The following is a 143,210-nucleotide window of genomic DNA, read 5'->3' on the forward strand; positions in this document are numbered from 1 at the left end:
TACTCCAATGTCTGGTAAGACATTAGTATTACCTTTTATGTCCCATCTGTTAGCTGTAAAATTGGGTCGACAACTTGTTTAAAAATAAAGACTTGTGTACTTGTTTGTACCCTCACTGCCTGGGTCTGTCTCCTCTCTCTGACCCACTCACCTGGCCATGCAATCCCCATGAAGCCCAACTCTCTACCTATGCTGCATTTGACTCAAGTAGCTGTGTGGATTTGGAGGAGAAAATAACTCCATGAAACCATGTTGACTGGTGCCATTTTAGGTTCTTGACAGGCACTATCAAGTGGGCCTTCGTGTTTCCAGTCTGTTAGATAACTCTTTCACACTTACATCTCCAACACCTCCTCCCTCAGACTCCCTCCCTGCTGAGCATGCTGCTGCCTGTGTCACTGAAGAAATAGAAGCCATCAGATAAGAGCATCTGCGGGCTCCTCTTACCACCTCTGCACAACCACACATTCTGCGCCGCCTCCTGTTAACAACGGAGTAATTGTCTAAGGTTTTATTTATTAATTTTGACTTTATTCTAAAGGCACACACACACACACAGAGGTGAGGGGGTCTTCCATCCACTGTTTCAGTACTCAAATGCCTGCATCAGGGCTGGGCCATTCAAAATCCGACAGCCAGGGACTCCATCCAGGTTTCCTATGTAGAAAGACCAGACTTGGGAGTTTAGCCATCATCTGCTGCCTCCCAAGGTGCATGTGAGCAGGAAGCTGGCTCACAAGTGGAGGAACCAGGCTTTGAACAGTCATTCCAGCAGGAGATGCAGGCATCCCAAGCAGTGACTTAACTGTTTCACCAGGCGCCTGCCCGAGGAGGAACTGTTGATGTTGCTGGTGAAGGCCAGCCCTCCCACGTGCATCCTGAAGCCCCTGCCATCTTGTCCACTCTCAGACTTCACACAAGGGGTGATGCGTTACCACTTCCTCTCCTTGCTCAGTCGCTTACATCATCATACAAGTGTTGCATAATATCTCCCACTTTAAAAAAAAATCTCTTGGCTTCTGATTTCCTGCCATTTCCTCAAAAGCTGCCTCAGAAGAATTGTCCAAGTCCACCCCCCCCTTTTTTTGCCTTATCTTCCATTCTCTCTTGAATTTACCTTATTGGAAGCATGCATTATTTTAGTCACCAGTGATCTCTACGTTGCCAAATATTGTGATGGAGTTTCAGCCCGCACCTTAGAGCACCATTCCAATCAATTCACTAATCACTTGGTGTGGCACAGCGCTCTCTCCCTAGAGCACGTCAGGCACTGTCTCTGGGGATAGCACATGGCCACATCCTTGGTGTCTCTCCCATCTCTTCACTGCAACCTTAGAGGGACACAGATTTCTATGTCTTCTCCGCCATCATCTACCTCCAAAACTTTATCTTTTCAAATTTTATTTGTTTATATTTCATTCACTTATTTGAAAGGCAGATACACAAAGGAAGAGAGATCTTCCATTCTATAGTTCACTCCCCAAAATGCCTTCAACAGCCGGGGCTGAACCAGGCTAAAGCCGGAAGCCGGGAACCCTCTCTAGGTCTCCCACATGGATGGCAGAAGCCCAGCTACCTGAGCCATCGCCTGCTGCCTCCCCCAGTGTGCACTTCTAGAAAGCTGGATTGGAAGTGGAGTAGCCGGGATGTGAACCAGGCACTCTGACGGGGGATGTGGGCACTCCAAACAGCAACTTAACCACTGTGCCACAAGTCAAACCCTTACTCCTGAAACTATAAATAGCGTTGTTATGTTTATGACCTCCAAGTATGTATTTCCTCCCTAGTATTTCCTCTGAGCTCCAAATCATGTAGGAAAATATGTGCTCAACGTCTCCACTTGACTGCTTCGTAACCATCTGTACACACAGCACAGCAGCAGCACACAACAGAGATGAGCTCAGAGATCTCAGCCTCCGACTTCTTTGTCCTCGCCTTGTCCCCAGGTCTCACATCTCCATCGGTGGGGCAGATCAGAGATACTAACCATGTGTATGTACTCTGCATCAGAGAGACCAGGCATGGTGTGGGTGTCTCACGGTGAGCTGATCACTTAGGCATGCTGCAGCTCTGTGAGCAGGTTGAACCAATGAATTCCACTTCCAGGCACCACCAGGAGCAGGTGCAAACTATCGAATCTTTTACTAAAGAGCACAGACAGGGTGACTCATCTTGTTCCAAAGAAACTCACTCACTTTTTTTTTTTTTTTTTTTTTTTTGTGAATGCATCCTGTAGGCCTCTCGGGCCCCATGCTATGACTCTTCTCTCAGAGCTTTCTAGAAGCCCGGTAGAACTCATTGTTGGAAAAATTGGCAAAAGAACTCAAGGAGCAAAAGTTGGACCTTTCTGCAGTTAACCATCATAGCTGTGGTGCAAGGAGCCAGCAAGTTGCTGCTGATTCTAAGATGTCTAGAACTTGCGGATAACTGCTGCCAACTTCCAGCAACTGGGCAGCTTTGGGTAGGGTGATGGCAGGGGAAGCCATAGCCTGTGGCAGGAACCCTGGCCTGTGAGGTCCAGGCCTGTACTCTCTGATGAAGAACATCTGTGATCACCCTTCTGCCTCCTCTCTGCCACCCATCTCACTAGCACCCCACTGGTTTAGGTACCTCCCAAGGCCCCAGCTCCATAACCCAGAGCAGAACATGGAAGCAGGTGCAAGCAGAGGTGAGTGCCAACAGACACCATCCTGACCAAGTACTCTTTGAAATGAATGAATCATGTGATTGTTTTTTGCCTAGACAAAATGATGTGCCTTCCAGTCCCTTGGGAGCCCCAAACCTCTTCACTGGGTACATAGTCGTCCTCGTGGGGCTTCTGGGTATCTCCCAGGCACCTTCTCCCGCTGTCTTACCTTTTCGTCCCCAACCACACCATCTGCAATTCCTAGCCAGAGCAGCTGTCATCAAAAATGCTTTTTTATAATTTACAGAGCATTCTTTTTGAGGGTTCACAATTAGCCTAAACAGGACAGATTGTCATTTTTTTTTAAAAGAAATAGCATATATAGTCAGATTTGTTAGAGCAAGTTGTGTTTTCTCTCCCTCTTTTTTTTTTTTAAAGATTTATTTATTTATTTGAAAAAGTTATACAGAGAGAGGAGAAGCAGAGAGAGAGAGGTCTTCCATCCCATGATTCACTCCCCAATTGGCCACAATGGCCAGAACTGCGCCCATCCGAAGCCAGGAGCTTCTTTTGGGTTTCCCACACGGGTGCAGGGGCCCAAGGGCTTGGACAATCTTCCACTGCTTTCCCAGGCCACAGCAGAAAGCTAGATCGAAAGTGGAGCAGCTGGGTCTTGAACCGGTGCCCACATGGGATGCCAGTGCTTCAGGCCAGGGCGTTAACCTGCTGCGCCACAGCACCGGCCCCAGATTATTTTTATAAGCTGTCTTAGCCACATGTACACCCATTAAGAAGGACTCAACTAGCTAGCTTAGCAGTTCTGAACACTTTCTCGGGAAACGTTGAAGCGCTATGCTGGTGACCGTTCACGTGCAAGTCTTTTGGATGTTGCCTCTCTAGGGCCGAGGCTCTCAAGAGCTGTTGAACTGCGGGCATCCAGTCTGTATCTCAGGGGGGTATCCCTGGACATCTCATTCCACTTCCTGAGCCCGCTGATGAATACACAAATCGTGACGGGAGAAACGGAGCTCCCCAAAGGAGTCTGGTGGAAGGAGCATGGGTTGCATCACTAGACAGATGGCACTTGCCAGCTGCGGGGTGCTCACCTTTGTAGGGCTTTGTTCTTGTCGCTGTTCGTCTGGTGGTTTCACGTTTAAGATCAGACAAAATCCGGGTCTGTGGAGGTATCAGATGCAGATCTCACCGCTGGGCTGTGAACCATTTCTTCACTTGCCCAGGGTGTGCAAAGCGAGTGGGAGGATGTTTATAACTCCCACTGTTAGTGGACACAAGTGGGGCCGCTCCCTTGGGGTGTCCCCAAATAACCAGCCACAAGCTGGAGTCACTCAGAGGGAAGCTGTGTTTACCTGTGATGAGCGAAGAAGGCAGTGGGAAGGGAGGGCTTCCTGGAGAAGCTGCCTCCCGGAGAGGCTATTGGCCAGGGCTGTAAGAAAAAGGGTTAGGGGAGTGACCAGGAAGCAGATGGGAGGGAGCAGGGGGGCCCTTGCTGTCCGAGCCACGGCATCTTCACGGTGGAAACTCCGACTCAGACTGGTTTCTTGTAGGTTTCATTGTTTGTGGGGAGGTTGTGTGTGTGTGTGTGTGTGTGGGGGGGGGTGTTCTGGCCTCCCCTGGGTGCAGTGGTCCCAGGTTAAACTTTCCTAGAACGTCCTCTGAGAGACAAGGTTAACAGTAACCGATTTCAGATTTTCTGCCCCTGCTCCTGCGCTTCCGGCTTGGTTACATTACCAGGTGCTTCCTCCTCCATGTTGTTTTCCTGCATCCGAGCGTGGCTTAGTTCTGGCATCCCAGCCTCACACGTGGCCTGCTGGGGAGGAGTGCCACTTACCGGGTGATGGATGAGCAGGAGGAGACGGGAGCCATGGGAACCTTTTTCCTCTCCAGAGCCCAGGACCACCGTGTGCGTGCAGAGCATCCAACAACTCGGAGTTAACGCGATGAGGACCTCTTAGATGGTAAGTGAGGTGGGTCTCCTTGGCGGAGTGGGATCATCCCAACAACCAGCTTGGGGGAGGCGTCCCCCTTTAGGCAGATGGAGAATTGTGGTGGATGGCAGCGGCGGTCTTGGCTGGAGACAGGTGAACCTCGGAGGGAGGGCAGGTGAGCAATATTGCTGGATTACTGAGGCGGAGCTGCCGAGCTTGGCCAGCTGGGCGAGTTTTCTATTCTGGGTGTGTTTTCCTTTTGTCACCCCTTTCTCTTTTCCCCCACCCTACACAGCAGTCTGAAGGAAATCAGTGGAAACGGAAGAAGTGAGGGGGAGGGGAGAAGCCCTTAAGGAAGCTGGGTGTGGAGACTGAAGGGTGCCCTGTGCCCCCTCCACAGCCTTCGGAGCCTCGGTGAGCTCCTTGTCTTCCTTTCGCAGAAGCGAGTCTCTCGCTAGAAGAGTTGATGCAGTTGCTACATTCTCGTCATCTCTTTTGTGGTTCTAAGGCCTGACAGATCAGATGTGTTCTTTGTACAAGGACCACGCGTTATCTCATGAAATCCCTCATTTCAAACGGATGAAGCAGGCGTTTGGATTCCAGCTCCAGCAAGCCCTGGCCCAGGGCAAGGTAGTTCATCTTATTCTCATTTCCCTCATCTGCAAAATGAGGGTAATAGCTATACATCATTGGGTTGTTGGGAAGCACAAACGATTATTGCACCATATATCATCATTAGTATTCGCTCCAGAAGGAAACAATGAAGCAAAATATGGAAGAAAATAAAATGGGAAGTAGAATAATATTAAAGCTTGAGGCACAGGAAGTTAGGGAAATAGAGTATACAAATATAAAGGGGAATGTTAAAAGTATTTTAATGGCAGAACATTTTTCCCCCAAAGAAACCTTTTATTTAATGAGTACAAATTTCATGCATACAGCTTTAGGAATATAGTTAATCTTCTCATCATACCCGCCCTCCCACCCACTCCTCTTCCACCTCCCTCTCCCCTTCCCAGTTCTATTCTCCATTAAGATTGATTTTCAATTAACTTTGTACACAGAAGACCAGCTCTGTACTAAGTAAAGATTTCCACAATTTGCACACAAACAAAACTGTTTGAGAACAAGTTTTACAGTTAACTCTCATAATACAACTCATTGAGGACAGAGGTCCTACGTGGGGAATAAGTGCACAGTGCCTCCTGTTGTTAATTTAACAATTAACACTCTTACGTATGATGTCAGTAACCACCTGAGGCTCTTGACAAGCGCTACCAAGGCTGTGGAAGCCTTTTGAATCCTCAGTTTCTGTCAGTGATTAGACAAGGCCATAAGCAAAGTAGAAGTTCTCCCTCCAGAGAAAAGTGCATTGTTCTTTGGCCACTTCTTTCCACTGAGGTCTCTGTCACAGAGATCCTTCATGTAGAACATTTCTTGCCACAGTGTCTTGGCTTTCCATGCCTGAAATACTCTCCTGGACTTTTCAGGGTGCATTCAGGGCTGATTGTGAGGTCAGAGTGCTACTTAAAGTGATTGTATGACAGAACATTTTAAATACCTAAGCACAGTGAACCCCTGTAGACCTGTTTTCAGCCTCCTTCATTGTTTCTTTTTCATTCTTCCCATTCCTTCTATGTAATACTATTTTGAAGCAATCAAGACATGATGGCATTTTATGTGTGAATATTTTAATATGTGCCTCTGAAAAACCATGACTTGAAAAACGAATCAAAACTGTCACATGGAAAATAAGAGTAATTCCTTAAAGTAGTTCATATTTCAATGAATATGAAAACATGTTTCATTCTTTGAATTTTGAAAATTTTAAAAGGAAGAGAATAACAGACTGATTTACCCCCATTTATTCCTAAAAATCGATTTAATCCTTGTGATAGGCTGAATAATAGCCCACAAGATGTCTATGTTTGAGTCCCTGAAATCTGAATGTGACCCCTTATGCGGAAAAGGGGCTTTGGCCCTAAGATTCAGTTAAGATGGAAAGATGATTCTGCTTAATTGGGTTAGGCCCAAAGTCGTCATAATGTTGTGAGAGGTGACCTCTGGGTAGGCGTGTTCCACATCCTTGTCTCCACGTGTGAAAGAATTCAAGGAGGCATTGTTAGGGTGTGCAGGAAAGTGGGTTTTATTTAAAGCGAAGGAAAAGTACATGTTAAAAACAGAAGTGTGGGCAATTCAGAGAGGGAAAGAGAGAGATAGACAGATAAAGAATATGAACACCAGCAAAAACCCCCAACAAGATTCAGGCAGTCCTATTAAACTATCAAGAGGCACAGGAGGTGGTGTCTGGGATGGGGCTTAATTGACTGTTCAGAGAGGGTGGAGTTTGGGGCGGGACTCGAGTGCTGTTCCTTTGTGTTCTCTTTGGAGATTTCAGAAGCATCATGGTGTCAAGTGCATTATGGGAGTGGGAATGCCAGCCATGGTAATTTCATTAAAATGACATTATAATGACCTAAAGATCATTGTAGGGACACAGTCCGCAGCCCTATTGGATATGGCCAACTGGTGCTGGGTCTAAGCTTGCAATGTTGGAACTTGGAGCTTCCGCTACAAGACAGAGAATGCAGGTATGGGGTTGGTGCTGCGTGGAAGACAGGTTTAGGCAGTGTACAGAGAGGGAGGTTTGGGTGGTATAGAGGAAGGCATTTGGGCTTGCATGGTGCAGACTAGGCTGTCATGCAGGATGGGGCGGGCTGTCATGCAGGGACAGCTGTGCTGCACCCGTCACCCAGGGCTCCTGCACGGGCCAGCTGTGGCTGTCACACTGTGAGCCATGCCAGGCTGCTGCAGGGCGGTGCTGTTGAGCCTCAGCTCCTCTCTGCTATTCACCTGCCTGCCCACATCAACAAGGGGCCTCCTCAGAGGGAGGCAGGAGTGAGCCAGGCAGAGGCATGATGACGAGGAAAGCAGAGACCAGGATGATGCAACCTCTAGAGGCTGGGAAGGTGAAGGACATGAACTTGTCCTCCAGAGTCTCCAGATGGAAGCAGCTCTGCTGGCCCCTGGATTTCAGACTTCTGAGCTGTGAGGCAATGTACCTGTGTTAATTTATTACAGCAGCAAAAGAAAACAAACACCATCTTAATGTTTTCTTAGTCTCTAATTTGTTGGCTACCTACTCTGTGCCACGTGCTGTACAGATCCTTGATATTACAGTCCTTTTACAAGCAGTTAGATATCAGTATTTGCATTTTTCAAAAGATTTATTGATTTATTTGAGAGCAGAGTTACAGACAGAGAGAGGGAAAGACAGAGAGAGGTCATCCATCTGCTGGTTCACTCCCTAAATGGCCACAACGGCCAGAGCTGGGCCAGTTTGAAGCCAGGAGCTGCTTTTGGGTCTTGCATGTGGGTACAGGGGCCCAAGAGCTTGGGCCTTCTTCCTCTGCTCTCCTAGGCTGTTAGCAGAGAGCTGGATCAGAAGAGGAGCAGCTGGGACTCGAACTGGCACCCATGTGGGATGCCGGTGCTGCTGGCACCACAGGCCGAGGCTTAACATACTACGTCACAGCACTGGCCTCTGTATTTCCATTTTACAGATAGAAAAACTGAGACCCCAAGAGTTTTAATGACTATAGTATATATACAGGTAGGACTTGAATCCAGGCTTCCTATGGATCCATGGGCTCTCCTGTGGTGCTGACACTCTCTTCCTTAGCAAGGGATTTATTTACTGAAAAACAGATAAAAAAGACTGTACAAACCCTAAGGGAGGACTGATTTGATTAGGCTAATTTGTTAAGTACTGGGTGTAGTGAAAAGCATTTAAGCTAATGCAGTCTAGTGGTTTCCTTTAAATATTAGTTTTTCATCAAGTTATATAAGCTCATAATATAAAGAGCAAAAAAGGTTTGGCTATGGAAATCAACACTCCTCCAACTTTGCCTCAGTCTTCTCACTTCCCAGGAAAACACATGTTCAGTTCTTCCAGCTGATGCTTTTAGCAGTTATTTCCAATTCTCGGAAGATTGTGCTCTTATTCTTTATCTAGGTTTGAATGAAGTCGGGGGAAGATGGAGACCGCACTGTCTCCTGCCCCATCCCCTCCGTACACGTGCACCCCATCTTTCCAGTGTGGTCCAGTTACAATCTGAACTCTGTCCATGTTTGGCCTTTCCTATGGCTATGAAGATGTTCTTTGATTTTGTTTTTAGAGATTTATTTTATTTATTTGAAAGTTAGAGTGACAGAGAGAGGAGAGAGAGAGAGAGACAGAGATATCTTCCATCTGCTGGTTCATTCTCCCAAATGGCTGCAACAGCTAGGGCCGGGCCAGGCCAAATCCAGGAGCCTGGAACTCCATCCAGGTCTCCTTTGTGAGTGGCAGGGACCCACGCACCTGGGCACATTAGCAGGGAGCTGGGGCAGAGGTGGAGCAGCCAGAAATCAACCTGGATCTCTTATGGGATGAGGGTATCACAGGGTGTGGGTTAACCCTTCGCTCTACCACGCTGGTCCCTATTTGGATGCTCTCAACAGCTGCACCGCAGAACGCTCTGTAAATAGGTCTCTCCTCAGCAGTGGGTTTTCCTCCTTGTTGAATCGTGGTCTGTTTCCGCTTGTTTGTTTGACAAGCTTCCTGCATGTTTATCACTCATTCAACGCCAGACTTTGTTGCAGTTGTCCAGTTCTTTTTTTTTTTAATTAATTAATTTGACAGAGAGAGAGAGAGAAAGAGAGAGAAAGGTCTTCCTTCCATTGGTTCACCCCCTACATGGCCACCACGGCTGGAGCTACGCCGATCCGAAGCCAGGAGCCAGGTGCTTCCTCCTGGCGTCCCAGTTGTCCAGTTCTCCTCTCAGCATGCTCCCATTCGTTAAGTTTTCTTTCGGCTCATTTTCCTGAAGAATCTCCCTCACGGTGCCTTGCTGACTGCCGAAGTCTTCACTGGGTGCTTCGCCTTAGGCATACCTCACATGCCATTCTGGACCCTTCCTTTGTCACTGTCACTTTTCCTCCCCCTGGGTTAGCAGAGCCCACACCTTCCTTGTCATTTGCTCCCTTGTTTGGTTAGAGCCCATCCTCTACAAGCTTTCTCATGTAAATCTGATCCCAAATGTCTTTATTTTACCCTAATGATTGATACTCAGAATGTCAATTTCTAAAAAAAAAAAAAAAAAGAATGTCAATTTCTAGATCAAAAACAATTCTTTGGCATACCGGTTATATTGCCTTTGATTAGCCTGAAGCCATCCTGATTCTAGTTCTTTGCATGTGAAGTATCTACTTTCTCTCTTTAATATGGCGTCTACTTCCTCTAATACAATGGAATTTTTCCGTCTGGAAAACTCTAGACTTCTGCTCTGGGAAACTATCTTGAATTAGCTCTTCCGTTCCGACTTCTCTGTTCTTTGTTTCTGGCATTCCTGTTTGCATGCAGTGCATCTTACAGTTGCCACTTATTTAATACCTTGTCTCCATTTTCTGTCTCCTAGCTTTCCTCCTCTACTTCCTGGAAACTTTGCTCAGTTTCTTTCAAGCCTCCCATTGATTTTTTTTTCCACTTGCAGTTTCATGTGTATGGTTCAGATTCTCCTAAGGGCTGTCTTTGTTCTCCCAATGCCTCTCTCCTTTTTTCCCCAGCACTCAGTACTTGTTTTGAAGAAATGCATTTTTCTTTTCATGACGCAGCAGAGTCCCTCTTTTAAGTGTGTTTCTTTCAAGTTATTTCTTTTTATTGATAGTATTTTCTCAGTTGTCTTTTGATCCCTATTCATTGGTTTATATTGAACAATGGGGCTCTGAGAAGCTGCTAGCAGACTCCAAGACCACCGGTGGGTTGTTCTTGCAGGCAGTTCATTCTGGTTCCTTAGAAGGCCATGTGGCTGGACGGTTTCCATGTGGATAACATTGGCTTCAGGTCATTAGGTCTGTCCTTGAAGGCTGGTGATGTCCCAGAGGAGTCTGTTACAGCCTCCTTCCTGGAGTCCATTCACCTGGCTGCCCCATTCTTAGATCCAGCCTAGAAACATACTTAAGGAGTGGGAGAGCCCACGTGCTTTCAAGGGTACGCATTCTTAAAGCCATTGTCCTAAGCTCTGCCGCATGTCTCCACTTCAGAGGCCCCTGCTGTTGATGTCTTCAGCTAACATAACAACAGTTGTCTGCTAGTGAGGGGCAGGGGCCCGGCTACATGGGGTGGGAGAGGAGGATTGGGGAGGAGCGGATTCTCACACTCCCTGGCAGAATTGCTGTCAGTCACTCCTGATCCTCTATGGGCTCCCAAGGTTAACTCAGGCTGCACTTGACCTACTGGTGGGTGGTTGAAAAGTGAGTTTTCTGGGGTTGGCTGTGCCCGTGTCCACATACCCAGATGATTTCTCACTTACAACTTGCTGTCACATGCTGTCCTTGAAAGTTTATATATGTTTAAAAATTCCTTCCAGCTAAAATAGAGGCAATTTGGAGAGGTGGTTTAGAACAGGACCCTATGGATTGGCTGGATCTGGGTTCTGGTTCCAGGCCCTTGACCCCCTTGTTAGTGGACAGAGGTCAGTTCACATGGGATGTCTCCAAATAATCAGCTTCAAGCAGGAGTTGCTCAGAGGAAAGTTTTATTTACCTGACAAGAACAGGAGACAGAGGGAAGGTCCACTCCTATGGAGCAACCGCTTCCCTGGGCAGCAGTTGGGCTGGGCTTTTATAGGAAGGGATAAAGGAATTCCAAGATGTAGGAAACGGAGAGAAGGAGCTCAAGTAACACACGTTCTCATACATTGTATTTTTTTTTTTTTTTTGACAGGCAGAGTGGATAGTGAGAGAGAGAGAGGTCTTCCTTTACCGTTGGTTCACCCTCCAATGGCCGCTGCGGCCGGTGCGCTGCGCTGATCTGAAGCCAGGAGCCAGGTGCTTCTCCTGGTTTCCCATGGGGTGCAGGACCCAAGGACTTGGGCCATCCTCCACTGCACTCCCGGGCCACAGCAGAGAGCTGGACTGGAAGAAGGGCAACCGGGACAGAATCCAGTGCCCTGACCAGGACTAGAACCCGGTGTGCTGGTGCCGCAAGGCGGATGATTAGCCTACTGAGCCACAGCGCCGGCCACGTTGTGTGTTCAAAACAGACTCAGACCAGCTCCTCACAGCTGTCCTTGCGTGTGGCGGTCTCCTCCCCTCTGAGCACACTGTTGCAAGTCTAGCTTTTCTGGAATATTCTGTGAAGAGTCACTGCCCCTGTTCCTGTGCCCCTGTCCCCTTGCCTAAATCCCACCCTTTTGGTTTAACTCTTCACTGTGGGAACCCCCTGGAAAGTTGATCATCTCAGTTTCCTGAGCTGTATAAACTGGGCAGTTAATAAGGGTATTGGGAAATTAACAGAATGATTGGAGTTAGAGGAGGATTAAATGAAATGTACCCAGTGTGTAGTACACGCTGAACAGTTAATAAATGCTAGCTAGTGTATCTCAACACCAGTAATAATAATTCTCTTGATAGCTAAAACATTAACATGACACACAGTCATTTCTGGAGTGCAGAGCTGGCAATGGTGGTCTTTGAAAGACGCCATCTTCACCAGAACGATGACTGTCCATCAAGCCTCCCCCGCCACCCACTCCCCAACAGTACACGCAGCTTTCTATTGTCTGCTGTGGGCCAATTTAGTGCATTCCATGATTAGAGAATGTCTTTGTGAAACTCTTGAGCAGGCAAAGGGGAAAAGGGGTCAGCCCCCGGGACACTGCACAGCCTAAGCCCCAGAAGCAGGCTCTCCACAGACTTGTGTACGTGTTGGAGAGCAGAGTGCCCGGCACAGGGTGAGCTATCCATGTGTGTCCTCTGAAGTTAGAGCAGTTTTCTTATCCCTTCTCTTCTCTGGGATATAATTGGCCTGCTGTGTTTTGCCATAATTGATGCTTTAAAAGTTTGTAGTGCTTGTTAGACTGTGGTGTGATCCTGAAGATGTTTCTTGTCACTCACCAAAAGCTGTGGCTTTTAGCTCTGTGTAGTTAGAACAAAAAGCACAAGTGGAACATAATCCATTTGGATTCTAATCAAAGTCGGGGACTGGAATTGAGCCTTAGAGATTTTTCGCACTGAGTATTTGAAAGGGTGAATGTAAAAAACAGTTCCTGTGACTATTTCTTAGTGCAGAGGCAGATTTACTTTTGTAGAATTTATTTAAAGATTTATTTATTTATTTTGGAAGAGTTAGGGAAGGAGAGACACTGGTTCACTTCCCAGATGGCTGCAATGACCAGCACTGGGCCAGGCTGAAGTCAAGAGTTTCATCCAAGTCTCCGACGTGTGGGTGGCAGGGGCCTAAACACTTGGGCCATCTTCCACTGCTTTTCCCAGGCCATTAGCAGGGAGCTGGATTGGAAGTAGAGCAGCCCAGACTTGAACTGGCACCCTTATGGGATGCTGGTGTTGGAGGTGGCAGGTTCTGCCTGCTATGCCACAATGCCAACTCCTACTTCTGTAGAATTTTATATGCTACAGTGATCTCTACCCATTGAAACAGGACCTGGTAACAATATTAGTAAACCACTTAAGTTTTCCCAAAGCTGTGTTCTTTAAAGTACTTGTGTTTGGGGTCACTATTGTCAACGTTGATAGATTTTACGTCCAGAGTGTGCCAAATCCAGTAAATTCCGGCTGCAATGTAATGTCATTTCAGTGTTGGCTTTCCTTTTTTCCTGGTTTCTTTGAAAGTTCAGGATCATACGTTGATTTTTTAGCCCACTGGCTTTGATGATGCCTTATAACCAGCAAAGTATTTAGTCCAGCATATCCCTTCCATGCTATTTTTGAATAAATTCTTTTTTAAATTTTATTTATTTTAACTTGATTTGAAAGGTAAAGAGGCCAGCACCATGGCTCCATAGGCTAATCCTCCACCTGCGGCGCCGGCACCCCGGGTTCTAGTCCCAGTCGGGGCGCCAGATTCTGTCCCGGTTGCCCCTCTTCCAGGCCAGCTCTCTGCTGTGGCCCGGGAGTACAGTGGAGGATGGCCCAAGTGCTTGGGTCCTGCACCCGCATGGGAGACCAGGAGAAGCACCTGGTTCCTGGCTTCGGATCAGCGCAGTACGCCAGCTGCAGCGCGCCAGCTGCACCGGCCATTGGAGGGTGAACCAACGGCAAAAAGGAAGACCTTTCTCTCTGTCTCTCTCTCTCACTGTCTGCTCCTGACCTAGCTATACACATTCCCTTAACACACTCAGAGTGGCTGCTGGCTCACAAGCCCTGTGCCTTGGCAAACAGCTCTTGAATTTGCTGTGGATGAACTGTGGTGTGTTTTGTCTACACTGCAAGTCTCCACCCTCTTGGCAATTTCTGACAGATCCAAAGCAGAGTCCAATCTTGGCCAGGTCCACCACATTCTCTGTTAGTGAACTGAGAGATGCGGGCCCTGGGGAGCTGAGTCCCTGTCATTGAGGCACAGCAGAAAGGCAGTCCACACGCCTGCTACTGAGCCTGCAGACCTGCCATTGGCTCCTGTGCTGGTCTCGGCTTTAGGTTCCACTCTGTAGGATGCAGCAGCATGCGCCTTACAGATGCCAGCTTTAGCTTCAGCGAGCTAAAATGGGCTGCTTTGATTTGCCATCCAAAGAAACCCAGTGTAATGCAGATTTTTAATTTTTTAAAAATATATTACTTATTTGAGAGGTAGTGTTACAGACAGGGAGAGACAGAGAGAAAGGTCTTCCATCTGTTGGTTCACTCCCTAGATGGCTGTAATGGCCAGAGCTGAGCCGATCTGAAGCCAGGAGCCAGGAGCTGCTTCTGGGTCTTCCATGTGGGTGGAGGGGCCCAAACACTTGGACCATCTTCCACTGCTTTCCCAGGCCATAGCAAAGAGTTGGATTGGAAGAGAAGCAGCCAGGGCATGAACTGGCATCCATGTGGTATGCTGGCGATGCAAGCGGAGGCTTAGCCCACTAAGCCACAGTGCCAGCCCCTATAATGGAGAGTTTAAAAAGCCCAGGAAATGATCCAGCCCATGGGCATACAGTGAAGGTTCAAGGTGGTGATGGGCCATGGTTACCAAGGCATGGATAGGGCAGGTCCTCAGCAAGCTCCCAACCTTCTTCCCCAAGCCACCTCGTGGGTATGTGCCCAGGAGGCACACTTGCACCGCAGGGACAGGAATGCCTTGGAACACAGTCCTGCAGCTTCAGAATCCTGCAGCCCTCTGCACATCTCATTACTTGCCTGATGCAATTTGGGGCCACGATGCACAGTGAGCATGGCTCAAAATTCTCGGAGATTCATTGCATTCTCCAGTCCTAGAGACCAGAGATGATTTTTTTTATAAATTCTTGCTGTTGCTAAACAGTTTAATATGCCATTGTCTAGGCAACCGACTTTTCCTCAATTAGATTTTAAGACTTGCAAGAGAAGGAACATTCCCAGATCCCCGCCAAAAGTATAAATTAAGGCCATAAGTCCTGATTGAGAACAAAATTACTGGTGTCTCATAAGGGGCTTCAAACCGGATTCTGTTTTGTAGCAGCCGTCAGCCCCAGGGCTGGCATCTTGTTGGAGCAGTCGAGGCTGGGCATGGGAAGAGCTCAGGGCCACAGGGTGGGGTCCAGGTACTGATGTGCAGAGAGGCCCCCACTAGAAGAGATGGCCCTCAGGGAATTACTCACTTGCCAGGCTCTGGCCCTTGGCCACTGAAGGTTTGAAATTCAATTTTTTAAGTCCCCAAAGGTATTGAGTGCTTGAAGAAACAACCATTGAAGGAGGTGAAAAGAAGCCAGAAAGAAATTTCTGTAATTTCAAGCAGCCTGGAGCCTTGTGTTAGCCAGATGAGCACGCTGGCTCCCTGGAGGCATTGCTGCTCTGAAGCCCCGGCAGCCCATGGGGGCTTGGTGGGGATGAACCTGGAAGCCTGGGCTCTGGCTGCCTAATGGGATGCTTTGATGTCTGCAGGATTCCCAGGGTGGAGTTGGCCTGGCCCCACCAGTGTGCGGCCTCTGCCTCCCCATCTTCAGGCTTCCCTGGCTGATGCATGTCCACTGAGGAGCCCATTCTGCCTGCAAAGGGGTTGCAGACATGGGGCTTGTGCCGTGATCTCAGCACAGCTGTGAAGCTGAGGCTGAGCTGATCCCATGGCCCAGCTCTTGGGCCAGCCTGCCTTCATCCCTCCCTCCCTCCCTCCCTCCCTTCCACCCTCCCTTCCACCCTCCCTCCCTTCCACCCTCCCTCCCTTCCTTCCTCCCTCCCTCCCTGCCTTCCTGCCATCCATCCATGCTTCTTGCATTCCTGGGGGCCTCTCTGAGTCACCCTCATGTGGGCAGAATCCTGATTTGGGGTGTGCTGGAGGACTGTGGGGAGGAGGGAGGAGTTCAAGCTGACTGATACGGCAGATTGGGGTGACAGACCTGATGGCAGTGCTGTTAGTAGCACCATTGTCGTCACTGTTTATGGAGAGCTGGGCTACACGTCTCCGAATCACAAGCTTGTTTAATCTTGCCCGCGATCCCACGAGGAAGTACTTAGCGGTCTATCTCCCAGCTGGCCAGACGGCAAATATGACTTCCTATTTTGGTTTAATTGACCACTTTTCACTTTCTTTGTGAGGGCATTTAAAAGAGAACATTCAAGGCCCTTGGTTCTGGCTTCCTGCTGCTGTTTCTCCCTGGAGACGAAAAGGAGAGAGACGGGAGGAAGCATAACTTGTTCTTTAATAAGGAGGATTCTAGGAACACGTGCTTCAGCCATGCTCTCCTACTCATAAGGATAACACATTTACAAGAATCTTCCCATTAAAGGATGTGTTCTCCTGAATGCATTGTCCTTCCGCCCTGCACTGCCCCCTGCCTGCCTCTCTGCTTCCTCCTGCGTCTCCCTGGTCTCAGCCTCCCTCTCAGCCTCCCCCTCGCTCGGGGCTTGGGTCTCCTGCTGCAGCAGCAGGATCAAGGACAGGCACAAATTGAGTCTTCCCTGCAACTCTTTTTCGGCAGACAGCAGGAACGCTGGCCAGCCAAAGCAGAATACTTAGGAGAACCAGATCATTTGGTGACTTGTTCCTTTGGAAGATTGGCTGTCTGTGCTGGGGGCAGATTAGCCCATTTGGTAAACTGACCTGGACCCCTTTGAGGCTGGGGAAGCCGAGGAAGTTGACTGAGGTCTTGATAACAAGTGTTACTTGCACGATTGTTAGCAGTTCTGTCTGAAGTCTCGCCGGTGACCTTGTGCCACCCCACAAGACGAGACCACAGTAGAGAGGACAGGCTGGAACTCAGGATGGCTCCTGGTAAGGAGAATTCCTACAAACATAGTCTTCATCCATAGAGGATGGATGTGGAAGCGGGAGAGGAAGAGTTGATTGCCAGGCACCTAAAACCCAAATACCTACAGAGGTCAAGGAGAGAAGATAACTAATGAGAAAAGGACTTAGGAAAAACCTACTTTACTCTAAGAAAACACACAGTGCAAGGTGTTGCTGTGTGACTCTGTACTCACTGCATGGGGCACAATAGGGATGGGTGGGGACTGCGGTGAACTGAGAGGGGAGCTGCTGTCCGTGGTGCTTATCCTGTGATTTTTTTTCAAAAAGAGCTGGAAGTCTTAATTGGTTAACCAATCTCCAAAGTTGTAAGTGTAATTTCAAATAAATTGTAAAGACCATGTAGATTATTTTAAGCAAACTGTATAGGACTGAATCTGGTCTAAACATTTGCAGCCTTGGCAGTTGGTTGACACGGAACCAATGCCATATCTGTACCTGAGTTAAAAGGACTCTGGCTACAGGGAAGAGGAGATGAAAAGGTGAAGAAATAACCTCAGTGTTTAAAAGAACCATATTTCCTAAAGTTGCTTTTACCCCTAGAAACCTCTTATTTAAGGAATACAAGCTCCATACCTTTCATAATTACAACTTAGGAACATGGTGATTCTTCCCACTGTACTCCCCCCTCACCCACTCTACCACCTCTCTTTCCTCCTCCCTCGTCTACTCCCACTCCTATTTTTTACCAAGATTTATTTTTAATTATCTTTATTCACAGATAAATAACTCTATGTTAAGTAAAGATTTCAATACATAGTATGAAAAAACCTGTTCCTTAACAGTTGAGACAAGGGCTATTCAAAGTCATTGCTTCTTGGGGCTGGCGCTGTGGCGCAGCAGGTTAACGCCTTGGCCTGAAGCACCAGCAACCCATATGGGTACTGATTCTGGTCCTGGCTGCTCCACTTCCGATCCAGCTCTCTGCTATGGCCTGATAAAGCAGTAGAAGATGGGCCAAGTCCTAGGGCCCCTGCACCCACATGGGAGACCTGGAAGAAGCTCCTGGCTCCTGGCTTTGGATCAATGCAGCTCCGGCCATTGCAGCCAGTTGGGGAGTAAACCATCAGATGCAAGACCTTGATCTTTGCCTCTGCCTCAGTCTCTCTGTGAAACTCTTCACTTTCAAATAAAAAAAAAAGCAAAGCTGTTGCTCCTCAAAGTATCAATTTTCACTTCTACAGATTTCCTTAATTTAGGTGCTTTGTTATCATAGGTCAGGGAGAACATAAGCTATTTGTCTTTTTGGGACTGGATTATTTCACTAAGTTTGTTTTCCAGTTTCATCTGTTTTGTTGTAAATGACTGGATTTTTTTTATGGTGTACATGTCCTGTAATTTCTTTGCCTAGTCTTTAGTTGATGGGCATTTGGGTTGATTGTGTATCTTAGCTATTGTGAATCAAGCTGTAGTAAACATGGGGGTACTCTTTTTATTTTTAATTTGACAGGTAGAGTTATAGACAGAGAGAAAGGTCTTCCTTCCATTGGTTCATTCCCCAAATAGCTGCCACGGCCAGTGCTGCGCCAATCCCAAGCCAGGAGCCAGGTGCTTCCTCCCGGTCTCCCATGTGAATGCAGGAGCCCAAACATTTGGGCCATCCTCCACTGCCTTTCTGGGCCAGAGCAGAGAGCTGGACTGGAAGAGGAGCAGCCAGTACTAGAACCTGGTGCCTGTCGCTCCTCCTCTTCATGGAGGAACGACACAGGACCCTGTGCTGTTCTTTGGTCTGCTCGGCCCTCTCCGGGTTTGCTGCTGGTTCTTCCCGGGTTGGCTACCGTTCCCCCGGCCACTTTCCCCACTTCCGCGGGGGAGCGGCACACCGTCGGCCGGCTCTCTCGGGGGCTGCACAGGTGTTCCCTCAGATGGATGTTCCTGGTGCATGTTGTCTCTCTCCTCCTTTATAGTCCTCTTCCACCAATCCCAACTCTGCTACCCACACGCTGAGTACGCTGCTCTCCTCCAATCAGGAGCAGGTCCTACAGTTTATTGGTTGAACTGGAGGCAGCTGTGTAGAAGCTGTTTCCTCCTCTCCCAGCGCCATATTGTGGGAGAGCAGATGCATAGAATAAGTCTTAATTCCAGTAACTTAGTCTAGTCCGAGTTGCTCCCAGTTGCTCCCCACAGGTGCCCATATGGGATGCTGGCACCGCAGGTGTAGAATTAACCAATTGAGCCACAGCGCTGGCCCATAGATAACTCTTTCATATGCTGATGCCATTTCCCTTGGGTAAATTCCCAGGAGTGGGATGGCTGGGTCATATGGTAGGTCTGTATTCAAATTTCTGAGGTATTTCCATACTGTCTTCCACAGTGGCATTACCAGTTTACATTCCCACCATAGTGGATTAGGGAACCTTTTCCACCACATCCTCACCATCATTTGTTGTTTGTTGATTTCTCTATTAAAGCCACTCTAACCTGGGTGGGGTGGAACCTCATTGTGGTTTTGATTTGCATTTCCCTGATGGCTAATGATCCTGAGCATTTTTTATGTGTCTGTGGGCCATTTGGATTTCCTCCTTTGAAAAATGTCTGTTTAAGCCCTTTGCCCATTTCTTAATTGGGTCATTTGTTTTGTTGTTGAGTTTCATGATCTCTTTATATATTCTGGTTATTAATGCTTCATCAGTTGCATAGTTGGCAAATAATTTGTCCCATTCTGTTGGTTGCCTCTTTGCTTTGCTGAGAGTTTCTTTAGCAGCACAGTAACTTCTCAGTTAGATGTAATGCCGTTTGCTAATTTTGGCTTTGCCTGCCTGTGCCTCTGGGGTCTTTTCCAAGAACTCTTTGTCTATGCCAGTATCTTGCAGGGTTTCCCCTGCAATAATTTGATGGTATAAGGTCATAGATTTAGACCTTTAATACATCTTGAGTAGATTTTTGTGGAAAGTGTATGGTAAGAGTCTTGTTTTACATTTCTGCACATGGAGATCCAATTTTCCCAGCACCATTTGTTAAAGAGACTGTCCTTGCTCCAGGGAATGGTTTTAGCTCCTTGGTCAAATATATGTTGGTCGTAGATGGATGGATTGATTTCTGGCATTTCTATTCTGTTCCATTGGTTTGTTCATCTATTTTTGTACCATTACCAGGGTGTTTTGATTATAACTGCCCATAATATGTCTTGAAATATGATATTCTGATGCCTCTGGCTCAGTTTTTGTTGTATAAAATTGTTTTAGCCATTTGAGGTCTCCTTACCTCCATATGAATTTCAGCATCATTTTTTCCAGATCTGAGAATGTCTTTGGTGTTTTGATTGGTATCACATTGAATCTGTAAATTATTTTTGGAAGAATGCACATTTTGCTGAAACGGATTGTTCTAATCCATGAACATGGGAGTTTTTTCTATTTTTTGGTATTTGCTTTTATTTCTTTAATGTTTTGTAATTCTCATTGTAGAGATCTTGGACATCCTTTGTTAAATTTATTCCAAGGTATTTAAATTTTTTGTAGCTATTGTAAATGAGATTGATCTTAGAAGTTCATTCTCAGCCATATATGTGTGTGTGTGTGTGTGTGTGTGTAATTATATTACCTGCAAATAAGGATAGTTTGACTTCATCCTTACCCATCTGAATCCCTTTGATTTCTTTCTCTTGCCTGATGTCTTTGCTAAAACTTCAGGACTATATTGAATAGCAGTGGAGAGAGCAGTTATCCTTGTCTGGTTCCAGATCCCAGTGGGAATACTTCCAGCTTTTCCCCATTCAATAGGATGCTGGCTGTGGGTTTGTCATAAATTCCCTTGATTATGTTGAGGAATGTTCCTTCTAAACCCAATTTGCTTGGAGTTTTCATCATGAAAGGGTGTTGTATTTTATCAGATTCTCTGCATCTATTGAGATAATCATATGGTTTTTGTTTAGCAGTTTGTTAATATGGTGTATTACATTGATTTATCCCTGCACACCAGGGATAAATCTCCCTTGGTCTGGGTGGATGATCTTTCTGATGCGTTGTTGGAATCAATTGGATATAATTTTATTGAGGATTTTTGCATCTATGTTCATCAAGGAAATTGGTCTGTAGTTCTCTTTTTCTGTTGTATCTTTTGCAGGTTTAGGAATTAAGGTGATGCTATCTTCATAGAAGGAATTGTGGAAGATTTCCTCTCTTTCAATTGTTTTGATAGCTTCAAAGAATTGGAGTTCTTCTTTAAATGTCCGGTAGAATTCAACAGTGAAGCCATCCGATCCTGGGCTTTTCTTTGTTGGGAGGTTCTTTATTATTGATTTATATTCTCTCTTGGTTTTGTGTCTACTTAGGTTTTCTATGTCATCATGGCTCAATTTAGGTAGGTTGTATGTGTCCAGGAATCTATTTACGCTAGATTTCCCATTTTGTTGGCATACAACTCTTTGTAGTAATTTCTGATGACTTTTTATTTCTGTGATGTCTGTTGTTACATTTCTTCTTTCATCTCTATTGATTTGAGTCCTTTCTCTCCTTTTTTTCAGTTGGGCCAATGTTGTGTCGATTTTGTTTATTTTTTCAAAAAACCAGCTCTTCATTTTGTTCTTTTGTATTTTTTGATTCAATTTTGTTGTTTTCTTTAATTTTAATTATTTCTTTCCTTCTACTAGTTTTGGGTTTAGTTTACTGTTTTTTTTTTTTTTCTTGGTCCTTGAGGTGCATAGATCATTCATTTATTTGGTACATTTCCAGTTTCTTCATGTAGGTTTCAATTGCTATAAATTTCCCTCACAACACTGGTTTTGCTGTATCCCACAAATTTTGGTATGTTGTATTGTCATTTTTGTTTGTTTCCAGAATTTTTTTGATTTCTCTTTTGATTTCTTCTATGATCCACTGAGTAACATATGTTGTTCATTCTCCATGTATTTGCATATGATGTGGGAATTCTTGAGTTGTTGATTTCCAGCTTCATTGCATTGTGGTCCGAGATGATGCATGGTATGATTTCGATTTTTTTGAATTTGCTGAGATTTGCTTTATGGCCTAGCATGTGATCAATCCTGGAGAAAGTTCCATGTACTGGAGAGAAATATGTGTACTCTTTGGCTGTGAAGTGGAAGGTTCTGTAGATATTTGCTAGGTCTATTTGGTCTATAGTGTCGATTAACTCTGTTATTTCTTTACTGATTTTCTGTTTTGTTGATCTGTCCATTGCTGAGAGTGGGGTATTGAAGTCCCCCATCACTATTGTATTTGGATTTATATCTCCCTTTAAATCCTTTAACATTTCTTTAAAATATCCAGGTGCAGGGGCTGGCGCCCATGGCTCAGTTGGTTAATCCTCCGCCTACGGTGCTGGCATCCCTTATGGGCAACAGGTTCTCGTCCCAGTTGCTCCTCTTCCAGTCCAGCTCTCTGCTGTGGCCTGGGAAGGCAGTGGAGGGTGGCCCAAATGCTTGGGCCTCTGCACCTTATGGGAGACCAGGAGGAAGCACCTGGCTCCTGGCTTCGGATCGGTGTAGCTCCGGCCATAGTGGCCATTTTGAGGGTGAACCAATGGAAGGAAGACCTTTCTCTCTGTCTCTCTCACTGTTTAACTCGGTCAAATAAAAAACAAGTCTTAAATATCCAGGTGCCCTGTGGTTGGGTGCATATATATTTTTTAAAGAAGATTTTGAGATGTGGAGTTACAGAAAGTGAGAGGGAGAAACAGAGAGAAAGGTCTTCCTTCCATTGGTTTACCCCCTAGATGGCCACAGCGGTTGGAGCCGCACCAATCTGAAGCCAGGAGCCAGGAGTTTCTTCCAGATCTCCCATGCGGGTGCAGGGGCCCAAGCACTTGGGCCATCTTCTACTGCTTTCCCAGGCCACAAAAGAGAGCTGGATTAGAAGAGGAGCAGCCAGGACTAGAACCAGTGCCTATATGGGATGCTGGCGCCACAGGCAGAGGATTAACCTATGCCATGGTGCCACCTTCTAGGTGCATATACATTTATAATAGTCACTCACATCTTCCTGTTGAATTGATCCTTTGATCAATATATAGTGTCCTCCTTTGTTTCTCTTGATGGTTTTTGTGTTAAAGCCTATTTTGTCTGGTATTAGGATGGCCACCCAGCCCTTTTTTGGTTTCTGTTAGCATGGATTATTTTTTTCCTTCCTTTCACTTTTAGCCTGTGAGCATCTTTGTTGGTAAGATGTATTTTTTTGTAGGCAGCAAATAGATGGGTTTTCTTTTTTAATCTATTCAGCGTGTCTGTGTCTTTTAACTGAGGAGTTGAGACCATTTACATTCAGTGTTACTATTGTTAAGTACCGACTTTGCCCTGCCATGTTTCTGTAAATAGTTCTGTTTATGTACTTTGGATTTCATTTGTTCTTTTGCTGGGTAGTTATCTGCTATTTCAGTGATGTTCCTGTTCCTGTTTGTGTGTAGCACGTGTTTGAGCATGTGTCCTAGGCTGGGTGTGTACTTACAAATTCTTTCAATTTCTGTTTGCTGTGGAAGATCCGTATTTATCCTTCATTCATAAATGAGTAAAGTAATCTGGGTTGACAGTTTTTTTTCTCTTAGGACTTGGAGTATGTCTTGCCATTCTCTCCTTGCCTGTGGGGTTTGTGATTACATGAAGTCTGGGGTGAGTTTAATTGGGTTTCCTCTGAATGTGATTTGGCGTTTGACTCAGGCACACTTTAGGGTCTTTTTTTTTTTTTAAAGATTTTATTTATTTATTTTAGAGGTAGAGTTACAGAGAGTGAGAGAGAGAGACAGAGAGAAAGGTCCTCCTTTGTTGACTCACTCTCCAAATGGCCGCAACAGCCGGAGCTTCGACGATCCAAAGCCAGGAGCCAGGTGCCCCCTCTTGGTCTCCCATGCGGGTGCAGGGGCCCAAGCACCTGGACCATCTTCCACTGCTTTCCCTGGCCATAGCAGAGAGCTGGACTGAAAGAGGAGCAACTGGGACTAGAACCGGTGCCCATATGGGATGCTGGCGCTGCATGTGGAGGATTAACATACTAGTCATGCCACCGGCCCCAGGGTCTTGTCTTTATGTGTTACGGAGGAGAGCTTTGCCACTATGGAGGATCTTTCCTGGTCGTGTCTATTGGGAATTCTGTGTACCTTTGAACTTGGATGTCTGTTTCTTTCTCCAGAAGGGGGATATTCTCTGCTATTATTTCATTAAGAAGGCCTTCTAATCCTTTCTCTGTTTTGATGCCTTTTGGGATTCCTAGGGTTTGTATGTTGGATAATTTGATAGAATTTTGCAGATCTTGAACTGTGTATTTCAATTTCCTGATTTCTTCTTCTTGTGTTTGGTCTGACTGTGTTATATCCAGAAATTTATCTTCTAGTTCTGATAGTCATTCTTCTCATTTCTTCTATTTTTGAGACTATCCACTGTGGTTTTTTATTTGCTCTATTGAATTCTTCCTATCTAGAATTTCATTCTGATTTTTCTTCAGTATCTCAATTTCTTGGTAACACTTTTCATTTAGGTCTTGAATATGTTTTTGATTGCTTCTTAGTAATCTGACGATTAATTTTCCAAATTCTGTTTCTGACATATCTTTAATCCCTTCTTGTCCTGCTTCTATTACTGAAGAGGTAATGTAATGTTCCATTCTGGGGCTAATACTATCTTCCTTAGTCTTTTTTTTTTTTTTTTTTTTTTTTTGACAGGCAGAGTGGACAGTGAGAGAGAGAGACAGAGAGAGAAAGGTCTTCCTTTTGCCGCTGGTTCACCCTCCAATGGCCGCCGCTGCAGCCGGCGCACCGCGCTGATCCTGGCAGGAGCCAGGAGCCAGGTGCTTTTCCTGGTCTCCCATGGGGTGCAGGGCCCAAGCACCTGGGCCATCCTCCACTGCACTCCCTGGCCATAGCAGAGAGCTGGCCTGGAAGAGGGGCAACCGGGACAGAATCCGGCGCCCCAACCGGGACTAGAACCCGGTGTGCCGGCGCCGCAAGGTGGAGGATTAGCCTATTGAGCCACGGCGCCGGCTTCTTCCTTAGTCTTATTAAAATTTTTCCCCTTGTTTCCCAGAATTCCCGGTTTATTTTATCGTCATCTTTAATATGTGTCTTGGTGTTTGTGGTGAGATTCCCCTATGCTGTGAGCTGCTATGTGTCTGTGTGTTGCCAGTGGAAACAGGCAATCCCACCCCTGGAAGTCCTGCTCACTTCTGGATGGTGATGGGGGCAGTGGGGGCAGATTGAAGAGCTCTGATGCGCTAAGCCCCGCCTACTTGGGCCAGGCTCTGGTGTGTGGAAGGAGCTAGGGATTTCAGTGTTTAGAACTACTCCCCATTGTACAGTTCGTGTGGTGGTGGTGGGGAGAAATTACTCTGAACTGTTGCGATCCTTGTTTCCTGGTGGAGTGTGTGTGGTGAAGTGGCCCCACAATAGATGGGTGTGTGCACAGTAGGCAAATACGGTAGCACCGTGTTTACATTCAGAGATGTAAACAGACAATATGGCTTCTCCCAGTTGGCAGCAGGTGTGGCTGGGGGTTGGGGGAGACGTGGATGGGCAGGGGTATGCCGAGTTTTCCATCTTTTCCCCTATTCTTCCCTCTTGGGATTTCAAACAGAGTTCCCCTGGCTCTCCCGCCCACTGCTAATCACAGCTCCACGGATTTGAGACCTCGTGTCTTACCTGGTCCACCCGGGAGAGGGAGGGCATGGCGTCAGTCGCCCCATTCAGCTTCTCCATCGCACCTCTGCTGTGTTTCTGTGACTCTGCTCCTTCTGTGTGGGCCTGCTCAGTCTCTGCTGGACTCCCGGGCTTCTCCACTCGAAACTGCAGTGGCTCTGCCACCAGCCCCTATCCCCTTTCCTTATTAACAATCTATTTTCCCCCGAGACTCAGAATGTCTTGTTGCTATACTGCCATCTTGGCTCCTCCCCCCAGTCTGTCTCTTTTAACTGAAGAGTTGAGGCTATTTGCATTCAAGGTGACTATTGATAAGTAACAATTTTTCCCTGCCACTTTCTCATAATTAATCCTATTGTTTACTTTGGAGTCCCATTGTACTTTCACTGGAGGTGTTTGTGCCTTTACTTTCTTTCATAGTGATGACCATGATTCTGTGTTTCTGTGTGTAGCACATCCTTAAGCATCTTTTGTAAGGCTGGACGGGTCATGAACAATTCTTTCCATTTCTGTTTGTTATAGAAGGTCTTTATTTCACCTTCATTCATAAATAAGAGCTTTGCAGGGTACAGTATTCTGGGTTGACAGTTCTGTTCTCTTTAGACCTGGAATATATTTCTGTATTCTCTCCTAGCCTGTAGGGTTTCTGATGAAAAGCCAGCTATGAGTCTAACTGGAGATCCTCTGAAAGTAATCTAGTGTTTCTCTTGTGCACATTTTAGATCTTTATGTTTTACTGTGGAGAGTCTGATTACAATCTGTCATGGCAAAGATCTTTTCTGGTACTTAGATATCCCTTTCTCTGAATTAGGGAAATTTTCTGTTATTACTTCACTAAAAAGGCATTCTAATCCATTCAGTCTTTCCATGCCTCAGGAACTCCTAAGGCCAGTATGTTGGGTCATTGGATAGTATCCCATAGATCTTCAACAGTGTTTTTTAGTTTTATAATTTCTTCTTGTGTTTGGTCTGACTGTAAAATTTTCATTGATTTATTGTCTAACTTGGATATCTTTCTTCTGCTTCATTGAGTCTGTTGTTAAGGTTTTCCACTGCATTTTTATTTGTTCTATAGAATCAAGAACCATATTTTAGCACTAAAAGGAATCATTTTCAAATATATTACCTGGCACTTGGACTGAATGATTTGAAGAGCAGCCTTTGAAATGTGAACACTCCGGGGCCGAGTCCCAGCCTTACTGCTTGTTTGCTGTGCAGTGCCTTTGCCTCTTACAGCTGAATTTTTGGGCAGTTTCAATGCACGGTGATTTAAAATGCATGATATCTAGCAGATGGGAGGTTCTCAGGAAATGGTAACCTCTAAAAGGGCACTGATGGGAATTTTCATTAAATCTGATGATAACAAACAGAATCATTTCACACATTGGTAAACTCCAGGAAAGCCCCATTGAGGGCACAGCTTCTGAAAGATCTTCTCCCTGGGTGATTTCTCCCAGAGGGTGATGGAGCACTTTGAGGTGCTCTCATTTCAACAGATCCACATTTGGAAGTTACAAAGCTGTGTGTGTGTGTATGTGTGTGTGTGCACATGGAGAACTCAAATAATCTACTCACATCCAAACTCGGTGGGAGTTTCTGGCACTGAAGTTGTCTCTGAAGTTTATGTCCCCTGGCCCTCAGGGAGGCTGTGTCTCAGGAGCCTACACATGCAACTCAGCACCTTTCTCACACCCAAGGCTCCTTGATTTTCCACTCTCCCCCCACCCACAGTTCTCCTGGGATCTGCCCACCCTCCGCGTCTTTCATGCTAGCTGAAGCTAAAGAGCTTGTCCCAAATGCCAGGTCAAGGTCTGTGTGTGGAACAGGTACCTCTAAACTTGTAGAAGACCTGAGGACTCAACACCGTCTCAAATTGTCCCAGCTTATTCCAACAGAGAGGAAGCCCACCTGTCACACATTGTGCCAGCACCCAGGGAGACAGGGCAACTGCTGACTGATGTCAGGACCCTCACCTCATTCCAGGCCCACTCCCAACTTCCAGGACCACCCTCACCAGCTCCTGATGTTGAGATTTTGTGTCCCAATTCTAGCCCAAGCTCTGACCTGGTAACACAAATGTGATTCCTTCTATGAGCTGGGGCCCTAGTACCAGGTGTTGTGCGTGACTCACCCTGACCATTCCCATGCATGGGGTCCCCTTGACACCGAGTTACAAGCAGCTGTGACTTGCTGCCTGAAAAATGCCTCTCTGAGCTGGTGTGAGGGGGAAACCGTGCTGGGAAGTGAAGCCCTGTCTGTAGCATCCCTCCTGGTTATGGGGTGGGAGCTGTGGTGGGGAAATACGCCCACTTCCTCACTTTTTCCAGGGGACAACCCCTGGTCCTGCCCCACGCTGTCTCCCAGAGATGCGCAGTGGGACTGAGTTCCAGCTGCTCAGAGGCAGCCTACGCTTCTGCGCGCCCTCCATCTCTGCCTTCCCTCCATGACTCACCTCTCCACTCCTAACGCTGGTGTCTCCTAGAGTCACCTCCCAAATCAACTCCTTATCTCAGGCTCTGCTTTTGGGGGAGCCCTACCTCAGACAGCCTTTAACTCCTACTGACCATCTCTATGTGTCAGACACAGTGTGGGCCTCGGGCCACCTCTCTGAGTGGGGCTATTCTCACTCCCATTTTACAGATGAGAAAACAGAGGCCACCAGGCCAGCAAATGGCAGAGCCAGGATTTGAACTCGGACTTTCTGGCTGCAGAAGCCTTGGCTGTTCCATCCCATGGTACTCCCGTGGTTTCATTCACTCTGGGTCTCTCCCCTGCCTGATGAAGTCCTGGCTACCTGGCAGAGGTGGACACAGGTGATCAGTGAGTGTGATACCAATTCACTCCATAAATAAAGAGCAGGAAATTGTAATTCAGGCAGTGATTGTACTGAGACAGCTGGCCAGCCCACGGAGGCAGGCAGCACTATTATTTTAAGAAAATCTTGGGCATAGCCTAGCAGTCTTTGTGGTTGTGGAGGTTGGCACTACAATGGTGTTGCCCTCCCCACCAACAGGCTGTGGAGGAAGACCTGGGGGAAAACTCAGCTTGCGGGGCCACAAAATTTCTACTCCTTGTAAGTGATGGAAAACTAACAGTCTGGAGGTCTGATTTCTCAGTAATTTTTGTTGTTTTCATTTCACGAGGGAGAGAGAGAATGCGAATGAGAAGGGATAGGGAGAGGGGGAAGGAGAGAATGAATGAGAATCGTCCATCTGATGATTGACTCCCCAAATGCCTGCAGCATTCCGGGCTGGATGAGTTTCCCATATGGGTCATAGAGACCCAAGTACTTGAGCCATCATCTGCTGCCTCCCAGGGTGTGCGTTAGCAGGAAGCTGGATCATGAATCAAAGGAAACAGGACTCAAACTCGGCACTCTGATACAGGACACAGGCATCCCAAGCAGCATCTTAACCATGGCAGCAGTTGCCCTCCCCTGGGGGTCTGATGCCCAGTTTTCTCTGTGTGATCTTCAGGGACCTCAGTTACGTGTTATGAGTTACGTGGACTGAACCTGTGAGCAGGGCCAACAGGTCCCATCAGTTGCAGTAGGCATCCCTGAGTTAATTCCCAAAGTGTTGGCTCCTTCATTTGCATGTTTGCCAATACTGTTTGGTCTGTGGCTTACCAGGGACCTAACTTCAGCCTTGGAAAGGGCGTGTAGAGGATGGCCTTGTCCTGTCTCAGATGGCTAATCACACATGTCTCATGTATTTTTGGGCCAAGACTTTAGAAGAGATGGACATTTGTTTATTCAAATAACCAGCAACTTTAGAGCACACCTTTGTTTCTTGAGTTTGGTACTACAGACACAAAAGTAGGCAATACAGAGCCCTCGACTCTTACCAGGAGATGCCCTTGCTAAGGGATGAGTATGATCCAAAAAGATGTGGGTCTTCTCTGCCTCCCTTGAGTGATGGGCCTTATGAGTTCCCCTCTTGTAAGGGAGTAACCTACAGCCATTCTGGAGGGGAAGATGAGCACCATCCAGACTAGGGACCTCTGCTTCTGGCACTGAAGAGAGAACTGGAGAGAGGGCATCCCAGGGCAAAATCAGGAGGGGTTCCTGGAGGAGGTGCTGTTTGAAAGGGGCACAGGACTTCAGCAGTGGCAGATGGAGAGAGGGTGGTAGGTGACAAAGGCAAAGCAGATATGTACAAAGTCTCCCAGGGAGGGACATGGGGAACCCCTGCAGGGCACAAGGAGTCTCAGTAGGATGCTGCAGAGGCTAGCTGAGGAGAAGGGGAGAAGGCCGGAAAAGGCGAGACGCGGTCACTCAGCTCACCCACGGGAGCCTCTGGATTCACCCCAAGGAGTGGGCAGTTCTGAAAGGAGGTCTGGTAGACAAACGTGACCAGCAGTGCTTGGAGTGACAGCCACAGAACTCAGTACCAGCTGACTTCAGCACAGAGAGGGGTTTATTAGAAAGATACGGCAGGGCCCATCAAACTGAAGGAGAAGTTGGCCCACCTGGCCTTGGGCAAGAACAGGACCAGCACACCCAGGAGGAAGCTGTGGCCGGGGGAAGTGAGCAGGGCATTGGTCAGGTATTGCCACGGTTAAAGCTGCTTTGCCAAAGGCCCCCGACGCGGGGGGCTCACAACAGCAAACACGTACTTTGCTCATTCACAGGCCTGGGTGTTGGCTGGAGACGGCTCTACTGTGAGCCATGGTTAAGTTTCTGTCTGCAAAGTACATCTCTCTTCTTCTGGGAGCTGGGGGGCTTGCCTTTTTGTGACCGAGGGCAAGAGAGCAAGCAACACCACAGAGCATGTGAAGCCTGTACTCGGGACATTCTCGGGGATATTCTATTGGCACAGCGAGTCCCATGGAGAAATGGAAAGAAAAGCAAAGAAGTCCACAAGGAGTGTGTGTGTGTGTGTGTGTACATGCACGTGTGTGCGTGTGCATTGTGTGTTGTTTCCAGGCAAGATGCTGTCACTGTGTAGTAGGAGCAGATTTGCCAATGGAACCCGATGCTTGAGGGCAGCCAGTCTCAGAATCTCAGTGACTCCAGCTTCTCCCGTCTTGGGGTCACTTATCTGCTGCTGATCGGTGGACGCAGAACACCTGCAGGCATTCATGTCCTCCCCAGCCTCATGGCGTGGGAGCCCCTTGCGTGGTTTTGCATGCTCCTGCTCAGGTCCAAGTGAGCAAGACTTCCTGGGAGTCCGGCATCTGCTTGCCCAAACCCTTGAGTAAAGTCTTGAGCCTTGTGACTTCTCAGTCCTGACCTACAAGAAGCAGTAAGGACCCAAGAGACCAGCTAACACAGGAGTTGAGGAGCGGGGGAGTCAGACCAGGTCCAAGTGGAAAGCACGGAGCTTCTCCTGTGTAGGCTGCCCTTGAAGCTGTTCCCCCACTCGGCCCCGCCTCTGGGCCTCCGAGAGCCGGGAGTCCGTCTGGGAGGACAGCCCTGGCCACCGCGTCTCATTAGGTGCTGTATGCTTGGCTGCACTCTAGTTCAAAGATAAAACTTTTGATTCCCACTGGAGATTTTCCTCTCTTGGCCAGTCCTGGGGCTTGTGTTTCCAGAAGCAGAGCCCTGGTTGCTAGGTGACACGCTCACTCCTGGTTTCGGAGGCAGCTGAGGGAGAAATGAACCAGAGAGATCTGAAGCTTCTTCCACTTTGGAGAGGAGAGAGGAAGCCTAAAGGAGTAAGTAAGACCGCGGATTAATTGGGGAGTTACATAACTAGCAGACGCAGAGCTAACGTCTTCCCCAGCACCCTGCCGAGACCACTGAAATACACACACGTGCATTTTTCAAAAGAGGATAAAAGTGGGAACTTGAAATGATAAATATAGTTGGCTCTTTTGCTTGGGAGAGGAAATTTCTAATTATATAGCTTTTCTGAGCCCCATCAATCAGAGCTGCACCTTCATTAGCCTCCGCGTTATTAGAGGAACTTATTAAAACAATTAGGTCTGCAGAGAACTGCAGCCATCAGCACTCCTGACAGCTGCAGCTGGGATTTAAACTTTTCATTAAAATTGGTTGGAGGCTTTGCAAATCACTAAGAAATAGATGCACTTTTCTGAGAGGGGAGTGAGCAAAATTGTGAGTAAGCAATTCGCGAAAAGAACCACTAATGAAACAGTTTCCGGACTTATTAGCCATTGAAGAAATACATTACAACGATAAAGAGAAAGCATTTGAAATCTATTAAATATCACATATTTAAAAATAATTCACAGGTGGGGCAGAGGTACAGTGAATTTGCTATCTGGATGCATTTGGTTGGAAGGCAGTTGGGGAGGACCTGTTTAGAAAGTAGTTTGGCAACACCAGGAGTCTTAAACAGACGAATCCTTGGCTCAGAAGTGTGATGCTTTTATTTACAAAAATCTTCAGGCAGCATTGTTCTAAAGAGAGAAATCTGAAAAAACATATCTGCCCAACAATGGAATATCAGCTAAAGAAAAAGCATGTAGTCTCGAGTAAAAGTAGTCTCAAGATTGTGAAAGGAACGTGCAGGTGATAAATCTGTACACTCGTCATGAGTCCAGTTTCGTAAAGTGAAAAAGAATGCAGCATGTGCCTCCGTATAGCACCATAAGCCACGGTGTCCCAAGCTTTCCTGGTTCACGGAAGCTTTAGGTCTTAGTAATTCTTTCACAGAGGCCCTAGACATTCCCTGGGCACCAACACTAGCAAATAAAAAGTTAGCACTGTCGTTTACTAAATAAGTGGGTACAACTAACGGAACAGCAGTGGTTAAGGCTGTATGTGATGGACGTTGTATGTCTGTAGGACGCTTAAAATGCCTCATAGGTTTACTGCAGCACCCAGGGTTCCTTAGCACCTACTTCACCTAGCTGTAAACTAAAACGTCCTACTGGTGACGAAAGAGAGTTCTGGAACCCCAGCTGCCTCTGTTGGGGTGTGGGGTCTCCCCTGGGCTAGTGAGTGGCCCTGTGCAAACTTGTAGCTTTCTTGGCCATCTACTGAATTGCAAAAATAGGAGGACTGTCTTTGGAGGGTTCCTGTGAGCTCTTAGGGTTCTGCATGCCTGACCCTTTACAAGAGTCATAGAATGCTAGCCACTGTTAACTCTCGCCTGGGACTGTAGGTGATTTTTATTCTTTCTTTATGCTGCTGCTGCTTTTTTTCCCCCACATTTCCCAAATATTATGTAATATGTTTTACTTTTGTAATGAAAATTATTTTTATTTGCCAAATTTTTATTTACTTAATTTTAAAGGCAGGGAGACAAAGAAAAATACAATCTCCCATCCATCAGGTCACTGATGAGGGTGATTGGTCACATAACCTGGGTTTCCCACATGGGTGGCAAGGACCCAGCTGCCTGAGCCAGCATCTGAAGCTGGAGTCGGGAACTAACTATGGATCCCAGGCAGTCTGGTAAGGACGCACGCCTCATCTTACCAGCTGTGCCAAATATGCTCCCGAGTTCATATTTCTACATGAGACAGAGGTACTGTCATAACTGACCCTGTCTTGAACACTGTGCTTTGCAGGACAAAACAGTTCAGAGACATCCCCATGCCGCGTCCAGCAGCACCCTGGTAACCCTGCATCAAGAAAGACCTCACGTCCTACGTGGGGAGAGCAGGGATCCCTAAGGGCCCCTCATCTGTGGAAATACTACACAGTGCACCTGATTCCTTCCCACACACGGATGTCCCGTCTTTCACCTCTCTGTGCCTGGTACATGCCCTGGCCCAGACTCTCCCCCCGCCCACCCGCGCCCCGGTCTCCAGTCTTGGTTGAGCTGGGCGCCTGTCCTCTGACACCAGCTTCACTGTATCGAAACTGTCCATGTCTGCCCGCTTATTGCCTCCCCCTCCCACCCCATGCTTCTCTGGGGCAGGATCTGTAGGATCCTTCCTGGCACTCAGAAGGAACTTAAGTAAATGGCTCTATGCTTGTGGCATTGAACATTGGCGTCCTAGGGGCCCATGTGCCTTAGGGAGCATCTATATTTGCTGTTATTACAGTCTTTAGGGACAAGATTGCTCGCTGAATAATCAACTAATGTTAGAAGCTTAGGGATTCTGGGAGGGGATTGGGTGGGCAGCGAGCTATTCCCCTGGTATGTAGGGGGCATCTGATGGGGTCATTGAGGCAACCAGAGCTTCAGCCCCAGGCTTAGAGAGTGAACAGCGAACAGCTGGCAGGAAAGGATGGACTTTTTTTTTCCTCATAAAACTTTTTATTTAAGTTTCATACATTTCATAATTACAACTTTAGGAACATGGTGATTCTTCCCATTGTATCTGCCCTCCCACACCTCTTCCTCCTCCCTCTTCTATTCCTACTCTTACTTTTTATAAGATCTACTTTCAATTAATGGTTTAACAGAATTGGTTATAGATGTAAGAGTTCAACAAATAGTACAATTAAAAAAAAAAACTTCAACAGTCGAGACAAAAGCTGTTCAAAGCCATTGCTTCTCTAAGTGTCAATTTCACTTCAACAGATTGCCTTTTAGGTGCTCTGAGTTATTGCAGGTCAGGGAGAACATATGGTATTTGCCCTTTTGGGACTGGCTTATTTTACTAAGTATGATGTTTTCCAGTTTAATCTGTTTTGTTAAAAATGACCAGATTTCATTTTTCTAACTGCTTTGTAGTACTCCACAGTTACATATCCCATAATTTCTTTATCCAGTCTTCAGTTGATGGGCATTTGGGTTGATTCCATGTCTTAGCTCTTGTGAATTGAGCTGCAATAAACATGGGGGTACAGATAACTCTTTCATTTCCCTTTGGTAAATTCCCAGTGGGGTGGCTGGGTCACATGATAGGTGTATATTCAGATTTCTGAGGTATCTCCATACTGTCTTCCATAGTGGCTTTACCAATTTACATTCCTACTAAAAGTAAATTAGGGTACCTTTTTCCCCACATCCTCACTAGCATGTGTTGTTTGTTGATTGCTGTATGAAAGCCATTCTAACTGGCGTGAGGTGAAGCCTCACTTTGGTTTTGATTTGCATTTCCCTGATAGCTAGTGAGCCTGAGCTCTTTTTCATGTGTCTGTTGGCCATTTGGATTTTCTCCTTTGAAAAATGCCTGTTTAAGTTTTGCTCATTTCTTAACTGGGTCATTTGTTTTGTTGTTGTTGAGTTTCATGATCTCTTTATATATTCTATTTATTGATCGTTTATCAATTGCATAGTTGGCAAATAATTCCTCATGTTCTATCAGTTGCCTCTTCACTTTGCTGAGTGTTTCTTTTGCAGTACAGAAGCTTCTCAGTTAGTTGCAATGCCATTTGTCAATTTTGGCTTTGATTGCCTGTGCCCCTAGAGTCTTGTCCAAGAACTTTTTTTTTTAAGATTTATTTATTTGAAAGGCAGAGTTACAGGGAGAGGTAGAGACAGAGAGAGAGGTCTTCCATCCTCTGGTTCACTCCCCAGATGGCTGCAATGGCCAGAGCTGCACCGATTCAAAGCCAGGAGTCAGGAGCTTCCTCTGGGTCTCCCATGTGGGTGCAGGGGCCCAAGAACTTGGGCCATCTTCCACTGCTTTCCCAGGCCACAGCAGAGAGCTGGATTGGAAGAGGAGCAGCTGGGACTAGAACTGGCGCCCCTATGGGATGCCGGCGCTTCAGGCCAGGGTGTTAACCTACTGCGCCACAGCGCCGGCCCCTGTCCAAGAACTCTTTGCCTGCACCAATGCCTTGTAGTATTTCAGGGGCTGACTTCTAAGCCACCAGGTCATCACAGCCACACATCCTTTGTCCATGACCTTCACAGCTGGTTTGTGCAAACCAGTTTGAAATAGAGAATCTGACATTGCATTTGGTGATGTTCTTATCTGTTTTAATCTAGCATGACTTCCTTTGCCCTTTCATGTAATGTTTGTGTCACACCAACCTGTTGAAGTTGATATATATCCATTTTTTTGGCTAGACTGTGCTATATGCTTCACAGTGCATCACTTTGGGAGGTGGGAATGTCTGGCTGATCCTTCTTTCTAGCTCTCTCACATGACAAGGCAAGGTCAAGGCTAAAGTCTGGCTCATATGATGAGTGAAGATGCAACAAGCTGTTTTTACAGCAGTTTACTAATTACAGACATGAGCAGAGCTACATGGAAGGTGCTAGTTCTCCAGGATCTCTGTCCCATTCACCACAAACGTGAGACTGAGGCACAAGGGCCCAAGTGAGTGTAAGGCAGGGTTAGGACAGCCCATGGCTTGGAGCCCGGTGTAGAGCACCACTGGATGGAATTCCTGGCCCCTGGCTTCAGCCTAGCCTAGTCCTGCCTGTTGCAGGCATTTAGGTACTGAACCAGCAGCTGGACGACCTCTCTCTCCTCTCTCTGTCTCTTCCCCTCTTCTCTGTCACTCTGCCTTTCACATATATAAACTAAAAGCATGTTTTAGAAAAGGGAAAACTGGGCCGGCGCCGTGCCTCAATAGGCTAATCCTCCGCCTTGCAGCGCCGGCACACCGGGTTCTAGTCCCGGTCAGGGTGCCGGATTCTGTCCCGGTTGCCCCTCTTCCAGGCCAGCTCTTGCTGTGGCCCGGGAGTGCAGTGGAGGATGGTCCAAGTGCTTGGGCCCTGCACCCCATGGGAGACCAGGAGATGTACCTGGCTCCTGCCATTGGATCAGCAGCGGTGTGCTGGCCGCAGCATGCCAGCCGCGGCGGCCACTGGAGGGTGAACCAACGGCAAAGGAAGACCTTTCTCTCTGTCTCTCACGGTCCACTCTGCCTGCCAAAAAAAAAAAGGGGGGGGGGACTATACAGAACATATAACAGTACTTAATAAATCAGTACTTAATAAATGCTAATATTATGAAATATTTATTCAGATCCTCAAAAGCAGAAGAAACAGGTAGAAATAAGTTACAGGTAAAACCAGACCCTCTCCTTGGGAGTCATTTCTCTTCTGCCCTGAGATTTTTAAGTACTAAAATCATTCCAACATTTTGTATACTTTACCCTTTCTTGTTTCCACACTTGGCCACCACTGGAGGGGAATAAAAGATCAGGATAAATAACAACCTTGATGGTGCATTGCACTACCTCCCTGCCTCCCCAGAGCTGCCTGCAAATGCTTGTCCTGTGCCGAGTGCCCTCCTGTGAGCAGTATGTTGTTCTGTGAGTCTTCAATAGATAACATTGCCCTCTGTTGCCTTTTGTAACTTGTCCTTCCACTCAACATTATTCTTTGAGACTGCATCCTGTGAATACTAAGCCCAGCTCATTCATGTGAACACCAGGCTCTCTTGAGGGAGAGAGAAAGCAGAGTTACTTCCAGACCTTAGGGCTCATATAAATGTAGCCTGTCTCATCAAGGCCCTGGCTGGGCCTAGAACCTCATGGGTGCCAGGAACCCTGGTGCTTGGGGCATTATCTGCTGCCTCCCAGCACATTGGCAGGCAGCTGGATCAAAAGTAGAAGCAAGACTCTATGCTAGGCAGTCTGTTATGGGATGCAGGCATCCCCAGTGGTGGCTTAACCCTCAGCGCCACAACATCCTTCCCTGTATTGATTTTAAAATCAGAAGTTTTTTTTTTTTTTTTCCTGACAGGCAGAGTGGACAGTGAGAGAGAGAGACAGACAGAAAGGTCTTCCTTTGCCATTGGTTCACCCTCCAATGGCCACCGCGGCCGGCATGCTGCGGCCAGCACACCGCTGCTGATCCAATGGCAGGAGCCAGGTACATCTCCTGGTCTCCCATGGGGTGCAGGGCCCAAGGACTCGGGCCATCCTCCACTGCACTCCTGGGCCACAGCAGAGAGCTGGCCTGGAAGAGGGGCAACCAGGACAGAATCCGGTGCCCCGACCGGGACTAGAACCCGGTGTGCTGGCGCTGCAAGGTGGAGGATTAGCCTAGTGAGCCATGGCGCCGGCTCCCTGTATTGATTTTAAAATCAAAAGTTGTTTTTTTTTTTTTCCTGACAGGCAGAGTGGACAATGAGAGAGAGAGATAGAGGGAAAGGTCTTCCTTTTCCGTTGGTTCACCCCACCCCCCCCCAATGGCTGCTGTAGCCGGCTAACTGTGGGCAGCGCACTGCGCTGATCCAAAGCCAGGAGCAAGGTGCTTCTCCCGGTCTCCCATGGGGTGCAGGGCCCAAGCACTTGGGCCATCCTCCACTGCACTCCCTGGCCACAGCAGAGAGCTGGCCTGGAAGAGGAGCAATCGGGACAGAATCTGGCACCCCGACCGGGACTAGAACCCGGTGCGCCGGCGCCGCAGGCGGAGGATTAGCCTAGTGAGCCGTGGCGCTGGCCTAAAACAGTTTTAAAGTGATGAAGATCATGACATAAGAGCAGACAAGGGCCCCGAAACGAAGCTGGAAAGGCTCTGTGCAGACGTGCAGGGACCCCGTGGAAGAGGCAAGATCTGGAATGCACAAATGGGGTGAGAGAAGAGAGGGCAGTCCAGAGACATGGAAGGGTGGATGGACCTGGAGCATAGGCTAGAGCCAGATGAGACAGTTTGATTTCTCAGACCAAGAAGATTAGTTTCCTTGTGTCCAGCACCTTTTCTCCCCCAGAAAAATGGACTGTGCCCTTGAGGAGCTGTGATTGCCCAAGCAGAGCTGGCCCCATGACCAAAATGAGCCAGAGGCTGCAGGAGGAGGAGCCAAGGCCAAGGCCATCCCCAGGAGCCGTGGTCCTGGACATGGAGGTGGGTGGGAGGAGGAAGCTGGCAGGGCCAGAGCATCCTCACCCAGTGATGATCATCTGCTGGGCACATGGCTTGGGGCCCGGAATGAAAATGTAATCTGCTAATTAAGCTAATTGTCTGAAAGGCATTTTTTGGTACGGTCATCAAAAAGAGGCATAATGAGCATAAAAACAAAGGGATCGCTGCTTTTCTTGTCATTCATGCCTTAATCATCCCTTCGAGCACCCCCGCCTGGAGTAATTGCAGGCTTTGGCTTCTGTGCTGAAGCTGGCTCCCCGGATGCTGCCGAGGTCACATCACTGTTCTTCTGGAAGGCTGGCCCAGTGGTTGTTAGGAGGTTTGTGAATTAGGAACTCTCTGCTGCTTCTTGTGCTCCGATTTACTGAGCATTCACACGGGGATGGACATTGCAGAATCCAAGAGATGGAGACCCTGGGAAAGACTGTCCCTATCCTGGAAGTCACTTTGCGATAGAAACCCTCTGTGCTGTCGAGACCTCTCCAGCCAGTGCTCCTCCAAGGGCCGTAGAGCAAGGGTGGTGTTCCCAGTGAGCCTGGAGTGGGTGCTCTGTAACTCTGGGCCAGAGGTTGCAGCTGAGTGGTGGTAGAGGGGCAGGATGGGCACCATAATGCTACCCAGACCCACTCATGGGCCAAGAAAAAGATTAGTGGTATTAGAGGGGCAGGATGGGCACCATAGTGCTACCCAGACCCACTCATGGGCCAAGAAAAAGATTAGTGGTATTAGAGGGGCAGGATGGGCACCAGAGTGCTACCCAGACCCACTCATGGGCCAAGCAAAGGATGCAGTCCATCGTCACTCAGATGATGTCAAGAGAATCCAGGAAGCGTCTCCAACCTGTCCTCTGCTTCCCTCATCCCTTTCTTCCAATCCAGGTCAGAAAACTACTCACTCTCTCTGATTTGCAGGTAACTGCAGCAGACAAAATAGTATCCCCCTCAAAGGTGCCCACTCCCCAGTCCCGGGAACCTGTGCCTGTGTTACTTTCCATGGCCAAAAGAATTTTAGGGATGGGATTAAGTGGAGGGTCCCTAGCGTGACTCCAGGGGTCCTTGTAATTGAAGGAGGGAGATGGGAGCCCACTGAATGTTGCTGGCTTTGATGTGGGAGGGGCCAGCCATGAGCCGAGGCACAGGGGTAGCTTCTGGAAGCTAAACGAGCTAAGGAAATGCGTTCTAGAACTTCCATAAAGGAGTGTGGCCCTGCCAGAACTTTGCTTTTGAGGCAATGACACCCATTTCAGACTTCCAGCTTCCATAATTATAAGTGTGTGTTGTTTAAACCACTGTGTTTGTTACTGTGCCCACAAAAAATCAGTACAGCGTCTCCTGTGTGCCCCCCCCCACCGCCTGGGACACCCCTTCCCCTCCCTTCAGCTTCACAGACCCATCCAGTCTTTGAAAGCCTGGCTCCAGTGCCACCCCCTCGCCATGGAGCCTCACTCATTCCTAACTGCCTCCAGCTATTGTCCAGCCTTGGGAATTCTCAGCCCAATCCCAGCTGCCCTAACCCCAGACTCAGACCTGCACTCCTGCCCTCCAACCACTGTGCTCAGTAGCTGCAGTTTTCCTCCTTAGCACAGCTGGTACAGACTTTTTAAAAAATATATTTATGGGGGGGGGTGCTATGGCTCACTTGGTTATTTCTTCCCCTGCAGCACCAGCATCCCATATGGGCGCCGGGTTCCAGTCCTGGCTGCTCCTCTTCTAGGCCAGCTCTCTGCTCTGGCCCGGGAGGGCAGTGGAGGATGGCCCAAGTGCTTGGGCACCTGCACCCGCATGGGAGACCGGGAGGGGGCACCTGTCTCTTGGCTTCCGATCAGTGCAGTGCGCTGGCTGTGGCAGCCATTTTGGGGGTGAACCAATGGAAGGAGGGCCTTTCTCTCTCTAACTCCGCCTGTCAAATAATATATATAGTATTTATAATAATTATAATATATGAATTTACAGGGCCAGCAGTGTGGCACAGCATGTTAAAACACCACTCTGTAGTCCCAGCATCCCATATGGATGCCAGTTCGAGTCCTGGCCATTCCACTTCCAATCCAGCTCTCTGCTATGGCCTGGGAAAGCAGAAGATGGCCCAAGTGCTTTGGCCCCTGCACCCACATGGGTTATTAATAGTTGTGCTTGGTAATCAAATGTGGGCCTACCTGTCCTGGTGAGCCAGGAGGGGTGGTCACCAGGCAATGAGTGGTCTGTTTTGTCCTGGCTTGGATTGAGAATCCCCCTGGAAGCATCAGGGATATAGCCTCCTGTCCCCCAGCCATCTACTAAAACCTACAGAGGGAACCATCTTCTAACCTCATGGTGACCGCTTAGAGACTCTGGAGGCAAAGACTCGCACCGGGGAGGATTAACAAGACTTCTACGCAAAACACTGAGCCCTGTGCTCAGGTCAGTCTGGGAAAGCTGGTTCTCATGAAAGTGAGGTCTTCTCAGGACCTCTAGTATGCTAACGTGACTCGTGGAGCTCCTTAAGAAGAAAACCCAGTATGTCATGTTTCCTGAATTTCCTGGTGGCGCACGTCACACTTAGAATACCCATGGCTGCCTCCCAGGAGTCACAGATGGCTCCTCGAGGGACGGTGGAGGCAGGGCTGACGTTCCAGAGTGGCAGATGGCTCTGATGAAGGCTGCAGTGACAAGCGGCCTAGCCCTGAGGGTGTCTCGACAGCACAGAGGGTTTCTATCGCTGGGGTCTGGGATGGACAAGCCGTCCTGTCTGGATGTGGAGGGGAAGGCTGCAGAGAGTGGAAGGAGTGTTGTCAGGCATGGGCTCAGTGCACGCTGGCACCAGGTGAAACCAGGCTGGGGCCCTTGGTTTCCTGGGTAATGGCTGTTGTCACAGGTGCTTGATCTTTAGTGAAGAAACCCAGGGGACTATAGAGTGGGGGAGTGATAACCCAGCCTGGGGTTTCCATCTTCAGCCTCACCCTTGGACGTGAGGTTCTGGTGATAAGCCTGCTTCTTATCACAGATTCAGTTTTACTATCTTGCAATCCCGGGACAACAGCTGTTTGTAGGTTAGTGGTTGATGTGAACATTGATTTTGCTTTGGAGGAGCTGCAGTCCCTGTAGTCTGCACACTGACAGGCTTCTCCCACATTGCATGGGGCTGGAGACCCATCACAAAGTATCCACCCATGCAGTGGCCTCCAAGAGTTGACCACACACCAGGGAAAGACAAGGAACATTTTCTCGTGCCACAGTGAGTGTTTCTCACCATCCTGTTGCTGTCATTGTCCAAGGCTTCTATTCCCATGCAATTTTATACTTTGGAAGGCTTTGTGATTGGAGATAAAGCAGGCTTAGCTCATCATTATCAGCCAGGAAAGCTGACACCCAAGGATTCTAAGAATGGGGCTTGTGGTCTGGTGGAGAGAGCCTGGGACAGGAACCTATACACCCAGGACTGTTTAATTTCTGCCCCTTAACAGCTCTGGGTCTCTGGTTTGTCTGTTGTTAATGTTATTAACTTGAGAGATACGGAGTAATGCACACACAATTCACACACACACAGAGTACTCCCATCTGCTGGTTCACTCTCCAGATGCCCACCGCAGGAGAAACTGGACCAGGCTGAAGCTGGAAACCAGAAATCCAATCCAGGTCTCCCACATGGATGGCAGGGACCCCACGTACTTGAGCCTTCCCATTAGCAGGAAGCTGCAGTCAGGAGCCAGAGCTGGGATTTCAATCCAGATACTCGTATATGGGATGTAAGCACTTTAACTGCTGGGCTGAACATCTGCCCTGATTGATTTTTAAGTGGTAAAAAAAAAAAAAAAAAAACATTTGCGTGAGACTGTAATAACCAAGTGTTAACATCCCCTGTGTCAAACATAGTGTTATCAAAGTTTACTCACCAAGACTCAGATACAGGCACATTTCAGAAAAATCATAGTAAAATGGAATTGAAGCCTAGGCCTGTGGTGTTAAAAAAATTGAAATCCAGGTATAGTTTCTTCATAATATGCATTTCCATGAACTTTTTGAAGATCATCCTAATGCATAAAATTTTCTTCATGTACACACACAGAGGTTTCCTTCAAAAGGTAGAAAAATTTATATTTACTAATTAAAAGATGATTCTGCCACTTCTACCTTGAATGCCTCTTGGTGTAGTCGGCTAACTTCTAAGCTCAGCTTCCTGTCTGGAGTAGTGATATTCACTTTGCCTCCTACTTTCAAGGCACCTCTTAGCACCTCTCCTGGTCTGCCTTCCTCCTGGGGTCTCTGGCTCGATCACGTGGAATGTTCCAAACCAGCAAATTGAGGTTCACCAATTCAGGATGGGAGCTGGCCTGAGAAATACTCTGGCTGAGCCCCCGTCAGGTGCATGAAGGAAACAGAACAGGGAAGCCTTAAACCTACACAGCTTAACAAGCGGGAACAAGCTATGCAGCAGGAGAAGAGTCAATGCGACTCTTGACATAGCATCACTCAAATGGAGAAGCTACGTGGGAAGCAAGGCTCTGCCATCAGAGGTCCAACACCTGGTAACAGAGGATGGCGGGAACCCGCTAGAGCAAGGTTTACCTTCCGTGCTGATAACTGTCTTCGCACTGATCCCAAATGCCTGCCTGGCTCTCACCACATCAGCTAACCTGGCTGCTCCCCCCATTTCCCATACTCTCAATTATACAACTGCTTAGGTATAAACTCTCTCAGCTTGGGTTCCCCCAGAAGCTGAACCTGAAAAAGAACTCAAGCATAAGTCATTTACTTGGGGGTGGCGAGAAGAAAGGGGAGGGGAAGTTAGAGAAGGGAAGAGACCATGGTAGGCCAGTCACTGCCAGCAGCCACAGAGGTAGCAGGAGCGCAGCTGCCTCTCTGGCACACTTTGGGCCTTGCTTTGTCCACAGTCAGATCTTCTCTAAGGCAGGACCAGCTGGTGGTCTAATTTGCTGTCTTTCCCCTTAGCATCATCCCCTGAGTGTTATTGAGGATGGACGCATAAAAACTACAGTTCTCAGCTACCCATAAAATGAGAGGGCACATGACAGATGTCTAGTGACATCTATGTGCACATCAGCTAGGGATTTCTGGGAAGGCAGTGATTTCTGGACGGAGGTGCCACTCTCCCTCCTGGCCTAGAACTTGGAGGTGGTGGCCCGAGTTCAGCAGCCATCCTTGTGACTCTGAGAAAGGCCCAAGACAACCTGGAGACCCCTTGGCTCTGCTATCCTTAAGAGCGTAAGCCCACAGCATGTAACTTAGAAGAAGTGCACCCCAATCAGGACTGTGCTGCTGTTGTTTTTCTGCTACCTGGCTGGCACCGTGGCTCACTAGGCTAATCCTCCACCTGCGGCACCAGCACCCCAGGTTCTAGTCCCAGTTGGGGAGCGGGATTCTGTCCCGGTTGCTCCTGTTCCAGTCCAGCTCTCTGCTGTGGCCCGGGAAGGCAGTGGAGGATGGCCCAAGTGCTTGGGCCCTGCACCCCATGGGAGACCAGAAGAAGCTCCTGGCTCCTGGCTTCGGATTGGCACAGCACACCGGCCACAGCATGCTGGCTGTAGCGGCCATCTGTTGGGTGAACCAATGGAAAGAAGACCTTTCTCTCTGTCTCTCTCTGTCTAAATATGCCTGTCAAAAAATTTTTTTTTCTTCTACCTGACGCCAGCCCTAATCCTTGCCTAGAATAATTTCCTTTTGGAAACAGCAGGCAATTTCTTTAGGGAACAATCTCTTCTCATTCTCACCGCATACACTTTGAGTGAAGGTGACCCCAACAGCAGGCTGGCATGAGAGCCAGGCCTGGCCAGTCACAAAACAGCAGTGGACTCAGGTGGGTGACTCAAGCTGGACCCACAGAAGTCCTCTTTAGTCTGTCGCTGCAATTGCTAAAAAGGAGGATCTCCAACCACTAATTCAAAAATATAGTGAACATTTTTAAAGGCATAGAATTTTACTTTAGAAAATACTCTTAATGAAAAAAAATCAGTAAAAGAGAAACAGAAGCAAAAAACACAAAAAACTAAAATGTCATAGGCAAATCCAACTATACCAATAACAATAAATGTGAATAAGTTAATGAAAAGGTAGCGATTGTCAGTCTAGATTTAAAAAAGAGATCAACTATATGCTGATAATAGGAAACATATTTAAACTGAAAGCTATAAATAACTTGAAAGTAAAAGGAGGAAAAGACATATCACACAAAGAGTAGCCATGACTAAGTTTGGTCAGCTATATTAATATTGAGGGAGAGTTTTTTAAAAAAAGATTGATTATTTGAAAGGCAGATTACAGAGACAGAGTGGGGGGGGGGGAGTCCACAAATTGCCAGGGTTGGACTGGGCTGGGCTGAAGCTGGGAGCCAGGAGCTGCTTCCAGATCTCCCACATGGGTTCAAGGGTCTGAGCACTTGGGCCATCCTCTGTTGGTTTCACAGGCAAACGAGCAGGGAGCTGGATCAAAAGTGAAGCACCTGGGACACAAATGGGTACCAACTGGGATGCTGGCATCTCAGGCAGCAGCTTGATCTGCTCTCCAAAAATGCCTGCCCTGGGAAAAAGGTAGAGTTACAGAGGCAGGTGCAGAGAGAGAGAGAGAGAGGTCTTTCATCCACTGGTTCACTCACCAAAAGCCTGCAATAGCTGGAGCTGGGCCAGTCTGAAGCGAGGAGCCAGGAGCTTCCTCCAGGTCTCCCACACGAGTGTAGGGGCCCAAGGACTTGGGCCATCTTCCACTGCTTTCCCAGCCCACAGCAGAGAGCTGGACTGGAAGTGGAACAGCCAGGACTTGAACTGTTGCTTCTATGGGTGGGATGCTGGCACTGCAGGCAGTGGCTTTACCCGCTACGCCACAGCGCCGGCCCTGGAAGAAGCTTTTAAAATAAAAAGAACTATCACAAAAGCTGTGTGAAATGTATTCAAGTTATTTAGTTTAGTGAAAGCAAGACCACAAATAGACAATTTTAAAGGAGAAGAAATCTGAGTCAGGATCTGGCTCAAGGGCTTCTATCTTACATACTGAGTTAATTAAGAAAAAGAAAAATATTTCCCTTCCTGCTCATTGGGAATAATGATGTTAAGTTCTTACTTCACTCTGTAGAAGCTGAGGGTAGCACAGGAAGCCAGAGTGACGGGGTTGGCGGCCATGAATTGGCCATGCAGTGACCACCCAGTGGTCTTACTCTTTTATCAAGCCAAGTGCCATCATCTCATTACAATTCACTTCAAATCTATTCTGAAGTTGGATTTTGAAATTTAATCCCACGGTTTTGGTTCTTCAGGAAGTGAGGACTTCAGGCAGAGACAAACAGGCAGTGGTCAAGCTCAAAGAAGAAGACAAAATGGAGAGAATCAGATGGGAGTTGGAAATGCATTGGGTAACAGCCTAGAACAATAACTAGTGATTTGGGACAGAAGTCTACTCCAGCAGACACCAGGAAGGTGGCACTGAATGGAGGGCCCTGAAGGTAGTTTACGGGCCACAGAAAGGACCAGAAAAGTGCTGTCCATAGGCTGAGAGCTGCCTGTCTCAGGCCAGGTGGACAGTCAAGGGCTGTTCCTGCCCATACAGTCTGGCTTTCCTGAGGTCGGTCTTGCCCCACTGCCCTGGCTCCAGATCTGCCCCCCCTTCCCTGGGTGCTGCATGCCCTGACCTTGGACTTGTATTTGACCCCTAGAATCATTGCTCTGCGTTCCACCAAAACCTGCTCCCCTTGAGATCGTCCACTTAGCCAGCCTCCCTGTCCACTGTCCTCCACGCTGCCTCTGCCCCCAGCGCCGGTGGACGGGCTTGCTCAGCTCTCCAGTCCTCCTTGCTGGTGCCTGCTCCTCTCTCTGCCCAAGCCAGTGCCAGCCTTGCAGGACGTGGTTCCCACTGCGCCCCTTCTGGGGGTCTGCTCAGTCGCCTGCAGTGGGAGGGAAGGCTCTGACCGCACTCCGAGCTTCTCTGTTCACCCCTCCGATTGCCCACAAGTGGCATCTGATTTGGGCATTCTTTTCATAGCCTCTACATAACGCCAGGTACACATGTTGTTGATGCTCAATAAATGTTTCAGTTGAGTGGATGAGACCACTGGGTAGTTCGCTTTTCAGCTGCCTCCTCTGCTTGACAGCAAGAGGCTTTTGCTAACAAGCTGTTCTGAATAGTGTTCGTTCTATATTTCAGTATTTGGAATTGCTTTGGGGGGGCCACTGTTGAAAACAAAACCCAAGGGTGCCTTTTTAAGTAAAGGACCCAATAGTTAAAATCCACAGCAAAAATAAAATAATGAATACCCTAGAGGGATCTTTAAATCAAGGCTGGAATTTCAAACTTGTAATTAATTTTCATCCAGCTTGAGAGCTATGAAAGCAGCCCAGAATTTCTTTTAAATGGAATAAACAATCTCAAGTGAGGGAATACAAAGCATCCCTGGACAGAGGCTCCTGTAGAGGGTGTTAAGTGAGCTCATTCCTGGCTGTGAATCCAGGTGCTTTACCGTAGAAACAAACGACTCTGCGCTGGGAGCAGGAAGTGGAAGATGGCAGGTGCACTCCTCATTTTGCTAGAAAAAGCACCAATCAGCAAAATGACTGTCAACATTTCTCGATACTACACTCTTGCTGTGATAGGGATACTGTGGTTATGGTTGTAATAAAAAGGTTCTTAGAAGCTAGATACACTGGATGGTTTAGAGTGACAAGTACTGTGCAATTTTCTTATGCAGGATTTTTGCTGTGTAGATTGTAGCAGCTCTTGCCATGGGAGGGGGAGAGGTGGGTAACTCCAAAAGATGGAGTTGTTCGTGTGTTCTACTGTAGTAACCAAAACATTTGTATGTGGTATGTGTCCCATAACATCATGTAGCACACCTTAAATATACAACAGTACTTTAAAAATTCATGGACAAGTAAAATTAAAAGATATGTTTATTTGGCTGCAAAAAGCTTTAAAATCCATGCACTAATTTTTTTCATAATGTGTTTTTTGGAATTTGATTATTTATCTGACAGATAGAGTTAGAGAGAGAGACAAAGGTCTTCCTTCCATTGGTTCACCCCCCAAATGGCCGCTACAGCCAGAACTATGCTGATCTGAAGCCAGGAGCTTCCTCCTGGTCTCCCATGTGGGTGCAGGGCCCAAGCACTAGGGCCATCCTCCACTGCCCTCCCGGGCCACAGCGGAGAGCTGGCCTGGAAGAGGAGCAGCCAGGACTAGAAGCGGGCGCCCACGTGGGATGCCGGCGCCGCAGGTGGAGGATTAACCAAGTGAGCCACGACACCGGCCTCATAACGTGATTCTTAAGACTGCTCATACACAATAAGATTTATGTAAAAGTAATTTTTAAAATAAGGACTGGACATAAGTGATGGGTAAATGAGGGTTTGTTATACCATTTTCTCTGCTTTTTCATATGCTCAAAATTTTCCATAGCAAAAATGAAAATGAACAATAAAAAACCCATCAACTTGCTGACTGCTACCTTGTACTGTGGTGGCTTCCAACTTTGACATGTGTGGATTGTGTTTCAAAACAAGGGCACTGCTTCTATTCAGATGGCTCATTAGAAAGACCTGGTGGAGGAGTTTGGGGGGAGGCTATGGCATTTATAGGGAAGAGGATGGGAAAGTCCCCAAGGACAGTCCAATGCTGGAGTCAGAACCCCTGTGGAGCATTTGACCTACTTCTGGAGGTTTCAGGACTTAGAGGAGGAAGAAGAGCACTACAACCACAGCTGACTTGCCCCAATTCTAGTGGGACTTGGTCTTCTCCTGTGGTCGAGCCTGGCCTTGGCCACTACGGCCAAGCACTTGACTCAAAGTTTAATGAGCATTTTACAGAAACAGATGGATAGACCAATGGAACAGAATTGAAACACCAGAAATCAACCCAAACATCTACAGCCAACTTATATTTGATCAAGGATCTAAAACCAATTCCTGGAGCAAGGACAGTCTATTCAATAAATGGTGCTGGGAAAACTGGATTTCCACGTGCAGAAGCATGAAGCAAGACCCCTACCTTACACCTTACACAAAAATCCACTCAACGTGGATTAAAGACCTAAATCTACATCCTGACACCATCAAGTTATTAGAGAACATTGGAGAAACCCTTCAAGATATTGGCACAGGCAAAGAATTTCTGGAAAAGACCCGGGAGGCACAGGCAGTCAAAGCCAAAATCAACTATTGGGATTGTATCAAATTGAGAAGTTTCTGTACTGCAAAAGAAATAGTCAGGAGAGTGAAGAGCCAACCGACAGAATGGGAAAAAATATTTGCAAACTATGCAACAGATAAAGGGTTGATAAACAGAATCTACAAAGAAACCAAGAAACTCCACAAAAACAAAACCAACAACCCACTTAAGAGATGGGCCAAGGACCTCTATAAACATTTTTCAAAAGAGGAAATCCAAATGGCCAACAGGCACATGAAAAAATGTTCAAGATCACTAGCAATCAGGGAAATGCAAATCAAAACCACAATGAGGTTTCACCTCACCCCGCTTAGAATGGCTCACATACAGAAATCTACCAACAACAGATGCTGGCGAGGATGTGGGGAAAAAGGGACACTAACCCACTGTTGGTGGGAATGCAAACTGGTCAAGCCACTATGGAAGTCAGTCTGGAGATTCCTCAGAAACCTGAATATAACCCTACTGTTCGACCCAGCCATCCCACTCCTTGGAATTTACCCAAAGGAGTTTAAATTGGCAAACAAAAAAGCGGTCTGCACCCTAATGTTTATCGCAGCACAATTCACAATAGCTAAGACCTGGAACCAACCTAAATGCCCATCAACGGTAGACTGGATAAAGAAATTATGGGATATGTATTCTTTAGAATACTATACCGCAGTAAGAAACAACGAAATCCAGTCATTTGCAACAAAATGGAGGAATCTGGAACACATCATGCTGAGTGAAGTAAGCCAGTCCCAAAGGGACAAATACCATATGTTCTCCCTGATCGGTGACAAATGACTGAACACCAAAAAGGAAACCTCCTGAAGTGAAATGGACACTATGAGAAATGGTGACTTGATCAGCATAGCCCTGACTGCTAATGGACAACTTAATACATTATCCCTCATAGTATTTTTTTTTTGTCTGTTCTACTTAATATGACTGGTTTAATTCTGTAATTATCACACAGTTATTCTTAAGTGTTGAAAATTAACTGAAATGTGATCCCTGTTAAACATAAAAGTGGGTATAAGAGAGGGAAGAGATGTATAATTTGGGGCATGCTCGGGCTGACTTGCCCCAATTGGTAGAGTTGGAAACATACTAGGGGATTCCAATTCAATCCCATCAAGGTGGCATGTGCCAATGCCATCTCACTATTCCAAGTGATCAATTTCAGTTCACAATTGATCATAATGAAAGGACTAAGAGTCAAAGGGAGCACATAAACAAGTCTAGTATCTGCTAACACTAACCGATAGAATAAATAAAGGGGAGAGTGATCCAACATGGGAAGTGAGATACTCAGCAGACTCATAGAATGGCGGATGTCCTAAATAGCACTCTGGCCTCAGAATCAGCCCTAAAGGCACTTGGATCTGGCTGAAAAGCCCATGAGAGTATTTCAGGCATGGAAAGCCAAGACACTCTGGCAAAAAGATCTCTGTGAGTGAGATCCCAGTGGAAAGAACAGGTCTTCAAAGAGGGAGGTGTCTTTCTCTGAAGGGAGGAGAGAACCTCTACTTTGACTATGACCTTGTCTAAACAAGATAAGAGTCGGAGAACTCAAGGGGCTTCCATAGCCTTGGAAACTCATGACTGGTGCATAGGGAGATTACTGATGCCATAAACAGGAGTGTCAATTTGTAAAGTCAACAACAGGAGTCACTGTGCACTTACTCCTCATGTAGGATCTCTGTCCTTAATGTGCTGTACACTGAGGCTTAATGCTATAACGAGTACTCAAACAGTATATTTCACTTTGTGTTTCTATGGGGGTGCAAACTGTTGAAATCTTTACTTAATGTACACTAAACTGATCTTCTGTTAAAAAAAAAAAAAAAAAAAGAAACTATCAATTCCCAACTTGACTCTCACTGGGATTAAACATGACAATAGGTCTGATCTGATTTCATCATCATTTAAAAAAAAATCATCTATTATTTTTCACTTTATGTTTCTGTGTGGGAACAAACTGTTGAAATCCTTACTTAAGGTATAATAAGCTGATCTTCTGTATACTAAGATAATCGAAAATGAATCTTGATGTGAATGGAAGGGGAGAGGGAGTGGGAAAGGGGAGGGTGGTGGGTGGGAGGGACGGTATGGGGGGGAAAGCCATTGTAACCCATGAGACGTACTTTGGAAATTTATATTCATTAAATAAAAGATAAAAAAAAAAAAAAAAGAATACTATACCGCAGTAAGAAACAGCGAAATCCAGTCATTTGCAACAAAATGGAGGAATCTGGAACACATCATGCTGAGTGAAATAAGCCAGTCCCAAAGGGACAAATACCATATGTTCTCCCTGATCGGTGACAAATGACTGAACACCAAAAAGGAAACCTCCTGAAGTGAAATGGACACTATGAGAAACGGTGACTTGATCAGCATAGCCCTGACTGTTAATGAACAACTTAATACATTATCCCTCTTAGTAGTTTTTTTTTGTCTGTTCTACTTAATATGACTGGTTTAAATCTGTAATTATCACACAGTTATTCTTAAGTGTTGAAAATTAACTGAAATGTGATCCCTGTTAAACATAAGAGTGGGAATAAGAGAGGGAAGAGATGTATAATTTGGGACATGCTCAAGCTGACTTGCCCCAAATGGTAGAGTTAGAAACATACCAGGGGATTCCAATTCAATCCCATCAAGGTGGCATGTACCAATGCCATCTCACTAGTCCAAGTGATCAATTTCAGTTCACAATTGATCATAATGAAAGGACTAAGAGTCAAAGGGAGCACATAAACAAGTCTAGTACCTGCTAACACTAACCGATAGAATAAATAAAGGGGAGAGTGATCCGACATGGGAAGCGAGATACTCAGCAGACTCATAGAATGGCAGATGTCCTAAATAGCACTCTGGCCTCAGAATCAGCCCTAAAGCCATTCGGATCTGGCTGAAAAGCCCATGAGAGTATTTCAGGCATGGAAAGCCAAGACACTCTGGCAAAAAGATCTCTGTGAGTGAGATCCCAGTGGAAAGAACAGGTCTTCAAAGAAGGAGGTACCTTTCTCTGAAGGGAGGAGAGAACCTCCACTTTGACTATGACCTTGTCTAAACAAGATAAGAATCGGAGAACTCAGAGGGCTTCCATAGCCTTGGAAACTCATGACTGGTGCATAGGGAGACTACTGATGCCATAGACAGGAGTGTCAATTTGTAAAGTCAACAACAGGAGTCACTGTGCACTTACTCCTCATGTAGGATCTCTGTCCTTAATGTGCTGTACACTGAGGCTTAATGCTATAACAAGTACTCAAACAGTATATTTCACTTTGTGTTTCTATGGGGGTGCAAACTGTTGAAATCTTTACTTAATGCATACTAAACTGATCTTCTGTAAAAAAAAAAAAAAAAGAAAAGAAAAGAAAAGAAATTATCAATTCCCAACTTGACTCTCACTGGGATTAAACATGACAATAGGTCTGATCTGATTTCATCATCATTTAAAAAAATCATCTATTATTTTTCACTTTATGTTTCTGTGTGGGAGCAAACTGTTGAAATCCTTACTTAATGTATACCAAGCTGATCTGTATATTAAGATAATCGAAAATGAATCTTGATGTGAATGGAAGGGGAGAGGGAGTGGGAAAGGGGAGGGTTGCGGGTGGGAGGGACGTTATGGGGGGGGAGCCATTGTAATCCATAAGTCGTACTTTGGAAATTTATATTCATTAAATAAAAGTTAAAAAAAAAAGTTTAATGAGCATTTGATCAGCTAAAGGATTGACTGATTGACTAACAGATTGGTGGTCCCTGAAGAGCCAGGTTACTGGAGGGGCTTGCTTGAGAGTGCATAGATAACACACCCACCCTCCCTCTGACCACACATGGTGTTACCCCGTAAGTATAGCAAAACTGCACAGAGCAGTGCCTGCAAACACAGAATTTTTCTCCGTTGCATTTCTTTGCTTTGCTCTTTTCAGGTTCTGGCCTTAGTATTTGACAGCTTAAATTTGGAAAGAGTGGTTTGTGGAGAAAGGCCCTGACTTGGATACTGCCTAAATTCTGCAACCATGTGTTATTTCATTATATAAAAAAATTCTATGTAGTTGAGAACTAGCTCAACTCAGACTCCTGATGCGAACTGAGTAACATTCACTTCTAGTGAATATGGAATGTGTGCACCCAAAGGCCTGCCAGGTCATGTACTAACAAGGGGACGTGTACTTTCAACAAATGTGCTATGTTTCTCAAGTCCACTTCCCAAGACCAAATATCTTCCCCAAGATCTGGCTCTGTATTTCATTCATCTCCCTGGTATCTGCACTCTGAATTTCTAGTCTCAAAATCCAGTCCAGCATTTTCAGGGTCAAATGCATTATTTTCCTCCAGACTTGTTTCTCTCCTACTGTATCATCTGATTTGGGAATTGGCCAGGCCAGACAACCTGGTGTCATCACTCTGGTCCTACCTTTTTTGGGCCCCAGTCTCAGTTATTTTTTTCTCCTGGACATCTCTGGAATCTCTGTATTCTTCAGCTTGAGGCCCATTGCTGGTAAAGACCCTCAGCATCTCTGTATTGTATCCTGACAAGAGACTCCTGGCCTGGATGGTTCCAAGTGCAGAGACCGAGGGCATTTCCTGAATGGCAAAGAGAATTATCACATGAAGGTGGGCAGAGATGGCTTTTGGTGCCATACTGGGAACTTGGTCTTTAACCATGTTCTGTCCACTGCCTTTGCAGAGATATAGGGCCCTTAGCCAAGTGTGTGGGTCCCGTGGTGCTGTCACAGACACAGGGAGGATCAGGAAGACCATCTTGGTCCTTGACTTCTGATAGTCTCAAATGGGTTTGTTCACTCTGCAGAATTTAGGACTCTGAGCTACAAAGGCGGCTTGGAAAGGTAGTTTTTACCTTTTCAGAAGTTGTAAGACAGGGAGGCAAGCTGCAGGGGAAGAGGTGTGGTGGGAACAGGGTGAGTCTGTTTATGCCACCTGCTGCTACAAAGGTGGCTTCCCAAAACTTGCTGTTGAATTGCCCAAGAAACATAAGAGGAGAATCAAACCAACACCATGAAAGGTGTGGCTGCAGAGTCTAAAGTCATCTCTCCACAATCCCAACATTTCTTCCACATCTCATGTTTGACCTTAAAAATAAGTGCTGTTTGTGGGCCGGCGCTGTGGCTCACTTGGTTAATCCTCTGGCTACGGTGCTGGCATCCCACTTGGGCACTGGATTCTAGTCCCGGCTGCTCCTCTTCCAGTCCAGCTCTCTGCTGTGGCCTGGGAGGGCAGTTGGAGGATGGCCCAAGTGCTTGGGCCCTGCACCCGCACGGGAGACCAGGAGGAAGCTCCTGGCTCCTGGCTTCGGATTGGCGTAGCTCGGGCCATAGCAGTCATTTTTTGGGGGGGGGGGGGGTGAACCAATGGAAGGAAGACCTTTCTCTCTGCCTCTCTCTCACTAACTCTGTCAAATAAAAAAATAAAATAAAGTGCCGTTTGTGCCTTCTGCACTATGCCTTTGCTTACACAAAACTGGTTTGCTCACCTTCTTAAGTTTACTAGAAAAATGTAGAGCTTCAGGTAAAATCACCTTTATACTGCAGTTTCTCAACCCCATGGGGACACCGTGGGGCACAACTCGCCCCAGCATAAGCAGGATGCCAAATGCCCAGAGTTAGGGACATGCAGTCTCTAGGGCTCACACAGGCGCCAACACTGTCAGAAACTAGTCAAGAAGTCCTTACCTCTTCAGGTTTCCACTTGGTGGGGTTGGGAGCCTGCCAGGAGGACCACAGGTGTGCGGTATGCTGTTCATTGCTCTTTTTCAGAGGGCCTGGGGAAGGAAGAACAGTGTGAGCGTAGTTGTCACCACTCCTCCTCTTGTGTGCAATTTCCGCTGCATCCTGTGGCTCCCAAACAGTTAGCAAATTAATTCAACCTCTTTCCACAATGGTGACTACTGCCGGCTCATTTGCAATTCTCAAGTTTCTGCATGCAAAGCATGTAACATCCTTATTAGAGCTGTTTAAAGATGTCTTCCTTTGATAAAGTGGCAATTATCAGATACAGGAGTTGTGCTTCTGGATCATTTATCATACTGTAATCAATGGGATTGATTTAGCTCGTGAGCACTGTGCATAAAAATGTTTTCTGGACAATAGTAGCATACCCAAATGGTGACCAAATCATCATTATAATAATGGATAGTGTATGAACCCCTGACAGAAATGGGATTCAAGAACTTTCTAGTCTTAGGATCACTAATGGGACATAGTTCATATCCTAATTTTGCAGCTTCTATTGTCTCTGCTCTGGGAACCTCTCAATCTTATCTAACTACCTCATTATACTGTTTGATAACTAAGTCTCTTGGATCAAGAGAATCACATACATCTACTACAGTCTCCATACAAATTCCTAGAAAATTAAGAAAATGTATCTCTTAAATTTTTATAACTATTTTGGAAAACTAGAGAGGGCGCTCTTAGTGGAAACTAAAAGGAATGTGTGAAAACCAGAAGGCAAGTGGGATTAGATTGAAGGGGGAAGCCAAGTCTCCAACCAGGCAAAGGAGAAGGTTCTTAGAACCAAAGAAAGGTAATCTAGGGGCAGCGCCGAGTTTTAGGAGGCAGGTGCAGATATCTGAAGGGGTTCTGGCTGGGATGTGGTAGGCAAAGCATCCCCTCTGCTCATGCCAACCAAAAGGTGACAGAAATCTCAGCATCAAGTGGGAGCAGTGATCATATCATCAGTCAGTACCCGTCACGGCTGAGGACACACTAAGACACTAGCAGCCCCCGCGTCCAGGAATCAGCAAATTTCCCGTGCAGCTGCCACCTTGCTGCACCACTGTAGGGAGCCGTGATAAACACAGCCAAATGTAGAGTGAGGCTTTCAGGAAAACTTAAAACCCCAAACAAACACACAACCAAAATCTACAACACACCTGAAAAAACTGAAGATAAGAGAGACACTAATGAGACAGCCAGAAGAATCAACATTCGAGGAAGTGCAACGGAGCAAATACAACTCCAGATGGGGAAGAGAATTTCGTATCAAACAATAACAAGTTACCAAGAAAAATATCCACAGAGAAACATTTCCAGAAGACAGACGCATGCAGCGTGCTGAGCAGAACAGAAGCATGGCGAGAGCGCAACTGGTGCGTTGCGAGATGAAACAGGGGAATTCTACCATAACGCAGGACAAGAGGACTCCAAGATGAGCTGTGAAAGAAAAAGTAAGCATTGGAGGATGACGTGCAAGTGACAATTGGTGAGTTCCAGTAAGTGACAAATTAGGAAAGGATGGGTATAGAGAGTCCCCCTTACTTGGGTCAGGAATGATCACTAGAAACCAAGAGCTGAGTGCCTGGCGCAGCACCGCTTCACTGGCTCATCATGACTTGTAGGCTGTGCAGAGAACTTGGACTTTGTTCCACTGGTAACGGAGAACCACCTAAAACAGGGAAATGAGACTCGTGTGTTAAGATTCCGGGGGACAACGGCTGATCAACTGCACTGGCAAGGAGTTTCAAACACAACTGCAAACCAGACCAGACAGCATCCAACTGAATCAGCCAGGAGGAAAAGCAGGATTAATTTGTCATGTCAGTTTTGGTTATTATTTTTTTTAAATGACTTATGTAGGGAGAAAGTAGATTCTTGTGGGATTAAAAATGATTCTTTTTTCTTTTCATTTCCAAAACCTGCGAGTGCCTGAGGGAGACTCAGCTTTACAAGATTGTGCCGAGCCTCACTCCAGCCAGGAAGAGCTCTCCCTGAAAGGGGCTACCCAGCTTCCTGGAAGAGGCGTGCGGCACCCTTGGAGAAAGCCCTAGAACTGCTTTTGGTTGATGAGAGCTTGACTCTTGTCTTCAGTTTCTCCGGGTGGAATGCTGGAAAAAGGCAAGCACAAAGCAGAGCGTAGTGGACAAAGAAAATGATGTTTATGTTCATGAAAAATTCAAGCCTAATTATGCCTCTGGGAGCCAGTGGGAGTGCTATGAAATAGTGTGCCCAGGATGTTCATCTTGTTAATAGATGTCGGCCACAGGGTACTTGTTTTCCCTGCCATTTATAAAGCCTCTGACAGACAGAAGCTGCTTGCGTCAGTCCGTAAAATTATAAAAGACATTATGATAATTTTGGGGCTGATTTTCATTTAGTATTTGGTCGTGAGAATGCCCTTCCTCATGTCAGTGCAGTATTCCAGGCTGTGCAGTAGGCAGCCTAGCGGTGCAGCTCTCCGAAGTACATACTCTCACTTGGGCTCTCACGCCGCAGGATATATATTTTACTGCCAATTAAATGTAATTATTTGTAATACATTTGCTAGGGAAATGATTTTTGGGTTTTATTTCTGACTCTCAGTGTAGGAGTGACAGACAGCTCCCAGAGTCTGATCCCAAGGACTAATATTGACGAGATTGTGGGTTCTGCCTTATCTGAGATGGAGAAAGCTCAAAATGAGCTTCCCAGTGACCAAGGCTGAGCCTGATCCCCGTTATCCATCTGGACAGCCAGCTTCTGAGTGCCAGAGAGTAGTCAGGGGAGGTATGAAAAAGTGTGGTGAGAAAATAAGCTGGTCCTTTTGTTATAGGGACAGAGAATAGGTAAACAGGGATCTGTGGCCTGAAACCAAAATTAGAAACTCAGTGACTCCCAGCCATATTTCTTTCAGTCCAGCCATAACTGGGATTGATTTACAAAGCTGATTATTTCGTTGTTAGTTAAAACTAATGCTTCAGGAACACCATGGCCACACCTTAGAGCTTGGCATGACCAGTGTGCGTTAATTAGCAGGAAGCTGGAAGGGGGATCAGAGTCCGGATTCAAACAGGCACTCGGACACGGGATGCAGGCATCCCAAGTGGCTTCCTCATCACTGTGCCAAGCGCCTGCCCCAGCATACGTGGACTCTCATTTGTATCAGTCAGCACTGATAGCCAGGCAGAATGTTGTCAGGAGTAGGCAGGAGGAGGACTGAGCTGACAGTAGCCATGGACTCCCACAGGTTTGCTGTGTGGGACACCACAGGGCTCCCAGTGAGTGAGCAGGGGGAAATCGTGCCTTGGCTCCACCTGCTCAGGCTGTCCCTCCTGGGGCTGCACTTTTTAAATCAATCATCCAAAGAGGAAGCTTCTAGAAGTATGTCTGCTAAGAAGGGGCACCTTTACAAATTCACCCTGTGTACTACCAGCCCGCCCCCCACCCCCACCCCAACCCACTGGCCAGGCAAGAAGGCACAGTGAGACAGGGAGATGGCAAGGTCATTGTTACTTTTGTGCACTTCATGTAGTAATGCTGCGTTAAGTTTCTCACCTGTAAAATAGCTGAGGACAGACAGACTCCAGGGAATCCAAAAATGGTCCTCTTCTCCCCCAACACATGCCACTCCACTAGAAAATGCAGAGTGTTGGCAGGTGCATGTGTCTTCTGTTTGAGCAGATGGCAGGCCTCTGTGTCCTCGGGGCAGAGGTTCATTTCCACGTTCCGAGCCTGGGGTTTCTGCAAGTGCGTCTCCACGACGCCCTTTCCAACATCAGTAGAAACAACTGGGCCAGCTGATGCCAACTCCAGCAGAGGGCTGCTGGGCTCTGCCGATGGAACTGCCACACCCTGACGGAGGACGGCAGGAGAGCAAATGGGGGAAGGGCTGGTGGGTGAAAGTGCACCTGAGACCTTGAAGGACCAGCAGGAGAACAGTGAGCAGGCCTAAGGGAACCACGCAGGATGGTGGCCTTGAGTGTGGCTGGAGAGAGGAAAAGATGGCGTGGATCCCAGAGGACAGGCAGGTGGGGCTCACTCAACTGGCCAGGGCGGCAGCCTGACCTGGCAGGAAGAGAAGCCAGGGAGGGTAAAAAGTGGCTGCAGTCAAAGGCTGGGCTAGGCAGGGCTCAGCAGTCTCTGGATCTTTCTGCTCGTCCCTGGGGCTCATAAAGTTGAATATTGTCTTTTGGCCCCAGTAAAGACAGCCACAAAGGATGACCCTATGTCTGAGCAGAGATGTAGGGAGGTTTCCTGAGCAGAGCAAGAAGCCAGGACCTCGAAGGGATCTGCAATGATGATCTTCAGGAATGCAGGCAGGAGAGCTCAGTGTGGAGGGCTCTGGTCATTTCCTACATACTCTTACTGGTGATGGAGTCCATGATGCCAGTATGAAAGGACTGAAAACCACAAGACAGCATGCCCAATTTCCCCCCTGCCTTCTCACTGGACAACTACTTCTTCCTTAGCTGTGTATCCCTTCTATGTTGTAAACTTTGAGGAGATAAAAAGCTACAAGGCTTGCAAAAGTACTTGTTGGAAAACACTGTTTCAGTGCTACTGGGATTGCACTAGTGACCTTTAGCAAGGGGTACAGAGACAGAAATGACCTTAAACCAGGAGTTTTTATTAAAGTCAAGAAGAGCTACCTCAGCCAAAAATGACAAGTTTGTGCATTCCCCTTTCCCTTATTTTATGAAAACCCTGACCCGGCTTTAATCAAGGTGTCACCTGCCCTTTCTTTCCTCTCTGATATGTATCAGCATAAAGTCTGTAATCTCTGAGTCACCTAGATAAGTTTTTTTTGATACCTGATACACAGATGACTTGACCTGGAGTGTTACTTGGGTTGTCTATTCCCAAAGTCATCATTTGGTGAGCCTCCAGTGGAGTTGGGCAGGAGTGAGGGTCTGGATTAGCCTCTCCTCTCCAGGACATTGCTGAGAACACTGCTTTCTGGGACCCAGAGACTTTGAGGATATGGGTGGAACCCCTAGGTAGTGATCTGATCACCTGCTTTGGAAAATATCGGTACAGAAAGGAGGTAGAATGGAGTAGGGGTAGGGATAGGGAATGAAAGCACCCTTGGCTATGTGGTGAAGATAAACTTCACCCTGTGAACAACCCCACACCATTCCAGGGGTTAAGGCACTGGGGTAGAGGGAAGCCATTGGTGTAGTCACCAGGGCTGAGACAGAGTCACAGTGGCATCTGTGGTCCTGTCTTCCTGATTCCTTCAGGCCTGGGTAGCTCTTGGCTATTAACGAATGTGTACCTTTCTGGGGCTTTGCCCCACAGCGATGCCAGAAAACAGGGTAATCCCTCTGCCCTCCACTCTTGGAACCTGGCCTCCCTCTTCCTTGTCCGCCTCCCAGCCTGTAGCAGTCTATTTTTAGTCTGGAAAAAGTCCTTCTGCTCTCAGGTTTCTTGAGCTACAGCCATTCTCAGGAGATCCCTTCGAGAAGTATAAAGCCGAAGGCAGCCAGACTTGCAGGTCAGGTCTGTGTCCTGATTGTCCGTAGGCCACTGTGAAGCAGTGGGTGTCATGTTCACGCCAGTGGAAAGAAGAGTGGAATCAACAAATGGAAAAAAGGACACATGTTCTTTTTCTCGCCTTCTGTGATGTCTGCTCCACGCTGACGCTGATGGCCTGGGGTCTGGAACTTACTGGTTGGGAAACACCCCCTGAAGCTGAAGGTGAGGTTGATCCCTACCCAGTGGTTTGAATTAGAATGGGAGAGAGGTTGTTGTCCGAAGTTAGCGTTACCATAAATAAGGCAGCGGCAAATTCCTGGCCATGTTCTGTGACCTTCTGCCATCCCATAATGATGAGATGCTTCTCCTCTGTACCCTTAGAACTCTTCCCCCTTCTGGCCACACACATCATATTCTACTGCAGCGGCTGCCTTCCACTCCTGCTTCTCTATATACAGCTAGCCCTTGAGCTGGGGACCAGCATTTGTTCATCTGTGTACCCTAAGCCTCTGCAAGGTAGAGACTGAATGAGTAGAGATTGAGTGACTAACTCTCTGGAACATCGTGGCCTCTCTGCCTGCCACAGGCAAGTGGTCTATCATGGTGACCGAGATCTGTGTATGCAAATTGTGGGTGACATCAAATGCAGCAGCTCAACAGGAAGTACAGTCAGTAGATAGGAAGCAGAGCTTAAAGCAAGCCAGACCAAATGTAATGCTCAAAATGTGAAATCTTGGACTTTTCTTTCTTTTGCTGTTTTTGGTTAGCAGACGTAGGCTAACCATGCAGAATATATTGGAAAGTTTCATATTTTCACTTAAGTATTTTTTTTTTGACAGGCAGAGTGGACAGTGAGAGAGACAGAGAGAAAGGTCTTCCTTTTCCGTTGGTTCACCCCCCAATGGCTGCTGCGGCCGGCTTACTATGGGCAGCGCACCGTGCTGATCTGAAGCCAGGAGCCAGGTGCTTCTCCCGGTCTCCCATGCAGGTGCAGTGTGGTGGAATGAGAGGGCCATGCCAAGGTGGCCACTGGCAAGCGAGCATCAGTTACTCAGGAATGGCTTTGGAAACTGCCTGGCAGGCTATGATTGGATGGCTTTGGAAACTGCCTGGCAAGCTGTGATTGGATGGGGCATAGACCGCCCCTTGACCAGATTGGCTGGTCTTGGCTATATAAGATGTAGTTTCAACTGAAATAAATGAGTCTGCCTGCTGCTTGCCTCAAGCCTGCTTTCACTCCCGGGCTGTGTGGTGACTCCGCGCCTCTTGCCCCCACCACACTGTCCCTCTCAGAAAGGAATCCACTGCAACATTGTTGAGAAATCAACGGCAACATCTGGCGTCCCAACGTGACTGAGAGAAAAGACAGCCTGTCGGACTCGGCGAGGTCCCCCCTGGATTTCGGCAAGAAGGCCCCTCAGTGTTTTGTGTGCTGTTCGGTTCTGTGAGGGTGAGCACAGAACCCCCTCCTACGCCCCTTTCCTTGTCCTTGTCCTCGGTCTAAGTGACCCCAGGTTAGGCACACACCGCCCTGAGGCGTACGTCGCTTCCCGGCTCCTCCTTTTACTTTCGGTTCGCCCAGCGAATTCACATAAGGGACTGATCATCCCAGAATTCGGAACCAAGTCATCTTCCCTCACTGAGAGAGGTGATGCTCCGGAGACACCGTGTGGGCATACGGCCTTGACCTAACGAATCAAGGAAGTCCCCCACTAAGCACAGGACATACTTACGATCTGATACACCACTATCTGTTGGTCTAATGTGGGGAAACCTCCTGCAAAATGCCATCAACAGCTGAGGTGCTAGGAATTTGCTTTGGTACGGCAGCAGTGCTGTGCGTGTCTTTCCTTTGGCTAGAGCTGGCATGCCGTGCCGCTCTTAAGTGCTCAGACAAGGGAAAGATACCCCCCTCTCAGAATCCTGCACAGATTATCAAAGATAGTGAATCTGTGAGTGGTAAGAACCTGACACTCCAGGTCCCTGTCTCACAGACAATGGTTGATGACTTAGGGAGAGAGAGCTCTGACAGTGAAAATAACAATGTAGCAAAGAAGGTAGCAAATAAGGTAGCAATGCCTAGTCAGCCACCCCCCACATACCCGTGGGATGAACTTAGAGGACCTCTAGACAATAACTCATGCGAGGTCATCCCATCTGCACCCAGTGAGGATCCCCACATTTGTGGCAGTACTTGGACACCCCAAGCTCTTAGGGCAGCCGCTAGACCCCATCCCACCTGCACATTTGCTGTTAATGTAGGAGCGGACGCAAAATTCAGGCCCTGGATTCCAACACCTGTAAAAAGGCTTCTGCTAACCAAAGGTCGAGGATATGCTTGTGTCTTCCCAAAGAATGTGGAACAGCCTATTTGGGTACCAGCCAGAAACATCAGGCCTGCAACTGACAGCCAACCAGAACCAGCTGAACAAGACCGAGAATCCACCTTGTTAGCAGACGCACCTGCCCTATCATCCAACCCTGAGAAACTGCCCATAGCCATGCCTGTTACTGTTTTGTACCCCACTAGCTCTGGTCAGCCACTCAAATGGCCCACAGCCTGTGTGCGGTCATGCCATTCCTGATAACCATTATTCCTCATTCCTACCCCTATCTGAGCAAGCAATCCTGTGGTCTCTCGATTTGAGCGCTGGTTAGTCAATGACAGGTAAGATCCCCTGGGAGACAACCTAAGGCACAGCTGTGTACAGAGACCACATGGAAATGGGGTCAACAATGGTATGGCCAAGAATCATGCCTCCTGTTGCTCAAAAATAAACGAAAAGGGGGAAACGTGGTGGAATGAGAGGGCCATGCCAAGGTGGCCACTGGCAAGCGAGGATTAGTTACTCAGGAATGGCTTTGGAAACTGCCTGGCAACAGGCTGTGATTGGATGGCTTTGGAAACTGCCTGGCAGGCTGTGATTGGGTGGGGCATAGACCGCCCCTTGACCAGATTGGCTGGTCTTGGCTATATAAGATGTAGTTTCAATTGAAATAAATGAGTCTGCCGGCTGCTCGCCTCAAGCCTGCTTTCACCCGACTCCCGGGCTGTGTGGTGACTCCGCGCCTCTTGCCCCCACCACGCTGTCCCTCTCAGAAACGAATCCACTGCAACATTGTTGAGAAATCAACGGCAACAGTGCAGGGCCCAAGCACTTGGGCCATCCTCCACTGCACTCCTGGGCCACAGCAGAGAGCTGGCCTGGAAGAGGGGCAACCGGGACAGAATCCGGCACCCCGACCGGGACTAGAACCCGGTGTGCCAGTGCCGCTAGGTGGAGGATTAGCCTAGTGAGCCGTGGCGCTGGCCAAGTAAAATATTTTTACTTAATCAAGTCATATGGGAATTTTCAGTTCCTTAAACGTCTGGTAGAACTTGCCGGGAGAATTAACTGGACTTGGGGATATTTTGGTGCAGATATTAGCCCATCTTTCCAATTTCTTCTATGTTTACTGAGTTGTTGAAATTTCCTATTTCTGCCCTCAGTTTGGTCTCCTGATTCCTAAAAAGTCATGTGTTTTCCCTCTGACTTTCAAATGTATTAAGTTTTCTGTAATGTTCTCTTGTGAACTTGTACCATATGGGAGTGCTTCAGAATATTCATGGGAAAATGGAACTAAAAGATAGTGCATATTTCCCATGAGCTTTTTGAAGTCTCCCGGATTTGCAGTAATGTTACCTTGTTCATTCCTGGTTTTCTCACTTGCTTAGATTGAACTAGTCACAGATTGTCCACTTTATATCCCCTCTGCCTCCCAAAGTATATTTATGGGTTCTATTAGACCATTTAATTGTTTTCTGCTTTTATATTTACTTATTTGGAGGTATTGTGGGGAGCAACTCAGACTAGACTGTTACTGAAATTAAGACTTATTCTATGCATCTGCTCTCCCACAATATGGCGCTGGGAGAGGAGGAAACAGCTCCTACACAGCTGCCTCCAGTTCAACCAATAAACAGCAGGACCTGCTCCTGATTGGAGAGCAGCGTACTCGGCGTGTGGGTAGCAGAGTTGGGATTGGTGGAAGAGGACTATAAAGGAGGAGAGAGACAACATGCACCAGGAACATCTATCTGAAGGAACACCTGAGCAGCCCCCGAGAGAGCTGGCCGGCGGTGTGCCGCTCCCCCGCGGAAGTGGGGAAAGTGGCAGGGGGAACCGCCCTTCCACGGAGGAAGAACCAGCAGCAAACCCAGGGAGGGCCAAGCAGACAAAAGAACAACGCAGGGTCCTGTGTCGTTCCTCCACGAAGACGGGGAGCGACATAATGGTGCCGTGACTCGGATAGGAAGCCTAGGAGCAACAGGGTATTACTTTGATAGTCTTTTCTTAGCTTCTTGAGTTGAAGTCTCAATTCACCTATTTTAAAAATAGCCTACTTTCTAACAAATGTATTAAGGTTATAATTTTTTAGTATGACTTTGGCTGCATCCTACATATTTTTATATAGAGTGCCTCTTACAATTCATTTCTTATGAGTCCATGTTCTGCAGTTTAAATATTTTGGAAGCATTATTTCTTTTCTAATTGAGTGAACAATTTTGGGGAACAAATTTAGTTTTCTTTTTGGCTGTCATTTGTTGACTCATTTTCCTGTAGAGTTGTTTTTTTTTTTTCTTTTTTTTTGGAGAGGGTTACAATTTGTTTTTAGACATAAAATATGCTCATCTTTTGTGAATACTTCACATCTGTTTAGACTTAATACTTCTTTGATGTTGAGTCCAGAATTCCTTATATTGCTGTTACATCAAGCTTGATGATCGTGTTTTTTCAAGTTGTGCTGTTCTTTGACTACTGATTTCTGACAGAAATTAATCTGTGAATTAGCTACTGCTGTAAAACAGACCAGCTCAGAAGTCAAAGGCCCACAACAGCAACCATTTATTATCACTCAGGTATCGGTGGTCACCTGGAGTTCGGTTGCTCTGTCTTGAACGTAGCCATGACATGAAGGGACTGTGATCCTAAATGCTGGTTTCTGGCTGTAGTGGTACACTGAGATGTATTCTGGTCCCCTCTGTGGTGTCTGTGGGTTAGCTGGAAGCACTACACTCCACAAGCCAGCAGTAAATAGCAATGACCTTTCTAAGCCAACGTGTTGATCCAGAAATCAGGAGGGCATGCACTTATGTCAGGAATTAGGCTCTACCCACTGAGCTCTCCCCCGAGCCTGGCCTGTCCCTCTAATGAGCCATGCAGTGGTTTAAATAGTCTCCAAAAGATATCTATGCCTCTATGTCCTAATCCTGACACCTGTGAAATGTGGACTTATTTGGAAATTCTTTGGAAATAGAATCAAGGATCCTGATATAGATAATCTTGGACATGGAGTGGGCCCTAAATCCAATGAACAAATGTCCTTATAGTAGACAATAAAAGAGGGGCCTGGTGCTATGCTGCAGTAGGTAAAAGCCTTGGCCTGCAGCTCCCTGCTAATGGTCTGGGAAAGCAGTTGAAGATGGCCCAAATGCTTGTGCCCTGCATCCACATGGGAGACTCGGAAGAAACTCCTTGCTCCTGGATTCAGATCGGCCCACTCCGGCCATCGCAGCCATTTGGAGAGTGAAACAGAGGATGGAAGACTGCTCTCTCTGCATGTAACTCTGCCTTTCAAATAAATAATTTATTTATTGGACTCAGCTACCAAAATGTCCCTAACTCAGGTCTCAAGTTCCCACTCTTTCCTTGTTATTTACCACATAGTCTTTGCAGCTGTGCCGTCAAAGTGAGATGCTGGGTTTGATTTTCAGCACAATTTGATGTGTGACTGCAGCTGAGAAGGGTTCCCTGAATGGCTGCTTGGGAGGTATTAGGAGGAAAACAGGTTCCAAGATGGTGGACTTCTCAGAAACCAGGCAAAACCCTACAGGCTAGTAAGGCTTGGACTATATCTTGCCATTCTCTAAGAGAAAAAAATTGAATTGTCATCTCAGAAATATTATACCCTGCAAAGCTCACATTTGTGAATGAAGGTGAAATAAAGACCTTCAATAACAAACAGATTGAAAGAATTTGTTACCACCAGTCCAATCATACAAAAGATGCTTAAAGAAGTGTTGCACACAGGGGCTAGTGCCATGGCTCACTTGGGTAATCCTCCACCTATGGCTCCAGCATCCCATATGGGCTCTGGGTTCTAGACCTGGTTGCTCCTCTTCCAGTCCAGCTCTCTGCTATGGCCTGGAAGGCAGTGAAGGATGGCCCAAGTGCTTGGGCCCCTGCCCCTGCACCTGCATGGGAGACCAGGAAGAAGCACCTGGCTCCTGGCTTTGGATTGGCGCAGTGCTGGCCATCTGGGGAGTGAACCAATGGAAAGACTACCTTTCTCTCTGTCTCTCACACTGTTTATAACTCTACCTGCTAAATAAATTAAAAAGTGTTGCACACAGAAACACACCAACATGGTCATCACTACAAAAGAAGGTAAAGGAAGAAAATCTCTCAGTTAAAGATCAAAGGAAGTTCAAAGTATAAATTAGGAATATCGTTGGAAAAATTGGCAAGGCAAAGTCACTACCTATCAATAGTCACATAGAATGTAAATAGCCTCAACTCTGCAGTTAAAAGACACAGACTGGCTGAATGGATTAAAACCCATCTATTTGCCACCTACAAGAAACACATCTCACCAACAAAGACTCATGCAGACTAAAAGTGAAAGGATAGGAAAAGATATTCCACACCAATAAGAAACAAAAAAGAGCTGGTATAGCCATCTTAATATCAGACAAAATATACATTAACACGAAAACTGTTGAGAGACGAAGGGCACTATTCAATGATTAAGGGATCAATTCAACAGGAAGATTTAACTATTGTAAACATATATGCACCTAATTACAGGGCACCTGGCTATTTAAAAGAAATGTTAAGGGATGTAAAGGGAGATTTAGACTCCAATAAAATAGTATTAGGGGACTTCAGTACTCCACTTTCAGCAATGGACAGATCAACCATACAGAAAATCAAGGAGGAAACTACAGATTTAATCAACACTATAGACCAAATGGACCTAACATATCTACAGAACTTTTCATCCTACAGCTGCAGAATACACATTCTTCTCAGCAGTGCATGGAACTTTTTCTAGGATTGACCATGTATTGGGCCATAAAGCAAGTCTCAGCAAATTCAAAAAAATTGAAAACATACCATGCATCTTCATGGACCACAATGGAATGAAGCTGGAAACAGCAACTCAGGAATCTCTAGAACATATGCAAATACATGGAGACTGAACAACATGCTCCTGAATGAACAGTGGGTCATAGAAGAAATCAACAGAGAAATAAAAAAAACTTTCTGGAAACATGAAGATGACAACACAACATATCAAAACTTATGTGGTGGGGCTGGTGCAGTGGCATAGTGGGTAAGGCCACTGCCCCCAGTGCAGGCATCCCATATGGGTACTGGTTCAAGTCATGGCTGCTCCTCTTCCAATCCAGCTCTCTGCTATGGCCTCAGAAAGCAGTAGAAGACGGCCCAAGTCCTTGGGCCCCTGCACCCACATGGGAGACCCCGATGAAGTTCCTGGCTTCAGATGGGCACAGCTCTGGCCATTGTGACCAACTGGGGAGTGAACCAGCGGATAGAAGACCTCATTCTCAGCCTCTCCTTCTCTGTGTGACTCTGACGTTCAAGTAACTAAAATCTTTTTTTAAAAAAAACTTAGGGCATACAGCAAAAGCAATGTTAAGAGGAAAGTTTATATCAATATGTGTCTACATCATGAAATTGCAAAGGTACCAGATAAGTGGGCTATGAATGCATCTCAAGTATCTAGAAAAAAAACAACAGCAAACCAAACTAAAAGCTAATAGGAGAAAATAATTAAAATTACAGAAGAAATCAACAAAATTGAATAAAAACAATTCAAAAAACCAGCTAAACGAAGAGCTGATTGACACACAATTGGCCCAACTAAACAAAAGAATATAGAAGACCCAAATCAATAACATCAGAGATGAAAAAGGAAATGTAACAACAGACACCACAGAAATAAAAAGAGTCATCAGAAATTACTACAAAGAGTTGTATGCCAACAAACTGAAAAACCCAGCAGAATTGAATAGATTCCTGGACATATACAACCTGTATTGAGCCATGAAGATACAGAAAACCTAAATAGACCCATAACCCATATGGAAATTGAATCAGTATTAAAGGCCCTCCTGGGAATAAGAGATGGAGGAGGTAGTCTATAACTGTAAAACAGTCTAGTTCTGCATACAGTCCTACAGACTCACCTCTCAGGGTACAGCTTGAGAACTAGTCAGGGGCTCCAAACCCATAATAATCGGTGGTATAAACGCCATCTTCACTGTTAAAATGGTCTAAGTTTAAAAGGGATGACATAAATAACATCAAGTACCCGGTAAAAATAACAATCAAAAAGGAAGGAAGGACCAACATGGGAAACAGTCTACACAGCAGACTCCTAGAATGACATTCACAGTAAATAACACCCTGACTTCAGAATCAACCCTTAAGCCTTCCAGGTCAGGCTGAAAGGCCTGCAAGAGCATTTCAGGCATGGAAAGCAAAGACTCTGTGACAAAAAAAAATATCCTATACAGAGGATCTCTCTGAGACCTCAGAGGAAAGAAAGGGTCATGAAAGAAGGAGACACTCTTCTCTGAAGGGAGAAGAGAACATCCACTTTGCTTGTGGCCATGTCCAAATACCGACGGAGTCTACGGTTCACAATAGCTATAAAAAACAAAATACCTTGGAATGAACTTAACCAAGGATGTCAAAGATCTCTACAATGAGACTTACAAAACTTTGAAGAAATGGGAGATGATGCCAAAAAGTGGGAAAATCTTCCATGTTCATGGATTGAAACAATCAGCATCATCAAAATGTCCATCCTTGGGGCCGGCTCGGTGGCAAAGTGGGTTAATGCCGTGGCCTGAAGCGCCAGCATCCCATATAGGCACCAGTTTGAGACCCGGCTGCTGCACTTCCCCTTCAGCTCTATGCTATGGCCTGGAAAACAATAGAAGATGGCCCAAATCCTTGGGCCCCTGCACCCACGTGGGAAAGCTGGAAGAAGCCCCTGGCTCCTGGCTTCACATCAGCACAGCTCTGGCCGTTGCAGCCAGTTGGAGAGTGAACCAACAGATGGAAGACCTCTTCTCCATCTCCCCTCTCTGTGTAACTCTTTCAAATAAAATAAATAACTCTTTTTTAAAAAGTCCATTCTTCCAAAAGTAACTTATAAATTCAGTGAAATACCAATCAAAATATCAAAGACATTCTTCTCCAATCTAGAAAAAATGATGCTGAAATTCATATGGAGGCACAGGAGACCTCAAATAGCCAAAGCAATCTTATACAACAAAAACAAAGCCAGAGGCATAACAATACCAGATTTCAAGTCATACTACCAAAACAGCCTGATACTGGTACAAAAACAGATGGATAGACCAATGGAACATAACAAACACCAGAAATCAATCCAAACATCCATAACCAACTTATATTTGATCAAGGAGCTAAAACCATTTCCTGGAGCAAGGACAGTCTATTCAACAAATGGTGCTGGGAAAACTGGATTTCAACATACAGAAATTTGAAGCAAGACCCCTACCTTACACCTGACACAAAAATCCACTCAACATGGATTACAGATATAAATCTATGACCCAACACCATCAAATTATTATAGAACATCAAAGAAACACTTCAAGATACTGGCACAGGCAAAAATCTCTTGGAAAAGACCCCAGAGGTACAGGCAGCCAAATCCAAAATTAACAACTGGGATTGCATCAAATTGAGAAGTTTCTGTACTGCAACAGAAATAGGAAAGTGAAGAGGCAACTGACAGAATGGGGTAAATTATTTGTAAACTATGCAACTGATAAAGGATTAATAACTAGATCTACAAGGAGATCAAGAAAATCCACAACAAAACAAACAATCCACTTAAGAGATGGGCCAGAGCTGGTGCTGTGGGGCTACAGGTTAAAGCCTTCGCCTGAAGTGCTGGCATCCCATATGGGCGCAGGTTCAAGTCCCAGCTGCTCCTCTTCCAATCCAGCTCTCTGCTATGGCCTGGGAAATAATAGAAGAGGGCCCAAGGATTGCACCCACGTGGGAGACCTGGAAGAAGCTCCTGGCTCCTGGCTTCGGATAGGCTCAGCTCTGGCCGTTGCAGCCACTTGGGGAGTGAACCAGTGGATGGAAGACCTCTCTGTCTCTACCTCTCTCTCTAATCTTTCAAATCAATAAAATAAATATTAAAAAAAGAGAGATGGGCCATTAAGTTAAACAGACATTTTTCAAAAGAGGAAATCCAAATGCCCAACAGACACATGAAAAAATGTTCAGGATCACTAACCATCAGGGAAATGCAAATCAAAAGGTACAATGCGGTTTCACCTCAACCCAGTTAGAACGGCTTTCATCCAGAAATCAACAAACAACAAATGCTGGCGAGGATGTGGGGAAAAAGGTCCCCTAATCCACTGCTGGAGGGACTGCAAACTGGTAAAGCCACTGTGGAAGACAGTTTGGAGATACCTCAGAAATCTGAATATAGTCCTACCATATGACCCAGCCATCCCGCTCCTCAGAATTTACCCAAGGGAAATTAAATAGGCAAATAAAAGAGCTATCATCACCTCCATGTTTATTGCACCTCATTTCACAATAGCTAAGACATGGAATCCACCTAAATGCCTGTTAACGGAAGACTGGATAAAGGAATTATTGGATATATAATCTCTAGAATACTACACTGTGGTTAAAAAAATTAAATCTGGTCATTTGCAACAAAATGGAGGAATCTGGAAAACATCATACTGAGTGAAATAAGGCAGTCACAAAGGGGCAGATATCATATGTTCTCCCTGATCTGTGACAACTAACTGAGCACCTAAAAGGAAACCTGTAGAAGCAAAACTGACACTATGAGAAGCAGTGACTTTATCAGCCCTTTTCCTGACTGTCAAGAAACAGCTTACTATCTTATTCTTTCTGCTGTTTCTTTTTCTACTTAATACCATTGGTTGAATTCTTTACTTGACACAGAATTATTCTTAGGTGTTAAAAGAATCAATTTTCAATTGTATTTAAAGAAATGAGGGGGAATAAGAGAGTCAGGAGATACAGTTTGGGACACGTTCCCATGGATTTACCCCAAGAGTAAAGCTAAAAACTTGCCATAGGACTCCAAATCCCATTAAGTTAACAGGTACCAATGCCATCTTACTAGTTAAAATGATCACTTTAAGTGCTTAACTCCTCATAAAGATAGGATTAAATGTCAAACGGATCACATAATACCAAGTGTCTGCTAATAATAGATAGAATTATAAAGGAAAAAATGATCCAATATGGGAAGCAGGTCACACAGACTCCTATAATGACAAATGCCCTAAACAGCACTCTGGCCTCAGAATCAGCCCTTCAGACATCTGGATCTGGCTCAAAAGTCCATGAGAATATTTCAGGCATGGAAAGCCAAGACATTGTAGCAAAAAATGACCTTCATGAAAGATATGTGAGTGAGATCCCAGTGGAAAGAAGGGACTATCTAAGAAGGAGGTACCTTTTTCTGAATGGAGGAGAGAACTTCTACTTTGATTATGGCCTTGTCTAAATAATGTCAGAGTTTGTAGACTCAAAGGGCTTCCATAGCCTTGGGTTATTACTGGCGTCATAAATAAGAATGTCAATTGTTAAATCAGTAACAGGAGTCAATGTTCACTTACTTTCCATGTAAGACCTCTGTCCTTAATGAGTTATACTATGCAAATTAACAGTAAAACTACTCTTCAAACAGTTCTTTGTACTTTGTGTGTCTGTGTGGGTGCAAACTGTTGAAATCTTCACTTGGTATAAAGTTGATCTTCTGTATATAAACATAATGAAAAATGAATCTTAAGAATGGGATGGGAGAGGGAGTAGGAGGTGGGACGGGAGTGTGGGTGGGAGGGAAGGTGTGGGGGGGGAAACCGATATAATCTGAAAGTTGTACCTATGAAATTTATATTTATTAAATAAAAGCTTTCTTTTTTTTTTTTTTTTTTTTTTGACAGGCAGAGTGGACAGTGAGAGAGAGAGACAGAGAGAAAGGTCTTCCTTTGCCGTTGGTTCACCCTCCAATGGCCGCCGCGGCTGGCGCGCTGCGGCCGGCGCACCGCGCTGATCCGATGGCAGGAGCCAGGAGCCAGGTGCTTATCCTGGTCTCCCATGGTGTGCAGGGCCCAAGCACCTGGGCCATCCTCCACTGCACTCCCTGGCCACAGCAGAGGGCTGGCCTGGAAGAGGGGCAACCGGGACAGAATCCGGCGCCCCGACCGGGACTAGAACCCGGTGTGCCGGCGCCGCTAGGCGGAGGATTAGCCTAGTGAGCCGCGGCGCCGGCCTAAATAAAAGCTTTCTAAAAAATAAAAGCATTACATAGTCAAAATAGAATATAAATTCATATAAACACTTGGGAAAATTCTTCAGTAAAGATAAACATGGAAACTCTATGACCTATAAAATCTGATTTTAATTATAAATCCAAAATAAGTGTGTGCATATGTTTACCAAGACATGAATAAAATATTTAAACATCAAAAAGGCTAACAGCTAACCATTTATCAATCTGGGACCAGTTAGATGGTTGTGTTCACTTTTTGGGAAGTTGTCAAGGTCTACAGTTATGATACATGCAATTTTTTAGGTTATATCACAATTAAATTTTACTCATAAAAATCATAAAAGCTTCAGTATAAGTTCTCTGGCTTCAAAAGTGTATTTGTGGTTGAATGCCCTGAACCAGTCATTCTCTGTTCATAAGTCTCTAGTTCTGTCATAAATATCCACACTATTGCAAAATCATTTTAATTAATGTGCTTCCATAGCAATTCAGTGAGGCTACTATTCATTCTCCAAGGGTACTGCCTTGTAACGAATCCTTTGTAAACCAGAGTCTGAGGCAGGGATCAAAATGCTAACTCTTCATCTGGGAGATGCACACTCCCACAGGAGAGAAAAAAGGGGGAAGTGAAACAAGAGAGAGTGTTTGCAGCAATGTGCATTCGTTCATTACTGCTCTGACCACCACTTCACCGTGAGGCCATAAAGTGACACTGCAGGTCTGTTGCTGGAGTATTTAGGGCACCACTCAAAATCTTATCATCACTCTCACTCCACTCATGTCTGCAGCCACCAGCTCTACACAGGCGGCAACCGGTTTGACACAGGTGCAACCTTACCATGTCTTCCCTTGGGGTTTCTCCTCCAACGTCAACTGGTAATGAGAGCTGTTGGCTAAGCGCTCCCCTCCCAGACCCAAGAACAGCGTTTCCAAGATACATTTCCCAAACTCCTTAGGCCACTGTCCATCACCGATTACCAGTCACTGGCTATAGTGGCCCATACTTAACAATGTATCTTTTTTTATTTTTTATTTTTTGACAGGCAGAGTGGACAGTGAGAGAGAGACAGGGAGAAAGGTCTTCCTTTTCCATTGGGTCACCCTCCAATGGCCGCCGCAGCCGGCGCACTGCGGCCGGCGCACCACGCTGATCCGATGGCAGGAGCCAGGTACTTATCCTGGTCTCCCATGGGGTGCAGGGCCCAAGCACTTGGGCCATCCTCCACTGCATTCCCTGGCCACAGCAGAGAGCTGGCCTGGAAGAGGGGCAACCGGGACAGAATCCAGCGCCCCGACCGGGACTAGAACCCAGTGTGCTGGCGCCACAAGGTGGAGGATTAGCCTAGTGAGCCGCGGCGCCAGCCAACAATGTGTCTTTGCATTGGTTTTCCCTCCTTCTCTCTCTCACTCTCTCCTTTCTCTCACTCCTGCTCCCTGGGATCACTTCCCCAAATGGCCCTTGGATTTGACTCTGTTTTAGTAGGAACCAAGAAAGCAAAATCATTCAACATATGTTCATCTGGCATGCATCACAGATCACAAGCAGAAATTGTACTCCAAAGTGGTCCATGGGGGAAAAAAAGAGGATTGTGTCTGGAGATTTCCTATCTCTCATTTTTCACTCCTCAAACCTTACTGTTCAAGCAGACAACTCCCAGTCCTTCAGGGTTGTGTCATCCAGTCCCTTGCCATGCTTGAAGGATAGGTGGGGGCAGGTGAGAGATCAATCGAAAGAATCCAACAAGGTGCCTAAAATTAGTGAACCATGCAAGAGAGGAAACCATATTTGGAAAAGCGGGAGAGTTCAAAGTTGTCAACTTCGACAATCTGCAGAATGTTCCTACAGAGAGTATTTCCAGAAAGCTGTCGCAGCTCAGATATGAACTCAAGACAAGAGGCTAGAGCTAGACAGGATTTGGGAATGGCCAGGACAGAGGAGTCTGGTAGCCTTGGTGCGGATGATGCCAGTCTAAAGGAGGAGGCAGAGTCCAATCAGAGCTCAGGGTCTGATGGAGGCAGATGATTTGGGGGAAAAGAAGTCAGTGGAGAGGACAATCCTACTTAGAAGAAAACCAGGAAGTTCCTCCATTGTAGAATAAAAGGAGAGGGGTCAGGAGTGGGCAGATCATGTGAGGAAGTCAAGCAGATGGAAAACTGAGGACGAGTCTGCCGTGAACAGTAACTACAAAGTCATCAGACGGCCTGTGAAAACTCTGCTTAGGCAGGACTGTTCCTGGCAGACTGCAGTGGTTGAAGAAGCCGTACTAGCCTCCAGCGACACTCCTGGAAGAGCTGTAGGATGTTAGCAGGGGCAGGGAATGGCAGAAGTCAGGGGAGAAGAAGGGCAGCTAACACTCCTCCAAGAGAGGGGCTTCCTATGTTGTCCTCACTGACTGCACTCCACGATCCTGGGAGAAAGGGACCAGCCCTGGAGGAGAGAAGAGGAAGCTGAAGCTCAGGGCCATGAAACCGAGTTTGTGCCCAGAGGGCCTGACTAGGACTTTGCTGCTCCATCAGACTGGCAGATGAAGCAAAGATGTGGGAAGGGCACTAGGAGGGACCGAAATTTATGTGCAGCCAGAGGAAAGGAAGGGCTGGAAGACATGAAGAGAGAGAAGAAATGGTGGAGACAGAGCTAAGGGTTGGGGGGGGGGGGTGGTTGTCAGGGGCATACAATCCAGTGGACAATTGAGCACACAGAACCATGGTCATGCTCTTATTTCTGCCCTGGGCTTTTTATTTTCCAACATCGAAAAGAACAGATTCTCAGACTTCTTTGCCCAGAAATTAGGTCATGTTGCTCACTAAAATAGCAGTGGGCCTAGGAAGGCAAACAGGTGGGTACAAGAAGCCTGTTAGTCACAGACCTGAAACATTTCTCTCTAGGGATGAAAGCAATGTTACATAATGAACAAGAAATACCAGTCCTGCTGTGAAAATGGCAAAAGAATGTCAAAAAAAAGCTTTCTGTTCCTTGTCTATAATTTTTTTATTTTGAAATAATTGCAGCTTCACAGGAAGCTAAACAATTAAGTCTTAAAATGAAATGATATACTTTTCCCAGCCGATTGCAAAAAAAAAAAAAAATAGCAATATCTAATGTTGGTAAGGATGCAGGGAGTAGGGGCTGCTTGTAGGATAATTGCCTTTATAATCAAACACCCATGTACAGTTTGATCTAGTCATTCCAGATACAGAAGAACGGCTCACATATTGCACAAAGGAGCTAACTGTCCATCAATATGGATGTAAATACATCACCAAATGCGATTGCATTCACCCATGAAATAAAGATTCAGAAAACAAATGTTTATCAAGCCAGGAAGTTGTCCAAAGACACTGTTAGCTACAAAAACGCTAATTGAAGAACAGTGTCAGAGTATATCATGAAATTATTGATTTGATATTAAACACAAAAACACTTGTCTTTATAGATGTTGCTAGTAAAATGGCTCAGTCTCATCTATGGCGTGATCTACACCCGACACCATCCTAGGCTCTAGCCCCCGCTGCCATTGCAGGGGGCCACATGGTCCAACCACTGGTGTCGGCTCCACCCCCATCCTAATGGAATTCGCTGCTCCTACTTCCCGGCCCACCTCCCAGCAAAGTTTTAAGAGGACCTGTTCCTGAACACGTGGCTCTCTGTCTCTCTCTCGATCTCTCTCTCATGCTCTCCTTCTCCCTCTTTTCCTTCTTCACCCCTTCCCTCCAGTCTGTTGGGTTTCCCCCAGTAAACACTTTCTTTTACTCTGGTGTTTGGTGTGTTTTGTGGCAGCCTTTCAGATGCATTTATGCCAAAGGAGAGAAATGGGATTGGAGGAGAAGAGAATCAATGTAGAATTTCCTGTTATTGGCAGTTTTTAAAAAATATTTATTTGTGTATTTGAAAGTCTGAGTTAGAGAGAAGGAGAGACAGACACAGAGAGAGGTCTTCCACGCACTGATTCATTCCCCAGATGGCCACAACAGCCAGGGCTTGGCCAAGCCAAAGCCGGGAGCTTCTTCTGGGTATCCCACATGGGTGCAGGGCTAAGGACCTGAGTCATCTTCTACTGCTTTCTCAGGCACAATAGCAGGGAGCTGGACTGCAAGCAGAGCAGCCAGGACAGGAACTGCCACCCATATGGGATGCCGACACTGCAGGCCCCTATTGGTACTTTTTTTTTTTTAACCGTTTCACAATGAGAATATGTTCATGTGACATTTGTGTGCTTGAAAAATATTTTAGGGGCTAGCATTTTGGCATAGCAGGTAAAGTTGCCACCTGTGATGCTGGCATCCATATGGGTGCTAGTTCATGTCCCAGCTGCTCCACTTCTGATCTGGCTCCCTGCTAATGGCCTGGGAAAAATAGCAGAAAATGGCCCAAGTGCTTGGGCCCCTGTGCCCATGTGGGAGACCCAGATACAGCTCCTTGCTCCTGGCTTCAGCCTGGCTCAGCCCTGACTGTTGCAACCACTTGGGGACTGAACTAGCAGATGGAAGATCTCTCAGTCTCTGTCTCTCTCCCTCAATCTAACTCTGACTTTCAAATAAATAAAAAAGTCTTTAAAAAGGAAGGAAAGAGGAGGTTCCAAGATGGCAGAGTAGGAAGCTTACTTCTCTAGCCCAGGAGAAGATAGTTTAAAAAAACTGGAGTTAGTGGGGCCAGCACTGTGGCACAGTGGGTTAACGCCTTGGCCTGAAGTGCTGGCATCCCATATGGGTGCTGGTTCTAGTCCTGGCTGCTCCACTTCCCATCCAGCTCTCTGATAAGCTTGGGAAAGCAGTAGAAGATGGCCCAAGTCCTTGGGCCCCTGCACCCACATGGGAGACCTGGAAGAAGCTCCTAGCTCCTGGCTTCGGATCGTTGCAGCTCTGGCCATTGTAGCCATCTGGGGAGTGAACCAGCAGATGGAAGACCTCTCTCTCTCTCTCTCTACCTCTCTAGCTCTTTCAAATAAATAAAAAATCTTTTTTTTAAAGTGGAGATGGTGTAGTCTCAGGGAAGAGTTAGGGGAAAAAACTGCAGAGGAAACTCTTCCAAAATTAGAGGGACATGGTGGACATACATGGAGGGTGTGGGTGCCCATGGTTCAGGACCCCAGCAGCCAAGAGCTTACGCACCAGTGCTGTGAGATGAGACCAGACCACAGCAGTCCAAACCACTGGCAGAAAAACTGAAGGAAGAGCCTAGGGAGAACCAGGCCTGGAGCCCTGTGGGGGAAAGTGTACCAGCCAAGCTAGAGGAGAGGAAAAATAAAGAAGGACAGGAAGGACATGTCTCTTTCTCCGATCACTTTACAAAGGTATACTGTAACAAACCGATAGACAGGGCGCCATTTTGGACATACCTAACAGCTGTGCCAGCTTCTGTCTGTGCCTGGCAAACAGTTGAGCAGAGACTCCTGAACCTGGTGGAGAGAACTAATGGGGCTAAGAGCTTGTGACTGTGTGAAGCTTCCTAACCCGGGCTGTGAGAACCTGAGGGTGTGTGGGAGAACTCATGGTGTGGCTGGGACTTTGAGCAGTCTCAGTAGGAGACGCCACAAGCTTGGGGGTTCCTCGTTACCTGGTGAGAGACACTGCTGGGGAATCTGAACTTATGCTGAGGACTGCACAGATCCTTTGTGTGGTCCTTGGGACAGAGCGGACGAACATTATACCCACTGGGGCTAGCACCCAGGTTCTGGTCTCCATGGAAGAGACGAGCTCAGCTGAGCAGAATTACTTCCCTTCTGAATAATAAAAAAAAGATTCACCACATGAAACCCAAGTGTGTCACCTTAGGCACACCATTAACCCTGGAGAACGGAAGAGAGCTCTCTCGCCATACCCACTACAAACTTCTAGAAATTCACAGAAAGCAGACATTCCACTTATCTACTGAGTCATAGTACAATGATAAAAGCCGCCACAGCAAAACAAAACAAAACAAAACACAACAAAACAAAAAACAAACAATGGTTATCTCTACCAATGCCAAACAATAATCCAAGAAACAAGAATAAGGAAGACAACATGACGCCCCCAAAAGAACACGTTTCAGTACTAGATTGTGAAGACAAGGAGACAGAAGAAATAAAAGAAATGGAACTCAAAAAATTGATAAGATTACATGGAAGTAATCAAAAGTAAATACATGAACTACTGAAATCTGTGCAGGACATGAAAGAAAAATTTCTCCCATGACATGGAAATCTTAAAGAGGAATCAAAGCAGAATGAAGAATTCAATAGAACATGACATTGAGATCTTAAAGAGAAATAAAAATACAGAATTCAACAGAACAAAAGAAAAATACAGTGGAAAGCCTTAAAAACAGAATTGGTGAAGCAGAAGAGAAAATATTGGACTTAGAAGACAAGGCCTGGAAAGTATACAGTCAAACCAGAGACAAGAAGAGGAAATTAGAAAACTAAAAAACACTGTTGGTAATCTATAACATACTATTAAAAAACCAACATATGGGTTCTAGGAGTTCCTGAAGGCAAAGAGAAAGGATTAGAAAGCCTTTTTAGTTAAATATAGCAGAAAACTTCCCAGGTTTGGAGAAAGAAAGGGACATCCAAGTACATGAAGCACACAGAACTCTCAATAGACATGACCAGAAAAGATCCTTGCCACAACACCTTGTAATCAAACTCACCATAGTGAAACATAAGGAGAAGTTTCTAAAATGTGCATGTGAGAAACGCAAGATTACTTTCAGGGGATCTCCAATTAGACTCACAGCAGACTTCTCATCAAAAACCCTACAGGCTAGGAGATAATGTCGAGATAGAGTCCAAGACCTAAGAGAAGAAAACAGTCATCCAAGAATATTATACACTGCAAAGCTCACATTTGTGAATGAAGGTGAAATAAAGACCTTTCATAGCAAACAGAAATTTAAAGAATTTGTCACCACTCGTCCATCCCTGCAAATGATGCTTAAAGATATATTACACACAGAAATACACCAACATGGTCATCACTACAAAAGAAGGTAAAGGAAGAAAATCTCTCAGTAAAAGATCAAAGGAATTTTGAAGTATAAATTAGGAATATCTTTGGAAAAATGGCAGGGCAAAGTCACTACCTATCAATGTCACATAGAATGTAAATGTCAACAACTCTGCAGTTAAAAGACACAGACTAGCTGAATGGATTAAAACACAAAACCCATCTCTTTGCTGCCTACAAGAAACACATCTCACCAACAAAGATGCATGCAGACTGAAAGTCAAAGAATGGAAAAACATATTCCATACCAACAGAAACCAAAAAAGAGCTGGTGTAGCCATCTTAGTATCAGACAAAATAGACTTCAATACAAAAACTGTTGAAAGAGACAAAAAAAGGGCACTATTCAATGATTAAGGGATCAATTCAACAGGAAGATTTAACTATTGTAAACATATTTGCACCTAATTACAGGGCACGTGGCTATTTAAAAGAAAAGTTAAGGGATGTAAAGGGAGACATAGACTCCAGTACAGTAGTACTGGGGGACTTCACTACTCCAGTTTCAGCAGTGGACATATCAACCAGACAGAAAATCAACAAGGAAACTGCAGATTTAATCGACACTATAGACCAAATGGACCTAACATATCTACAGAACTTTTCATCCTACAGCTGCAGAATACACATTCTTCTCAACAGTGCAAGGAACGTTCTCTACCACTGACCATGTATTGGGCCATAAAGCAAGTCTCAGCAAATTCAAAAAAATTGAAAACATACCATGCATCCCCTTGGACCACAATGGAATGAAGCTGAAAATCAGCAACTCAGGAATTGCTAGAGTATATGCAAACACATGGAGACTGAACAACGATCAAAAGCAAAATCAAAAACTTTCTGGAAACAAATGAAGATGATAGTACAACATATCCAAACTTACGGGATACAGCAAAATTAGTTTTAAGAGGAAAATTTATAGCAATAGGTGCATACATCAAGAAATTGGAAAGGCACCAAATAAATGAGCTACCAATGCATTTCAAGAATCTAGAAAAACAGCAGCAAACCAAACTCAAAACTAATAGGATAAAAGAAATAATTAAAATTAGAGAAGAAATCAACAAAATTGAATGATAAAAAAATAGTATCAAAGAACAGTGAAATGAAGACCTTTTTAAAAAAATAAACAAAATGGACACACCATTGGCCAAACTAGACAAAAAAAAGAAGACCCAAATCAATAACATTAGAGATGAAAAAGGAAACGTAACAATAGATAACACAAAAATGAAAAGATTCATCAAAAATTACTACAAAGACCTGTATGCCAACAAACTGAAACCTAGCAGAAATGGATAGATTCTTGGACACATAAAGCCTACCTAAAATGAGCCATGAAGACTTAGAAAACCTAAATGGACCCATAACCAAGACAAAAATAGATTCAGTAATAAAGGCCTTCCCAACAAAGAAAATTCCAGGAACGATGGATTCACTGCTGAATTCTGTAAGACATTTAAAGAGGAACTAACTCCAATTCTTCTCAAGCTATTCAAAACAATTGAAAGAGAGGGAATCTTCCCAAATTCTTTCTACAAAGCCAGCATCACCTTAATTCCTAAACTTGAAAAAGATGCAACAGAGAAAGAATTACAGACCAATTTCCCTGATGAACAGACACGCAAAAATCTTCAACAAGATTCTAGCCATTAGAATCCAACACCACATCAGAAAGATCATCCACCCAGACCAAGTGGGATTTATCCCTGGTATGCAAGGATGGTTCAACATTCGCAAATCAATCAATGTGATACATCACATTAATAAATTGCTGAACAAAAGCCATATGATTGTCTCAATAGATGCAGAGAAAGCATTTGATAAAGTTCAACACCCGTGTGGCCGGCGCTGCAGCTCACTAGGCTAATCCTCCACCTTGCGGCGCTGGCACACCAGGTTCTAGTCCCAGTCGGGGCACCGGATTCTGTCTCGGTTGCCTCTCTTCCAGGCCAGCTCTCTGCTGTGGCCAGGGAGTGCAGTGGAGGATGGCCCAAGTCCTTGGGCCCTGCACCCCATGGGAGACCAGGATAAGTACCTGGCTCCTGCCATCGGATCAGCGCGGTGCGCCGACTGCAGCGCGCCAGCCGTGGCGGCCATTGGAGGGTGAACCACTGGCAAAGGAAGACCTTTCTCTGTATCTCTGTCTCTCTCTCACTGTCCACTCTGCCTGTCAAAAAAAAAAAAAAGTTCAACACCCTTTCATGATTAAAACTCTCAGCAAATTGAGTACATAAAAATCAACAGCTTTTGTTTACACAGACAATGCCTAAGCTGAGAATTTCTAAGATCAATCTTATTCACAATGCCTACAAAAAATCAAATACCTTGAAATAAACTTAACAAAGGATGTCAAAGATCTCTACAGTGAGAATTACAAAACAAAGAAATAGAAGATACAAAAAATAGAAAAATCTTTTATGTTCATGGATTGGAAGAATCAGTATCATCAAAATGTCCATTCTTCCAAAAGCAATTTACAGATTCAATGGGATACCAATGACATTCTTTTCAGATCTGGAAAAAATGATTCTGAAATTCATTTGGACTCACAGGAGACCTCACATAGGTAAAGCAATCTTGCACAACAAAAACAAAGCCTGAGGCATCACAATACTTGATTTCAAAACAGACTACAAGGCACTTATAATCAAAACAGCCTGGTACTGGTACAAAAAAAGATGGATAGTCCAATGGAGCAGAATAGAAGCACCAGAAATCAATCCAAACATCTATAACCAAATTATATTTGATCAAGGAGCTAAAATTAATTCCTGGAGCAAGGACAGTCTGTTCAACAATGGTACTGGGAAAACTGGATCTCCACATGCAGAACAATGAAGCAAGACCCCTACCTTACACCTTACACAAAAATTCACTCAATATGGATTAAAGATCTAAATCTATGACCCAACACCATCAAATTATTAGAGAACATTGGAGAAACCATGCAAGACATTCGCCAAGGCACACAGTTCCTGGAAAAGACCCCAGAGGCACAGGCAATAAAAACTGAGATTAACAACTGGGATTACATCAAATTGAGAAGCTTCTGTATGGCCGAAGTAACATGAAAGTAAAAAGGCAACCAACAGACTGGGTGAAATCATTTGCAAACCATGCAACTGATAAAGGATTAATAACCAGAATATAAAAGTGATAAAAAAAAACCCTCAACAATAGAAAAGCAAACAACCCAGTCAAGAAGTGGGAAAAGGACTTAAACAGACGTTTCTCAAAAAAGGAAATCCAAATGGCCTACAGACACATGAAAAAATGCTCAGGAACACTAGCCATCAGGGAAATGCAAATCAAAACCACAAAGAGGTTTCACCTCAACCCAGTTAGAACGGCTTTCATACAGAAATCAAAAAGAACAAATGATGGTAAGGACGTGGGGGGAAAAGGCACACTAATCCACTGTTGGTGTGAATGCAAACTGCTAAAGCCACTATGGAATACAGTTTGGAGATACCTCAGAAATCTGAATATAGCCCTACCGAAGGATCCAGCTTTCCCACTCCTCAGAATTTACCCAAGGGAAATTAAATAGGTAAATAAAAGAGCTATCTGCAACTCCATGTTTACTGCAGCTCAATTCACAATAGCTAAGGCATGGAATCAACCTAAATGCCTGTCAATGGAAGACTGGATAAAGCAATTATGGGATATGTACTCTGTGGAATACTGTGCAACTGTAAAAAAAATGAAATCAAGTCATTTGCAACAAAATGGATGAATATGGAAAACATCATACTACATGAAATGTGCCAGTCGCAAAGGGACAATTATCATATGTTCTCCCTGAACTGTGACAACTGAGCACCTAAAAGGAAACCTGTAGAAGTGAAACTCACACTATGAGAAGCAATGACTTGATCAGCCCTTGTCCTGACTTTAGAGGAAGAGTTTACTATTTTATTCTTTTTAGTATTTACTTTTTCTACTTAATACCATTGGTTGAACTCTTTACTTGACACAGAATTATTCTTAGCTGTTCAAATCCAATTGAAAATTGATCCTTGTGAAAAATAAGAGCGGGAATAAAAGAAGGAGGAGATGTACAGTTTGGCACATGTTCCCTTGTACTTACCCCTAAGAGTAAAGCTAAAAACTTGCCATGGGACTTCAAATTCCATTAAGTTGTCAGGTACCAATGCCATCTTACTAGTTAAAGTGATCATTTTAAGTGCATAGCTGGTCATAAATATATAGGAATAAGTGCCAAAGGGATCACATAAAATTCCAAGTGTATGTTAATAATAGAATTAAAAAGGAGTGAATGATCCAGCATGGGAAGCAGGCCACACAGCAGACTCATAGAATGACAAATGCCCTAAACAGCACTCTGGCCTCAGAATCAGCCCTTAAGGCATTCTCATCTGGCTAAAATGCCCATGAGAGTTTCTCAGGCATGGAAAGCCAAGACACTGTGGCAAAAATATGACCTAAATGAAAGATCTCTGAGTGAGATTCCAGTGGAAATAATGGGCCATCAAAGAGGAGGTACCATTCTCTGAAGGGAGGAGAGAACTTCCACTTTGAATATGGCCTTGTATAAATAAGATCAGAGTTTGTGAACCCAAGAGGCTTCCATAGCCTTGGCAGCTCATAAGAGCCTCAGGTGATTACTGACATCATAAATGAGAGTGTCAGTTGTTAAATCAACAACAGGAGTCACTGTGCACTTACTCCCCATGTAGGATCTCTGTCCTTAATGTGTTATACTATGCAAATTAATGGTAAAATTAGTCTTCAAACAGTACTTTATACTTTGTATGTCTGTGTGGGTGCAAACTGTTGAAAGCTTCACTTAGGTATAGAGTTGATCTTCTGTATATAAAGATAATTAAACATGAATCTTAATGAAGAATGAGATGGGAGAGGGAGTAGGAGGTGGGACGGGAATGGGGGTGGGACATTGGGTATTAGGGGGAAGAACTGCTATATTCCATAAGCTGTACCTATGAAATTCATATTTATTAAATAAAAACTTTCAAAATAAAGGGAAGTATTTTAGAGACTGAATGAGAACTTGTTTCATGATCGTATCAGGAGATAAAACCCCTCCTCTTTTCATTACTATCATATAAAACTCTAGCAATACTAGACTCCAGCTGTATTTTTTTTTTTTTGAAAAAAAAAAAAAAGAATTTATTTATTTGAAAGGCAGAGTTACAGGGAGAAGTAGAGACAGAGAAGAGTTCTCCCGACCACTGGTTCACACCACAAATGGCCATAATGGCCATAACTGGGCCAATTGGAAGCCAGGATCTTCTTCCAGGTCTCCTGCATGGGTGCAAGGGCCCAAAGCATTGGATCAGTCTCTGTTGCTTTTCCAGATGCATTAGCAGAGAGCTGGATCTGTAGTGGAGCAGCCGGGACTCCATGTGGAATACTGGCACTGCAGACCAGGGCTTTAACCTGCTGCGCCACGGCGTCAGCCCCTCCAACTGTTCTTATGCCAAGCTTTCAATAAGTAAATGCTTCTCATTTTATTGTTTCACTTTAGCCCATTCCAAAGTCCTGAAATAATTTTTGTTATGATTTCATCCAGTTTTATAGTTGCTTTGTGGGGAGAGAGTTTTCTGACTCCTTCATTCCATCTTCACCAGAGCTCAGTCACTTAAGTTTTACTTGCGTTTATGATTTTTTTTTTTTTTTTGGCTTGACCCATGTTTTCATTTTTATAGTCTCACCCCAACCTGGGTGACTTAAACCAACAGCATGTAGTTCTGTGACAGCTGGAGAAACTAGAAGTCTGAAATCCAGGTGTGAGCAGGGACCCCCTTGTGCCTCTAAAGGATTGAGGGGAGAGTCTGGTACGTGACTTTCTCTTAGCTTTTGGTGGTGTTGGCACTCCTTGGCTTGTAGAGACATCACTCGGCTCAGTCTCAGTCATCCCACATGGTGTCCTACTTGGGAATCTTCACATCATCGTCCCTCTGTGTCTGTCTAGAATGTCATATCCACTACCATAGGACTGCCCATCATACGGGATTAGGGTTCATCCCAGGACCTCATCTTGGTTGGAAACAATATGAACATGCAACTGTAGTGACTCCGGTTCATTCATTCTTTTACATAGTTCTTACTCGAAGTTAGGTACAAGAAACATAAAGACAAGTATGGTGGCCTCTGCCTTAGGGATCTGCTGAGGGGAACAAGCAAAACACCCATTTATTCACAAAATGAGCAAAACCACCTTTAATGATTGCCCACCATCTCCCTAGGTGAGGAGGTTCTCAAGAATTGGTTTCCAGTTCATTTGACATTAGTTTCTAATGCAATCGCAATGTGGCTTTGCAAAAGATAAACAAAATGGCTTTTCAGGTAGCACACATCATATTGATCACCTGTAGCCCTGAAACACTGAAGGGACACAAGATATGGGAGATGGTGTTTGTTCAGCAAGAATTGTATCCATCAAATTTTATTGCCCTGGAGAGGATGTATGGGGAATAATCGAGCATGATTTATTTGTACATGTAAATAATAGCATTAATAATGCCTCCTTACTATCTCTGAGCTTAACATTATGTCCTAGAGGTAATTGACTTGATGACATTGGTGAGCGATATCTGCTCTATCCCCAGTGGCAGCATAGCAGTAGAGCAGGGGCACTGACACAGGTGTGTGGAAGAGACCGGGGTCCAACATCACTGCTGATCCTTCTCAACACAATGGCTTCCCACCTGCATTCTCAAAATGGAGCTTGTCCAGTTAGGCTCAGGCACTTCAGAAGTATGTTCACATATAGCACTTCAAGCTTTTCTTTATGTTTCAGGCCTGGATGAGAATTTGATATGCCTTTAGTCTATTCCTCTGCCTTTACCTTACAACACAGCTCCTTGAATCCAGATGTGACTCTGGACACAAAAATGTACTCAAATGTATCATAGATTTAATGCAAGACCTTAAAAGTCCCAGAAGATAACATAACATCTAGATGACTTCGGGTTTAGCAAGGACTTTTTAGAAGCAATTCAGTTCATGAAAGAAGCAATTAAAGAAAAGAATTGCATTAAAAGTCTAAAATTTCTGTGAAAGATGTCAAGGAAATAAAAAGGGGCCACCACTTGCAGTACCGGCATCCCATATGGACTCCAGTTTGAGTCCCAGTTGTTCCCTGCTAATGGCCTGGGAAAGCAGTAGAATGTGACCCAAGTCCTTGGGCCCCTGCACCCACGCGGGAGACCTGGGAGAAGCTCCTGGCTCTGGATCAGTGCAGCTCCAGCAGTTGTGGCCATCTGGGGAGTGAACCTGCAGATGGAAGACCTCTTTTTCGGTCTCTCTGTAACACTCGCTTTCAAATAAACAAATACATTTTAAAAAATAAAAAGACCAGCCACTTACTGGGGATAAAATATTTGCTAAAGACATATTCTCTCATACAGAGGAGTTTTACTGCCCTCAAACTCCTCCATGCTCTGCCTGTTTATCTCGCCCTTCTCCCCATCTCCTGGTAACGACGGATCTCTTTACCATCTCCGTAGTTTTGTCCTCTCCAGAATATCATAAAGTTGGAATCACCCAGTTTATAGACTTTTCAGGTTGATTTATTTCATTTGGTAATATACATTTTAGGTTCTTCCATGTCTTTTCAAGGCGTGATGGCTGATTTCTTTTTAGCAGTGAATTTCATTGGCTGGGTGTACCATGGTTTATTGATCCATTCTTATCTTGACTTCTTCCAAGTACTGGCAGTTAGAATTAAATTTGCTATAAATGGCTATGTGTGGGTTTTTGTATGGACATAAGTTTTCAGCTCCTTTGAGTCAATAGTAGGGAGCACTATTGCCGGATCACATGGTAAGAATTTGTTGAGTTTTATAAGAAACCACCGAACTACCTTACAAAGTAGCTGTACCACTGTGCACTCTCATCCTGCTGCTCCATATATCCATCAGTGGTCGATATGTGTCATTACACAACTGCCCAAGCCTATAGAATACACACCACCAAAACTGAACTGTAATGTACTGTGGACGGTGGGTCCCTTGTTATATCATTATGTCCCTTGTTAAACATCCCTTGGGGGATGTTGAAGAGAATACCTTGTTTTAAAAAAGTAATGTCCCTTGGGGCCAGCGCTGTGGCTCAATGGGTTAAAGCCCCAGCCTGCAGCACCCACATCCCATGTGGGTGCCGGTTTGACACCTGGCTGCTCCACTTCCAATCCAGCTCTCTGCTATGGCCGGTGAAAGCAGAAGATGGCCCAAGTCTTTGGGCCCCTGCACTCGTGTGGAGACCCCGAAGAAGCTCCTGGTTCCTGGCTTCAGATCAGCTCTGCTCTGGCTGTTGCTGTCATTTGGGGAGTGAACCAGCAAATTGAAGATCTCTCTCTCTGGCTCTACCTTTCTCTGAACTCTTTCAAATAAATCAATCGTTAAAAAAATAAAAATAATAAAGTAATATCCCAAAGAACAGCTTCACTGTTCCTGCTACTAATTTCTTCCTGGTTGGAGACATCAGTAGTGAAAGACAATCCTCTTACATTCCTTGGCTTTACTTCAGCTCAGTTTCTTTGGTTCTAACCACAGCAAAGATGCAGTGTTAAGGATCAGCCACTGAGCACTGCTGCACTCCCACTACACACTGTTGTTCTGCCTCATTCTCCTCCCTTTGCAAAGTTCTCAAATTGCCCAACACCACCAGGCTAGCATTTATGTCACATCTCAAGGAGGCAGCAAAAGGACAACTTCCAGGACCTTAGAGCTGGGCACAAAGGACCTCCACTTCCAACTCGATGAGTTCAGGGGGTTTTGCCACCTGTTTGCAGAAGCAGCACTAGCCTATCTAGACACCGTTTTTCATTCACTTAAAAACTCTTATTGGCAGTTCTAGAAAACAGAAACTGATCTGTAGTGACAGACGAGATCAGTGGTTGTCTGGGGTGGGACGGGAGGCAGGCAAGAAAGGGGCACTGGGAAACTTGAGAGGGAAGGGGAGATGTTCTCTGTCTCGGATGTGGTGATGACTTCAAGGCTATGTCCAACCTGTTTGTTAAAACTGACCAAACTGGGCACTGTAGGCACATGCGGTTTACTGTACTTTAGTTATAACTCAATGAAGTTGTTCAAACATTTCTTATTAGCTACTCATTAAACTTCTTTCAGGTCTGGCCTAATTCCAGAAGATGCGGCTTGCTAATTCACAAAGCTGATAGCTCGTCTCCCTAGTCCGCAGAGCGAGGTACTGCAGCAGTGCCATCCTCGCCCGAGTCGCCTTTGTACCTCGGCCTCGCTTCCCTGCAATCATGTAAGCACTTCACCATCAATGGGGCTCCGAGAAATTAAGCAGTTTGTTCCTGGCGGAGAGCACGCTGCTCCCGGTTCTCCTGCGTGTGAGCTACATTGTGACACTGAAGAGGCAGATCTTGCCCAGTATAATGGACATTTTATAAATATTCTGAAGAGGACATTCAGCTTCATGCACAGGGACCATCACCCCCACCTTCTGTAGCTTCTGAAGGCCATGACTAACCCTTACTCATTCCCAATGTTGAGATGAATCAGGGTTTGCCCAATGTGTTCTTCCCGGAAGCATCCCTGCTGTGTCTTAACAGGAAGAGATCTCAAGCTCTCTTCTCCACGTCAGCCCCCATCCGTCCTTTTCCTTCGCCCTTCTCCACAGAGAACATTAAGCAAAGCAAAAGCTTCAAGGTAAAGCAGAAGAAGGTGGACGCTCATCTGGACATCAGAGCTGCCTTTGCCAAGGAGGGTACGGGGCTTTGATTCTAATCACACCTATGCTTCTACCACAAGGAAGGAGTATTTCTTCCTCCCCCTGGATAGTCCACGTGGCACAGAGCACAGAGACATCAGGGTTCAAAGGTTCTCGAAGACAACATAAACCTTCTTACCCCAGATAGGAATTAACTGACTACCGTGCATGACAAACCATGCCATGACTCTTTTCTCAGGCACAGATATATCAAGGTGCTAAAAATGCTGTCTCTCTTTTCTCCTCTCTCTCCCGGCTTTGGATCGGCCCAGCTCCTGCTGTCATGGCCATTTGGGGAGTGAACCAGCAGACGGAAGACTTCTCTCCGTCTCTCCCTCTGTCTCTAACTCTGCCTCTCAAATAAATAAATAAATCTTTTTTTAAAAAGTAAAGTTTAAACATACATCTTTTAAGTCAAAGAACTCAAGAACATATAGTTCATTAATATGCCCACACAATGCCAGCTTCCCTTTTATTCAGAGCGGAGGGAAACTCAGCCTCCTTGGAGATGAAAACTACTGTGAGGGTAGGGGAAGCATCGGCAAATGAAGCATCATCATTCTGGCCTTGACCTGTGAAACGTAGACCTTGCAGGGTCAGCAGAAAAGCACCTGTGTCTGCCTTCTGTTGTGGCTCTGAGGTCTGGGTTCTCAGATCGTGCCCAGTTGGACACCCTACTTCCCCCTCCCTTAGGGAATGCAATTCCACGTGACGTGGGACAAAGGAAATGTAAGCTGGCAGCCCTGTGGTTCAAAAGCAGGAGCCTGGCTTTCATTACCCAGCCTAACACTCTCCTGCTCCCAGGTCCACCATTTATTGACTGTGTGGCCCTGACAAGCATTTTAATCTCTCCAAGCCTCTCTTTCTCAAGGACAAGTGGAAATCATCAGACTTATTTTGTAGGAAGACACACCAGAAAATATTCTCTGAATTTCCTCCTTCCCCCCAAACCCTAGCCAGCATTGTGGAGCCACACTCTTAACAGACTTCCTTCATATTATGAACCACATGCTCCCTAGTCAAAGTTAATATCCAAGCTTCCCAGAATGTTAACTTGTATGTATTTTGTACCTCTCTGTGCAAAGCTAAGAATTGCCTTTTGGTCAAATGTTTTTTTTCAACCCCCTGCACCATTGTATCCCATTTCTCTTGACTCAGATGCATGGTTAAGCCTATTTCCTCCTGGCCACTGGAGCAATGGGAGAAAAGGAGGTTATGTGTGCGCACGTGTATGTGTGTCTGTCTGCCCAGCACCACACATCTACAAATAGTAGCATGGTGAGGTGGGTGCTCTGATTACTTGACCTGCATGTGCCTGCCTAATGGAAGTAACCCAAGTCATGCAATCCACGACCATGAGGCCCCTGTGTGGGAGCCCAGCGATCCCTGATCGGAGTGGACATTCCATCAGCCCTAACCTCAGGAGTGGTCCTGCCCACATGCAAAGTTACTCCACTCATGAAAGCAGAAAAGAAAGAACCCTTGCTTTCGGGTGTCCCTCCCTCTGCCATCGTCTCTATGCCGACTGTCAAGCTGTTGGAGCAGAGTGTGAGAAGACAGGATTCAGGATCACGTTAGGAATTCATTTTTTGAATGTCTCATGAGGGAACATGATTTCCTTGGGACTGATAAGTGGCTGGCATATGCAGTCACGCCAGAGGTCACCACGTGCTGAACAGAGCCCAGGAGAGGAGCCAGCTCCATGTTTCTGGTAGTGTGAGCAGCCAGGTGGTGTTACTCCTTCATCATCTTCTGCTGTCCTTGATAGGACTTCAGGGGATGGGAGGTGAGGGAAATAGCAGCTGCTAATCATCAGGTCTGAGTTCAGTTATTTGAAAGAGTTACACAGAGAGAGGTAGAGACAGAGACAGAGAGAGGTCTTCCATCCACTGGTTCACTCACCAGATGGCTGCAACGGCCAGAGCTGCACTGATCTGAAGCCAGGAGCTTCTTCTGAGTCTCCCACATGGGTGCAGGGGCCCAATGACCTGAGGCATCTTCTACTGCTTTCCCAGGCCACAGCAGAGAGCTGGACCAGAAGAGGAGCAGCCGGGACTAGAACCGGTGCCCATATGGGATGCTGGTGCTTCCGGCCAGGGCTTTAACCCACTGCACCACAGTGCCGGCCTCAGGATAAATAATTTCTAGAGATCTGCTGTCTTACATGATGCCTGTAAGTCACAGTGCTGTATTGGACACATAAAATCTGCTCACAGTGGAGGCAGGTGTTTAGTCTAGCAGTGAAGATGCCTACATCTCACATTCTATTCCTGCCTCTGGCTCCTGCCTGCAGCTTCTTGCTAAGGCAGACCTTGTGAGCAGGGGTGGCCATCCACACAGGAGACCTAGATGGAGTTCTTGGCCGCTGTCTTCAGACTGGTCCAGCTCCAGCCATTTTTGGCATTTGGGAGAGTAGACCAACAGATGGGAACTGGATGCATGTGTGTGTGTGTGTGTGTGTGTGTGTGTATCTGTACCTCAAGTAAGTAAACTTTATAAGAGGATTTTTTTTAGGGTAGATCTCATGTTACATATTCTGACCACAATTAAAAAAAAAAAAACTTACAGCCTCAAGTAGAGTTATTCCAGTTTTCTGTAGACCAGTGAGCAAGAAATCGACATTTTTCATTGTAAGCCACTGGTTTGGGGAGAGTTGTTTGTTCTACAGCATTAATGTAACAATAGTGAGTAACACAATAGGAACTACAAGCTGTCAGGGGTATTCCCAGTCATTGACTTCCAGAAGAATGTGTCCAGAAACAGTGGAACTCAGTAGGGCACCAACTAAATTTATGAAACACTAGCCCAGCACAAGGAGTCTCAGGAACCAGTTCTGATGTCAAGGAAAGCAAACAAAGGAACCCTGCAGACCAGGGGGACTGGTCTGTCATCCTCAAGGACAGCCAAAGGAAATGTAAAAAGAGACAGCTTGAGAAAGCCAGTTTGTCCTTTGGCTGGCCCCCAACTGCCCTCATTGCCTTGAGTTGGAGGCAACCTTCTCAAAAGATGAGACTCATCAGCCTGCACCACTTCAGGACACTGGCTAGGAGCTGACTTTCCATCCTGCTTTTAGGTATGGACTGGTAGATACACCTGCAGCCTCATTTATTTTGTGTAACTTTCCAAAGAGAAAGAGAGAGACTGGAGCTGAATTCCAGTCTGATTAGGCCACGCAGCCCACTGTCCAATCCTTGGGCAGTCAGAAGCCAGAATGTCTCCAGGTCTGGAAGTGGAGGTCAGATGGTGAGAAGTTCACGAGAGGAGAGGCCCAAGGATTAACGGGGAGGCTGTAAGGCAGCCAGAGGTAGTCCAGCGAGGATCCAGGGTGCTTACAGAGGGCACGAGAGCAGAGCTGTCGAGTGTAAGTCCCAGGAGGGAGGCAGAGGAAGACAAGGTGAAGCTGCACGTTGGCTGGGGTTGGCCCATCCAGGACGCCTTGGCGATCTGAGTCCATCAAAGACACTTCTTGAGTGGGGGAAAGTAGTACAGAGGTCCTTCTACCTATCTCCTACCTCTCCCTCAGCCACCACCTGGTCTCGCCTGATCTCAGCTATTTGGACAGTCACAGGACTGCAATGGGTGGGCTCCCCTTAGAGGATGAATTCCAATCTCAACTGATCCCTCCTGAACCACTTTCCATCACCTTCAGTCACTCTACTGCAGGAGGCAGGAATTCCATCCAGATCTTCCACGTGGTTGTAGGGGCCCAGGTACTTGGTCAGCTTCTACTGCTTTCCCAGGCAGGTTAGTATTACCAGGGAGCTGGAATGGAAGTGGAGCAGCTGGGACTCGATTCGGCACTCTGATATGGGAAGCCAGTGTTCCAAGCAGTGGCTTTACTGCCACAACATCAGACCCAGTTTTTTTTTTTTTTAAATCTTTCATGAATTTAGCAGCCAGGATATTGGTCAATTGGGAATCTAAGCTACCACAATAAGTATCTGTTTCAGGTGGTGGCCTATTCTCTAAGTTGAATGAATGGCACTCGTTGCAATTCCTAAGAACTTTTCAGATGCATAAGATGACACCAAATATTTGTATGCATAACAACTGTTGGATGTTGCAGACAGTGAGACAGAAAAGAATATGAAACATGAACTCTGTTACCAGGAACTGGGCAGGGAGTATCTAGATCAAATGTGCATACCACACACTAAAGGATAGCTAGAAGGAAGCCAGCACATGTGCATCGTGGACTGTGTGATTATAAAGGTTGCATCGCACTGATGGAAGCTAAACTGAGGCTTTATGAAAACACCTGTCTGCATGGTTTACTTCACTTGTTCTGAAGATTTCTGTCTCATCTGAGAAATACTGGAGCTCAGCTGTTTCTCCTTTAAACTAATATGTCTTCCTAGCTCAACAGTCAGTAACTTCATTAAGGTTTGATAAAGCAGCCTAACATAATTTTATTAACGCTCACAGCTAGAATAGGGTCTCGGTTATCATTTTCAAATCTTGAGTAGCATAAACATTGTGACTAACGTTCATTTCCAGAAGCATCCTGATCACTCATTTTTAGCAAACAAGGAAGTGAGTAAAAATGCAAGCATTTATCCAGAAAAAAAAGTCTACTCTGACAGCTGGGGGAAAAAACGCACATTCTAAATAGTAGCTTCCAACTCAAAACTGAAGCTCATGGTACCTGTTTTCAGTTTCAAAATAGCAAAGTGGTAAGGCCACATTTTGAGTATAAAATTTTTGTTTTTGACAGATAGACAGTGAGAGAGAGACAGAGAGAAAGGCCTTCCTTCCATTGGTTTACCCCCAAAATTACTGCTATGGCTGGAGCTACACTGATCCAAAGCCAGGAGCTTCTTCCTGGTCTCCCATGCGGGTGCAGGGGCCGAAGCACTTGGACCATCCTCCACTGCCCTCCTGGACCACAGCAGAGCACTGGACTGGAAGAGGAGCAACCGGGACCAGAACCCAGTGCCCACATGGGATGCTGGTGCCACAGGCGGAGAATTAACCAAGTGTGCCACGGCACCGGCCCCGAGTATAAATTTTCTTTCTTTTCTCTCCCTCGATCTTAATTTCCTCACCGTCACCCTACACACCTGTGCTCACCTAATTCCTATCCCACACTTTTTCCCATGGAGGAAAATGAGATGCTGAACAAGTATTAAAACTCTACATATTGGGGGCTGGCGCTGTGGTACAGGGGGTTAAAGCCCTGATTGCAAGTGCCGGCATCCCATATGGGTACTGGTTCTAGTCCTGGCTGCTCCTCTTTCAATCCAGCTCTCTGCTATGGCCTGGGATAGCAGTAGAAGATGGCCCAAGTCCTTGGGCCCCTGCACCAGTGTGGGAGACCCAGAAGAAGCTGCTGGCTTCAGATTGGCACAGCTCCAGCTGTTGCAGCCATCTGGGGAGTGAACCAGCAGATGGAATACCTCTCTCTGTCTCTACCTCTCTCTCTAACTCCTTCAAATAAATAAAATTTTCCATGGGTGGTTAGCCATTAATGTTACTTTTCCTAGTTCAACCCATGCTGCTTTAAGTTATCTGAATCAACTCTTTGATGAGACAGGAGGTTGCTGTTCTAGAGTTCTGAGATGAACTCTGTAAAACTTGAAATAATAAAAAGATAATACTTAATCTGTGTCAGGTATTGAGAAGGGCACTTTTCATTTATCTCATTTAGTTCTCACAATAGTGCCAAGATAGGCACTGTTATTATAGTCACCCCGATTTTACTGATGACAAAACGAAGGCTCTGAAAGCTAAAGGAACATGCCCAAGGTCTCTCAGTCAAGGACAAGATGGGCACTTGCAGTCTGGGTCCAGAGTTGGTGCTCTTGACTGCTCATGTCTGCCCTAGCAACCCAAAAATCCAGAGTTACTATTTTTTTACTCCTATTGTTTCCACCTCCAGCACATCTGCTCACTCTCCCAATATGTCTTTAATTCTTAAAATTACTTTTAAAGATTTTATTTGAAAGGCAGAATTAGAGAGAGAGAGACAGACAGAGACAAAGAATGTTGTATCCCCTGGTTCACTCCCCAGATGGTTTCAATGGCTGGGGCTAGACAAGGCTGAAGCCAGGAGCTTCTTTGAGGTCTTCCATGTGGGTGCAGTGGCCCAAGTACTTGGCTGTCCTCTAATGTTTTCCCAGGTGCATTAGCAGGGAGCTGGATCAGAAGTGAATCAGCCAGGAATTAAACATGTACCCATATGGGATGCCAGCATTGCAGACAGCAGCTTTACCCACTACGCCACAGCAACAGCCCCATTATCTCAATTTTTGAAAACCTCTAAACATACTTGAATAACCGTTTTAACATCCATATCTTCCTACCCATCTAATAACCCGTTCTGTCAATCTCTTCTTTCAAATCCTTGATCATATTTCTAATACTCATTGTTTTAAAGTACTAGTCTACTAGTCTGCTAACTCCAATGTCTCAGTTACCTCAGAGTATATTTCTATTTAATGCTTTTACTATTGATCATAGGTCTTATTTTCCTGCTTTGCATGTTTGGTGATTTTTTTCTACATGCTGGACAGTGTGGATAATGCATTGCAGGAAGTCTGGGCTTTACTGTTTTCCTTTACAGACTATTAGGTTTTGCTCTGATATCTGGTTAAATTACTGGTAGAACATTTTAATCTTCTCATGCTTTGCTTAGGCTTTGTCAGGGCCAATCTATTGAACTTCCGATTGTAGTACTGGAGGTGTGACCTTTGATCTAGAGTGGGTTCTTCTACCTCAAGTGTGGCTTTTTTAAAGCCTCCACTGGATGCCCAGCAAGGCTCTGATCTCTGGCTATGTGGGAATTTTCAACCTCTAGAATCTTACTTAGCTCTACACATGCCAGCTGAATTTTCCCTTCATACACACAGCCTGGGCTGCTCTGCCTGTGCACTATCTCCTCGTTGGCTCCCTATTGCACCAATTCTAACCACTCTACCAACTCCAAACTCCATTGTTTGCTCCCCTCCACCTAGCAATACCCTCCGTGTTCCACTTAGGCTCATATTTCTGCTCTGGTCTGGAAAGCGTTCCCAGGCACAGAGTCAGGGCAAATTATGAGTTTCTCTTCTCCGATGAATCAGATTCTTGCACTGCCTGATGCCTTGTGCTGAAAACATTTGCTTTATTGTGTTTTGTCTGGTTTTATGATGCTTACAAGAAAGAGCAAAGAGCAAGTGAGGTGTGGTGTTTTGTTTGGATTTGGTTTGGTTGGGGGAGGACTACCTGTTATATGTTAGGAAACATACTGAACATATTTTCCAAAATAATGCCAGTGTTCCCTGCTCATGAACTAGTTGTGTGTCATTTTCAGTAAACTCTATTTCATAGGCTCTAAGACTATTGATTATAAGATGCACCATTATTTTAGGAACGTTGCAGGAAAAATGTTGGTAATTAAACATAATTTCTTGATTAGCATTCTGCATGATGCGTAAGTTCATCACACCCACCTCTTGTTGACTGACATTCATCTCAGGAATTTGGCCATTTCTCCTGCCTTCTCTTGAATGGCCTGGTGGGTGCTGGGTAATAGTTTTGCAGGGATCTCAAAATAAAATGTACAGTCCTTTCTGCTTGCTAATGCTTTACTTTTTATGGTTTATTAAGTACTTGACTGTTGTTTGTCAAGATAATATGGAATTGCAATCACTTCTCCAATTATGTATATTTAATTCACTAACAACATTTCTGGGTTACACTGCTGTTTCTGCATCCTTCTATGTACAAAATAACCTCTCATTTCAATGCCAAATTCTAGTGAAATCTTTCCAAAAACAACATAAACAGCATTTAAAGTTAATACACAATATCAGTAAAGATTATTGAAATTATATCAAATGAATGAATTAGACAGCACTCAAAGTGATATCAATAAAAATAAACAAGGCCAAGTTTGTGTATCTGCGAGTGATGATAACCACAGGCCACGTAAGCTCCACCAACTGTAAAAGCCATAGCTTGTAACACATGTCCTTGTTTCAGCGATGTTAAAGCGTGAAAAATGTATGCACGTTAGGGTTGACAAAATATGCTAGATGTAAATGATATATCTGAACCTTTAATTTGCTCATAAAAGGTTTCCTAATTGTAGTTCCCACTCTGACAACCTCAAGTACGCTTCAAAGTTGCAGCACTATTGATCGTTTATTGACCTAGTTTTGTAAACTGGACCACAATTTAAGTACACTTATCATAGAATGAAAATAATTACAGTGTGGGCATTCTGAAGGACCTCCCTTACTCTAACCGTACACCCAGCTGGCAGAGTGTAAGCCATCCTAAACACATGTCCTTTGCAGGGGCTGACTCTAGCTGAGGGTCAACTTTCTCAAACTCGGTGACGGCTGTCAATGTCTCTGCCCCAAGAACGAGGGGCAAAGAGGCCACTCTTGGACAGACCAAGGAAGTTCCCAGGGAGAGACTACAGATGACCAGAAAGCCCCATCTCGCCCACCTTCAACCTTGAGAAGAAACACAAGTGATCCAGGCTCCCCAAAACTGGCTTTCAGTGCATTTAATTTCCCTCAAGCTGGAAAGATATAGGCAAAGTGAAAATTTATTTCTTTGAGCCAACCCTAAAAGTACCTCTTTTGAGGATGACATTTGACTTTGCAAATTTCTGGGAAGCTTGTTTAAAGACTTGAGAAACTCCAACAACCACAAAGCACGTTTTGCTTTCTTGCAATGATGCTAAGAGTTGGTGTACATGATGTGTGGTCAGATATTAGGACCTCATGGCACGATCGAATCCTGACAACTGCCTAGAGAAATAGGTGTCATTGTAATACTCATTTTGCAGATGAAAAATTGAGGATCACAGAGTCATGCAAAAAACATAATGCAGGTACCTTTTAAAAAATAAATTTTTATCTATCTATTTTCATTGCATTTGAAAGAGAAGGAAAGAGAATGAGATGGAGGCAGGAAAGGAGAGATGGGGAAAGAGACAGAGACAAAGATCTTCCGTTGCTGGTTCACTTCCCACATCTCACAGCAGCCAGGGCTGAGCCAAACAGAAGTCAGGAGCCTGAAACTCAATGTGGGGTCTCCAAGTGGTTGTCAGGGACCCAAGGATTTGAAGCATCATCTGCTGCCTCCTAGGGTTTACCTGAGCAGGAGGCTGGAGTAGGAAGCAGAGCCAGGACTGGAACAGAAGCACTCTGGTGTGGGATAAACACATCCGAAGTGGCATCTTAATTACTGCAACAAATGCCTGCCCCCAAAGCAGCTACTTAAACTTGCACGTATCTGGCACCAAAGCCCAAGCTCCTATAATTAAACAAGGGTTCCCCTGAAACCCTTGCTTCCTCATCCAAAGCCCTCTCCAAGTACTCTTCTGTTTCAGCTAAAAATAGTGAAGGTCTGAGTGAGGAACATATGTTACATTCATAACTCGAAGTTCAGACTGAGTTCACAACTGACTGTTGAGCGCCCTTCCTAGAGGAGAGAGCAGACATCTAGCTGGCACCCCCTTTCCAGCCCAGCAAGTTTGGTCCTTACCTACCTCACAACATCCCATCATCTGTGGGTTCCCAGCTTTCTGGTATCCACTCAAAGCCTCCTATGAATGTCTCTCCCAAGTTCATGGAAAAATTGGACTAAAAGTTTATTTGGGGGCAAAAACCTTGCACCATTTTTTCATAATATGCATTTTCAATGACCTTTCTGAAGATCCCTCATGCACACTCAGATGTGCATGGACATAACTGGCCAACGTGAAAGGCTCGATTGGGAAATTCAGCCAATCACGAATAGAGAGAGGGAGAGGCTCCAGGACTGAACTGGAGAGCACCTTGTCACAGAAATAGCCTTCCTTAGTGGCTCTGACCTTGGTTCCCTCCCTGATCTCAGGCCCACAGAGAAGACAGATATAGGCGTAGAAACTGTGGAGTCAGCAGAAAGTGGAGGTCCCCACCAGCGAGAGCTCCTGGACGGGCTAGTTCTGGGGTGATCTGCTGTCTAGACATAGCACCCACACAGCCACATGCTTTCGAATAAAAGGGGGAGGGGGGTGAGAGGGGAGGGGCGGGACCATGGCTGGATTATACAGGCTGTGATAAGTGCCCAAGTAAGAGCCAGGGGAGACCACAACTAGAGAATTGAGAGAGGAAACAAATTCTCCCTTGATGTAACCCAAAAGGCTCAGAGCCTGTAAGGCCTGAGCGATGTGTAAATAATCCAGCAGCCCAGTGGATCAAAGTAAAATGTGAGAGGAAGGATGTGTAACAAGGCCCAGTGGCACCTGGCCTCCCTCCCTCCCTCCCCTTCTCAGATCCATTCTTTTTTCTTTTCGTAATGATTCAGCTATTTGCTTATTGTGTGTGGACATCATCTTTCTCCTACTGAAAGGAAATAATAGTAAACCCGGTTTTCTCAGGTTAATCCTAGCGCTGGACAGCTGCTTAGAAATAACCTGTGAAGTGTCCCTCAGCTTTCAGATAATGATGACTGGCCTCTCCATTGAGAGACCTGAAGAGAGTTGGGTTGCCCTTGGTAGCATCTGAGCAGAAGGGAGTACATGGAACCTAAGCCCTGGGCTTCCTCCCTTCCAGCAGAGAGAAGAGGCTTTGAGAATGTAGTTCAGTTACGCTCACTCTATGTGTGTGTGTCTCTGTGTGTGTGTGTGTAGGCCCCAAAGGTTACCTACCACACAACTTAAAAGAAGCGTAATGCATACTTGTGCATCGTCACAGTGATGGGAAGTGTCAAAAGCAGCTGGTGTGGAGCCAGACCCATCTGGAAGTGTCTTATCGAAGCCTGTCACCCTCCACCATCCCACTCCACACTGTGAGCTCCACTCTGGTGACCTGGTCTTGCATAGGAATCATCTGCCATGCTGGACACTTTGTGTCCTGCTCAGACATCCCAAGATCCCTTGTGTTGCTTCTGTCCTCACCAGCTGCCTGTGGCCAGCACCTGTGGCTTCCACCTCGAGGGGCTGTGCACAAGCAACTCAAGTCCCTCTGCTAGCTCTTCCTGAACTGACCTGTCCCTGCCCTGGGGCAGCTCTTAGCCGGTGACTGGCAGGTGCAGCAGTAGGAAATGTCAAGCTCCCATGCAGCAGCAGGCTGAGGCCACCCTCTGCAGCACCCTGTCTCTGTCTGGGGTCACACCTTCCTTGGCTTTCCTTGTTCATGTCCTGCCTTGTCAGCTCTTTTACTTGGGATTGCTTCACGGATGCATCACTCTGATGGGATCTTGGGAAGCCCAGCCCAAGACATTCCTGTACGTGTTAGAAATCAGATCCCTAAACCCACCTCCAGAGGCTGTATTGCCTGAGATGTGGCCCAACTCTGCCCCCCCCTTTTTTTTGACAGGCAAAGTGGACAGTGAGAGAGAGAGAGAGACAGAGAGAAAGGTCTTCCTTTACCGTTGGTTCACCCTCCAATGGCCGCCAGGGCCGGCGCACCGCACTGATCTGAAACCAGGAGCCAGGCGCTTATCCTGGTCTCCCATGGGGTGCAGGGCCCAAGCACCTGGGCCATCCTCCACTGCACTCCCGGGCCACAGCAGAGAGCTGGCCTGGAAGAGGGGCAACCGGGACAGAATCTGGCGCCCCGACTGGGACTAGAACCCGGGTTGCCGGCGCCACAAGGCAGAGGATTAGCCTATTGAGCCACGGCGCCAGAACAACTCTACCTTTTTAACTTCAGCATCCTTAGTAATGCCGAGGCAGAGACTCAGTGGATTCAAGGTGAGAATGATGGGTCCAAAAATCAGTGATTTTGTTTTGAGGAAATGTACATGGATTAACATGGGATTTGATGTCCCACAAGAAGGATGAGGGTCTGGATGCAGGGCGGAGGCCACCCCTGTGGCAACATCAGGAACATTCAGCCGATGCTTTCCAACTTCTGCAGCCTGCCCAGAAGAGCCCTGGTGTTCACAGCCACCGATCAGCACCTGGCTTCTGGGAGCAGTAGACCCTTCAAAGCCAAATACCTGCCCCTACCCCCGGCCGTCCTAGGACTACCTGGGTCTCTTAGTCACGTGGCCTGCAGGAAGCTTACTGCCTGTAGACAGGGTTCCTATGCCCGAGGAATCTTTTTAACTCCAGAACATGACTCACATTGATGGAAGCTACAAATTCAGCTACTGCAGTTTGGATTTTCCCAGAAGATGATCCTAAGCAAAGACTTGGAGGAGATCCCAGGAAACCTGGGTATGGAAATGAGGAAGTAAGAGAGCAGGCAAGACCTGGAGATGGCTCGTGGCCGAGCATGTCACCATCAAGGGCTGCTCGAGTTCCACCGGCGAACTCCGGGAACCAGCCTAGAGCATAGCCTCACAGAGTCAGAGAGCTAGGGTGGTTGTCCATTTCCCCTTAGGCATTGGCTGAGGTTATTCACTGGGAGGAACTAACCCCCCCCCAGCCCTTGAAACCTAACTCTGAGTGGCGTAACAGGCTCCTCTCACCAGAGAAAGCACTCAGAGTCCCAAGGGCTGAGAAGCTGGGTCAACCAGCAGAGAGAAGGTGCAGAGAGGGCACCGCTGATGCCTGATAAAGCATCTATATGAAGAACTATGTGTGCCGGCGCCACAGCTCACTAGGCTAATCCTCTGCCTGCGGCACCGGCACCCCAGGTTCTAGTCCTGGTAGGGGTGCCGGATTCTGTCCCGATTGTTCCTCTTCTAGTCCAGCTCTCTGCTGTGGCCCGGGAAGGCAGTGGAGGATGGCCCAAGTGCTTGGGCCCTGCACCCCATGGGAGACCAGGAGAAGCACCTGGCTCCTGGCTTCGGATCAGCACAGTGCGCTGGCCGTAGCAGCCATTTTGGGGGTGAACCAATGAAAAAGGAAGACCTTTCTCTCTGTCTCTCTCTCTGTCAAAAAAAAAAAAAAAAAAACAAAAACCCAACTATGTGCCTGCTCCCTGTGTGGGCAAGCCCCCCCCCCCCCCCAGTCCTGTTTAAGCAAGGAAGCAGATACTCATGGGTAAGGGAAAGAAACAACCACATCTCAAGAACCACCAGCAGCTTCTCTGGGTGACTCCTTTAGGCCCATCTGTACCTTCCCAAGAAAGCAGATTGCGTTGTAGGTGCCAGGGCTTTGGGTGGGGACAAACCCAGCTCCTGGCTTGTGATTTTCTCACTGTGTGCACAGCACACGCGTATGCCTTTAGCAGCCTGGCACCTCTTGCGGCAATTAGAGTTGCCAAGAAATGGCTACACTTTCCCTGCTGCTCCCTGCATCCGTCATTTCTCTTTAAAATTAGCATCTGGTTACACAAGGGGGTCATCTGCTGTGTGCCCAGAATAAACCTACTGCAACTTGCCATTTCAGTGGACTTGATCTTGTAGCATTGCTTCCCTTCTGCTTTAACCCCAATGAACCCCCTGTTCTCAGCAAAGAGAGTGAGGGATGGATCAACTTGGGAGCCTTGGGATGGATTTGTAAGACTGGACAATCCCAAGATGCTTCTGATCTCTAGCCCATCATCCCATGGGTTGTTTCCTCCTTGGTGTCTCATTCTCAGACCAGTCTTTTTGTTCTAAGAAGAGGTGAATGTGTAAAAAGACTAAAAATTATTAATCTCCTTATCCTCCATCTTCCTATCTTGCCTCATGCCGGTCCGCTTTTTGACTGCTGTAATGAGTTAGCTGAGCTGAGAACTTACAAAGAAGGATTTAATTAGCTCAGAATTTTGGAGGCCGAAAGTCCAGACAGCACAGTACTGGCTCAGGCGAGGGTCCCTGTGGCCACATGACCCTGCGGTGGATGGCACGAGGGTGATGGCAGGTGCAGGAGGGAGCAGTCAGCTATTGAGAAAGGAAGCCAGACAGCAATGCAGAGTCAGGCTCAGGCTTTTGTAACCAACTCCTTCTCATGAAAACAAACTCAGGGGCCCCACGGGAGTGACCTGACCCTCTTTGGAGGGCGGCGCCCTCCAGTGATCACCCTCCAGTCCCCACCTCCCAACATCACCTTGCTGGAGAACTTGCTTTCAACACTTGAACCCTTGGGGCTAACACTCAAGCCCTATCCAACCAGAGTACAAGACTCTGGCTTATCCCACAGAGACCTCTCAATGTTCTAGAAAGTGATGCCTGCTCACCTCACCTATGCTTTGCTCTGGGTTACACAGACAGTGGCTGGGAGACTCAGGACTCAAGTCTCCCATCACTAGCACCATGAAATCCCCAGTGTCTGGTATGAGGAAGAGGCCATGTTTCTTGAATGTTTCTCCAGGGCAAACTATTTGTACCCTTTGGCCCACATATGAACCCAACAGGGTCTTTCCTACAGTCTGCCCTAAGAAGCTGTAGGAGATAATTGACGTTTCACCCCGTGTTCTCTTGACCCATCTGGATTCACCCGCGGCTTCAGGGCACTGTTTTGGCACAGACTGATGGCTTTCACATAAGCATCAGCATCTTTCTCCTCTGCCTTAACTGGCATTTGGTCCCCACCGTAAGCCTACCTGCTACAGTAACCATCACACAGTAGAAGGTAGGATTCATGCATAGATGCTGCAGTGGACAATTCCTGTCTTACTTCTCAAAGAGGCCCCAGCAAGAAGGAAACCCAGTTGTTTCCAGCAGTAACCTGCTCATCAACCTACACTTAGTTGACTTTCCCCTCTTCCCCATCTCACTTCCTACATCCTCACCTTTGCTCTCTGGATGCTCTCCCAAATACACCACCTGCATCCAGGCCTTGGTCTTAGGTGTTGTCTTTGGAGGGTACAAAACCCAAGGCAGAGACCCAAAACCTAAACCAAGACTCTCATTTGAAGACTGAGTCAACTTCTCCTTCCAACTCCAAGCTCCAGAAACTTACATAAGAAATGCAATCTGGCAGATAAAACCATCTTCTCACTCCTCTGCAAATGCTGGGTGGTCCCTGGACACAGCACCCAGAACTTTCTCCACTCCTCTGCAGGCCTGCCTTTTGCCAGGGAAGTCACGGAAGCCGGAAAACAAACCCTTCCCTTCACTCACCATCCCAGGAACTAGCTAAGTATATGCACAGGCTCCTCATCTCCCAGCTGCCAATTCTTAGCATTCCATCACACCTGCTACAGGTGCACGCTGTTCCTTAAGTAACTCCTTTCATGGTAAAATTCCTGCTGTCCAAATCCAAATGCTGCAGCACCCTGATGTGGTTTGAGTATCCCCCTAAGGGTTCACGTGTTGGAGGCTTGGCCCCTAGTGTGTCTGCAGTGACAGGTGGTAAGGACATCCTTGTGCCACTGAGTGTGTGTGTGTGTCGAGGGGCTGCCCTCGGAAAAGATTGACAAGGTAGTTCTCGGGAGAGCAAGTTTCTTGAAGAGCAGGCCCGAACCCTGAATCACTTTCTGGCTTCTGTTCCCGCGAATATGATATCTTCCTCCTACATGTGTTCCTCTCCTGTGACACCATCTGCCACTGGGCCCTCATCAGGGGCAGAGCTGATGAGGCTGCCTGATCTTGGACTTGGAGTCTCCAGAACAGTGAGCTAAAGAGAGCTATTGTCTTTACAATGATAGCCTTCTCTGGGTATTTTGATATGGTAACAAAGGATGGAATAACACAACTGCATTAGCCCTATGCTTGCTTTTTCTAAAAGTCTGGACCCCCAGACAATTTCTGGGGCTGGCACTGTTCACCTTCTCCCTGAAACCTTTCTTCCCACTCTTGGGTCTCAGGCTTATCCTGGAGGAGCTGCATGCAGATTGGATGGTGTGCACAGGCCCAGTGGTCAGTACGTGGTGTGATAAGGAAGGAGAAAAGTGGATTCAGTCATCTTCCGGTACTATTTCTCTTTTGGCAACCACATCCTGGCCCCCTCTCCCACACATATACCCCATCCCATCTTTCTGAAGTCTCTGCCTTTGGTCCCTGCCCCGGTTTTTTCTCTCCTACTTTTCCCAGGTTGAGTTGGAACAGTAAGAAAGAGACCAGGTCTGATTAAGACTTAAACATCTATCCTCTTAAGGTTTGGGTCCCCAAACCCATCAGACTCAAGATCCCCGTTTGACAACACATGTCTCACACCCTGACTTTAAAATCCTGAATGGCACTTTTAACCATTATGACAACACCTGCAGACCAAGGACTCCAGCTAGGTTCCGTTGAGCCTTTTCTCAACAGGATCTCAGCCTTGGCCTTGGAAGTGGGCAAGTGCCTGGCTCTCCTTCCTGTCTCAGGTAGGCTGCTTCTGACACGTGTTCCAAGAGGCGGATCGTGGAAGACCCGGGGCGCTGAGGCCACAGCATAGCCTGCTCAGTACTTGCACTTCACTGTCCACTCTCTCCTCCCTCCCAGATCAATCCTCCAACATCCAAGCACTAGTGTCAGGTTCTGCTTTCGTGGACACCTAAGCTACAACAAGGTATTTAAAGAAATTCACCAGCAGGTAAAGGAACACACTGTTCACAATGACCACAGCTACTTCCTTCTCAAATGGTTACTGATAATGGCTGCAGACACCATCTCTGTTGGTGGGGCTTTGAAATGTTCCAGGACAAATAATGGCCTTCCTAAACTCGATCAGTAAAAAAGAACCCAACTCCCAGATTGCCTCCAAACCATAACAGTCAGCCTCCTGTGCACCTTCAATGGAGGTTACCTGTAGCGAGTTTCAGTCCCATGAATGATGAATTAGGAGGCTCCGGCATGACACTAAGTCTTATTTTTTCTTCTTAGAATTATTTACTCAGTCTCATGTATTTGAGAGGCAGCGAGGCAGAGATAGACAGGGAGAGAGATCTCCCATCCACTGGCTCACTCTCCCAACTGCACACAACAGCCAAGGCTGGGCCAGGCCAAAGACAGGAGCCAGGAACTCTGTCTGGGTCTCCTGCTTGTCTCTCTTTCCTCCGATGAACACCTGTGGCTATGTCATTAGTTCCCTAACAACAAACAAGTGTCATAATCGTTTATTAGCCTTAGTACAAACAGACCTTGACACCTGCTGCCCCCTTCCAGTCCCCCATTCCCTGGGGTTCTCCTAAGCAGCCCCTGCCTTCACAGGACTCCTCGGGTCCCTGGGGGTCACCTAAGCAGTCCCCGTCTTCACATCTCTTCACCTTTGGAACACAACACCACCGGAATCATCTTTCTAAAACCCTAGCCTCACTCCTTCTTTCCCCTCAGCAAAACATTTCTCTGTGAGCGTCTCCATCCCAAACACATCAGAACCACCTGGGATGTGGGGTGGGGGTGGGGGGGGGCTTGGTTACTTGTTTTTCAGCTCCCTCCTATTATCAGCTCTTGCATTCCCAGGACCTGTGTTCCATGGATGGGAATCCAATGAGTACAGAAAGTTCAAAGTGGCCTCCGCCATCCTCACAGATACAACCAATTTCTCCAACTCAACCACCCAAATCTTGCCGGCCTTGTGCAAAAAAAAAAAAAAAAAAAAAAAAAAAAAAAAAAAAAAAAAAAAAATCACTAACGCACTGCTGTTTTCCCACTTGTTGCCTGGAGGTTGCAAAAGCGCTGCTGGCAGAGACGCATCAGAGCACTCTCCCCTTGGTCCCCACCGGACCCCCCCCCCCAGCAGCCCCACAATCCCTGCCTCCCCCGGGGATTTCTGAGCTGAGAGTCCAGTGTTGAAAGCAGCGCTTCCAAATCTCCCTGCTTGCATCCCAGTCCTTGCAGGGAAAGGGCGATTTCCAGGACCCAGGCAGGGAGGTCTCCCGGCACCGTGGGAGACCGGAGCCTGGGGCAGAGCCCCTGCGAGGCACAGCCCTTCCTCGGGCCTTGCTTTCCATCCGTGAAATGGCGTTAGAGTAAGGGCAAGGCAGGACGCACGCAGGCAGCCCGAGTTATGGCAGGGCCTGGCCCGGGGAGTAGGGGGAGAGGGGGTAAGTGCCGCTGCCGAGAGCTTAGGGGTACAGGATAGGGGCGCGTCGGGAAGCAAACCCAGGGGACACTCGCTAGCGCCACTTGTCGGTGACAAGGAGCAGGGGCGACTCGGCCTGGGAAAATAACCCTTTCCCAACTTGGAATTCTCCGGGAAAAGCCAGACCGTGCCATCCCCAACTCACAACCGCGTAAGGCGAGGCCCTGGGACGTTCGCAGCCAGCTGTGGTCGGAGCCCTTTTACTGACCCAGGGATCGTGTTGGGGGGAACCTCCAGAGCTTTGCTCCTCTCCGTTTCGCCCACGTACCCACGCAGCAGAGCCTCGGACGCTCCCCCGACTCCAATTTACCCGTGCTGACCCCTAACTCTAGTGCTTCCTCGCCCTGCGCCCCCGGTTTCCTTGGCGGCCCGTCAGGTCCCCAAAGCGGACGAAACACTGCCTGCCTCCCCAACCTGGAGGAGACTCCGTGATCCGGGGCTTCCCACCTAGGACAGCACCGCGCGTGAAAGCCCGGGGAAGAGCGGGCGGGACCGAGTCCTGGGAGACAACTCCTGGGACAGAGAGAGGGGCGGGACACAGGGCTTACCCCGACTCCGCTGGGCCGGTTCCCCCCTCTCGCGTCTCCGGTCGCCCCCGAGGCTGCCCCCCGGGCACGTGCGGCCGCCGGCGTGCGTCAGCGCCGGGGAAACAGATGACTGGCCCACCACGCCGGGCGGGGCTATTTAAGAGGCAGCGGCCGCCCCCCCACCCTGAACTTGGCTCGGGCGCCGGGCTGCTCCGGTGGACTCGCTGACCGCGCCGCGTCTTCATCCCAAGGTAGGCGCCTCTCTCGCCGGCGGGGCGGCAGGTGTCCCGGGTTTTCGGCTTTGTACTCTCTTTCCGTTTTGCTTCTTCCGTTTGCCCTGTCTTCCCTCTGCCAGCTCGAAAGACGTTTTCTGAAAGTCGGAAATAACGGCACTGGATCTCAAAACGAGGGCTGGGTGTGCTCAGCCGTCTGTTAGAGTTCCTCACGCCTCGCCGCTCCCTTTCTGCGGACGATGCTGGCAGAGCCATGTGCCAGGGCTCGCGCGCACGCCAGCATTTCCCAGCCCTTACCCCGCGGTGCCGTGCACTTTGGCGATCCTGCCTGCCAGATAAAATACCAAGCGATTTTACTGTTTAAATTCACTTTCTAAATGCGGCGGGGGTGGGTGGTGGAAATCAGGGTTTGGGGGATAGAAACCTTCGGGTATTTTATCTGTTTGTGGACCTAAAAGCAGAGATCGCTGAGCGCCTATTTTTGGATTTTTTTTTTTCAAACCTTGCCTGTGTAAATTCAGCTTTTATGGATACTGCATTTTAAACCGTGCCTCTCTTATTTCGGTCTTGAAAGCTTCAAAGCCATCGGGAAGGGCGCTACCGGTTTTAAAGGGTCTAATTTTCTCCCACAAAGTCTTCCCTTGCGCGTATTTTTCAACACACTTTTCCTTCGTGGAGACGCGCTGCGCCCGCTTCTGCTAACTTTAGGGAGGAATAAATCAGCCCATCTGCTAAACACCGCAGCAAACAGGGTCTCCAGTCGCCGTGCCCCGATACTGGGTGTGGATTAACCCCGAAGACCAGCCTGGCGCGCCAGGACGCGCGCGCTGTGGTCTCTGGGCTGCGGTCTGCGCCGCCTTGGGGAGGCGAGGGGTGTCTGACTCTCTTCTGGATGGGTAACTCTTAGCAGGAGCCCGCGGATGCCCAGACTTTTAGTTAACGCCGCCCCGCGCCCCCCGCCCCACCCCCGACCTCCCCACCCTTTGCTCTCCACAGCCATGAACCGCGGCCTGAGCCTGTGCGTGCTGATAGCGGTATTGGCGGTCGGCGCCCTGACGCAGCCCGTGGCTCCCTCAGATCCCGCGGGTTCTGGGGTGCAGCGGGCAGAGGAGGCGTCCCGGAGGCAGCTGAGGGCCGCGCAGAGGACGGATGTCGAGTCCCGAGGGCACCTGGGCGCGCTGCTGGCCAGGTACATCCAGCAGGCTCGGAGAGGTAAGGACGCTGCCTCCCCAGTCCCGAGATCGCTACTGCACCTGCTCCGGGCTCCCAACTCTGACCTTGTCTAGAGCCTGCTTTGAGGAGGTATTCTCTCGGGAGGAAGCGCAGGTTTCTTTTCTGAGTTACCTTACAGCGCACCGTGAGGTTTTCTGGACGTGCTTGGTAGCAACCTGAGAGGGAGTGTGGAGGACTGATGAGTAAGAGCTGTCCTTAAAGTCTCTTGGAGCTGATCTTTGCACAGTGTTACCATTTAAGTTCAATGCCACTTTATGAATACATCAAAACATAATTACTGAACCCCCCCAAAAGGGTTCCCAGATAGACTGACTCCCTTTCCTACAAATGCATGGAACTGGGAGCCCCCCAGATCCTGACACCTGGAAACCTTCTCGCAGGAAGTAATCAATGCTGACAACAGCAGTTTAAAAAGAAGCGACAGTGCGTCCCTTGTCACCGAAGTACATAACAGGAGGGAGAAATAGGACACGGCTAGGAGGGAGGGGAGGTAATACTTTATCCACGGGGCTCTCTTAGCCAGCCGGTGTGCTGGAAACTTCTGTGTCCGTACATTTCAGGGGGCACAGTGTGATAAGTCATTAGACATGCCATATGTGATGATCAAATCAAGGTTGTTTTCTGTTTCCTTAAAGACTTTAGAAATGTTTTGATCAACATAATAATTTTACCCATGTTGGAGGTACAGCTTGATATTGCGATACACGAGACTGTACACTTTGTGCCCAGATTTCAACAGAGAGAAGCCCATTTGCTCTATTTTTCCCTCTTTGGGAAATGGTCGCCAATCACCACTTTGTCTTCTGCTCTCCCTCGAATGAACTTGGAAGAGAAGCTGATCCTGGTCAGCTGAGAGGGAAAACCTGAACGTCTTTAGGGTTCCTGGTGACTGCTCATCCAGTCAGTCAGTACCCGCCCCCAGGTGTGAGTTGCATCTAAGACCAGTCTGAAATAGCCCAGGATTCTCACTGGAACCCCTCTGCCCAGCTTTAGGAAAGACCCGAGGAAACAGTAAAGCCAAAAGCCACAGCATTTCCTAAAACCAGCACTCGCCTCTTGCAAAGTCCTGCCTGCTCCCTCTTCACCCTAGCCCTCTCCCTGGACCTTCAGTCCGTGCTGCCAGACAGACCCAGGTGGGCCTGCTCATCGCCGGGCCATGGAGCTGCCCACGCCTGGGATGTGCACCAGCTGGGAAACCATCCCAGACTTCCATCTGACACCTGTGGATTAGGAGGGACCATTCACATATTTAGTTGTTGCATGGTTTCTTTGAACATTCTGCATATTTTCAGGTCAGATTTGGACTCAAGTACAAGGTGTGCTTACCCTGGAAGGTTCTAAACAAGGCAATGCACTCTTTGCACAATGCTCGTGAGTTTTTTTCAGGAAGAATTGTCGGCAGGCCTCTCAATGGAGGTTCAGTCGGAGAGCGCTGGGAAGGCATCCAGTGGCACAGTGGCTGTGGTGCCCAGCACAGCCCCAGTGCTACGTCTCCACTGTCTCTTTCGGCCCTCAGAGCAGCCCTGCACTGTACTATTGAGCCCATGGTGTCTGTGCCAAAGCCAGGGCTCCGGAAAGCTGTGCACATGGGCAGCGGCAGGGCTGCCCGTCTGAGTCCTGACCTCCCCGGAAGAAGCCACTGAGCTTCTGAGCCCATTCTGGGATTTAAAATGTAAAGGCGGCTGGCCCCTTAGTTCCACCCCACAAGTGACTAAGTCCCTTCTCAGTGTCACTACGCGCAAGCCATCGCTCTGCTTCCGCGAGACGAGAGCTGGGGCTGTGCCCCGCCTTGCCCTGGACATTGATGCACAGAGCAGGCGGAGGGTGTCGCTGAATCTGAGGACTGACGTTTCAGGTCCTGCGTGGCTCGGGAGATGACACACAGGGCTGAGCTGACTCCAGCTCCAAAGCTGGGAGGGGAGGCGGGCCTGGGAGGAAGGATGGGACGCTGCTCTGTGTGCTTACCCCTGATTCTCACTTAGCTTGCCTGATTCCATTACCTACCAAGACAGGGTAGCTCCCTCTGCAGTATCAGCTGTCAATCCATAAGCCGTATTCCTCCCCACCCAAGGGCAAGACTTGGCAAGGGCAGCCTCATGAGAGGTGGAGGATGGGCCCCCACCCCTGGGGAATCACTGAGTGGGGTCTGTCCACGGTGGTCCCCACGGGCCTCTGTGGACCCTTAGTTTTCACAGGAGAGGGCTTTATATTGATTTCTCACTCTCGGAAGCCACTGTCTACAATCTCGTGAGCCAGGGCAGTGTCAAGGACCTCCAAAGAAACCAGTTCACATCTCTGCTGGCCTGGTGTTGAGTTAGATGGGAGATCCAGCCTGCTCCTTGAGATCTGACCTCCATTTCAGGTTCATTGACTATTGGAGCAAAATGGGCCCATGCAGCTTCGATCACTGCATTTAGATCAAAATGCCAGGTTCCTATTCTTTTATTCTCACTCACCCTTCTTTGAGTGTTTCTGAGATGCCAAGATTTGGGGTTTTTTTCCCCCCAATATCATTCTTAAAAACAGAAGGTAGCTTTCAAATGAATCAAGGGTATTTATACAGCAGAGGGACTTGAGTCCATGCTTTTAAAACCGTTCCAATGCCACGATGCTGTAATTGCACTACTTTATAACAAGAGCTAGGTATGTTGAGGGGTTTTATGGGTAAGTTCTGGGGGAATCCTTGGCTGGCTGCTGCTAGGGCACCTGCACACAGGAGAAACAAAGGAACGTCCAGGCGGGTCACCCTGTGTGCAAAGCAGGGCGAAAGAATCCACTAAAACACCAGCAGAATACAGAACACACCGTGGCTGGTAAATACTGCCCTCTCTCCAGCTACCCAGTCGGGAGTCTGTCTCTCTTCCCCCGTATTTTGGGCTTGCCTTTCCACTCCCTTGAGAGCTCTTACTTAACTTTAGGGAGGTGTGTGTGTCACTTTCGTCTCGTGTTTCCTATCATTCTCCTTCACCAATGCAACTGGTCGTGTTCTCCGATGTAATGGCCCTGTTTCCTGCCTCCACGCCCCTGTAGCTCCTGCTGGCCGCATGTCCATCATCAAGAACCTGCAGAGCCTGGACCCCAGCCACAGGATAAGCGACCGGGACTACATGGGCTGGATGGATTTTGGCCGGCGCAGTGCAGAGGAGTATGAGTACCCGTCCTAGGGGAGCCGGCGCCCCTCCTCGGCCAGACAGGAAGCAACCTCCTGACCTTACGAAGAGGAGGCTGAATACGAAAACAATCACATTGTAACTCATTGTCACCAACGTTTGACATCTGAAGCCTCTATTAAGTTCTCAATGTGAAAAAGTCTGTCTAAATCGTCCAGTGAGTGCCCCCTCCCCCGCCAACCTCAGCCCAATCGTGCAAATGGAAGACCCATGTGTGCTACATCCGTGGCTCCCCCTCCTCAAGTGTTGCTATGCTATTAAAGTGATGGCTCTCTGTCTGTCCGTCCTTGTGTCTGCTGAGGGCCAAGGGCTCCATGTGGCCTTCAGAACGTGCCAGTAGGGAAATGGGCTGTGTGGTGCCCAAGGAAAGATCCCTGCTATGGGGGATTCCAGAAAATGCTTGGGACGTGGGCATCAAGCGTGGAGTGTGCTTTCGTCCAGTAGGCAACAGGGAAAGAGCCCTCTGCGGTCAGCTCCAGGCCCCAGCAGTGACCACCTTTGCCCTCAATGTCCTCTGCCAATCATCCCCCACACCAGCCTTTCTTTTGGGGTCCTCTTGGCCTTTGAAGGAATTACAGGGCAAGACCAAATAAAGGTTTCGCAGGCATCTGCTTGCTCTACGCCCCGTAGCACAGAAGTTACTGTCCTCACGTCACTTATGAGCAAACAGGCTCTAAGAGGGGAAAGCCACCACCCCAGGTGCCCCAGCTAATGAGAGTCACAAATCGGAGGGCTTCATGCTCCTAGGTTAGGGGGACCCCTGCCCACCCAGCCCTTCTCCAATGCCAGAGCACACAGGACTCTGCTAGGCAGTCTTCCAGTTCAGCATGTCTGAGCTCAGAGCCCCTCTGTATCTCAGTGCATGCTGGGTGCACCTTCCCGTTGGTTCTCTGTGGGGGTCAGTAGGGGAACCAGTCCCAGGGGACACACACAGTCGGTCTCGTACCTGCCGTCCACACAGCAGCCTGTTCCTGCCCCCTGGCTGAAGCCTCCAGGAACCTCAGATCCTTATCCAGTGGAGAGCCCAGGTGGCGGAGTGCAGCCCTATGGGACCAGACACAAAGACAACACTGGCAATTCAGCTGGTCCCAGGCGGCCCCTGCCTGGGGTTACAGTGCTTGTCTTCCTTAGGGGTGGAAAGAGATTTCCGGGAACGTCCTCAGAGGGGGGCCGCACAAAGACTGGATCAGTACAATTCTCGAACCTGAGCACAAGGTAGGATTCCGTGTAGAGCATGGCCCCCAATTACACGATGCACTGTATTGCTGCCGCCTGAGGCTGCCACCTCACTCAGTCCACACAATTCGGGCTCCAAGACTGCTTCACGTCTAAGGTAGCCATGCAAATGCCTGTTCTGTCTTAGGGGATATTTGGTATGGATGAGAATGTGCTTGTGTGTGTGTGTGTTGGAGGTTGGGGACCACGAAGGACTTGGACTTTCATACAAAATCAACAATGAGAAATGGGCGACGAGCTGAATTAGTGACTTATGAATCACGAGAGAAGTGGGTGTCAAAGTATCATTTTCAAAAGTAGTCATGACTCATCCAAATTTAAAATAAACCCCCGCCAGGGATGTCATGAACTCCTCATTAATACAGGAGCCAGTATGACGCTGCAGCCGTCAGGAATGCTGAATTGAATTTGCTACCAGAGACAGAACTGGTTACATCTATAGGTCAAACGCAGTATTTGGGGTGATCCGTCATCCAGAAGAGAAAGGAGCTGTGTCTTTAGGGGACAGCATTCATTCATGAGAGTTATTTGCATTCATATCAGTTTTCTAGGGTTTACAAAGCAGCCCAGCCAAACCCATGTCACCAACAGCACCAGAAAAGTACCGGCACAGGGGATTTCCCGGTGTCCCTTTGATGGAATTCTGAGTATTCCCCTGGGGCTGGTGGCTTGGAAAACCTGCAGAATTAGCAGAGTCACTGACAAATGGGATGAGGTACATGCACTCGAGCCCTTTTCCATCCTCCCCTGCCTGCCATGGCTCACATTCCTGGAGGGGCAAACACAAACAAGCCGTTGTTCAAGCCTCACTTGCCCCATGCTACTGGGCATCAGCCAGAATGACTTCAACATATGTGCTGTTTGCCCAAGTCCCATCCCAGAAAGGATTCGATCGTCCTCTTGGGTCGACGTGTACAGGCTGCTTCAGGCCCCTTCCTGGCTCCACACACACACACACTGAAGTGCACCTTTGTGGCCGGTGGGGGCTGCTGGCACAGGTGCAGAGACTCAGGCAAGTGGAGGATTCTAAAGAGCTGTCAGTCAAAGCAGTGAGAACCATGAAAGGAAATAGGCAGAATGGCAGGGCTAGCTGCATGGAGGAGAGGCCAGCCAGGTGGCTGCCCACCGCCACCACAGCCAGCTGCACCCTGCGTGTCAGGGAAGGTCTTACTTTGTGACTTACCTAAGCCAACCAGAGAAATGGACCAGCAGCTCCACCTACAGAAGACGACAGCGCCCTCAACTGGACATTCAAAACAGCACTCCTCTGTGTGCCTGCTGCCATGTGGCAGGGTGTTAGCTCCGTGCACACATTGAAATCAGCAGGACAGGGCCAGCGCTGAAGCATGCAATGTTGACATCCCATGTAGCTTCAAGTCCTGATCCAGCTCTCGCTGCTAATGCACCTGGGAAAGCTGCGGAGGATGGCCGAGTACTTGAGCCCTTATACCTACGTGGGAGACCCAAAAGAAAATCCTGGCTCCTGGCTTCAGCTTGGCCCAGCCCCCGCTGTTGCAGCCATTTGGGGACTAAACCAGCAGATGGAAGACCTCCCCAACCCCGTGTTTCCCTCTATCTTTGTCTTTCTGCCTTTCAAATAAATAAATAAATAAACTTTAAAAAATCAGCAGTATTCAGGTCCATTTCTTCCTCCCACCTCACCCAATCAGCTGAAATTTTAAAACCAGATAATTAAGGACTATTTTTGGAGCATGGGTAATTTATTTTATTACTCTACTTTTGAACTTGTAGGGTGGCCACCTAAAAACTCCTGGTTTGGAAAAATCACCCAGTGAAACTGAGGAGGGAAGTGCATTTTGTAGAATTGGAGATGAGGGAGCAAACGGGCCACTTAGAGATGTTTTGAAGATAGCTTGGTAGTTATGGTTACCCCTTATGAGTGAACACCTGACACTTGGCACTGTGAGTGAAGGAAAACTGAAGGGAAAGACAATTCCAAATTAGTCAAAATGTGAAGTTCCAGGGAGCGCTTGTGTTTTGAATAGAATTTGGCTCGTACCGAATCAGCTCGTTCATGGTCACTGTGACTCTCCCTGCACAGCAGGGACTTATAAACCATGATTGGGTGTTAAGAAGGTCTCCCTCCTTGCACCCAGGTTACGGGGCAGGAGTCTGGAGCCCAGCGAGGAGTCAGACTGAGGCAGGCATCCTAACTGTGGCTGAACTGGGGTGAAAGTACTAACTACTGCTCTGTGCTGGACACAGGGAGAGGACGGAGCTGGCTGTGGCCCCATCAGAGGCATCCAAGCTCTGTTCACAGGTGACCACCTGGTAGTGGTGGTGGTGGTGGTGGTGGTGGGGAACAGGAGGACCGAGGCTGAAGGAAACCCACCTGGCGGCGTAGTGCGCCTTCAGGTCTCGTGCAGTCTCCAGGTGCCCCCTACTGGCTACAGAGAGTCAGTCTCCCCAGAATATGCTGGTTCTGAAACATGAGCTCAGAACAAATTATTTTAAATCTATATCTCATCGTGATCCCTATTACAAGCTGCCAGTCAGTTGAGGCATGAAGTCAGCATGGCTTTCCCTCTCTACCAACCTCTCCCCAGGTAGCGTCCAGGTTCTGGGAGAGGCGTGTGTCTACTTGCTCGGTCCTCTATGCAAGGTCTCCCAGCATGCACCTGCCTTCCAGGCAACATGTAGAAGTGACCCCCACACCATCTGGGGCTGACACTGTCTGGCTGTCTGGGGACTTCACTGAGACATACCTGCTGCCATTTATTTATGTATTGACTTATTTAAAGGCTCTCTCTCTCTCTCACACACACACACACACACACTCTCACACAATCTTCCATCTGTTGTTTCACTCCCCAAATCGCCACAATGACCAGGAAGTCTTGGTCAGGCTGAAGGAAGGAGCCAGGAGCCAGGAGCTCCATCTTGGTCTACCACATGGATGGCAGGAACTTAAGTACTTGAGCCATCATCTACCACCACCCAGATGCATTAGCAGGGAGCTGGATTGGAAGCCAAGTAGCTGGCACTGAAACCAGCACTCAGATCGGGGATATGGGTGTCCCAAGAGGCAGCTTTAACCTGCTGTGCCACAACCCCTGCTTCTCTGCAGCCATTGCCACTTCCTGGCTGTGTGGTCACCACCTCCTCTTTCCTAGCTCCCCCAAAAAACATGCCCAACCATCCTTGGATCCCTGACCCATCAGGGGCTTCTCCCATAACCTTGGACTTGGCCCACGGTGGGAAAGATGAAGGACTCCCACATTGGTTACATGTGGGAATCCCTCTTCCTCTTGGACAGCTCTTCGTCCAGCCCCTCTCCTGTGCGATTGGCAAGTGGGAGCAGCAGAGAGGCAGGCAGGAGCGAAAGAAAACCAGGCTCAGCAAGTTCTCATTCCACATCTTTGGGTCTTGCACCAAAGTGCGCTGGACTTGCTCTTCCTTCCGAACAGAAAACCGAGATGTTGATGTCTTTCCTGTTCTCCTCGAATGACTCTTTGACATCTTTCCCTTTGGGCCACGGCACCCTCTGAGTGAAGTCCCTGGGCTGGGGCGGGCTGGGGCTACACATGAAAAAAAACCGTGCAGAGCAGGTTAGAAACACCCCTGGGACAGAAGAACACCTTCCGTCATGTACCCAACACACAATATCAGGGTCCTGCCTACCTTTTCAGAGTCACCTTTTCTTGCTTTTTTCTGAGTCTTATTCTTTGCTCTTTCTGAAGATATCTGAATGTCGCTTGCAGCAGTCAAGCCCCTTGATGCCAATCCCTTAGCTTGCTCTTACATATCCACCATGCACTTCCTGCACTCAGGATATCCCGTATGGGTACGCTATTGAAGTCTCATGCTCCATGTTCAAATTTCCCTGGTTGTCCCCATGGCGTCCTTGTGGGCGTGGTTTCCCGGTCCCCGTGCCCAGTGCAGATCACGCATTGAGTGACTGTCTTGCCTCTTTGTCTTCATCAACCTGGAGCAGAACCTTGACCTTTCTTTCCTGGCCATGACAGTTTTAAAAGGGCTAAGGTACACTTCTATAAAGTGCACCACCCTTGCAGGAACGTCACAGAAGTCATGGGTGTCCTTCTCAGGACATCACCCATCGGGAAGTGCCTGGCGTCCGTCTGTCCCACTTGGGGTGAGGTTAGATTCCGTGACCTGTTTGACGTGATGCACCTGGGGTTCTGCATTGGAAAGATGCCTCCCCCTCTTTGTAAGTTCCTGCAGATCCCACGGGAAGAGAGGAAGATGTGTGTAAAGAGGCCGCTGCCTGCCACTCTTAGCCAATGGTTTCAGCATTCACTGTTGTCTGAATGAGACATCAGAATTACAAAAACGGTGGTTTTCAAGAATCCATGGTCCCTTCTGTGTGTCATCACCTACCATCCATGTGTAAGGAAGAGCGCAGACCCAGGGTCACCTGGCCTCAAGGCCCTCCCCGCCCTTGCCAGACTGGCCCCCACCTTCTCTCTCCCCTTCAAACAAGGAGGGCTGCAGCTGTCTCCCAGAGCCCCTGGGCCAAGGAGGCTGGCAAAACTCCCATCTAGGCTGCACCTGGGCTAGCACAGTAGGTCTCCAGCTTTAGTGCACACCTGCGTCACCCATTAGAGAAAACAGACACCTAGACCCTGCCAGGGATTCTGATGCAGGACCCCTGAATCTGACAACACCAAGGTTTATTTCCTCATTCTTCTCACTTGGAGACAGGAGGATGGAGACACCACCCTTCTATCATGTGGCCTCAGAGTTCAATGCACAGGAAGAGGGGCGTGGGGAGTCAGGCCTGGTCTTTCCCCGGCTCACAGCCCGCTGGCCAGAACCAACCACGTGGCCCACTCCACTGCAGCGGCTGGGAAGATCCACAGTCCACTTCGCCACCACTGCACTCTCCCGATCTTTCCAGCAAGCAGCCACACGTGCCTTCTCCCTGCTCCTCCAACACACCAGATGCTCTGCTACCTCTGGGCCTTTGCACCAGCTGCGCCCTCTGCCCAAATATCTCCCACCCACCCCCAGAGGCCTCTGCCCCATCCGCAAGAACTTTCCCCTCCTGCACATCACCCTGTCGGAATTCTCTGCACAGCCCTCATGCTTCCGCCTGGCTTCATCACCAGTCTCTCCATGGACGCCACGCGCTACAGAGCAGAAGCCTGACTCACTCGTGAACATCACTGTCCCCCAAATGTAGCAACCCCTGGGACACAACTCAAAATACACCCAACGGATGAGCCCTAGGATTTACTCCTATTCCCATTGTATAGGTAAAAAGGACAACACAAATCAGAATACCAGCGTGGTTTCCATCATTTGAGCTTATTTTATTGGTTCTCGTTAGCGAATGAGATTTTATTGTTGATGTCTGATGCATCACAACACACTTCTTGGTAGTGGCTGCACAATGTTGCTCATTTGATTTATTTACTACGCTAAATACTGCGGCCTCCGAGTTGCCGGTTTAGACACTGGTAGTTTGGTGGCAGCGCTGGCTCCTCGCTCTCTACACGGGGTGGTCCATTCAGCGCATGGCTTTCACGTTCCTTTGTTACTCCACCTGCTGCTTTAAAATACATTCAAATCAAGGGAGATAACGTTACTCGCACAGAGCGCACACCTACGACAGTGAGGAGAGCTGAGAACATAATTAAAAAAAAAAAAAAACAGGTGTTAGGAGAATAAATAATTTGAAATCGTGGGACTGAGGCTTGCTCCTTGGGGACTCCTCTGCCAGTGTCCTCGGTGGACATGAGGCTGCCGTCACTCAGGGGCAGGACACTCCAGGTGGGGACACAAAATGACAACCTATTGCCTTGGGATGTTACCCTTCCCGTAGGAGTCTGGTCACGGAACCCCATGGCGTCCAGTGCAGTGCTCAGATTACAACAAATCAATCCCTGCTTCGATTGGGATGCCACCGACGCACCGTGGCCGAAGCTGGAAGGCGAGAGGGTGTTTGTTTACAAAACGGCACACAACAAATAATAAATAAAAGTTCACGACTGGATCAGTGACAGCGACAGGACCAGGCTCCCTGGTTCGTGCATGCGTAGTTCTTTCCAAAAGCACCTCCGTTGTTCTTCTAAGGACAGAAAGTGGCACACGGAGAAAAAGGGCTGGGGGCAGGGGGAGGAAGACACCTGGTTGTGACAGCCTCTGTTCCGAAACAAGATGGAAAACGGGACATAGCTGAGCCACGCTGGCCAGCTTGCGTTTCACCCTAAGGACACCAAAGCCTCGTTTCTCCCTGGAATCGGTTTGGTGTCGGTTCTGGTTCTCCCCGAGGTCTGTCCCTATCCCTTTTCCTTTCAGTCCTACAGTGGAAGCTGTCTTGGGCTCTGGTCTGAAATCAACTGGGTTGTGACACTGAGACCTGGAAGCAAGCTGCACTGGTTAGCGGCTTGCAGTATCTGGAATTCCTCTTTTGGTATCACGGAACCACAGAGAGGACGCACGCTGTCAGGACTGCGACTTCCCTGCGTTTAAAAACACGGAAGGATAAAAAGCAATCACACAGGACGCAGAAGGGGCTGCTCAGTGTGAACCCGTTCTCTGCTGGGTCCGACGCCTAGGCTGACGGCTGATGAAAGAGAGCGTCACGCCTCAACAGAAAAATGACCGCGCACAGAGGCAGGGTCGCGCGGGTGGGAGAAGCCGGGCTGCCCGTCAACGGAAGAAGATCTCTCCCATCATGAAAAGCTACGTCAGCGGCAGGTGGCCAAGGCCCGAGGCTCCTAAGCCTCTTGTGGGGTGGCCGAGGCGAGGTGGCCCAGGGCCCCGGGGCGGCAGGTGCACTCGTGGCGTGCAGCGGGCAGTCAGCCCCAGGATTCACTGGCTTCCTATCCATGGGATAAGAACACACTTGGGAGTTTCAGTGCTTCTTGAGGGGGAAAGAAGACGAAGAGGAACCTTCCCCCGGGGTGAGCACAAGCCAAATCCTCGCGAGGGTGATGATGGTGCGGAGGGCCCCTCCTGCAGGGCCGGAGGAAGGGGCGGGGCAGGTGCAAGGTGCCCCGAGTCCTATGTACACATTCTACACGGCCTCGGCTCTGCCCACCCTGAGGCACGAGGTTGATTTGTCGAGCTCGGGAGGGCGCGGATGGAGACGGGAAGGAGGAGTGCGCGCGCTGTGGCGGGGTGGAAGGGAGGCAGCGGGGAGCGCCGGCCTGCTCTGGGGCCGCAGGCCCCCTCCTCACCGTAAGCTAGTCTGTTTGGGGAGCTTAGCACCCATCAAGATGCCTGAGGTGAGAGTCACAGGGGCTTTCATCTGCATGCTGGACCCCACCATGGTGGGGAAGCTACGATTCCGCCGGATGCCACTGTTGAGCTGTAGCCCGCCGATGGCACTGGTGACCGTGGGGCATCCCAGAGGCAGGCCCTCGGGGACCAGGCCTCCGGGGACCAGGGCGTGTGTTGGTCCCGGCGGCCCGCCGAGGAGAGGTCCCTGATCCTCAGTCAAGGTGTGGACATGCGCTCGCCCTGCTGAGTTCACCACTCTGGCCACCCCAAACCTCCTGACTTTGTCCACGAGGTTGAGGTTGGAGACGGACACGTCGGTCTGGCTCTCGCTGCTACGCAGGCTCTTCTTCTCCCTCACCTCCCTCAGGATGGAGCTGGCCGGCTTGGAAGCCAGGAAGTTGTCGTAGGGAGGGCTCGTGCACTTGAACTCGAAGGAGGGCAGGGAGGACGTGGGGGTCTGCATAGGCGAGTTGGGTGGGGTGGAGGGGATCACGGCCATCCTGGGCGCATAGGAGTGCAGGAGCGAGCCCCGGGCAGCCCTGTCCCAGCTCTGGGGGTCGTACACGGCCGCAGAAATGCCCCGCTCCTTCAGCAGCCACACCAGCCCCAGGGACGTGCTCATGGTGGTTGTGGACTCCCGGACGTTGGTGAAGGATTCGGCCAGGCTCAGCCTCCGTGGGGTGCACGGCGTGGCCACTGGCGTGGACTTCAAGTGGCCCGCGCTGCCACAAGCTGGAGTCGGGGCTGAGTTAAGGCTGGAAGGAAAGGAGGATGGGTTATTTGCCAGGAGTGCCCACAAGTGCCACAGGCAGGATCAGGGGCCAGTGCCCTGCTGGAGACACAGCTCGGGGTGGGGAGGGGGAGACACCTTTGCTCCTCCCTCTCACCTCTGGCCCACAGAAGCCTTTGATTTCCCTACACGAGGCTTGGCTGAAGTCGCCAGGAAGCTGCACGTGACTCCCTTTGCTGCCCCCTGGTGAGCGGGGATAACCGGCCCCCACTCAGACACAGAAACAGGTGCAGAGGCAGAGGTGCCTTAACTCAATGTCACACCCAGCTAATGGATCCAAGCCCAAGCCCCAGGGACCCCAAGGCTGTCGGAAGGCAGGGGAGGATGCTCTCAGCATGCCTTGCTCAGACCACTGCTCCCTCTACCCAGGGCAAAGACGTGAGCCACGGCTGCGAGAGGCAAGAGGCTGGCAAAAAAAAAAAAAAAAAAAAAAAAAACCACCAAGGCCAGGCAGTGCTGGTTAAGTCTAAGGCAGCACCCGACTCCTGAGCCTTGGCACAGCGCCCTGACCTCTGTATCGTGCTGTCCCAGTCCATCCTGATGGGCGGAGCTGTGGCCAGAGGGAGCCGCCCCTAGCCTGTGTGATCAGACTGATGTCTACTGTGCTACCTACAAAAAGGCCCCTGGAGTGTGTGACGCCCGAGCTACCCCGAAGGAAAGCAGAGCGACTTGCTCATGCACGCGTGTCGTGGTGATGGAGGGCTCACTAGGTGCCAGCTGCTGGGAGCCAGCTCTGAAGGCCGTCAGGACAGCAAGGTTTCTCGGAGGGGCAGCGAGGTTGGGGGTGGGGTGGGCATGCTGTGTGCTTAAGAGATAGGACCGGTTTCAACAGCTGCTGTGGGGAGGTGGTGAGGACCTACAGGCATGTAAAACCTGCCTATTTCTGAATGGGCACCGCCCCTCCAAACAGTCTTACGGGGCCTGCCCTGGACTCTGCTTGAGGATTGCCAGCAGCTCTTGGAGCAAGTCAGCTGGGTGGTCCCTGGGGGCGTGGACAGAAGACCTGGCCAACGGAGGCCTGGACACCTTGGGCAAGGCACTAACCACAGGGAGGGAAGAAGAGAAGCAGGTCCTTGAAATGACCTGAGAAGCGCCCCCTGTTGCAGGAGAGAGCATTCGACGGCCAGAAACAAGCCGGAGGCATCATGTGGCTGGAGCAGCCGGAACAGGTGCATCTCACACAAGCTCAGGAGTGGGCATGCTGGCGCGTTGGGAATACTCAGAGAAACATGAGATCAGAAACCACAGCCGATTCCTAAGGCTAAAAAATGTGGATTCCTCAAAAGGCACCGGAGGAATTGTACAAATGCTGATGTACAAGCAACATAGGGCAAGAAAAAAAAGTCTTGGATGTTAAATCCTGTCTACGCGGCCATTCCTAGCGAGCATTCCGTTTTGTTTCAAGAAGCCTTTCATTCAGACTCGGGCAGGCAGGACCACTCTTGCTGCTGCTTTTGTGGGTGTTTTGCCCAGCAAGGCCAGGAGGACTTTTGAGTTCTGTGGCTGTAGCCACAAGAGTGCAAAAGTGACCCGTGGCACCGGCTCCTTCCTGGGATGCTCCAGGAAGCTTGGAGCAACCACCTTTTCCAAACATCAACCCACAGGACGAGGAAGCCAGGGGCTCCCGGGGCAGGAAGGGCAGACAGAAACGACAAAGCTAAAACTCAGAGACCCCCGTCTGGTGAGAACTGCAGGTTAGGCCTCGATTAGTGCCGGCACTCGGCTTCACGGGGGCATTTAGATGGGTTAGGGGTCTCAACCATCAAGGCCGCGTTAGCCAGGCGCCACCACAGAGACACACCCAAGCCCGAGTCCCCGGGTTAGTGGCGGCCGCGCGTGCACACACAGCCCCTTCCACGTGACTCTGCCAGGGCAGGCACCTGCTGGCCGTGTGCTCACCCCCTGCCTCGCCCGTGGGCTCAGACTCTCTTGCCCTACACCTCCTGTCAGCTCAACGGGGCTTATGGCTGCTTCGTCGTCCTCCTCACATGACCTGTGGAGAATTATTCATAGTTGAGGGTGCTCCTCGGGGCTGCTCCCTCTGAGCCGGCCCATGTCGCCGCCCTCCCTTTCTATTGCACCTGCCACCAACCCCCGGCCACTTGCTTGACTGCACTATGGGAAAAGTGCTGGGGGCAGGGGGGTCCCTCTCCTGTGTTGAGGGGGACCCTTCTCCATGCAACTGGGAGCTGTGGCTGGAATCAGCCTGGAGAAACCAAGCCACACCACACCCGTACTCTCTGTTGCCAGATGAAACCTCAGAAGAGGTGGACCCTGCCGGCTGTGTGGCTCGGTCTCGGGGGCTTGGTCTTCTTGGTCATTATGGTTTGCCCCTGGTGCATGGTTCCTTGGGTCTGTCCCAAAAAGCACAGGAGCTCCCCCAGGACACAGTAACACAGGCTGTTTTTTGCTCTATTGGCAAAAAAAATCTATCAGAACTGGCTGTAGGGCCAGTGGGAGTGTCAGCCTCGGTTGGTTAAAGAGGAGCCCATGAACCCATTCCGTGGCCAACACAAAAGGCCATCAGAGGAGGGTCCAGGTCTCTTCCCCTGAGCTGGATCTGAATCTACAAGGGCCTCGACTCAAAGGGAAAGAAGGACCCAGAACCGGTGGCTCACAAATGCTTGGGAGACGCTCCAGTTAGCCGCTGTAAGCTTCCGAAGGAGCCTCTCTGCTGGGCCTCCCTCAACATTAAGCTCTGCAGAGAAGGGGGTGTCCCGTCCCCATGCCACCGCTGCCCGCCTGGGCTGGGGTGCCTTACCTTGGTGTGACCCGCGTGAGCTCGTCTGAAGGATGCAGGATGCGACAGGTGGTGAAGGTAAAGGTAGAGTTGGTCTGTGACATGCACTTCCCAGGGTGGTGCGCTACATTGGGGGGAACAAAACACATTCCTTGCATCCAAGTCTGACCACAACGCACATGAAAATCCAGCGCAGCCCTCGACAGATGCAAGAAGCAATGAGCTACCTTGTGAGCTGGATCTGGGCGAGGAAGGAGAAACGCACATGTTCTGGATGGAAGGTGGTCGCTCAAAAGGGACCACGGTTTTGAGCACTGGTCTGCAGAGCATCGAGTTCCAGCTTCCGGCCCATTCCAGACAGGGTCCCTCATCAGAATCCTGGGGCCAGTAGTGGATCCAGTTCCAGGCAGGGGGAGGTGCTCAGCTCGTGGGCTCTTGTGGGTAAATTTGGTTTCCCTCCTCAGAGGTCTGAACGCGCTCTCTTCTTGCGTTGTGCTACGATTCACTGCATTGGCCAACAGGGGCCACACCTCTGCCCAGGGGGTAGGGAGAGGAGCGGGCAGGGAGGGCGCTTAGCACCTAGCAACAGGGCAAGGCTCAGCGCAGCTCCCTTTTCTGTGCACACAAAAAGGGGCCTGGGGAAGCTGGCTCCACTACTGGCTATTGCATGGTGATTGTCATGGTGGCATGGGAGGCTCAGCTGCCTGGACAACAACGTGGGAGAGTCCCGGGATCAAGTCTGGGATAAGTGGCCCTGGTGTCCCTGCTCCCCACCCTCGCTGCTTTCTTGCCGTCTCCGGGATGTCTGACTTCTAAGAGAACAAACAAGAGACGGCAACCGCCTGCCTTCCATTTCTTTCCTTCTAATGCTCTCAACAAGTTGTTGTTAAGGCAGCTGAAACCTATGCTGTAGGACAAGGGAACTCAAAGAAGAGTCAGGCCCATGCCTTGGAGAGCTGGCAGAGGAGCAAGGTGTAGAGTGTGCAGGAGACATCATGATTGTAGAGGCCATTCTCATTCATAACTCAAGCATAACTCGGGGAAGGGGGGGAGGGAAAAAATAACAGATGCTGCACGAAATAGCATGCAGAATGAAGAGCTGAGTGCGTCCCCGGCTCCCGGCCCCACCCTCTGCCCTGAAGCAGCTCAGCCCCCAGAGACCTCCTGGGAGCAAACTGATTTAGGCTATCAGAGACCATGAGGATTCAAAGGCCATCAAGATTCACAAGGCCATGAACCAGAATCTTCCAGCTCCTTATGGTGACGTTTCCTTTTGGGTTTGACAAAAAGGAAAATACGACAGCATGGACTTGGTGGCCCGCACCTACAGATCCCCCCACGGCTGACTGTGTCTTCAAAGAAAACCAGAGGGGAACAGCAACAACAACAACAAAAAATGCTGGAGACACACAAGCTGAAGGCAGGCAGGACAATGCCAGACACAAAAATGGTGTCGGTGCCTTCGAGGAGCAAGGCAGGAGTGACTTGCCCTGGTATGGTCTGACCCAGCTCTGTGTGTCGGAGGCGGCTCCCGTGGCACCTGCTGTGGTGGCCAGGCCCACGATCACAGAAGCAAACTCTCAACCACTGGGAGCTCCGAGCCAAGTGTGAGGTGGAGGGGGGGGGGGGGGAGAAAAACTCAAACACGGGGGAAAAAAACCAGCCTTTCGGAATCTGTATTTCTCAACCAATACGTGTGCTTGTTTAGAAACTTGGCTGAGAAAACGCTGCGAGCGAAATAAAAAGGGACGAAGCTATGAAGGGAAGGCAACCGAACAATCACGATTCTCTGCGATAAAGTCTAGAAACAAAAGCAACAAAAAGCCTGAGAAAAAGCAGAATACCAGGTGTGTGGGGTTATTGGGGAGGGAGGAGGTGGTGGTGGTGGGGAAACATCAAGGAGGAGGAATTAAGACAGAACAGTTGGAAAAGAGAGAGAACGTTAAAAGAAAAAGAAATCAAACGAAGCAAGACTGGATTTCAAAGTGGAAGCTCACCCCCATTGAAACACACAGCCAGGATATGAAATCAAAAGGTCCCCAATGTTCTCTCCCCGCACCCCCAGCCCAGCACATATTAGATGCGTTAATTGCAACAGGTAGGGCAAGATGGACATCAGCAGAAGCAAAACCCATCTTGTACAAATGGGCTTGGGGAGAGGAAAAAGGCTGCTAAAAATGTAGTAGAAGACACCATTCCCCGGGAGCAATGGATAGACCGAGAAGGCCGAGGAAGATCAACAAGTCTCAAAAGTGCCAGAGCCAGAGCCAGAGATTCGGCCCCTCCAAAATACCGCTGGGATGCCCGGATGCATCAGCTCTCCCGCGTCACCACAGACGGCTGGGCCGCTGCCGCACCTCCCTTCCTTGAGATATGAGAGAGAGAGTAAGTGGCGGGCGTGGGACTGGGCTGGCCCGAGGCTACCCCCCTGCTTGTCACAGAAGGTCAAGGGGCTCGCTCCTAAAAGCCCTAGGCATGCAAGTTCTAAAAGCCAAGAAGCGCCCTGGACATTCTTGGCTGGGAGTTAGGGGTCCATCCCTATAACTCCCTACCTGAGCATCTCCGGCCGCCAGCCAGAAAGCACAGGGTTTGTTGCATTTAATGCTCCGACTTCGTACTTAAATCCTTGTTTTTTCTTTCCACCTGACCACAGGGCTTCAGAGCATTACCAGATGGGCAGATAATAACCAGGCTTGAGTATGCACACTGACAGCTGCTTTCGGCATTTTATTTAGGAATGAGTTTGCATTTCTATCCATTAGAAAACTGTTCTCCAGGTACTGAGACTGGCACAACACCTGATCAGCTTTCAACTCCATGCATCCTTGAGCTCTAAGCTGGTGACCACGGGCCAGCACACAAAGTTTTGTTTATTTTGAAAACACAGCAACACGCAAGCACACACGCAGCCTTCGGCTGGCTGCAGGTGCATGTGCAGGGGGGCTCTGGAAGGGACAGAGTTCCCTGGGACCCTGGCATGCCTTCTGCCCAGAGCAGGTGTGTTTGGTAAGTGGTGCTCACTTCCTGGAGGCTACCATGCCTGGGACTGACCGGGAAAGCGGATGCTCAGGCTGGGACCCCCCTGGTGTGCCCAGACTCTCTATGGAGACTTGAGACATGGTCGGCATTCTGTCCATCTGGCCGGCCACAGGATAAAACCTGCACACAGCTGCTCACACACCGCACTTAATCTCACGGAGCTTTCCTCCCCCCATCGGCAGGGAAAGGCACGCGGGACCGTGCTGGGAAGAGACACTGTTGTCGTTGTTTAATCTAAAAGTCATCATAAAGCCTGTCCTTTGGGAGAACGCCCACATGAGGCCACACAGAGACACCACACAGTCCAAGTGCCTCTGGCATGTTTCTGTGGGGAAATGGGACAGACACACAGATGGACGGACACACACACACACACACACACACACACCTGCATCCAGGCCCTGCAAGCTCCATGTACAAATGCACCTGCCAGCTCAGCAAAGGGCGCCCTGCCTTTGGGATGCAGTGAGCGTCTTCCTCCTTCCTTCCCTCTACTCGTCTCGGGCAGTGGCCAACTTGTGAAAATGAAACACTCCTGCCCTTTTAAAACTTTTATTTTTGCCTTTTTTTTTTTCACTTGAGGATGTGTGAAGCTGCTGTCACAGGACTTGGATTGGCTTGGCAAGTTCTTATAAATTCACGAACAACACACACACACACAATTTCAGCGTTTGTCCCCGCATAAACAGCAAGCCGCAAGACAGGCCAGCAAAAACAAACCTCCTGGGAATTTAAAACCACTGTCGACCCAGCTGGAAAGTGTGGTGTGAATCGGGCCGTAAGGACATCAACCTGTGGGTTTTTAAAATTTCAGCCTCCTGGCCGGCGCTGCAGATCAATAGGCTAATCCTCCACCTGCGGCGCTGGCACCCCAGGTTCTAGTCCCGGTTGGGGCGCCGGATTCTGTCCCGGTTGCCCCTCTTCCAGGCCAGCTCTCTGCTGTGGCCAGGGAGTGCAGTGGAGGATGGCCCAAGTGCTTGGGCCCTGCACCCCATGGGAGACCAGGAGAAGTACCTGGCTCTGGGCTTCGGATCAGCACGATGCGCCGGCCACAGCGCACCGGCCGCAGCGGCCATTGGAGGGTGAACCAATGGCAAAAAGGAAGACCTTTCTCTCTGTCTCTCACTATCCACTCTGCCTGTCAAATAAATAAATAAATAAATAAATAAATAAATAAATTCCGCCTCTAACGACCTCACTGCCTGCTGCTCATGGCGGAGGATGGAGGATGGAGAATGCTCTTGCCTGTGAACTCTGGGAGCAAGGGCTGCCTTTCCACTCCCCAGCAGAAGGCTGAACCCAACGCTTTCCAATCCTTCCTTAAAGACTCTTTTTTTCTGCCTTATCTAGCCGTGCCCCTAACTTTTTCTGGGATTAAAAAAACATCGGGGGTGGGGGGAGGGGCTGCACTGTGGTATAGTGGGTTAAGCATCTGCCTGCGGTGCCCGCATCCCATATGGGTGATGGTTCGAATCCCAACTGCTCCAGCTCCCTGCTGATGGCCTGGGAAAGCAGTAGAAGATGGCTCAAGGGCTTGAGCCCCTGCCCCAACGCGGGAGACCCAGAAGAAGCTCCTGGCTTTGGATCAGCCCAGCTGTGGCTGTTGTGGCCCTTTGGAGAGTGAACCAGTGGATGGAAGACCTCTCTCTCTGTCTCTTCCTCTCTCTGTCTGTAACTCTGCCTCTCAAGTAAATAAATACATCTTAAAAAAAAATTCCAGGATGAGTACAATTGGAGAAGGCTCCGTGGCACTTCTGTTTGCCCCAGGACGTGCCGCGAGGGCACCTACTGTGCCAAGGATTCCTGTGGCTCTGACAAGTGTTTTGCTTTCGGGGAGGGGCAGAGAGAATCAAACACACTTTTCAGAGTTAGCAGAGCAGCTGCGGGCTGTTTCTTTTCCTCTTGCATGAAAGCGAGTTGAGACCAGAAAGCTTGTATAAATCCAAGAGGGCACTCTTTAAGCCCTTGGTTTCAGGCTTCCCCGGGGCCCTGTAACCATTTTCGTCTGCTCCTTAAAATGTTTCTGGAACACAGGCCTTGTCTGGCCCTGCCGCTCTCTGGAGACCCCAGGACCGTCTAGTGATCAGACACCTCGGGCCAGCAGGGCCCCGGGGGTTCCGATCTCACAGACTGTGAGCCCCATCAGAAGAGCTGGCTGCTGCACGACTCATTTGCGGTTGCTGCAAAATTTCAAAGCCTGCTTTCTGACACCGAGCTGTCTGCCTGCGCTGTGTCTGCAGCATGGCATTTGAAAGACAAACAATTCCACAGCGCCATGTACACTGGGTCAGAAATCCCCTCCAGTGGCCACAGCTTATCTTGGTGAACAGAGAGAATTTTTTTTTTTTTTTTTTTTTTGGAATGCTATTAAAAAGTCCAAAGGGGGAAAATGCAAAACATTTCTTTGGATCCTTTGGATATCAACAAAGCAAGACCTCCTGCACTCTGTCCACTTGTCCCTCCTTCTGGGGCAGATACTGCTGGGCATGGGCGGCTGGCCTGGCTGGGACTCCTCCCAGCTCCTGCTTTCCAGGCTGGTCCCACAGGGCATGCCCCCAGTGCCGCTCCGCCTGGCAGTGCGGGGTCCAGCTCCTCCGAGCCTCAGCAACTGTGTGTTCCCTCAAGGGTGCCACACACCCACCCTAGAAAAGAGCCCAGCACAGATGCCAAAGCCTCAGCAATTCACGCGCGTGCGGGGTGGGGGTGGGGGGCTCCTGTGGCTTTCAGAGGTGAGGATGCCATAGAGACACGGCAGTGGACAGGCAGGCTTTGTTCTGGAACCGTGAGCGGAGTTGACTCTGCTGTTTGCTTTGGCAGAGTTGGTTCTCTGGTTCTTGGTTTATTTTTCCACTTCTGGGTTGCAGCTGGTTCATTTTGAGCTGGTTTAACACAATGCTAATAGAGGAGCCCAAGGGCTTCCTTAGTTAGCATCCCCTGAAACAGGTGGGTATGAGCCTGTGTCCACTCTGTCCACTCCGACCTATCACTCCTACAGAATCCAGGCTGGAAGCAAAGCGCTCCCATTAGCGGGAACTCACAACTCTCTCGGTGGAGACATCGGAAGGCATTTCCCTACATCCCAGGGTCTGTGGACAGGTATACCAAACTTCCTTCCAGCTCCACAGGGCTCCTGGGTCAACCTTCCCTCACAATCCCATCTGGACCCCGCCTCTGTGCTGTGCAGTGGGACTGGGAGGGAGACAGGACACAGGCTGCAGTGGCTTTATTCCAGTTGGCCCCTGCCTTGAGATGAAGCTGCAAAATGGTGGTTTCCAGAACCTTCCGTCTACCTCCTTCCCAACACCAGCTCTTTTTCCCTTCCATCATTCAAGAATTGCTCCTGGACTGAACCTCAATCTATGTAGATAAAGAAGTGACCTGGGGCTGGTGCTGTGGTGCAGCAGGTTAATCCTCCGCCTGTGGCACTGGCATCCCATATGGGTGCTAGTTCAAATCCCGGCTGCTCCTCTTCCAATGCAGCTCTCTGCTGATGGCCAGGGATAGCAGTAGAAGATGGCCTAAGTGCTTGGGCCCCTGCACTTACGTGGGAGACCCAGAGGAGACTCCTGGCTTCGGATTGGCCCAGTTCTGGCTGTTGCGGCCACTTGGGGAATGAACAAGTGGATGGAAGACCGTTCTTTCCCTCTCACTGTCTATAACTCTACCTCTCAAATAAATAAATAAAATCTTTAAAAAAGTGATCTAAGGAGCTGGCTCTTGGCTCCTGCCTCTAGTGACACAGGTGCTGCCCAGTTAGGGGATTTCTCTGGGGGTACTTTTGACCCAAAAGTGTGATTTTTGTCCTCTACACTGACCCTAAATAGGAGCCAGCTCCCTTGCAGAGCCACTGTCTGATAAGAAGCCGTGGTTGGGGCCTGTGCCATGGCTCACTTGGTTAATCCTCTGCCTGTGGCGCCGGGTTCTAGTCCCGGTTGCTCCATCTTCCAGTCCAGCTCTCTGCTGTGGCCCGGGAGGGCAGTGGAGGATGGCCCAAGTGCTTGGGCCCTGCACCCGCATGGGAGACCAGGAGGAGGGACCTGGCTCCTGTCTTTGGATCGGCGTGGTGCACCGGCCATAGCAGCCATTTGGGGAGTGAACCCGCGGAAGGAAGACCTTTCTCTCTGTCTCTCTCTCTCTAATAACTCTACCCATCAAATAAATAATAAAAAAAATTTTTTTAAAAAAAGAAGCTGTGGTCTGCTAGAATCAGTTTTCAGGTATTTCTGCCACATGCAGTGGTCTCCATGAGAGAGCACTAAACAGACTGCTCTTTAATTTCATTATTGGTGTTCATTCATCCCACCTCTTTCTCACCCTTAAGGATCCAGGCGTCCAAAATAATTCCAAATAATTCCAGCATTTCCCCCTACCAACTAGAAGACAGAATTCTCACAGGACATGACAATGACTGCTTCTGCTAGCGTGTGCTCCGTCTAGGAATCCAAACGCAAGGCAGGTCACTGAAATAAAGTAAAACTGTAACCTAAGAATTGTTTTAAAATCCATTTTAATCATCTAAATTAATTACAGCACAACAACAGAAAATCAGCCTTTTAAGACACGGGATTATCAAAATCAGTGAATGATGCTTCAAACAGTACATGAAAATCAGGCAGAGACTCAGAGCTCAACACTTCTCCATGGGATGCCAGAAGTGCCTACTACACAGTCTCACCCACCTCCTCCCATCATGCCAGTCACCGGCTAACCGTCTTCCAATGGCTTCCCCCTACTGACTCTTCCCACGCACAGGGTAGCTCCTGGGACTGTACCATTGGGCAACAGAAAGGCCCAAGCACTGAAGACCAGACCAAGGGGAGGGGCAGTCCGTGACTGTACACCAAGGGCCATGTCTGGTCTCCAGGGTGACCTACTTGATGCTTACATTCCAAGCATCAAAATGGTTCTGTCATTCCCAGGAGGGAAAAAACACAAAACCCAGCCCGATCACTGCACACACTTTCCATCTGCATCGGACCTTGAGTCGCATGCAAGACCCAAAACCCACATGTTGAAGATCAGCCCCTTACTAAACGCCCCTCGGCAGCCTAGAGAATGCCATCTCCATCACACGCCCCTCCCCCGAGCCCTTCTACGGCTGCCGCTGTCAACATGCCTCTCTGCACATGAGGCTGCTGGGCTGAATTTGCTGCTGGTGGGGTTGCGAGAGAACCGCGTGTTAAGGAAAAGCAGCCTTGACTTGAGCTCTCCAAAGTGGTCCCCTCCCCGCCCTCGGCTCCTCCAATGAGAATTCTCTGTTGGCCTGATGAGCACCGGTTCTTCAGTGTTAATTCCCAAGCTGCACCTCACGGTGCTTCTTGGACCTTCCAGGGTTCTCTTCCTGTCCTACCCCTGAGGCTGCAAGGTGGGCGTCACACTGGCCACGATGCCCACCCTTTCAGCCACAAGAGCCTGCCAGACACCATGCTCCTGTCCCTGGCCTCCCTTCCAGATGGACAACAAAGGGGCTGTAAACCCGCAGCTGCTCGCCCTTTCTGGAGTGCGCAGACAGGGAAGTGTAAACAGTTTAACGGGTTTAACCTGGTAAATTAACTACCTTAAAAAAACATCTCAAATCATAAACCCGTGTGCTGAACAAACTCTTTCCACTGGGTGATTCCCCTAAAGTTTATGTCAAAGAAAAGCCAGTAGCACATCCACGTTCCTCGACCACAGCTGTCTGAAATCGGCCAGGGGGACTGGGGTCACCAGCAAGGTGGGCAAGGTGTGTGGTTTGGAGCAAGCAGCGGCCATGCTACCCACAGCCCAGCCGGTTCCCTGAGCATCAGGTCTTCGTCCCAGCGGCCGCTGTGGGCTGGACCACTCTGCAAACTCATGGTCACAGCTCTAGTGCTTGTGGGGATAGGGCACGGGGTCAGCCCCATGTCTTTTCAAGATTCTTGTAGCACCCTCTCTCGGGAAGAGCCTCATGGCACGGGCTAGGGCTCAGGAGGCTGTGGAGTATTCTTAACAAACTTGTCAACAACCCGCTGGTGGGAATAGAGCAGTGCACACCCCTGTGCTGCAGGCCGGAAAGGGAGGAAGCTGACCTGTGGAGTGTTGTCTGAGGCCTGAGCATTCCCTGGGCCTCTTTCTATTTGGATGGAGGTCAGGGATTGTCTGGGTCACCTGCTAGCAGACCCAGTGCTGGTCACTGCCCTAACACTGCCCAGCTCAACTCAGATAGGTTTGGAACTCACCAGGGGTCTTGAGAATCTGCCCCTTTGGCCGGCGCCATGGCTCACTAGGCTAATCCTCCGCCTTGCGGCGCCGGCACACCGGGTTCTAGTCCCGGTCAGGGCGCCGGATTCTGTCCCGGTTGCCCCTCTTCCAGGCCAGCCCTCTGCTGTGGCCAGGGAGTGCAGTGGAGGATGGCCCAAGTGCTTGGGCCCTGCACCCCATGGGAGACCAAGAGAAGCACCTGGCTCCTGCCATTGGATCAGTGCGGTGCGCCGGCCGCGGCAGCCATTGGAGGGTGAACCAACAGCAAAGGAAGACCTTTCTCTCTCTCTCTCTCTCTCTCTCTCACTGTCCACTCTGTCAAAAAAAAAAAAAAAAAAAAGAGAATCTGCCCCTTAGATGGGGGTGGGGTCGGGGTTGGGAAGAAGGGCACTGGTGTTCTCAGGGGACCCCGATAATCCACTTCTTTTTAGCAGCCTTTCCTGCACCCTGCACCTCCCCGCTTCGGAGCCCTGTGAGGCCATGCACCTCCAAGATGGGCAGGGAGCTACACCCATCTGTTACAAAAGAGAGGCATCGGATTCTGTGTTAAAAAAAAAAAAAAAGAAAACAGAACAAAACAGAGCCGCACGACGGGAATGCCTTTCGTGGTCACCCACAGAGACGAGCGGAAGCCACAGACAGAGAGCCGCTACGGATGGTGCTCGGGACAGACGTGAGAATGGCCCAGAACTGCGCCTCCGGGGAAGGTGCCAGGTTTACAGGACGGACGGCAGTGCCCTCACCAGACCCCTCCTCCTCCTCCTCCTCCTCCTCGGCCGCTGGCGGCTCCTGCATCTCCTCTGGGGAAGCCTGAGGCCGGCTCGGGTAACTTCTGCTGCCTGAGACAGTCACGCGTGCTCGGAACGTCTCACCTGAGGTCTCTGGGTGCTGCACTGGCGTGGAGGTAGCTAGGCCCGGGGGAGAAATGTGGTCACCTGTGTCGTCTTCTTCGAAGTCGTTAAGGCAGTACACTTCGTCTAGGTCAACGTCCAGCGTCCGGAAGCCCTTGGTGACTACACCGGGCCGGGGGTCCAAGATGCCCCCCAGGTGAGGCTGTGCCAATTGCTGCCAGTGGTGGAGAGTGGCAGAACCTGGCGGGAGAAGAGGGAGAGAGGGAGGGGGACAGGGAGAAGAGAGGGTTAGGCTGGGGGCTGAGGACAGCGGCTGTTACCACCCTCACAGTGCTGGCGGGAACCCCGGCAGGGCCTGAGCCCACACAGGTGGACTATGGGGGAGGGGCCCCTGGCAGAGCTGCCTCGGCTCTTCGCATTAAGGAACGGCAGCTGGTGCTCTACCATGCCCGGAAGGGGCACCAAGGTAAGGAATTAACAATTAATCTCTTTAAGAAAGTAAAATGAACGCCATAGATTATACCGAGGATGTTTGGCAACAGTGTCTTTTATTTTTCATTAACTAACGTCAACCCCCAAATTCAACACATTTTCATCTCATAAAACAGGAGAGGGAAAAACAGCAAGGCAGGTACACGGGGTGGGCGTGGGCCACGGCTCCCAACTCTGTGCATGGAATACACACTGCTGGCAACGGGGAACACCTAAGTTCTGGCAGAACCTGAGACTCTGCCCAACCGACCCGTGGTCACCCAAGGGAGCAGAGCAGGAAGCACCCAGACCTCAGCGGAAGGTGACCGCTGTCCCCTTTGACTCAGGCGTTCTGGATTCTACCGAGCCACCTGAAGAGGCTGCAGGGCGAGGCAGAGGGAATCGGGGTAAGGACGTGTGACTTCACAACACAGAGGCGGCCACACAGACATCCAAAGCCCAGGACCCCATCTGCCTGGTGACACCAGACCCCGGGACTCAGATGACACCGTGAGCTCTGTGGCAGCCGCAGAGTGTGTCCCCAAGGCAAGCTGTTGGCACCAGCAAACATCCTTCCAGACTTCCCTGGGAGCACCGGGGATGACAGGTACCAGCCACCTGGGGAGTCAGGGACCAGGCGGGAGGTTGGGGTGGGAGGAAGACAGCAGTGCAGGCCCCCGCTGTGCCCGGTGACCTCCCCACCTGCAAACACCACTAGCAAGGGACTTCTGGGTCACTCTCAGGCAGAGGGTCTCGAAAAGATTTTGTCAACGGGCAATTTCAAATGCATTTAAAAGAAAGCAAGAATTGTACACACCGCCAATGCATGTCTAAAGTAGTCCTGGACACCTGCCTCGAGGCCTGTCCTGGTTTCCAGTGGGTACAGGTGCACCAGCACCCTGCCTAACCTGCACCCACTGAATCTAAACACACAGTGCTTAATGCCAAAAAGATAAAGAGGTGACTATAATCAAACAGGGTATCCCACACCCAGTGGCAAGAGCAGTTCATTCTCAACCTAAGAGGACTCTGCACCCCCGGGCCCCAGGGAACATTTTGCTTCGTGGTCACAGGTGTGGAGGAACAGACGCTAATGGCATCAGTGGGCAGAGGCCAGGGGTGCTATCAAACACCCCCACAAGCACAGCACAGCCCCCATACCAGCCCCTGCCCCAAACGTCAGTGGTGCCAAGGTTGACAACTCACACTCTGGAGTTGTGGTTCCTGATTCTCAGATCCTTCTGGAATCTGAAGGAAGTTGCAGATCCTTTCCCCAGAGAGTGCTTGTGTGCCAGCAGCACTAGGCAGACACAACCAGGTCTTTGTGGAACTGGGGAAACCACCGGGTGGGCTCTCGGTGCCAGGGGCCAGAGCGTTGTTGCTTTACAAGGCTGCTGGCCCACGTCCAGGCACTCCTGTATGGCAATGAACTCTCTCTTCAAAACCAACCGAGGAAGTAATACTACCTACACTTCACAGGAGGCTCCCTGGAGTGCGCTAACTTTCTCAAGTTGCTGAATTAGCACTGGTGTTGCCAGGGTTCAGAGACAGAGGCCAAATTCAGTAATCTCAGGCAGATCCCCGGCTGCCCTCAAATCCACAGGGCTGAGGACAAGGACACCAGGATTCTAGCCAAGAGCCCAGACCAAGGAAGCAGCCGTGGCTGGCCCCCAGGGTCAGCAGCACAACTCTCAGGAGGGCGTCCTGGGGCCCCAGCAAGCAACACACGCATACTCCTGCTGGTGGGAGTTCCCGGCCACCCCAGAAGTTCTGCACTCATGCTTCAGATGGAGATGGAGACCCACCCATGTGCTCAGCGGCTGCATACTTCTGGTGATCAACCAGCACCCAGGGACACTGTTATTAAACAAGCCACTTGGGGGGTGGTGTTTTAAAGGATGATGATGGCCACATTACCACTACTTTTGGGAGGTCAAGAGAAGGGCAGGCAAGACACAGGAAGGTGAAGAAGCAGAGCAAAGAAATGCCAAACATTTCTGAAACAGGTGCAAGATGATTATGACCCACTGGGGGAAGAGTCCACACAGGCAGGAGGTCTGGGCCCTGACAAGAGGCCCAAAGGCCCCCGAGTCCTCCACCAGTTCACTGGGTCCCCCCCATCTCCCATGGACTTCTCCAGAGAGAAGTGGGCCACGGAAGGTCTGATGACTGGAGCTAAGGAGGCACGCAGTGCACAGATAACACATCTGCAGCTTTCAAATCCAATGGGGGGAGGTTGTCGCACCAAGAAAATAGTCCAAGGCTTGGCCTCCCCCTGGTGGACACTCAGCTCAGCACACACTGCACCTGCAGGGCGCCACGCCCCCTGCTCAGCTCAGCACGTGCTGCACCTGCAGAAAGGCGTGGGGTCTCCTGCATTCCTGGAAGCTGCACAGCGCGAGGATGGGTCCTGCTTGGACCTGTACCCCACGCCCTGGGCATTCCTGCCTCGCGAGGGTCTACGTTTACAGCTTATTTCATTTTCACGATGGCTCTGCCGGCTCCACTTTACAGATGTGGAAACTAAGCCAGGAGAGGTACAGGAGCTTGCCAGAGGCTGCGGGGTTGGTAAGTGAGACGACTTGGGGGCAAAACCAAGGCTGGCTGCAGCGTCTGCTCCCTTAACCACACGCGCTTCCCTTGACACTAGAGGGCGTACGAGTGAGACGTCCACGTGGCCCGCGCCTTACTGAGAGCCACGGTTGGTGTGCTCACGGCTCCTCTTCCCCAGCCTCTACTTGTCAAACACCAAGTGGGACAACCACTGTACTCTCAGCTGTCTCTCTCTCTCTCTCTCTCTCTCTCTATTTAACCAGTTCAACTAAGACCTGTCCACTCCTCCCACCTACATGGCATTGAGGCTGGGGCTAAGGTCAGAGACAAGGAAGGAAAGGCCTCTTGGTGTTCCTGGTTAGCACCAAGGTAGAGTTCTATGGGGTCAGGGCACAGAGAGTGGGGAAACCCTAATGACAGTCACTGCCCCTTGCCTTCTGCCTGCTTTCCTCCCAACATTTCCACTGAAATGTTGCATCACCAAAAGGGGAGAACACTGGGGTTTCAATGTCAGAAGGAAACCTACTGGCCCGTGTGCGGTTAGAAGTGCACACGGGTCCCTAATTGCACAGTAGCCTATTCGAAATACCAACTGGATTCCAACGAAAAGACGAGCAAAACAGGGAAATACCGCCCGCCTCTGTCTGTTCAATGCAGACATCTGAATTGCTTGTTCTGCAAACTCCTAAGGTCAGATGAAGAGACAAGAGAGCTAGCATTTCTTAAACACCCAGCTTGGCCGGTCTTGGCTGACACAATAAGCAGATGGTAAGAGTAATTAAACAGGTAAGGGAGACAGAGATGTTAGACACAGATTGGCTCTCTGCAGGGATCCCAGCTGACAGTCCCCAGGGGCCTCACCCCAGGTACCTTTACCTGGGCTGCTAGAGAATGGGGTGGGAGCAGGGCGGGGTGTGATGGAAGAGGAGGATGCAGGAACAGGACCCCGGAACGGTCAGTTGACACTTGCAGGCCTGCACTGCTGCAATGCCTGCCAGTCTCGAATGAACAAGCTTTTACCAAGCACCTGCTGGGTGCCTGGCATGATACGAAACACGTTCCATTTACTCCTCCCCAGAATCTTGTCTGACAGCTGTGAGTCGGCCTCACAACAGACTTTACGGGGCTCAAAAGGTGCAGTGGTGCAGCCAGCAACCACGGGCCAGGGCTGCCGAGAGCCCACGGTTGGGCGGGCTTCCATGTCAGCACCCCGCCTTGTCATGACACACGCAGTGACCTACACCAACGAACTAGGGTGGAGGCGTGGGAGAGCCGTATTTCACACTGCTGAGGAGTCGAGAGAACTACAAAACGGAGCCCAGGGGATCCGTATCGTGAGGCTGTGTTGCAGGCCCCGTGATAACACACGACTTGTGAACGGTAGTGGCTTAGCCTCCTGGGGCGCCGAGAACCACACGTGAAAGGCGTCTTGCACATCTAACAGGATTTCCTCTCACTCTATTAACTTATCACAGAAACACTGCCACTGAGGTTACCCGGGTAAAAGGAAGAAAGATGAGTCGGTCAAACAAATTAAAAAAAAAAAAAAACCTCTTCCTGTCATGTGCTCGGAAAATGAAATAAAACACGAATTCTTAGGGGATCTGACCAAGCGCACAAACACGGAAAGCACACGAGGTTGAGATGAGAAGGTCCAATGGGCTCTGAGAGACAAGGGAAGAAAAAGAAAAGAAAGGCAGAAAGGAAAAATTGCAGAAATGGAAGATTTTATTGAAAGAAAAACAGACACAGCCGTGGATCAGAAAACAATCGCCAAGCTTACAAATGGGATAAACAATTTAAAAAGAGTCATCCCTTCCCTGTTACCTAGGAAGGACTAAAAAAAAAAAAAAAAACAGTCATGAAAACAGAGTAGTGGCCGGACCTGTTCCTTCGAAGAACAGGGCACCCGGGCAGGTCTTTGGTGTTTAAGCAGCACCACCTGGTCTCCCAGTGCACATCCCAGCAGGGGACAAGGCTGCCTCCAAGGAGACAAGCCCGTGTGACACCTCTCAGGCACGGTGCCAAGATACACATGCAATGCAGAAGTAATGCAACTGCAGCTTTAAAACCTCATGGGGCAGGGGGTGAGATTAGACGGAGGAGAGTTTTTTCAAAGCCAGAAAATACAGTCCTACAGAAATTCCGGTTTGGCTTTGCGTGGGAAATGTAACAGAAAATAGAGAATTCTAAACACCTTTTCAAGCTCCCATGGGTTTCCAAAGGAAAGGAGGAAAAACCAAAAACTGCAAAACACTTGGGGGTGGTGGTGGTGGTGGTGGTGGTGGTGGTGGTGGTCTTGGCAGGGTAGCAGGAGGTCAAGGCTTCATATTTCATAACGCAAAAATGAAAGCAAAAAAAAAAAAAAGAAAAGAAAAGAAAAAAATGTAAGGAAGGTGGCGAGTTTTCCCGCTAGTCTGATCATCTGCAGAGCCCCCGACACTTGCAAGGGGGCCGTCCCTAGGAAAGTATAGCTCCAAGGCTTGGCCTCCGCCTGGTAGGCACTCAGCGGGGGGCACTTGCTGCACCTGCACAGCGCCACGCCCCCTTCACGTGATGCACCAATCAGAACGCGGGAGCCCACGAATCACAGCTCCCTAACCCAGGGGCCGAAGTGCGGAGCCCCTGCCCTGCCCACGGCCCCAGGCCTGACCCTCACAGGAACTCGAACCAGCAGCGCGGGTGGCTGTCGCGGAAGAAGAACGAGTAGGTGCTACAGAGGGGGCCCGCGGCCGGGTGGTGCATCAGCGACCACAGGGAGTCGCCCAGGAGGACGGAGAGGGACCGAGGCCCGCTGCGGTCACCTTCCAGCGGCTTCACGATCTGCAGCTTCTCCGGCAGGTACGAGCGACTGCTGAACGACATGCCCGAGAAGCCCGTGAGCTCCGAGAAGCGCGAGTGCGCGCCCAGGGACATGATGCTGTCGGTGGGCGTCAGCGAGCCGCTACGCAACTCGCCCTTCTCCGCCAGCTCCCGGAGCTTCCGCTCCTGCTCCTCCTCGAAGAATCTTCTCTCCGACAGGTAGTTCTCCCGGCGCAGCGACAGCCGCCTCAGCGCCGTCTCCAGGTCGTGGGAGCCCGGCGTGCCCGGCGTGCCCGGCTTCTTAGTGCGCTGGTCTCTGCGGGGAGATACGACACGGGGCGGCGGTGAGCGCGCGGCGTCCAGCAGGGGGCGCCAGAGACCGCCATGGCGCAAACAGGTGCCTACCCAGAACACTTGGGCGGGCTTGGGGTGCTCGGTTTATTTTATTCTGGGGCAAAGACGGGTAAGGGGCAGTGCCTAGGCTCCCTGCACCCATCCATCCTGCCAAACCACACCAGAGACGGGGTCGTCCTCAGTCTAGCAACCTCCAAGCCACAAAGAGGCTCACAAAAGCAACCAGGCTGTGGCCTAACAGTGTTGATTAGGAGGAAAAAAATATATACACAAATACACCCGCACACATATATACACATACACTCATTCAGCCTCCCTTTCGGTGGTTTACAGAAAAGCAGGCTTCAGCCATCATCCCGTTCCACCCCTTCAAGCTGGTTAAGAAATCGGAATCACCACCAGGCATGACTGAGCAGGTCGGCCAGTGGAATGGCTCCGGAGCACTGGAAGGCTTGCATTTATCAGGTGACCCCCATGCACTTGCCCCCGAAAGTGACCCGTGTGCTGTCCACACTCCCTCCCCTCTCCCCAAGACAGGACGCCGGGGGCGCCTGGCTTGCTCACCCCAGCTCGGCTGCCTCGGTCTCCAGGATGATGCTGTTGGTCTTGTTGTCAAGGGTGACGCTGCCGACGTCACTGCCGTAGAAGCTGGACCGGGGGGTGCTGACGCAGCTGGACAGCAGGGAGTTGATGGCCGAGGACTGGTTGGAGCCGGGGATGTTCATGGGGGAAGGGGTCAGAGACCTCTGCTTGACCACTTGGTTGATGCTTCTCACCGTCTCGAAGACTCGCTTCTGGTGTCTGGGGAAGAGGCACGATGACGTCCATGATTGAGCAGGGGCCGGGCTGACGTGGGAATTCAGATGACTGGCTGAGAGGCCAGCAAGGCAGCCGCCCCATGACTGGCCCCCAGGGAGCCTGCTCCCCTGTGCCTTCCGTCACTGCCTTTGTGGTGCAGAACACTCACTAAACCCACGACTGCAACCCATGTGCAGTGCAGAGCAATGCGATGTTCATGCAACTCCTAAAAGTGCTGCTAGCAGGAATGACACTGCTTCTCACATCCCTAAAGCTTGGCCTGCAAATAAAAATGCTTAGCCCCTACTTTGCTCTCCCAGCTAGCTTTTTTTCATGATATCCATGGGAAAGCTCCATGCACGCTCCGCGGCACTTAACAAATAGTTGCAGAACAGTATGTGTCGATTCTCCATGTACCTGAAAAAGCAAAGCTTAAACTTCTCCTAGTAGACAATATAAATACCAGGTTCGCCATTTCTGAGACTCAGCGGAACCACCCTTTTGAGGTTAATTTGTTCTCTTTTAAGGAGAAAGGGCTGTTTCCACAATGGCTGCTTCCTTCAAGGCTACAGATCTGCCATGGCTCACCTGGACACCTGTCACTCCTGAGTCCTGTCTACGGAGTTTGGGTACAGAGCAAACATGATGGAACCTGGTCCACAAGTTTCTTATCAACACCTTGGGGCAGGCTGTGTGCAAGATCTGAATGAAGTTATAGGAAGAGAGATGGAGACGCTGCTAGCCCAGGGTGTACCCAGAAAGGAAGCGGAAGCCTTGCTCATCAGCCCTGAAAGAGCCCTCTGTTTTCATGCTGTTTCCTTCACCGCTGTTTTCCTTTTCTTAGCAGATGTTAAAGATCAGTGGGGCCAGTGTTGGGGCACAGCAGGTAAAGCCACCAGCTGCAATGCTAGCATCTCCTATCAGAGTGTTGGTTCAAGTCCTCACAGTGACTTCCACTCCAGCTTGTTGCTAATGTGCCTGGGAAGGCAACGGAAGACGGCATGGCCCAGTTGCCTGGGCCCAGCCATCAGTGTGGGAAACCCGATGAGTTCCTGGCTCCTGGCTTTGTCTTGGCCCAGTCCGGGCCACGGCAGGCATTTGAGGAGTAAACCAGAGAATGGAAGCGCGCTCTCTCTGTCTCTCTCTTCCTTCCCTCATCCCTCCCTCTCTCTCCTTCATCACTCTTTGAATTAAATTAAATAAAATAAGTGCTGTTTTCTGCCAAAAAAAAAAGTGCAGTTGTGTGAAGACAGAGCTGGTATTCAGAGATGGGAACCCCGTGTCCCTCCTGGCTCAGCTCTCCGGAGGTTCATAATGTATCTGCAAGACCTCACACAAGGAGCGGGGAGCGGGGGGCGGGGGGTGGGGGGCCGGCTGCCAGCCTTGCTCTATGCCTGTTTCCCTTAACCTGGCCCGGGAGGGACTGCGGTCGGCACTGCGGGGGTCCAAGGCTCCGACACTGCTGGGTTTGACCACAGGGCACAGGGCGGTCTCGGGGAGCTCAGGGTTAGAAAAACCGTGCAGCCGTACGTGATGTCGGGAGACTCCGGCTCTTCCAACTGCAGCTCCTTGCGCATGGTGCCCTCGATCTCTGCTGCCAAGGAGTCCTGGGAAAAGCCAGAAGACACAGGGAGTGAGTGGCGACCCCAGAGCTGTGCCTCTGAGAGGGGCATGCAGGCTGGGGAGCCACTCCCCGCCTCCCGGCTACCCATAAGGTGAGGTCCCCTCCCTGCTGACTAGCCATCCACCTGCTCATCGCGCTGAGCAGTTTCGTCCCGTGGAATCCTGCACTGCCTCCCCCACAGACCCCAAACAGCCGGGTCCTTGCCAGTTTTCTGAACGGTTCCCTCATTTCTCTCTCTGGGGAGGTCATGAGCTTTGGCTGCTCACGTCCCAGTGGGCCAGGCCCCAGGATTAGACTCCGCCTTCTGCACAGCCATACTCCTCTCTCTGAGACAGAGCCTAACACGCAAGCCCTGCCTCCCGCGGAACTGAGGCAGTCAGGTGCCCCCAGAAACGCACCTGCTGAGCACCAGAGCTGAACACCCACGGAGCACAACCTAAAGGGAAGGGCTACATCCGAGGTAACCCAGAGAATTTCCCGGGATGGTGCCGTCGTCCTCTGTCCGCAATGTCCCGTGTGGGAGCCACTCGCCACGGCTGGCTGCAGAAGCCCTGGAGCCGTGCTGGCCAGCGTGACTGTGGGACTGGCTTCTTCACTCTACTTCATTCTAAATGATGTAAGCTGACATGGCTGCAGGTGGCCAGTGGCTGGCCAGCAGGCAGGGTACGGGGACTGCACACTACCCGTCTGCCCATCAGGCATGAGCACCGGGAACACAGCTGAGCCACGGCGGCTCCTCCCTGTTTTACTCAGCAATTTCAAGGGCGGGGAGCAGGAGAGCCTTAGAAAAGCAGCTGCCATCGTCAGACTGCTCTGAATGCCTTTGTGGGTAACGCGTCTTAAAATCCCCACCTTCAGAAAGGAGGAAAGGCTAATAAAGGCTTTATCTCGGCAAACAGGAAAGCTGAGAAGCCCTCCGGAAGAAGCGGACATGCAGACTTTCAATTGGCCTTTTCTCACGTGAGGGTTTGGTTCTCAAAGACAGATTTGTCCTTGACAATGAGAAACACAGCAGAGTGAAGAAGGCCCCAGGAGCTCGCTGCATGCCAGTGAGAAGCCAGCAAGGGAGGAAGGC

At 48.4% G+C, this 143,210-nt stretch overlaps 2 protein-coding genes and 1 long non-coding RNA gene across 22 annotated transcripts in view; 1 reads left to right on the plus strand and 2 right to left on the minus strand.

The window, feature by feature from the left end:
- Nucleotides 1–29,805: 29,805 nt before the first annotated feature.
- On the minus strand, nt 29,806–106,970 carry LOC103349148 (uncharacterized). Of its 8 annotated transcripts, none has more exons than XR_011379273.1 (8): nt 106,832–106,970; nt 57,461–57,757; nt 55,469–55,595; nt 53,882–53,970; nt 45,087–45,321; nt 44,626–44,871; nt 41,909–42,088; nt 29,806–31,055 (listed from the first exon to the last, which is right to left on the minus strand). It is a non-coding gene; the product is annotated as an uncharacterized lncRNA (long non-coding RNA). The 8 variants fall into 8 exon arrangements; XR_011379268.1 differs by having other exon boundaries at nt 57,461–58,305; nt 106,832–106,966; XR_011379269.1 differs by having other exon boundaries at nt 57,461–57,970; nt 106,832–106,932.
- Nucleotides 106,922–111,724, plus strand: CCK (cholecystokinin). Its single transcript, XM_002713069.5, has 3 exons — nt 106,922–107,061; nt 108,040–108,255; nt 111,307–111,724. Exons 2-3 carry the CDS (start codon nt 108,042–108,044, stop codon nt 111,438–111,440), a joined length of 348 nt encoding a protein of 115 aa, XP_002713115.1. The 5' UTR covers nt 106,922–107,061; nt 108,040–108,041; the 3' UTR covers nt 111,441–111,724.
- A 6,228-nt stretch (nt 111,725–117,952) lies between these two features.
- Nucleotides 117,953–143,210, minus strand: part of TRAK1 (trafficking kinesin protein 1) — a 193,291-nt gene continuing 168,033 nt past the window's right edge. For 6 of the 13 annotated variants that reach the window (XM_070050990.1, XM_070050991.1, XM_051851807.2 and 3 more), the window contains 6 exons: nt 142,042–142,118; nt 140,278–140,514; nt 139,362–139,675; nt 133,426–133,773; nt 123,443–123,545; nt 117,953–120,646 (listed from right to left, as the gene is read on the minus strand). In XM_070050990.1, the coding sequence (XP_069907091.1) occupies nt 119,845–120,646; nt 123,443–123,545; nt 133,426–133,773; nt 139,362–139,675; nt 140,278–140,514; nt 142,042–142,118 (1,881 nt within the window). In that variant the 3' untranslated portion in view covers nt 117,953–119,844. Of the gene's footprint in view, nt 120,647–122,580; nt 122,675–123,442; nt 123,546–133,425; nt 133,774–139,361; nt 139,676–140,277; nt 140,515–142,041; nt 142,119–143,210 lie in introns of all 13 variants that reach the window. The other 7 variants (XM_051851809.2, XM_070050993.1, XM_051851814.2 and 4 more) reach the window with 3 other exon arrangements.

The sequence above is a fragment of the Oryctolagus cuniculus genome, chromosome 10, assembly GCF_964237555.1.
Source record: "Oryctolagus cuniculus chromosome 10, mOryCun1.1, whole genome shotgun sequence".
In the NCBI taxonomy this organism is placed as follows: Eukaryota; Metazoa; Chordata; class Mammalia; order Lagomorpha; family Leporidae; genus Oryctolagus; species Oryctolagus cuniculus.

Bases quoted from the DNA above. Each gene is read 5' to 3' on its own strand.
- CCK (XM_002713069.5), top strand. From the start codon at position 108,042: ATGAACCGCGGCCTGAGCCTGTGCGTGCTGATAGCGGTATTGGCGGTC. The intron at 108,256-111,306 runs GTAAGGACGCTG...ACGCCCCTGTAG, and splicing joins CATCCAGCAGGCTCGGAGAG to CTCCTGCTGGCCGCATGTCC.